General features: G+C 42.2%; 5 protein-coding genes across 8 annotated transcripts in view; 3 read left to right on the plus strand and 2 right to left on the minus strand.

The window, feature by feature from the left end:
- Nucleotides 1–44101: 44101 nt before the first annotated feature.
- ndufa11 (NADH:ubiquinone oxidoreductase subunit A11) lies at nt 44102–48286 on the minus strand. 2 transcript variants are annotated; one of them, XM_021603677.3, is made up of 4 exons: nt 47954–48286; nt 47477–47569; nt 44653–44775; nt 44102–44280 (listed from the first exon to the last, which is right to left on the minus strand). In XM_021603677.3, exons 1-4 carry the CDS (start codon nt 48030–48032, stop codon nt 44168–44170), a joined length of 408 nt encoding a protein of 135 aa, XP_021459352.1. In that variant the 5' UTR covers nt 48033–48286; the 3' UTR covers nt 44102–44167. The 2 variants fall into 2 exon arrangements, with proteins under 2 accessions (XP_021459352.1, XP_021459353.1); XM_021603678.3 differs by having other exon boundaries at nt 48008–48128.
- A 7523-nt stretch (nt 48287–55809) lies between these two features.
- On the plus strand, nt 55810–58108 carry LOC110524224 (vimentin-type intermediate filament-associated coiled-coil protein). Its single transcript, XM_021603679.3, has 2 exons — nt 55810–56512; nt 56667–58108. Exons 1-2 carry the CDS (start codon nt 56322–56324, stop codon nt 57010–57012), a joined length of 537 nt encoding a protein of 178 aa, XP_021459354.1. The 5' UTR covers nt 55810–56321; the 3' UTR covers nt 57013–58108.
- Nucleotides 58109–59590: 1482 nt separating this feature from the next.
- Nucleotides 59591–61255, plus strand: LOC110524226 (mitochondrial import inner membrane translocase subunit Tim13). Its single transcript, XM_021603683.3, has 3 exons — nt 59591–59827; nt 60116–60184; nt 60338–61255. Exons 1-3 carry the CDS (start codon nt 59708–59710, stop codon nt 60434–60436), a joined length of 288 nt encoding a protein of 95 aa, XP_021459358.1. The 5' UTR covers nt 59591–59707; the 3' UTR covers nt 60437–61255.
- Nucleotides 61256–65394: 4139 nt separating this feature from the next.
- Nucleotides 65395–94531, minus strand: cers4a (ceramide synthase 4a). Its single transcript, XM_090235461.1, has 11 exons — nt 94272–94531; nt 87486–87656; nt 80498–80615; nt 77157–77275; nt 76981–77038; nt 76818–76868; nt 75056–75148; nt 74151–74279; nt 72981–73087; nt 72500–72656; nt 65395–72046 (listed from the first exon to the last, which is right to left on the minus strand). The coding sequence occupies exons 2-11, from the start codon at nt 87653–87655 to the stop codon at nt 71852–71854; spliced, it is 1197 nt and encodes a 398-aa protein (XP_090091587.1). The 5' UTR covers nt 87656; nt 94272–94531; the 3' UTR covers nt 65395–71851.
- Nucleotides 94532–136883: 42352 nt separating this feature from the next.
- Nucleotides 136884–144179, plus strand: part of LOC110524227 (fibrillin-2) — a 92113-nt gene continuing 84817 nt past the window's right edge. For 2 of the 3 annotated variants that reach the window (XM_036978001.2, XM_090235462.1), the window contains exons 1-2: nt 136884–137083; nt 139025–139343. In XM_036978001.2, the coding sequence (XP_036833896.2) occupies nt 139159–139343 (185 nt within the window). In that variant the 5' untranslated portion in view covers nt 136884–137083; nt 139025–139158. The remainder of the gene's footprint in view (nt 137084–139024; nt 139344–144179) is intronic. The other variant, XM_036978000.2, reaches the window with a different exon arrangement.

The raw sequence follows: 144179 nt of genomic DNA on the forward strand, positions 1-144179 counted from the left end.
GCGGTGATCCTAACTGACCTAAAACAGGGAGTTTTTACTAGGATTAAATGTCAGGAATTGTGAAAAACTGAGTATAAATGTATTTGGCTAAGGTGTATGCAAACTTCCGACTTCAACTATAGCTAAAAGTCCTAGGTTCCTCTAAATAATGTATGTCATGACTTAGCAAGCTAACACTAGCTAGCTAGCTAGGTCACTTAGCTGGCTTGCTCATGTTAGCCTAATGTTGTTAGCTCACCCAGATTTCTTATAAGGCTAGCTCGCTAGCCACCACCACACAGTGACATTGACGTGCTAGCCATAATGGCTATCGTCATTGGGTGGTAGTTAGCCATGTAACTAACTAGCTAGATAACTTAGCTGCAAGGACAGCTTGCTAACGTTAGCATGCTAGACAACTCGGCTAATGCGAAAGTATTTGATCATTCATAGCTAGCTATCTTACCTCTACAATATTTCTAGGCAGAGTTTTTGTAGGCTGCCTCCCCCACCTTCCTGGGCTACATTGTTTCGCCTCTCCTGTGCTTGAAGGAAAACTGGTCACAGTCTCCTCCGCTCCATTGTTTTCATACACTGCTTTGATAAAAAACCTTTCCTCTCTTTCACAATATGTCTCAAAGTTATTTTTTCTTTTTTGAAAATATTCCCACCATCATTGTTCAGTTTGTATGCAAAGATTGATTTAATTGGCCTGTATTGGCACGATGCGTGAAATTTGATGGATCACTGACTAAATAACGACGAGCATATGTTTTTTTTAATTAATTTTTTCCCCACAATTTCGTGAAATCCAATTGGTAGTTACAGTCTTGTCCCATCGCTGCAACTCCCGTACAGACTCGGGAGAGGCGAAGGTCAAGAGCCATGCGTCCTCCAAAAAACACAACTCTGCCAAGCTGCACTGCTTCTTGACACACTGCTCGCTTAACCCGGATGCCAGCCGCACCAATGTGTCAAAGGGAACACAGTATAGCTGACGACCGAAGTCAGCGAGCATGCGCCCGGCCAGCCACAAGGAGTTGCTAGAGCTTGATGGGACAAGGACATCCCGACCGGCCAAAACCTCACGTAACCCGGACGACGCTGGACCAATTGTGCGCCCCCTCATGGGTCTCCCGATCGCGGCCGGCTGCGACACAGTCTGGGATCGATCCCATAACATCATTCAAAACATACTGAAGTAAAAGTAAAATTACTGATTTTGTTAAATACTGCCATTTTCTTTTTTTTATACTTGGAAAAGCTACTCAATTACAGGAACGAGATTATTTGTAATTCGTTACTTCCATCCCTGATTACCATATACTTACTTACTACTCATTAACAAGTGAAAATAACTACAAACAAAAGATGAGCTTATACTTTAGTCAACTTTATTGCAACATGTAAAAAGCCCTATCATTTCTTACAAAATAATGATTATAATTAGATTAAACAAATATATAGGCCTACTCAATAACCAAACTATTTTATCTGTGACTCAAATCTTCAGCCTATAGTGTGGGGAGTAGTATAGCTAGCTAGCTAATTCTTTTTCTGCATTTTAATCATTTCAAGTAACAATGGAAATCGATTAAACATTTTATCTCAAAACATTTTTATTTTCCCAAAACTAACGAATTGAAAGTGAATTGGGTTATTGCACACGAGCACTTCACAGAGTAGGCATTCCCTAACGGATATGTAAATACTAGAATGCGCCAATAGGATCTTGCTAGCTTGTGCTTGGCTCTGCCCACTTCCTTGCTTGTTCTGCCCACTATGATTAATTTGCTACCATAAGAAATGACAGGCTGTGGTCTATCTTGGGTTAGTTATAAAAATCTTTATGTTACCTGTCAAGGTTAGAAAACTTGCTAGCTAGCTAGCAACAAGCTAATCCCCCTAAATCAATAAATTACATGAAAAGTCTATTCTGTAGATGTTAACTAAGTTAGCTAGCTAGCTAGCCTAGTTGGTAGGCCTACCAAAAATGTCAGTTTACATTTGCTAACTAGCTAGCTATCTAGTGTTTTGTATTCTTCTGAATGATTGAACATAGGTAGTTGGCTCGCTAGCTTGCTAACTACCTATGCTAAATTGTCCAGCACAATTTCTGTATCCAAAAAGCTAAACAGATTGCATGGAAACCAACCTTCTCTCTCCTGTGAGGACGTTTTCTCTTATGTTTGGATTTTGCACAAAACCTTCTTCTCGATCCCGGTTCTTTGCACTGTCTCTATGATGTCAGTGTCAACACATTGTGGGCATGTTCAAGGTCATCGTTATTTCGAACGGGTTGCGCAGCTGGGCAGATCTTGACATGATGCCTTAATTAAATAAATAAGTGCACCAATGCATCCCATCCAAAAGTGAGAATGTTCTTTAACCTTTACTTGAATAATAAGTGCATTTATAAAGCATGATGATAGGCATTCGTTGTTACACCTTTGTAAATACAGACTGCAATTCCTCTAATCATATGTAATTCCAGTGTAATAAGGACCCCTTAAAATGAAGTGTTTCCAACTATTCTGAGGAGGACGTTTCAGTGTTAAGTATACTTTGGCTGCCATTCAGTGAACTTTGACATTTCTGAACTCACTAGAACTGTTTGGTAGTGGTTTGAGTGGGGAGGGGAAAACAGAAAACTAGCTGTTATTGGCAGAGGGGTTTGGAACTCTTTCGTATTGGTCTATTAACTAATTTACCGGCAATTGATGTCACCAGGCAGCCAAAACTCCATCCCACCAAAACAGGTTGATATTTGAGGCAGTCTTTTCAAAAAGCTCTTGCACTAAAAGGGCATCATCATCACATTCATAATTTCACAGTATTATTCCAACTCATAGTGTAAAAATATAAACCACACAGTTTTTGACTGCAATGTGACTTTAAGGGTTGCTTTAGTGTAGTTTAACTTCTTCCAGTGTGAAGTAATTGGTAGCTTGGTAAACTATATGTTTAGAGTGGCTTCCCCAACATTGAGCAAAATAAGTAATACACTGCATGATGGACACCTAGCTGGGGAGGATGTGGAAGTGAATGTGTTGAAAGAAAAAGTGTCAAACATCCTAACTGGCTTGGAAAGTTCACAAAGATGATTATTCTAAGCTTTTGCTTGGACAAAATGATTAATGAGAATACAGTGCATTCAGAAAGTATTCTGACCACTTCACTTTTCAACATTTTGTTGAATAGATTTATTTTATTTTAAATATCCTCATCAATCTACAAACAATATCCCATAACGGCAAAGCAAAAACTGTGTTTTAGACATTTTAGCACATTTATAAAAACAAAAAAAACTGAAATATCACATTTACATAAGTATTCAGACCCTTTACTCAGTACTTTGTTGAAGCACCTTTGGCAGCAATGACAGCCTTGAGTCTTCTTATGTATGACACTACAAGCTTGGCACACCTGTATTTGGGGAGTTTCTCCCATTCTTCTCTGCAGATCCTCTCAAGCTCTATCAGGTTGGATGGGGAGCGTCCCTGCACACCTATTTTTCAGGTCTCTCCAGAGATGATTGATCGGGTTCAAGTCTGGGCTCTGGCTGGGCCACTCAAGGACATTCAGAGATTTGTCCTGAAGCCACACCTGCGTTGTCTTGGCTGTGTGCTTAGGGTCGTTGTCCTGTTGGAAGGTGAACCTTCGCCCCAATCTGACTTTCTGAGCGCTCTGGAGCAGGTTTTCATCAAGGATCTCTCTGTACTTTGCTCTGTTCATCTTCCCCTCAATCCAGACTAATCTCCCAGTTCCTGACACTGAAAAACATCCCCACAGCATGATGCTGTCACCACCATACTTCACCGTAGGGATGGTATTGGCCAGGTGATGACCAGACAATTCCGTCAACCTCATGGCCTGGTTTTTGCTCTGACATGCACTGTCAACTGTGGGACCCTATACAGTATAGACAGGTGTGTATCTTTCCAAATCATGTCCAATCAATTGAAAATCAATTGTAAATTCACATTAAAATGCCTCAGTGGGTGGAAAATAGAGAGTATTCCACCTCAATGAATTATCAACTACTGTGTTTCAGTGTCAAGCCAATATTTCACAGCAGGGACTATAACTCTGCAAGGAACTCTTGTCTCTGTATTGTGTTTGGCATTGTCCCAGCAGACAATCAGACAAGCCGCCAGGTAAGCACCCTCTTCCCTCTGATCTTTGCTAAAATAAACACTTGAGCGAAGTGGACTGGGAGCTATGCACTAAAACGAGAAAGGCCCTATGCCTGCACTTGTTTCCTGGGTGCAGAGGGAGGCCAATGTGCCCAGATAGAAGACTACTCAAGTTGAGCTGGTACACTATTAGAACAGTGTATGTGCATACTGCTAAAAACCAACAAGCTGGAGTGTGAACAGAAGTGTCACTGCACTGCCTGGATGCTATCCAGGTCTGTTGGTGTACAGTGATTGGTTGATGACCGTGGATGACTGGCTCTGTAGATAATATGATTAGCTGCTGGTTGGGGATGACTCTGTTGAAGGTGTGTCAGTTCCATGACACCCTCTCATTACTTGTCACCTCAACCTCCACTTGAACATGTTCAGCAGAATTAGGCAGAGTGCACCGAAATGAGATACAGTGAGGACATGCATGTCTTGTGTGCTTTTATATGTATGTCCTGGGAAGCCTTTGAACATATTATTAGAGGTGAGATTATGGCAAAGGTTCAGGACCGGTTAGACCCATTGCAGTTTGTTTATTGTGCCGGGAGAGGTGGGGAAGATACAACCATCAGTCTTCATAACTACAGTGCATTCGGAAAGTATTCAGACCCCTTGAATTTTTCCACATTTTGATACATTGGGGCGGCAGCATAGCCTAGTGTTGAGCGTTGGACTAGTAACTGAAAGGTTGCAAGATCAAATCCCCGAGCTGACAAGGTACAAATCTGTCGTTCTGCCCCTGAACAAGGCAGTTAACCCACTGTTCCTAGGCCGTCATTGAAAATAAGAACTTGTTCTTAACTGACTTGCCTAGTTAAATAAAGGTAAAATAAATTAAAACATTACTGCCATTCTAAAATGGATTAAATTGTTTTTCCCCCTCGTCAATCTACGTACAATACCAGATACTGAAAAAACAAAACATTCAGACACTTTATTCAGTACTTGGCTGTATGCTTAGGGTCATTGTCCTGTTGGCCGTTCATCTTTCCTTTGATCTTGACTAGTCTCCCAGTCCCTGCCGCTGAAAAACATCCCCACAGCATGATGCTGCCACTACCATGCTGCCAGGTTTCCTCAAGATATGATGTTTAATCAGACCAGAGAATCTTGTTTCTCATGGTCTGAGAGTCCTTTAGGTGCCTTTTGGCAAACTCCGAGTGGACTGTCATGTGCCTTTTACTGAGGAGTGGCTTCCGTCTGGCCACACTACCATAAAGGCCTGATTGGTGGAGTGGTGCAGAGATGGTTGGTCTTCTGGAAGTTTCTCCCATCTCCACAGAGGAACTCTAGAGCTCTGTCAGAGTGACCATCGGGTTTTTGGTTACCTCCCTGACCAAGGCCCTTCTTCCCCGATTGCTCAGTTTGGTCGGGCAGGCCAGCTCTAGGAAGTGTCTAGGTGGTTCCAAACTTCTTCTATTTAAGAATGATGGAGGCCACTATGTTCTTGGGAACCTTCAATGCTGCAGACATTTGTTGGTACCCTTCTCCAGATCTGTGCCTCGACACAATCCTGTCTTGGAGCTCTACGGACAATCCCTTCGACCTCATGGATTGGTTTTGGTTCTGACATGCACTGTCAACCGTGGGACCTTATATAGACAGGTGTGTGTCTTTCCAAGTCATGTCCAATCAATTGAATATACCACAGGTGGACTCCAATGAAGTTGTAGAAACATCTCAAGGATGATCAATGGAAACAGGATGCACCTGAGCTCAATTTCTAGTCTCATCGCAAAGGGTCTGAATACTTATTTAAATAAGGCATTTATGAACTTTTCATATTTTACCCCCTTTATCTCCTAATTTCAATTATAATCCTGTCTCATCTCTGCAACTCCCCAGGTCGAGTCATGCGTCCTCCGAAACATGACCCGCCAAACCTCTCTTTAACACCCGCCCGCCCGCTTAACCCGGAAGCCAGCTGTACCAATGTGTCTGAAGAAACACTGTTCAACAGATGACCGTCATCAGCCTGCAGGCACCCAGCCCACCACAAGGAGTCGCTAGAGTGTAATCAGCCAAGTAAATTTGAACACTAATAAGCACCTAAATTGGAACGCAGTAGCTGTACAATAACAGGCTATACACGATGTCAGAGATTAAGGTCTCTGCTTCATAGCGCAGTGTTGGTTTTTGAATGTATTGGGGGTAATAAAACAACGAAGCCCGTTCATTTTCAATGAAGGGAAGCAAATTGGCCAGGGGAACGTTGGGTAATGCCAGCAGGGCGGGACCAAAGTTTGGGAAAGCTGTACTTTTGTTGCGTACTCCACGACGTCGCGTTGCTATTGACACATCGAAGCTCACTATAGTTTTCAGCCTCTACTGGATTGACTGTTGATATCTGCTTGCTTGCTAGCACCGACATGAAGGAAAATCTAGCATGGCTATCCAAAGTTACATGTTCAAAGGATCTCAGCCGTGACAGCGGTTCTGAACTTCCACACCACGTGAGACAAGAAATTGCCCACCTCCCTCCCACTATTTGAGCAACTTTTTGACATTTTTTGTTGTCTGAGTGAGGGAAATGCTGTAAATAAAGAGGACTCTATGCATTTTGAAAGATGAGACTGAGGATTATAATAAATACTGCTTTGATGTCAAAGAAGCAAGCCAAACACCAAAATGTGCACTTCACATTTCCATATCATAAAACCCATATTATATACAGTGTCAAAGTGTATGATAACTATGCTTGGTGTACAGTTACGAGATGACATGGTGTCATACTCTGGGTTGTTCTGAACAGAATGAGCCTGTTTGTCATATTGTGAAGAAATTTAGCTGGGAACACACATCTGAATGTACTCGTGACTATTCTATACGCACCAAAGTTACGATCAGCTTCTCTGAATTGCTTTGTGAAAGCCTAAAACTGTAAGATTGTATTTCATACCTAAGCTATCCATGTTGGCAGTAGAACATGCTTTCAAATTATGACCACCTGACCAGATTGGGATTTAAAATGGATAGTTTTTGGAATACGTAAACAACTGTAATTGTGTGATGGAGGAGATGTAGGGCTGTGTTCCAAACAAAACAACTACAAGTCTGATTGCTTTAGTTCCTCAACAGCACAGCTAGGAGAGCTCAAAATAGCCCCTTATAGTTCAAAACAATTTTTTGAGTCATAAAAATGTATTGAAATTACGTAGGAACTGTCCACACCTTGAAGAGGTGTGTGGCCACTTGGAGACACCAGTTAGTCCTCTCACTCAAACCCTTGTAATTTGTTTTTGCTTGTGTTGCACCTCCCCTGTATTCTTCATGAATATTCTTATCATGTTACTGATTGTATCCAGAGTATTTTCAGATTTTTTTATCAACAAATATGGCAAAAAGTACAGTAAATGTAAAATGCACATGGTGCAATGTTTGGATTCAGCATTGTATCAGATTAACTGTTTTGTCCTCACCTTTAGTATAATTATTTTCCCATAATCTCCAAACTGTTCACTTTCAATTGCTACCATGGTTTTGCTTTTCATATTTATTTTGTAAGAAACATTAATTTATCCCTATCCATTTATGGTAGGTCAATTCCCACGAGTGTAAAGGGTTAATGTCAATAACACCAATGATATGTGTATTGTTTTTCAGAGGAAAATCCCCCATGCAGACTCTGATTGATGTTGAGCCAGAGGAGATTGTTGATCATTACAAATACCGTGACACTTTCCTTGACAGCAAACTGAGTTGAGGCCAATGTTGATGCTATCTGTGCAAAGATAAATCAGCCCTTGCTCTTCCTGAGGAAACTCTGCAGTTTCAAGGAAGCTGATGACCATCTTTTACAGATTATTAATTGAATCCATTTTAACATTCAATATGCTTTGATGTTTTGGTCATTTTCATTTAAAGGGTAAGAACAGGCTGGGTAACATTGTGAAACAAAGTAGCAGGATCATTGGTCTGAGTTCTCTCACCTGTATCAGACACGAGTCATACGCAAGGCTCAATCCGTTCTAAGGGAGTCCCAGCATCCCTTATTTGATTAATATACGATGCTTCCCTCAGAGCGCAGATACAAGCTCCCTAAGTTTAAAACAAACAGGTCTACACTCTCCTTCATCCTTTGTTTTTGTGTATATTTATTGTCATGCATTTGCGTTTTTCACTACATGCTGCAAAATGAATTGCACTCGGGATAATAAAGACTCTATTCTTTTAGCCCCTCTTTAACTCCTGTGAAGCATAATTGATGCCTGTTTGAAATGCAGTTATGTATTTTATTATAGAAGCTGTTGCTGTAGTAGTACAGGTGCTGGTGTAACAGTAGTGATATAAAAGTGGGGTAAATTGAGAAATTTTTTACATTCAGCATCACACCAAATATTTGTTCAAATTATAAATTTCGTGTATGGTTTCCTATAAACAAGGGTGGCTCAACTTAGGCCCCTAGGCCTACTCGTAGTATTTATATCCATATTTCTTAATTGGCACAACTGATCATATTCAGTTCAAGCAGCGTCATATACAGTGGGGAGAACAAGTATTTGATAACCTGCAGAATCGGTAGTGTTTCCTACTTACAAAGCATGTAGAGGTCTGTAATTTTTATCATAGGTACACTTCAACTGTGAGAGACAGAATCTAAAACAAAAATCCAGAAAATCACATTGTATGATTTTTAAGTAACTAATTTGCATTTTATTGATTGACACATTGTGCTATTTATTTCTGATAGCTTTTGAAAAGCTATGAAGATGTCCAAAAGTAGATATACAATTTGTTGACACCACAACAAGGTACAGAATTGGATACAAATGATCCAGAATGCTAATCAATAAAAACATTTGTTAAACTCACTGCTCTGTTTTGCTTGTTTACAGCAGGTCATTTCATTGGGGAATTGTTGGAGGCGCTCTAGTATTGTTAAATCACCAACATTTCAAGAATAAATGCACTAACATGGCGTTTGTTCTGAAACCTGGCCGAACTCTCTCAATATTTGGCTCTGAGTTCAATTAACTGGTAAATTTTTGTTGAAACTTGACCTTATAGAAGCAGCCAGAACCTAATTGGATCCAGCAGCCATGAGAAGGAGAAAACATGGGATGTGTTATATAAAGAGAAAACTGTTGATATTACCACTGTTAAAGCTACTATGGTTGGTAGCTCAGCAGTAGACCAAATAAAATGAGATAAAATAAAACATTTTTCCATTGAAACTTGACATATTTGATGGATCTGTTGTCCATAAAGGAAAAGTTGGTTTTGTTTACAATCAAAGTGTTTACTTGAATGTTCGACATAATGTGATGGTTTAAAGAACACCGTTTTAGCCCAGCCATTATAGTAAGTTATACTGTAGGTCTGCCTTTCTCATTGAAAGCAAGTTTATGAAGCGGTAGAACTGTTCTATGTGTGCTATTTCTATGCTTCCAGTTCAGTGGCGATTTTAGCATGTAAATCTTGGTGGGGCAAAAAACAAAAGTGGGATGCATGCAAGCAAAGCCACTACACAACAAAACACTAAATAATACATTAATTGCACAATAACAGTGACAAACGGTGCCCACAAACTGTTAGGGCCGACATAAAGCTCTCACAACAGCAGAGTCCCAACATCTTACCACTGCTAAACCTGGCATTCAGCAGAGACTTGTCTGGTAGCAAAACAGTTCATTCAGCCTCATCAGTCCAATCAAAGCTACTGTAGATATAACGTGATTTTACGTCATTTTATCTGTGGCCAATGACCTTGAGCCTTCTTGGAAGGGCACTTCTAATTTATCTCTATGGCAGCACCCAAAGGGCTCACATTCTTGATGTCTACCCTTACTAAAGGCGGGGGATGTAGTGTCCCCATGAGTGACAGAACACTGAGACAATCATAGCGCAATCCTCCTATTTTCTGCTGGCCTGCCCCACAACCACAGAAAGCCCTGAGCTAGGCTGAAACACCTGCATTTTAGAGCATAAAGCCACTGGCTGCGGTCCAAACACTTAAAAGACACACCCTAGCCCCTCAGCCCTTAAATTAAGTGGACTCTTCTGATGACGTATCATGACATCATCAGAAGAGTAGAAACTTGCAGGGCAAGGAAGGAAGGAATGATTTTTAAATGGACCACCCTTGGCCGGAAATTCGTCAGTCGTTTGTTCCATGGTTGTGTTGTCAGTCATGGAAACACCGATAGCTGTTGTTTGTGTGTGCTTTATATGTGCTACAGTCAACAACGATAGCCTTCCTTATCTTGGCCAAAAGACAATGCATCCGCAGACTTAGAATGCTTGCCAACCGAACATATCAGCTAAATTGAAAATTATAATGTATAAATGTGCTGTCAGGGAAAGTTAGCAAATTTAGCAATGTTAGCACCCTCTGTTAACTGCAGTGTTTACGCGACAAAATCTATATGGCTTTGAAATGTATATCAAAGTCAAATTAGCTTGAAACACTTTGTTCATATGAAGAGGGCAGTGCTTTAAATCTGTTTACAGTAGATGCTCATGTTGGCAGTAGCGCCTGTGTTAAAACACCTGGGAACTGTTACAGTATGTGCGTTCATGACCATTTTGAAAAATCAATAACTCCGACTGGGGAAAATCGCCACGTCGGGCCTCATTCTAGAGTTCCGACTTTCCAACCTGAAGATTAGTAACGTCATGATTTGACCTCGTATTTTTCAGAGTTCCCAGTTGTCTTGAAAGCACCATAAGTATGAGCCACTTGTTTTTATTTCAAAAGATGACCAATTTAACATTTCCATTGTTTGTTTTCTACAGAGAGTCCCCTTGGTGCACTACACCACAATGAACACCATTGTGCCACTTCTTCAGATCTACCGTGACTTTCAGAAAGACATGAACTGTGATTTTACGTTTGTCTAGAGAGGTCATGAACATAGTTGAGTCACCTTGATGTCCACAAACTGCACGGCTGGGGCTGTCACCTTGAGGTTCTCATTATGGGGCGGCAGGTAGCCTAGTGGTTAGAGCGTTGGACTTGTAACTGAAAGGTTGCAAGATCTTGTCCCTGAGCTGACAAGGTAAAAAAATAAAAAATAAAATAATCTGTTGTTCTGCCCCTGAACAAGGCTGTTAACCCACTAAGCATTTTTACATTAAGTAATCATACATTAACAAGAAACTGACAGCTCAAATTCTATATTTTAGGGAACTTTTGGGGCAGGGAAGCGAACCCGGGTCCCTGGTATGCAAAGCAAACCCCCATTTCCTTACACACCAGCTTGTTGACCAATATTTCATACATTTGCTATAGTGCTACTACTAATCCATAACTTATTACTTAGTATGTTACATTTTCATTTGTTGTGGTTAGTATGGACTTCCATCCTCTTCCCCCACTTAGTTCCGGCCCATCTTTGCAGCATTCTGTTTCCCTGTAAACAACTCCTCATTTTCTGCTCGAAGAGTAATGAGGGTTTTGGTGTCCTCGTCTGACTATTTTGAACACAGAGCGTTGGGATGGTGTTCAGCAGCTTGCAAGCCTCCCCCTTTTTCCTCCAAACATAACGATGGTCATTATGGCCAAACTGTTCTATTTTTCTTTCAGACCAGAGGACATTTCTCCAAAAAGTACAATCTTTGTACCCATGTTGCAAACCGTAGTCTGGCTTTTTTATGGTGGTTTTGGAGCAGTGGCTTCTTCCTTGCTGAGTGGCCTTTCAGGTTATGTCGATATAGGACTTGTTTTACTTTGGATATAGATACTTTTGTACCTGTTTCCTCCAGCATCTTCACAAGGTCCTTTGTTGTTGTTCTGGGATTGGGGACATATTGGGACAAAGATTGTACTATTTGGAGAAATGTCCACTGGTCTGATGAAACAAAAATGGAACTGTTTGGCCATAATGACCATCGTTATGTTTGGAGGGAAAAAGGGGAAGGCTTGCAAGCCGAAGAACACCATCCCAACCATGAAGCACGGGGGTGGCAGCATCATGTTGTGGGGGTGCTTTGCTGCAGGAGGGACTGGTGCACTTCACAAAATACTTGGCATCATGAGGATGGAAAATTATGTGGATATTTGAAGCACCATCTCAAGACGTCAGTCAGGAAGTTAAAGCTTGGTCGCAAATGTGTCTTCCAACTGGACAATGACCCCAAGCATACTTCCAAAGTTGTGGCAAAATGGCTTAAGGACAACAAAGTCAAGGTATTGGAGTGGCCATCAGAAAGCCCTGACCTCAATCCTATAGAAAAGTTGTGGGCAGAACTGAAAAAGCGCGTGCGAGCAAGGACGCCTACAAACCTGATTCAGTTACACCAGCTCTGTCAGGAGGAATGGGCCAAAATTCACCCAATTTATTGTGGGAAGCTTGTGGAAGGCTTCCCAAAATGTTTGACCCAAGTTAAACAATTTAAAGGCAATGCTACCGAACACTAATTGAGTGTATGTAAACTTCTGACCCACTGGGAATGTGATGAAATAAATAAAAGCTGAAATAAATAATGGTGATCCTAACTGACCTAAGACAGGGAATTTGTACTGAGATTAAATGTCAGGAATTGTGAAAAACTGAGTTTAAATGTATTTGGCTAAAGTGTATGTAAACTTCCGACGTCAACCGTGCATGCACATACATATTTTCAGTTTTTCTGGCCCACATGCCCTGAATGATGGGTCGCCACTGTTCCCGTTCTTAAAGGAAAATTACTGGCACACATATGGATTCACAGAGTAGCAGAAAAGGAACCGGTAAGCAGTAATTCCACCCAAAAACAATCCTTTGGTGTTTGTTTCATTCGTCCATTGTTGACATAGTCCCAACATGTTTTGCTTGTCAGCAATCAAGTTTTCAAGATATGTAACTTTCAAAATACAGAAATCATCCCGATGCATTTTGAATCATATGATGCAAAACGCACCATCAAATGATGCAAAATGCATCAAACGGGGATGATTTCTGTATTTTGAGAGCTAAAGGGAAGCTGATAGAAACGTATTAAGCACCACCTGGACCACCATTGAACATTCAGTAAATCCTGCCCACCACGAAATCATTAAACTTCCCCACATAAAAAGTTTTCAGATGAACATATGGCTCAAGATTAACTCAAACAAAGAAAGCCAATGATTTTTGGGTGGTATATCATTGCACAACCTGCACATTGATTGAATCCATCTGCCATTGAACTTACAGATTGTGTACACTTGTAGCTGTTGAGGACCATTGGACAGGTTGACATGTGTGGTGACCACTGTTATTGGAGACTCCTGCGTGGCATGCTCTCCCTCGTGTTTTTTTTATATTTTGTATTTTTTTTACTTGTGGTTCTTTACGCTGGAAGTAACAGTGTATAACTAAAGTAAATGTGCATTAGTTCTGGTAAGACCTGAACATTGTAATACTAGATGCAATGTTTCCGATTGTTCCTTTGCAGTATTACTTTAGTGCCTTGTTGCAAACAGGATGTATGTTTAGCAAAATTTGTATTCTGTACAAGCTTCCTTATTTTCACTCTGTCAATTAGGTTAGTATTATGGAGTGACTGCGATGTTGTTGATCCGTCCTCAGTGTTCTATTACAGCCATTAATCTCTGTAACTGTTTTAAAGTCACCATTGGCTTCATAGTGATATGCCTGAGCGGTTTCCTTCATCTACGGCAACTGAGTTAGGAAGGTCGTCTGTATGTATTGACTGTGTGTATTGATACACCATCCAAAGTGTAATTAATACCTTCACCATGATCAAAGTGATTGGAAAGGCATCCCTGGGCTTTGTGGTTGAATCTGTGTTTGAAATTCACTGCTCAGCTAAGAGACCTTACAGATAATTGTATGTGTGGGGTACAGAGATGAGGTAGTCATTCAAAAATCATGTTAAACATTATTATTGCAGTCCATACAACTTGTGACTTGGTAAGCAAATTTTTACTCCTGAACTTATTTAGGCTTGCCATAACAAAGTGGTTGACTCAAGACATTTCAGCTTTTAATTTTTTTAGAATTTGTAATAAAAAAATAATAATAATTCCACTTTGACATTATGGGGTATTGTGTGTAGGTCAGTGTCTTAAAATCTCAATTTAATCCATTTAATATCAAGCTGTAACAAAACAAAATGTGTAAGAAAGTCAAGGGTTGTGAATACTTTCTGAAAGAACAGTACATTTTTCGGGCCTTTCGCTGACACCGACTGATATAGAGGTCCTGGATGGCAGGGAGCTCGGCCTGTTGACCACGTTAAGTCCTAAGTGATGTGAACGCCAAGGAACTTGAAGCTCTCGACCCGCTCTACTACAGCTCTGTCGTGGATGGGGGTGTGCTCTTCTCTCTTTCTCCTATAGTCCATGATCAGCGCCTTGGTCTTACTGACGTTGAGGGAGAGGTTGTTGTCCTGGCACCACACAATGTGGTCTCTGATCTCTGACCTCCTCCCTGTAGGCTGTCTTATCGTTGTCGGTGATCAGGTCTACCACCGTCGTGTCGTCAGCAAATTTGATGATGGTGTTTGAGTCGTGCATGAACAGGGAGAACAGGAGGGGACTAAGCACACAGCACACAGGAGGGGACTAAGCACACAGGAGGGGACTAAGCACACAGCACACAGCAGGGGACTAAGCACACAGCACACAGGAGGGAACTAAGCACACAGCATACAGCAGGGGACTAAGCACACAGGAGGGGACTAAGCACACAGCACACAGGTGGGGACTAAGCACACAAGTAGATATAACAACAGTTTGGATCCACCTCTGGAACTTCAAACTGATTTTTGAAGGGCTGCTCTTTGTTCACTAAATTAAGTTGGAAGCATTGTTATCTGTCAATGACATACAGTATATACACAAGTGAGAACTGGGAAATGTCACTGAAGTGAGGGGAAATGTCAGTAGTTGAATTCTAGTGATGGTAAGACATAATGTAGACATGTCGGGTCAATCGCAACCAACATTGAGCACCAACTCAACATGAGGTGATCTCTCCTTAAATCAGCAATATGCGCTACAATCACCCGCACAGATGATTGATTGCAACCACTGTTGGCCATCATGTTACCACTCCCTAAAGCTGATGTCAGTGTTAACTTTAAGTCCTGGTTGCAGCCAACATTTTTTTGAACAATTTAGTCCTCTGGCGGGTGTTTTCTTCAGTATCAATTAAACCTCATATTTGAGCAGACTAAGCACAGATGTAGATATTTGACAATCATTCCGTACAACTGAAATGAGGTATTTCCTCGTTTACCAGAAATAATCTACTGTGGCAATTTACACTCCACATTTTATTGATGTAAAGCTTGTGTTGGTATACTTTTCATTTCCAATGTATTTCATCCATTAATAAGCAACTACTGAGTATTTTCTAAACCTCCCGCTTTGGGCTGGTTGTGTCAATGTGTAGTTTATACATGCCTAATCCATGGGCAGAATTATTGTTTTACCTAAATTAACCACAAAATCCCTAGTTTGAAAGCAACTGCTTTTCTGGAAACTGTGCTGCTCCATTTTCCCTCCATTTTCTCCCATGTGGAAATTTCCACAATTTGAGCTCTAGCCAATGAGCTTCAGCCCCTTGAATGACAGCTAGCAAGATGCACACACAGCGGAGTGAGAGAAAGAGCAATGACATGGTGCACATACAGTATCTGTACATACAGTGCACTCTGAAAATATTCAGACCCCTTGACTTTTCCCACATTTTGTTACGTTACAGCATTATTCTAAAATAGCTAAAATAGCTAACAATCTACAAACAACACACCATAATGTCAAAGCAAAAAAGGTTAAGATATTTTGCAAATGTCAAAAAAATAAATGAAATATTACATTCAGTACTTTGTCGAAGCACCTTTGGCAGTGATTACAGCCTTGAGTCTTCTTGGGTATGACGCTAAAAGCTTGGCGCACCTGTATTTGGAGAGTTTCTCCCATTCTTCTCTGCAGATCCTCTCAAGCTCTGTCAGGTTGAATAGAGAGCGTTGCTGCACAGCTATTTTCAGGTCTCTCCAGAGATGTTAGATCGGGTTCAAGTCCGAGCTCTGACTGGGCCACTCAAGGACATTCAGAGAATTGTCCCGAAACCACTCCTGCATTGTCTTGGCTGTGTGCTTAGGGTCGTTGTCCTGTTGGAAGGTGAACCTTCGCCCCAGTCTGAGGTCCTGAGCACGTTTTCATCAAGCATCTCTCTGCACTTTGCTCCATTCATCTTTCCCTCGATCCTGACTAGTCTTCCAGTCCCTGCCGCTGAAAAACATCCCCACAGCATGATGCTGCCACCACCATACTTCACCGTAGGGATGGTGCCAGGTTTCCTCCAAACGTGACACTTGGCATTCAGGCCAATGGTTCAATCTTGGTTTCATCAGAGCAGAGAATCTTGTTTCTCATGGTCTGAGAGTCCTTTAGGTGCGGACTGTCATGTGCCTTTTACTGAGGAGTGACTTCCGTCTGGCCACTCTACCATAAAGGCCTGATTGATCGAGTGCTGCAGAGATGGTTGGTCTTCTGGAAGGTTCTCCCAGTCCTTTTGGCAAACTCCAAGCAGGCTGTCATGTGCCTTTTACTGAGGAGTGGCTTGGAACACTTTACCATAAAGGCCTGATTGGTGGGTTCCAAACGTCTTCCATTTAGGAATGATGGAGGCCACTGTGTTTTTGGGGACCTTCAATGCTGCAGACATTTTTTGGTACTCTTCCCCAGATCTGTGCCTCGACACAAAATGTGGAAAAAGGGAAGGGGTGTGAATACTTTCCGAATGCACTGTATGTGAGGCTACTTTCAGAAATACTGTCTAAAAGATATATAAAAGTACCGGAGAATCTCTTTAATACAGTATGGTAATTTCTTATCAAAAAGGAAAAATAAAGTATTCCAGAATTGTCTACATCTAAAATTGTTTTCATGAATGTTTTCATTAAAGTATATTCTATTCAAGGTATGTCAAATGACAAATTATATTCGAATGTGGCCCGAACATAGACATCTATAATGTACTTTCCTGTACTTTACTCAACAGTAAACTCAAGTAGAGTATAGTATAGTACAGTACAGGACAGTAGAGTACTCTACTGAACTATAATGTACTGTACTATACTGTACCATACTCTACTCAAGTTTCTTACAATTCACTCAGTCTATATACAATAAATATTTTGGATTAATTACCAGCCTTGATCTTTTCATTGGGGCCGCGAGTAAAGAACCTAGACGCAGCCATCTGGTATATATTTGATACAGTAACAATTGAAGATCAACTTCCTGTCAGTTCTTTGTTGCAAGCAAATTTGTTTTAACATGTATGTGCAGGTAATCTCCCATTGGTCGCATTTTGAGAAATCCAGCGCTAAACTGCAGCTGCGCGTTGGTTGCAATTAACCGGTCAAGATTAGCATGACACCTTTTCCATTAGGGTTTATCAGACAGAAAAAACAATAGCATGTTAAATTCTCAGCCATGCATCAACTGCCACCTTTTTCCACAGCTCATTCAGTGGAAAACAAATCATAAAAGGTACTGTAGCTTCATCTTTTCCAGTACGATCACACAACGTACAGAGTATGATTATGATATTACCACATTAAAAAGTCAATCTTTCTAAGAAATTGTTAGATATTGGACATATAGCTCATACATTACAGAAAATGTCAGTTTAAAATCACTACGATTACAGTTCTGTAGTGGAGGGATTAAAACTAGAGTACCTTTGCTCCCATCTATCAGAGAGCAGAACTGTGTCATCTTCCCTCAGATTAGGTTCTGCACGGGACTGGGAGAGAGAGCGCTCCTCTGAGAGGGTTTATGAATGTCTCCTAAATGTTCTTTCCCTGCCGCTGAAAGGAGCAAGAGGAACCTTTTAACAGCCATAATATTGCCCGAGGGACATATTTTCCTTTTCTGTTGAAGTGTATGTGCACGTGTGTCTGTGTGCGTGCACATGCATGCATTTGGGAAAGGGAGTTGGTGTGTTTAGCTACCCTAGGTGTGTTTAGCTTCTGTAGGTGAGTGTGTGTGTTTAGTTACCTTAGGTGTGTGTGTTTAGCTACCCTAGGTGTGTGTGAGTGTGTATCAGTGGAGGCTCCTCAGAGGATGAAGGGGAGGACTATCCTCAATGAATTTCATAATGTAAATAGTGAAACATTAAAGTTTGTTATTTTTAGATAAAACTATACAAAACATATTCACGTCACCAAATAATTGATTAAAACACACTTTTGCAATGAAGGTCTACAGTAGCCTCAACAGCCCTCTGTAGGGTAGCACAATGCTGTAGCTGGAGAACAGCTAGTTTCAGTCCTCCTCTGGGTACATTGACTTCAATACAAAATCTAGGAGGCTCATGTTTTCACCCCCTTCCATAGACTTACACAGTAATTATGACACAGTAACTTCCAGAGGACGTCCTCCAACCTATCAGGGCTCTTGCAGCATGAACTGACATGTTGTCCACCCAATCAAAGGATCAGATAATCTAGTACTGAAAGCATAACACTGCATTGCATAAAATGTGGTGAATAGCTGACTCAAAAAGAAAAACAATAGTTGAACAGTTTTAAACTAATGTATTTATTTAAACATTATGGAGAAGCAAGAGTAAGAGAGAGATTTAGTTGTATTTTTTTCATTTTCACTTAGCTAGTGAATGCAGTTCAAACAACCGGCTCAAACAGACAGGGATGCTATGTTAGCTAGCTGGCTATCCAACACTAGAACTCTTTCAAGTCAAGGTAAGCTTTTGATTTGATTAATTTATTGCCACCGGGGCCCACCGGTGTAACTTCTAAACCGCTTACTGACTGTGCACTGTACTGCATGATTGCAGTGGGTTTACTAACACATTAGTTCTAGTAGCTATGTTGACTATGACTTTAGCTAATATGGTGACACTGATGTAGGCTGTGTGTAGCAGTTAGTGGTTATGATATGAAGGTTTGGCTTGGTCCTCCCTCATCTTAAACGGCATCGACCGCCACTGGTGCGTGCATGGATTCCACCAGCCAAACTTGAGAAGTTTGTTTAACAGAGTGTATTCGATTCCCTGGGCTCAGCATTCGGTAAATTATTCAGTGGTGGGACTGTTAGTTTGGAGGACTATTAGCTGACTGTCCATTGTGTGTTGTGACACAGCTCCTTATACCTCACTGCAGAATAATCAGGAATAGCTGTTATTATTAAGCCTACATTCTCACTAACTTGATATTCATTCTTGTTTTTCAGACTTGTTAAAGCAGGTTAAAAATAGTACCCCCTGAACCTCTTTCACATACTTAGGTTATGTCTCCTAAAATCTCATCTTATCTACTCCTTTTAAGGGAAACTGGGACTTATTATTGGGCCAGTCAAACAAAGAGATAAAGATGTGTGCTTGATTCCACCAAATACTCTTCATGAGCCAATGTTGATTTGTTATTGGCCAAATGCAACACAGCTGCATTTCCAACCAGAAACTATTGTTTTAAGCAATGTTTAATTAACATTATGCACCTTTATTCTAAAGGATAAGTTTGTTGGCAGAGGTGGTCCAAAACAAACAGTGTTCCATTTGGGTCCTCTCTGTCATATTACAGTCTCTTAGAGACTCTCTTTTCTGGGTCAATGGTTGGGAAATTTTGCCCTTGAACATTTGACTGACTTTTGTCTTTTCTGTTTTACATATTTTCCCCATGCAGCTTGAATATCACTGAGGGGAGGTCTGCTGACTCTCAGATCTTTCTTGGTCTAGTGGATGTGAGCAAAAAGGACTATGTGTAACTGGTTACAGTCAACTCAATACCACAACTTTGTCAGCCAATTAGGTAAATAATATTATTACTATGTTTATATTGATTATCAAAACTATGATCATTTTATATATGATCATTTTATTATCATTTTTATTATAATATCAATGCTTGTCCAAATTAATCCCTCGGGAGAAATGAAATCCACGTAAATGATTGAGAGTAAAAAAACAAGTCAGGGAAAAGAAAATGTGAGTCATGCAACTCATTTTTGGGGAAACTTGTGAGAGTTTGTATATGCTACAAGGGAATGTTGCCGGTTGAGGGGTAATTCAAAGAAAACTCAGAGACTTCATAAACATTGGCATAGTTAATCATCTGTAAACGCTCTGGTTCAAATCAGACCACATCAGCGGCCAACAAATACCCCGTTGCCCTGCTCTGTATAAAATTAACATGATGTTCAGTTGTTGATCGGAAAGGTAAATGACATGGGGTAATGGGTATTAACTGTGCTACTTTTAAGAATCCCTGACACGTGGTTTACAGAGTGTGTTTTACCACTGTATTCCTCAGGTTATTTAGCCACAGTAATCTGACCTGTGACCTGTCCTGTGTGTTGGGCCGATGAGGGTCTCTGACAGAGGTGGTGGGTGGAAAGAGCGGACTATAATCCTCTTCTCCATTAGCGTCTCTGTCAAAATATACACAACCTGAACAAAAACACAACTGACTAGGAAACTGGGAGGAGCTGGTGGAAACCATACATACTCAGAAAATCTGGTGGTCCTGATTGGGGGTAGACAGAGGAGGTTAGGGTTAGAGGCCTACCTGTCAGAGAAGAAACCTCTGGATTACAAATGTTTGGACTATCTCTAACAAGCGGCCTCGTAATTTTCTGTCAAATAAACATGGTAGGGAGTTTTAAGCGCAGATAAATTGATGCTCGCGGGGAAGGTAAATGTGCTCAGTCCAATTAGCCAACGGGTTTCAGGATTTAAGAAGAAAGAATGTCATGTTCATTGATATATACAACTCACCCACTAAAATGTAACATAAGCAAACAACGACATGTGTGTGATTCTAAATTGTTCCCAAGTGAGGTAATGTACATTTATGTAAGTGCCTGCATAGTTTTTTTTTTTTACCTTTATTTAACTTGGCAAGTCAGTTAAGAACAAATTCTTATTTTCAATGACGGCCTAGGAACAGTGGGTTAACTGCCTGTTCAGAACGACAGATTTGTACCTTGTCAGCTCGGGGGTTTGAACTTGCAACCTTCCAGTTACTAGTCCAACGCTCTAACCACTAGGCTACCTCAACCACTCTCACCGTCTATTCAAAGACAGGCTACCAATTATGATAATAAGTTCATAGCAAAATTGTCCACTGGGCGCAGAAATCAATTCAATGTCGGTTCAACGTAATTTCATTAAAATGACGTGGAAATAACATTGATTCAACCAGTGTGTGCCCAGTGGGTGGTCTCCCAATGGATTTTTTGTTTCAACATTGCACATATTCTCCCTGAGCTAACTGGTTTTGGGAAGTTCAACCTCCCAATTAGGATGTTAAGACAGGAAGGACAGGTTCCAAACCATGTCATTTGATTCTTCTTTGAGCTGGTCAGGTCAAAAATGAGCCACTCCATCAGCCCCCTTGTTAACTGTGTTGACCTCGGACCTGACTTAGCCTCCTCTATCATGCTCAGTGTAACCAAAGGCAACAGCGTGTTTGTCTGATAGTTGTGACCCATACAGACCCCACAGATGGTTAGGGCTCTGCTGTTCAGGGCTCAGGGTGACTGATCGCTGTGAGGATACCAGCATCACAATATCTTTTCCATGGCAAAAATGAAAACACGAAGCAGACCAAACTCTTTGGTCCTTTAAAAACCTTCTCTATGTAAAATATTGCGTGCTATAGCTTGGAAAAATAACCACATATAACTCTGGATGACAATATAATGATGTTTGTTTCCAACATGAAGGCTTTTTTCCTGAAGAAGTTGAATCCATTTCGCAATACTGGTATTGTCCTGGCCCTACTGTGTTCCACGTCGTCATCAACCACTGGCCACTATCGACCCTCGCCACAACTTAATTTACAATGTACTGGAATGCAATGAATGGGCTGTTAGGCCATGCATGTATGTGTAGCAGTGACGTAGGCAGAAATCCGTTAATGGCACGGCCAGCAAAAATGGGCCCAAATTTGGGCACTGAAATCATCATGAAATGATCATAAAAGCATAGTCTACCCTATACCCGACTGTAATCGATCGCACACAACAAACCCTCTAACGCGATTTCGCTTTACAGACTAAATAGTTTTGTAGGCCTACGTAAATCCATGACTCTTGCATTTTAACGTGCGACTAACTCACATAGACCTACACATAATAAACCATAGGTATATAATTAATAGACTGTGAGACTAGGACATAATGCCCTGATGTCACAGTAATAATCACAACAGGCAGCCATAGCTTGTATAGACTAGAACCTTTTCTTAGTCAAGATCACTTTATGAGTCAAAGAGCAAGCCGAGTGCAATTCTCTGCTGGGCGTGGGTGATCAAGTGGATCTACAATGGATTTTGTGATATCAGTTAAATGATCATTAGCTTATAGGGCCTAACTATAGTGCATGGGCAGAGAAGCACGGGGCAAAGATCTATTTCCAATTCAATTCCTAGAAATGATAGGCTGTTTACATTGACTGGAAATCAATATTGATTCATGAATTTGCTTATTTTCATATATAATAAGAGAGGTTCAATTTTCTCTATGTTGGCCTACCCCATATTATAAATAATGTAGAGACCCTTATATTTAAAAACTTGACTCTCAAGCTAGGCTATATGATAACACTGGTAATAGGTCAGTTGTTGTAGCTAGGCTACACGATAACACCGGTAATAGGTCAGTTGTTGTAGCTAGGCTATATGATAACACTGGTAATAGGCCAGTTGTTATAGCCTACTACTTGTGAGGCACATCAGAGCATACATTTAAATAAGTGGGGCTCCCAAGTGGCGCAGCGGTCTAAGGCACTGCATCTCAGAGGTGTCATTACAGACCCTCGTTTGATTCCAGGCTGTATCACAACCGGCCTGTGATTGAGAGCCCCATAGGGCGGCGCACAATTGGCCCAGCATCATCCAGGTTAGGGTTTGGCCGGGGTAGGCCGTCATTGTAAATAAGAATTTGTTCTTAACTGACTTGCCTAGTTACATTTTAAAAATACATGTAAATAACTTGTTTTTTTATTTCACTGGACTGATGGTCATGTCTCAGTGGAAGGGGGGAGTCGAAGTGAGTCGAAGTGGAGCGTGTTTCATGACTTCTAAAAACAGCATCTTAGTGCTGATCATTGTCTCTGAATGTACTGAAACGGATTGACGGTGAGTAGCCTACACAGTGTAGCCTAGCCTACATAGCGATAGCTACTGCACATGGTATCAGTGCAAAGTGACATGTGACAGAACCCTACCATTATTTTTCCATTTGAAAAGCTGAATGTTATTTTTTTTACAATTTGTTTTAGTTTTTTCTGTTAAGTAACCAAGCATAAATCAAATTAAATTCATAAGCCTAACTTAAATGTATTTTATGTACAGGATTAGATTTTATGTAGCATATTAAGTGTCCTGAAAGGCATCTTCCAAAGAAAATGTATTAATATTTATTATTGTCAACATATATCCCTTTCGTTTTTCTACCCCCTCCCTACTGCTTGCTATTAATTCCATCTGATGATGTATGCATGTTTAGGCCAGTGCTTGACTTGGACTGAAATACAGTGGGAATAAGTATTTGATACACTGCCGATTTTGCAGGTTTTCCTACTTACAAAGCATGTAGAGGTCTGTAATTTGTATCATAGGTACACTTCACGGAATCTAAAACAAAAATCCAGAAAATCACATTGTATGCTTTTTAAGTAATTAATTTGCATTTTATTGCATGACATAAGTATTTGATCACCTACCAACCAGTAAGAATTCCGGCTCTCACAGACCTGTTAGTTTGTCTTTAAGAAGCCCTCCTGTTCTCCACTCATTACCTGTATAAAAGACACCTGTCCACACACTCAATCAAACAGACTCCAACCTCTCCACAATGGCCAAGACCAGACAGCTGTGTAAGGACATTGTAGACCTGCACAAGGCTAGGATGGGCTACAGGACAATAGGCAAGCAGCTTGGTGAGAAGGCAACAACTGTTGGCGCAATTATTAGCCAATGGAAGAAGTTCAAGATGACGGTCAATCAACCTCAGTCTGGGGCTCCATGCAAGATCTCACCTCGTGGGGCATCAATGATCATGAGGAAGGTGAGGGATCAGCCCAGAACTACACGGCAGGACCTGGTCAATGACCTGAAGAGAGCTGGGACCACAGTCTCAAAGAAAACCATTAGTAACACACTAGGCCACCATGGATTAAAATCCTGTAGCGCATGTCCAGGCCCGTCTGAAGTTTGCCAATGACCATCTGGATGATCCAGAGGAGGAATGGGAGAAGGTCATGTGGTCTGATGAGACAAAAATAGAGCTTTTTGGTCTAAACTCCACTCGCCGAGTTTGGAGGAAGAAGAAGGATGAGTACAACCCCAAGAACACCATCCCAACCGTGAAGCATGGAGGTGGAAACATCATTCTTTTGGGATGCTTTTCTGCAAAGGGGACAGGACGACTGCACCTTATTGAGGGGAGGATGGATGGGGCCATGTATTGCGAGATCTTGGCCAACAACCTCCTTCCCTCAGTAAGAGCATTGAAGATGGGTCGTGGCTGGGTCTTCCAGCTTGACAATGACCCGAAACACACAGCCAGGGCAACTAAGTAGTGGCTCCGTAAGAAGCATCTCGAGGTCCTGGAGTGGCCTAGCCAGTCTCCAGACCTGAACCCAATAGAAAATCTTTGGAGGGAGCTGAAAGTCCGTATTGCCCAGTGACAGCCCCGAAACCTGAAGGATCTGGAGAAGGTCTGTATGGAGGAGTGGGCCAAAATCCCTGCTGCAGTGTGTGCAAACCTGGTCAAGAACTACAGGAAACGTATGATCTCTGTAATTGCAAACAAAGGTTTCTGTACCAAATATTAAGTTCTGCTTTTCTGATGTATCAAATACTTATGTCATGCAATAAAATGCTAATTAATTACTTAAAAATAATACAATGTGATTTTCTGGATTTTTGTTTTAGATTCCGTCTCTCACAGTTGAAGTGTACCTATGATTAAAATTACAGACCTCTACATGCTTTGTAAGTAGGAAACCTGCAAAATCGTCAGTGTATCAAATACTTGTTCTCCCCACTGTAGGTGCCGATAGCCTTTATATTTGCTGTAGGTACAGGAACTCCTCAATTGTTTTGAGCTAATATTCAATAGGAGGTGCAGGAAGTAAAAATACTAATAATGGCCTGTTTGGAACACTGAGCCAAATATATATATATGAAGGCAATGCCTATATATATATTGAGTTTTTCGATTCCAACCATCTAGCCCCAAAATGTATATTTGATAAAAATGTAGTTAAGGTTTGTATTATCTTGTTTAAGAATTTGAATTGGTGCTGGTATTGATAGTCTTTGTCAAAATGGACCAGCAAGGTAACAAACCTTCAACATACAGTGTAAATCAATATTACTGATTCATAGTGTCAAATATATCAATATTGCATATTAAGTCAAAATATAAGTATTTGTTGCCTGGAGCTTGCTGACTTCAGTTTTCTCACTTTTTATTGAACACATCAATACACAGTGTAAGTGACAGCCAGGGCTATAGTCATTTGACTCCTGCTTCCTATTCTAATGAGTTTGCAGGAAAAGGGGCTGATGTGCGTTTTCCATTCTATATTGATTTGTTTTCCTTGGCTTGATCTCCTCTACAAGGATTCAAATGAAATGCACCGATTCAGCGAAACACAGAATGCATATTTTCCATTCGATCAGCATCTGGTCACTTCTTTTATAGTAGTTTCTTCCGCTGAGTCAACCAAATGCTATTCCATAGCCTATCAGGTCATGTAGGTGAATGTGTTAAATGAGTTAGCACATTTACAGTAAACGTTTGACGTACTCCACTCTACTTCCCAGGTTGGTAAAATGGGGTGGCAGAGGATCAGCAAGCTCAGCTCAATGAAAATAGCCTTTTATATCTACTGAACCCTCTTCCTCGCCAGAAGCCCATATATGGTTAACATCGACCTGGTAAGAGGCATCACTCTTACCTCCAGGAGATCAATTCCTCTTCCTCAATGGACCCCGGCTATAAATCCAACACTAGTTGCAGAGCATCAAACACAGGCAGATGAGAGTGAACTGAGTGGGCGGATACCCCGGACAGGCATTGCCTTCATGTCCCAGTGAGAGTAGATTATGTGATTGTAAGCTAATTTGTGTTAGATTTAGATGGATTCCAATGTAAGAAAAATATGAATCAATCATTTTTAAAAATGGTGACGTGTCACTTTAAGTGTGGGCATGGTGACTCTCGAGGAATAACTGTAATATCAGGACAAGTTAAAAGCATCCAGCTCTGACATAATGGCGTGTAGAAGAAGCACTCACCAACCTAGCTTCCACGGGAAGGTTTGTAACTCTCACTTCCCATCACAGTATACTTGACAGGGCCACCAAAGGACAGAACTCTTAACAAACTCACTTACATAAGCTACCAGGCTGCCCAAAGAGGTCAGACCGGAGTATGGTCTTCTCAAGTCATCAAATGTTAAAAAAGCTTTAATATCAGTGTGGGGAAATGCAGTACAGCCAGCCCCCCCCCCCCCCCCCACCCACCCCCATCCCATCCTGAATAGTATATTTCTGGAGGTGTCTTACTGACAGTGACAAGACAGTAGCACATCATGGTACTATATCTTTCCATTTTACAGAGAGACCGACAGTTGATTCTATTAATAATGTGCCGTCACATTGACCTCTACCTGCCAGGCACAGAGGTGGCATCAGGCAATGGAGAAACAGCAATAGCAGGAGACATTAGACATTAAATATGGACAGGACCTTCAGGAGTCAGAGCTGCTGTACTTAAAGTCCAGAGCTGCTGTACTTTAACCCCTTTGAGACAGGCATGCTATTTGGAATATCAAACAGAGCAAAGTATCATACGTTTGTATTCGCTCACTGGCAAAATAATACAATGCAAAAAAGTTGGATTAAGATTTGAATACAGATTGATTTATGAGGGCATTTCTTTGAGTTTATGTATACTGTAACTTCCTCAAGAATTCCTGTGAGTTCACTCACTTTCTAAGATGTGCTTATTGAAATCTTTTGACATGAGTATATGCCCTCACACATTACAAACGTGGTCCTGAATCTACAATGAATATATTTAATTTGAGTGATTAATCATTATTGTAGATTTAATTTCACGTCTCTACAGTATCTGTTGGCTATGGTTATGTGTTACTGTAAATACAGTAGAAGGGTCTGGTCTAGCTTACAACTAGTCTATAAGTCCTCTCCAACAGCCTCTCTAAAACCCTGTTTATACCTGGTTCTAACATGCGTCAGTAGTCCTGATCTTGTCCACATTCTGATTGTGCCAACATTTGTGGACAGGTGTAGACAATCAAAAGACGCATAGTGACCTGATTGTGATGAGATATTCCTGACCTCCTCCGGAGGTAGTCGAAGACGTATCTTGTACGAATAGCCTTGAAGTGTAAATGATCCTGGCAACAAAAGCATATACATTTGGCCAATGTCACTGTTGTCCTGCCCTCTCCAAAAAAATCACACTGGCCAGTTGAGGTATAATTATGGACAACGATACCTCTACAATTACTCTAGAATTAAGATCATGGTCTTCATTACAAACGAAGTGCCAGTAGACACACAAATATCATTCTCACCCAAAAATGCTAACCTCCCCCTGTTATTGTAATGGTGAGAGGTTAGCATGTCTGGGGGTATGATATGTGTGTCTAACTTTCTCATTCATTATTATTCACGATTAATTCAGGACTATCTGTAATCAAAGTAGCCTCCACATTAATGTAGAAGTGTAACATATTCTATTCTTATTTACAATAAAAGTGATACATTATTTACCATTCATTTATATTGGGCACAAAAGTATCTGAAACACAACCAAAACAAACAGCAAATGTAAAATATGAACATGATTAAAAAGACAACGTACGTAAACATCCAGGCGTAAAGATCAAACCTGTCCAGACCTGTTTGAAAAAATGTGTTATGCCATTCGGAGATGCCCTGCTCTGTTTTACTGTGTACTTCAGGGCTCAAGTGTCATTTTTATTTATACTGTGTGTTAATTGTATTTTGCACACACATACTCTGATCATTTGTGAGGTGACTTTTTTGGGGATGGGAGAGATTCTCCAAATATTTATGTGTACGGCTGTGGACAGGTCAAGGTTATCAGGACAGTAGCCTATTATGCCAAGTCTTGAATCGTTGGATAACAACAGTAGGCTGTAATGATGAGAGTATTAAACTATTCACTGTTTTCTGTCGATTTGTACAGCTTGTGTAGGGAGGGAGGGACCAGGAGATCTGGTCACAATACGGACGCAGTGGGCAGCTAGAGACACATTTTAATACCACGTGTAGACGCAAAAAATCTCGATCAGATAGTGATCAGATAATCTTGATCAGATGACGACAACCACACGTTAATGCAAAGTGTAACCATGGCTTAAAAGCCTGTCTCCTGTATTCGCTTGATATGTAAGACAGGATTATGAAGCAGCATTTGCTAAATTATCCCTGGAGTTTTAGATTGATACTTGAATCAGTGTAGAGATGGAGCCCATCTCAGACTCCCTGTGTTATCTGAAAAGCCTGTTGAAATCTGCCCCTATGCTCCATACCATATTAGCTTAAACACTGGGGAGCAGCTTAGACTACTAGTAAGAATATGCACTCAACAGCCTTTAATTAATATTATTTTTCTAAGGTGGTCTTAAAATGTGTATTCATGTATTGGCTCTGTCTGCATTTGCATTTACTGGAATTTTGTGTCTCTTCTTCTTTGGAGTCTCTCACGTTGCTGTAAGCGTGACGTGAATCATGATGACGGACTGAAAGTGCCATTCATTTGAAGGCTATGCCATCCTAACCATGTCAAGGTTTGAATGGGCATTTAAAGAGGGGAAAAAAAGGACATACTGTCCTTGCATTGACCTTCTCCGAATCTCTTTACATACTAATAGGCTTATCATTTTGGGACATGACTCCCCTAAATGAAGCTGAAAAAAACCATGACAAGTTAAACCATTAAGCCGCAGAGTTGGCTGGAAGTCGTTGCTATTCGTGTGAAACCTGGGATTTCACACACTCGCTTGGCACGCAGACATGTGACCTCCATTCATCACGATGTGACCTTTTCATTTAGAATACCTGTCAGGCACAAGCCTGCACTTCCTCTGGTACATCAACAATGTCAGGACCTCCATGGATCTCTTCCCTCTCCTCCCCAGCCAAACCAGGTCAACATTATCCATTCCCGCACCCTCCATGGGTCACAAGTTCAGTCTGAACCGTGAACATATCTGAGATCCGTTACTCTCCAATGTCTTTCATTCTGACAATAAGGGATTCATGTTAGAACACTCACCAATCAGCTTTGCTCTGGTAGGTATGAGCCTTATAACTTTCCATAGCATAGCATAATGTTCTGTTCCCAAATTCATCCTGTCTTAATCCTACAGAGTTCAATTTAGGACTGATAGGATTGGACCAGGTTAGGAATGTGTCTTCTCATTAGAGTTTGTTGAGGTTCAGTAGGTCTCCTCTGGTCCACAGGAGTTTCTAGGATTTGAAGACATTTGGGGCTTAGCCCAAAGCCAGTAGGGGACTTTGGGCTAAAAATAAGACAAAAAAATAAGGAAATTCAACAGCCAAATGCATTAATTTGATGCACTTTGAGATGAACATTGGAGAGATTAGATATGAGATATTTTTCAAGTAACTTGCACCTTCCCACCTGCCACAGCAGACACTGCCAGTACTGCTGTGGGTCTCTCTACCTGGAACATTCTCTTCCCTCTACTCTGGAACACACAATACAGTGTATTGCCAAAAACCTTCATACCACTCAAAAACTTCAAAACATAGACTCTGACCTGTACAATGAGCCAAACTGGTGAAATAATACCCCACAGTACCCAAACACCCTCTCTTTTACACACACACTGTGCAGTAATTAGAATCCACAGAGCAGCTGTAAGTGATAGTTTTCTGTGTGCTCACCCCTCCTCTGCCTCTCTCCATCGCTTTCTCTGTGTTGTCTGTTGCTGTCTCTCGTCTGCCCTCTTCTGTAGCTGTCTCTTATTCTTCTGTGATGCTGTCTCTTATTCTTCTATGTTGCTGTCTCTTGTCTTCACTCCTCTCTCGTCCTGGTTGTAAAAAGTGTCAAAGTAAACAATTGTTTTAATAGTAATTTCCCAGGCTTTTTCTCCTCGCCTGAAAATTATTTGTAAATCATGTCACTTGTAATAATTTCTGCAAATAAATAAAAGTAATTAGAATCTATAAAGCAGCTTGAAGTGATATAGTCTACTGTGTGCTCAGCCCACCTCTTATCTCTCCATCTCTTCTGTCCCTTTCTCTGTGACTTGTCTGTTGCTGTCTCAGGTTTGTTTGTGTTACTGTCTCCTTTGCCTATCCTCTTCTGTTATAGCCTGTACTGTTCTTCTGGTGTCTCTCTCCATCATAGCAACAAAAGAGTAGGTTATCTCTCTGTCTTGTCTGGTGTCGCTCTCCATCATCTACTCTTCTGTTGCTGCCTCTGTGTCTTGTCTGTTGTCTCTTTAGTTAAGCAATTCAAAATGGTCAAGTGGTTACTGGGGCAGCTTAACTTGTGCGACCTGGCTTTCACTTTGGATATCTTCAGCGCTAGTTAGGGACTGTCAACAAATTACACAATGTTGTCGTGACTTGACTTTAACCTTAAACGGAAGACGGTTTATCTAATTTCTCTAATTACCTAAATATATGTTGAATTGTTACCCAATTAAATTAATCATGTAACAATTAAGTCATTCAGATCTGGGGCACCACAAGAGCAGTTCTTTAAAGAGTTACCATCTGGGCGCTGTACTGCAGCGCCAGCTGTGCCACCAGAGACTCTGGGTTCGCGCCCAGGCTCTGTCGTAACCGGCCGCGACCGGGAGGTCCGTGGGGCGACGCACAATTGGCCTAGCGTTGTCCGGGTTAGGGAGGGTTTGGCCGGTAGGGAAATCCTTGTCTCATCGCGCACCAGCGACTCCTGTGGCGGGCCGGGCGCAGTGCGCGCTAACCAAGGTTGCCAGGTGCACGGTGTTTCCTTCGACACATTGGTGCGGCTGGCTTCCGGGTTGGATGGCGCTGTGTTAAGAAGCAGTGCGGCTTGGTTGGGTTGTGTATCGGAGGACGCATGACTTTCAACCTTCGTCTCTCCCGAGCCCGTACGGGAGTTGTAGCGATGAGACAATATAGTAGCTACTAAACAATTCAATTGGGGAGAAAAAGGTGGTAAAATTTAATAATACATTTTTTTAAAGTTACCTTCTCCCGAATTAAACTCAAAAGGTTTAAAAACCTATCACATCTATAAACCGTCAACTTATTAATCATAACCTTGTATCATATCATCATTCTGAACAGTTGTAACCTCCTTGCATTTGCAAAAACCTGAGTCTTATGATTCAGTACTGCACAAATTGGTATAATTATTTATTTACTAGCTAATTAAATGATAACACAGGATAAAAATACACACTTAATACGTTAAAACAGGTCCCTAGCGGAATGACAATAACGTGGCTGCTTCTTACAAAAGAGATGGGGAGAGAGGGGGCAGAGATACTTAACATTGGTACTTACAGAAACTACTCTCACTTACAGTAACCATATACTTTGCACACGAACCGACGCCCGCTTTGAGTAAGAAATCATGAATGTATTTACGTGAAATGCCTTGGTTCGCCGGATCTCTCTCGTGGACAGGGTCGCCTTGGAAAGTGAGTTGTGCCTTTTCACGGCACGCTTGTAAGGCTCCGATTGTCCAAAACGGTTCCAACAAGTCTTCTACCGTTGTTCTTCTCTGTAGTTGTCTGGTATCTGGTGACTTGTTGTGTAGTCCTAAACAGAACTACAGAGTTGATTTTCCTTACATTAGCTCTTGAAGATGCCTCTTTGTAGATAGGCTAGCCAACCGTATCGATGGTTTGAGCAGAGTAACAGAATGGTCCTACCCAAATTCGCTTTCGAAGATACTTTATTTAGGACAGCTAATCAGCCGTACCAGTGATTGTTCGGGAGGTGAGTTTATCGTCTCTACCTTGTGTTGAGATTCACAGTTCAAACCAGTTTAAATGTGTAGCTACAGCTTGACGCTTTTCTGGTCTAGTAGGTTAATTTCTCTTATCATTTATACAGTTTGTTCAAAAGGAGCATTCAGTCTCTGACCTCACTCGGGGCGTGACTTGTCACTGTGCAAAGTTTATGTAAAACCATTATCTCTTATAGCTTCTCAAATCACATCCCTCTCTTAACAAAAAAAACGTTGACAATTTTTCATACTACTTGCACAATGCATAGTGTGGAAAGTTCGTACATGTAGTGGGTATACTTTCCAAGTTACAGTATTTCCTTCATAACGTTTTAATGACATCACAAAATAACAAACAAAATGACAGTGTTCTATAGATTGCCTCTGACCATTCCCCATGTTCTATGTTAGAAATATTGTTCCAGTATTCGCTTATTTTTTATTTTATTTATTTCACCTTTATTTAACCAGGTAGGCTAGTTGAGAACAAGTTCTCATTTGCAACTGCGACCTGGCCAAGATAAAGCATAGCAGTTCGACACATACAACAACACAGAGTTACACATGGAAAGAACAAAACATACAGTCAATAACACAGTGTAATTTTTAGTGCAAATAAGGTCAAATAAGGGAGTTAAGGCAATAAATAGGCCATGGTGGCGAAGTAATTACAATATGGCAATTAAACACTGGAATGGTAGATGTGCAAAAGATGGATGTGCAAGTAGAGATACTGTGGTGCAAAAGGAGCTAAATAAATAAATACAGTATGGGAATGAGGTCGATAGATAGGCTGTATACAGATGGGCTATGAACAGGTGCAGTGATCTGTGAGCTGATCTGACAGATGGTTCTTAAAGCTAGTGAGGGAGATGGGAATCTCCAGCTTCAGTGATTTTTGCAGTTCGTTCCAGTCAGTGGCAGCAGAGAACTGGAAGGAAAGGCGACCAAAGTAGGAATTGGCTTTGGGGTTGACCAGTGAGATATACCTGCTGGAGCGTGTGCTACGAGTGGGTGCTGCTATGGTGACCAGCGAGCTGAGATAGGGCGGGGCTTTACCTAGAAGAGACTTGTAAATAACCTGTAGCCAGTGGGTTTGGCATCGAGTATGAAGCGAGGGCCAGCCAACAAGAGCGTACAGGTCACAGTGGTGGGTAGTATATGGGGCTTTGGTGACAAAACGGATGACACTGTAATAGACTACATCCAGTTTGCTGAGTAGAGTGTTGGAGGCTATTTTATAGATGACATCGCCGAAGTCAAGGATCGGTAGGATGGTCAGTTTTACGAGGGTATGTTTGGCAGCATGAGTGAAGGAAGCTTTGTTGCAAAATAGGAAGCCGATTCTAGATGTAATTTTTGATTGGAGATGCTTAATGTGAGTCTGGAAGGAGAGTTTACAGTCTAGCCAGACACCTAGGTATTTGTAGTTAAACACGTATTCTAAGTCAGAGCCGTCCAGAGTAGTGATGCTGGATTGGCGGGCAGGTATGGGAAATGATCGGTTGAATAGCATGCATTTAGTTTTATTTGCGTTTAAGAGCAGTTGGAGGCCACGGAAGGAGAGTTGTATGGCATTGAAGCTCGTCTGGAGGTTAGTTAACACAGTGTCCAAAGAAGGGCCAGAAGTATACAGAATGGTGTCGTCTGCATAGAGGTGGATTAGAGAATCACCAGCAGCAAGAGCGACATCATTGATGTATACAGAGAAGAGAGTCGGCCCGAGAATTGAACCCTGTGGCACCCCCATAGAGACTGCCAGAGGTCCGGACAACAGGCCTTCCGATTTGACACACTGAGCTCTATCAGAGAAGTCGTTGGTGAACCAGGCGAGGCAATCATTTGAGAAACCAGGGCTGTTGAGTCTGCCAATAAGAATGTGGTGATTGACAGAGTCGAAAGCCTTGGCCAGGTCAATGAATACAGCTGCACAGTAATGCCTCTTATCGATGGCGGTTATGATATCGTTAAGGACCTTGAGCGTGGCTGAGGTGCACCCATGACCAGCTCGGAAACCAGATTGCATGGCGGAGAAGGTACGATGTGATTCAAAAGGGTCGGTAATCTGTTTATTAACTTGGCTTTCGAAGACCTTAGAGATGCAGGGTAGGATAGATATACAGTGCCTTGCGAAAGTATTCGGCCCCCTTGAACTTTGCGACCTTTTGCCAAATTTCAGGCTTCAAACATAAAGATATAAAACTGTATTTTTTTGTGAAGAATCAACAACAAGTGGGACACAATCATGAAGTGGAACGACATTTATTGGATATTTCAAACTTTTTTAACAAATCAAAAACTGAAAAATTGGGCGTGCAAAATTATTCAAATTATATTCAAATTAAGTTAATACTTTGTAGCGCCACCTTTTGCTGCGATTACAACTGTAAGTCGCTTGGGGTATGTCTATCAGTTTTGCACATCGAGAGACTGAAATGTTTTCCCATTCCTCCTTGCAAAACAGCTCGAGCTCAGTGAGGTTGGATGGAGAGCATTTGTGAACAGCAGTTTTCAGTTCTTTCCACAGATTCTCGATTGGATTCAGGTCTGGACTTTGACTTTGCCATTCTAACACCTGGATATGTTTATTTTTGAACCATTCCATTGTAGATTTTGCTTTATGTTTTGGATCATTGTCTTGTTGGAAGACAAATCTCCATCCCAGTCTCCATCAGGTTTTCTTCCAGAATGGTCCTGTATTTGGCTCCATCCATCTTCCCATCAATTTTAACCATCTTCCCTGTCCCTGCTGAAGAAAAGCAGGCCCAAACCATGATGCTGCCACCACCATGTTTGACAGTGGGGATGGTGTGTTCAGGGTGATGAGCTGTGTTGCTTTTACGCCAAACATAACGTTTTGCATTGTTGCCAAAAAGTTCAATTTTGGTTTCATCTGACCAGAGCACCTTCTTCCACATGTTTGGTGTGTCTCCCAGGTGGCTTGTGGCAAACTTTAAACGACACTTTAAGAAATGTCTTTCTTCTTGCCACTCTTCCATAAAGGCCAGATTTGTGCAATATACGACTGATTGTTGTCCTATGGACAGAGTCTCCCACCTCAGCTGTAGATCTCTGCAGTTCATCCAGAGTGATCATGGGCCTCTTGGCTGCATCTCTGATCAGTCTTCTCCTTGTATGAGCTGAAAGTTTAGAGGGACGGCCAGGTCTTGGTAGGTTTGCAGGGGTCTGATACTCCTTCCATTTCAATATTATCGCTTGCACAGTGCTCCTTGGGATGTTTAAAGCTTGGGAAATCTTTTTGTATCCAAATCCGTCTTTAAACTTCTTCACAACAGTATCTCGGACCTGCCTGGTGTGTTCCTTGTTCTTCATGATGCTCTCTGCGCTTTTGACGGACCTCTGAGACTATCACAGTGCAGGTGCATTTATACGGAGACTTGATTACACACAGGTGGATTGTATTTATCATCATTAGTCATTTAGGTCAACATTGGATCATTCAGAGATCCTCACTGAACTTCTGGAGAGAGTTTGCTGCACTGAAAGTAAAGGGGCTGAATAATTTTGCACGCCCAATTTTTCAGTTTTTGATTTGTTAAAAAAGTTTGAAATATCCAATAAATGTCGTTCCACTTCATGATTGTGTCCCACTTGTTGTTGATTCTTCAAAAAAAAAACAGTTTTATATCTTTATGTTTGAAGCCTGAAATGTGGCAAAAGGTCGCAAAGTTCAAGGGGGCCGAATACTTTCGCAAGGCACTGTAGGTCTGTAGCAGTTTGGGTCTAGAGTGTCTTTCCCTTTGAAGAGGGGGATGACTGCGGCAGCTTTCCAATCTTTGGGAATCTCAGACGATACAAAAGAGAGGTTGAACAGGCTAGTAATTGGGGTTGCAACAATTTCGGCAGATAATTTAAGAAAGAGAGGGTCCAGATTGTCTAGCCCGGCTGATTTGGAGGGATCCAGATTTGGAGGGAGGGTGCCGGGCAGTTGACCGGGGTAGGGGTAGCCAGGTGGAAAGCATAGCCAGCCGTAGAGAAATGCTTATTGAAATTCTCAATTATAGTGGATTTGTCGGTTGTAACGGTGTTTCCTAGCCTCAGAGCATTGGGTAGCTGGGATGAGGTGCTCTTATTCTCCATGGACTTTACAGTGTCCCAGAACTTTTTTGAGTTCGTACTGTAGGATGCAAATTTCTGTTTAAAAAAGCTAGCCTTAGCTTTCCTAACTGCCTGTGTATATTGGTTCCTAACTTCCCTGAAAAGTTGCATATCACGGGGGCTATTCGATGCTAATGCAGAACGCCACAGGATATTTTTGTGCTGGTCAAGGGCAGACAGGTCTGGAGTGAACCAAGGGCTATATCTATTCCTGGTTCTACATTTTTTGAACGGGGCATGCCCATTTAAGATGGTGAGGAAGGCACTTTTAAAGAATAACCAGGCATCCTCTACTGTCGGGATGAGGTCAATGTCGTTCCAGGATACCCCGGCCAGGTCGATTAGAAAGGCCTGCTTGCAGAAGTGTTTTAGGGAGCGTTTAACAGTGATGAGGGGTGGTCGTTTGCTCGCAGACCCATTACGGAGGTGTAGGGAGGTGTATTTGGAGGGTGAATTAGTTAGGATGATATCTATGTGGATGCCCGTGTTTACAGATTTGGGGTTATATCAGGTAGGTTCATTGATCAATTGTGTGAGATTGAGGGCATCAAGCTTAGATTGTAGGATGGCCGGGATGTTGAGCATGTCCCAGTTTAGGTCACCTAGCAGCACGAGCTCAGAAGATAGATGGGGGGCAATCAAATCACATATGGTGTCGAGGGCACAGCTGGGGGCAGAGGGTGGTCTATAGCAAACGTCAACGGTGAGAGACTTGTTTCTGGAAAGGTTAATTTTAAAAAAGAAATCTTTGCAGTAAATTGCAACACTGGCCCCTTTGGCAGTTCTATCTTGTCGGAAAATGTTATAGTTAGGAATGGAAATGTCAAGGTTTTTGGTGGTCTTCCTAAGCCAGGATTCAGACATGGCTAGGACATCCGGATTGGTGGAGTGTGCTAGGGAGTTGAATAAAACAAACTTAGGGAGGAGGCTTCTAATGTTAACATGCATGAAACCAAGGCTTTTACAGTTGCAGAAGTCAACAAATGAGAGAGCCTGGGGGATGGGAGTGGAGGTAGACACTGCAGGGCCTGGATTAACCTCTACATCACCGGAGCAACAGAGGAGGAGTAGGATAAAGGTTTGGCTAAAGGCTAACAGAACTGGACGCCTAGTACGTTCAGAACAGAGAGTAAAAGGAGCAGATTTCTGGGCACGGTAGAATATAGTCAAGGCATAATGTACAGACAAAGGTATAGTAGGATGTGAATAGAGTGGGGGTAAACCTGTGCATACAGTGATAATGAAAGAGATATTGTCTCTTATGAACGTGCATGTTTTGGAATATTTGTTATTTTACAAGTTTCCTGCTTTTCATCCTGTCAATTAGGTTAGTATTGTGGAGTAACTACAATGTTGTTGATCCATCCTCAGTTCTCCTAGCACAGCCATTACATTCTGTAACTGTTTTAAAGTTACCATTGGCCTCATGGTGAAATCCCTGAGAGGTTTCCTTCCTCTCCGGCAACTGAGTTAGGAAGGACGCCTGTATCTTTGTAGTGACTGGGTATATTGATACACCATCCAAAGTGTAATTAATAACTTCACCATGCTCAAAGGGATATTCCATATCTGCTTTTTTGTATTTCTACCCATCTACCACTAGGTTCCCTTCTTTGCAAGGCATTGGAAAACCTACCTGGTCTTTATGGTTGAATCTGTGTTTGAAATGAATTGCTCGACTGAGGGACCTTACAGATAGGGATTTTTGTCAGCTGGTGATTATTATTCAAATTACTGCCGGTCTCATGGTAATTGACAGTTAATTAACTTAAACATGTTTACCATCTCCGCCTTCCACGCATAGCCTACTGGATGCAGACCGCTGGAACATCTACATTTTAAAACGTCTAATAAATCCATTTAATATAGTCTACACCATCACAATCAATCCATTATTTATTTTAGGCAGGTCTAAAGAAACATTATGAAATGAAGAAAATGTAGCCTATTTCAGAAGAACAGAATAGCATATGCTGAGTCGTCCTGATCTGGCTATGCCATATGGCTGTGGGCTACACTTGTTAATTTTTCTTATAATTCCGTGCCATTATTTTATATTTTATAGGAAGAATAATACAATTGAACACAGCTGAATAAACTTGAAAGGATCTTTTTCCACAAATGATTTTGAGGGAGCGGCTATTTTTCTATTCTTTGTCCTCCTACAGTATGTGCTTAGAGTTATTTAGTTGTGATACAAACGTTAGAATGTATCAGAAATCGAAACATATAGCCTAAGGCTGCATGATGTGACGAATTATGATTTGAAAAAAGTTGCATGAAAGGGAAACACTCTACTCTCTTTCTTGAGCAGGCTGCACACACTTCATCAGTCTCTCATTCACAATTTGATAAGTACTTTATAATATTCTAAGGCAATATTCTCAATTTAATCTGGTCTTTCCTATACTAAATAATATGTGTGAAACCAGTTTGGTCATTATCATGCACCTGTCGGAACAGGGGCAGGGTTTAAAAAGACGTGTCTTCCATATGTACTTGAATAGCAAAAGGTTTTCCCTCTGTTAATTTTCATGCCAGCCAGGTAGGCTACTCTGGTTGTAAAGCGAAGCAATGTGCTTAATATTAGGCAAGGTGCTAAATAAATATAGTAGGCCTAGCCTATAGAAAGCTGATGGCCTCTATTAAAAAGAGGATGATCCCATCAAAACTATTTTCTTGCGCAATCATAAAGTGTTTGATTTGATTTTCGATGGGTCAAATAATAATCAGTGGTTATAGAATCAAATCAATCTTTGTCACATGCGCCGAATACAAGTGTAGACCTTACCGTGAAATGCTTACTTACAAGCCTTAAACCAACAGTGCAGTTCAAGAAGAGTTAAGAAAATATTTACCAAATAAACTAAAGTAAAAAATAATACAAAGTAGCATAACAATACCGAGGCTATATACAGGGGGTACCGGTACAAAGTCAGCATGCGGCGGGTATACAGGTTAGAGATAGTTTGTACAAGTAGGTAAGGGTGAAGTGATTATGCATAGATAATAAACAGCGAGTAGCAGCAGTGTACAAAACAAATGGGGGGGGGGTTAAGGTAATAGTCCGGTGGCCATTTGATTAATTGTTCAGCAGTCTTACGGCTTGCAGGTAGAAGCTGTTAAGGAGCCTTTTGGTCCTAGACTTGGCGCTCCGGTACCGCTTGCCGTGTGGTAGCAGAGAAAACAGTCCATGACTTGGGTGACTGGAGTCTCTGACAATTTTATGGTCTTTCCTCTGACACCATCTATTTTATAGGTCCTGGAAATAGGACCTACCCTCTGTAGCGCCTTACAGCCAGATGCAGAGCAGTTGCCATGCCAGGTGGTTATGCAACCGGTCAGGATGCTCTCGATGGTGCAGCTGTAGAACTTTGAGTATCTGGGGAGCGATGCCAAATCTTTTCAGTCTCCTGATGGGGAAAAGCTGTCGTCGTTGGACCATGATAGAGCGTTGGTGATGTGAACACCAAGGAACTTGAAGCTCTCAATCTGCTCCACTACAGCCCTGTTGATGTTAATGGGGGCCTGTTTGGCCAGCCTTTTCCTGTAGTCCACGATCAGCTCCTTTGTCTTGCTCACATTGAGGGAGAGGTTACTGTCCTGGCAACACACTGCCAGTTCTCTGACCTCCTCCCTATAGGCTGTCTCATCGTTGTCGGTGATCAGGCCTACCACTGTTGTGTTGTCAGCAAACATAATGATGGTGTTGGAGTCGTGTTTGTCTATGCAGTCGTGGGTGAACAGGGAGTACAGGAGGGGACTAAGTACACACCCCTGAGGGGCCCCAGTGTTGAGGATCAGCATGGCAGACGTGTTGTTGCCTACCCTTACCACCTGGGGGCTGCCCGTCAGGAAGTCCAGGATCCAGTTGAAGAGGGAGGTATTTAGTCCCAGGGTCCTTAGCTTAGTGATGAGCTGCATAGGCACTATGGTGTTGAACGCTGAGCTGTAGTCAATGAACAGCATTCTCACATAGGTGTTCCTTTTGTCCAGGTGGGAAAGGGCAGTGTGGAGCGCGGTTGATATTGCGTAATCTGTGGATCTGTTGGGGAGGTATGCGAATTGGAGAGGGTCTAGGGTATCCGAGGGGATGCTGTTGATGTGAGCCATGACCAGCCTTTCAAAGGCTCATGGCTACCGCCGTGAGTGCTACAGGGCGGTAATCAGGGCAGGTTACCTTCGCTTCATTGGGCACAGGGACTATGGTGGTCTGCTTGAAACATGTAGGCATTACAGACTCAGTCAGGTAGAGGTTGAAAATGTCAGTGAGGACCTGAGGGTGTAACAGGTCAGCACCTCAGGAGTAAATGTCAGTTGGCTTTTCAGAGATCGAGACAGCAGATGCGTTACAGAGAGAGGGTTGAATCAGCAGGTCCAGGATAAGGTAGCAGCTCCGTTGAACAGGTTCCATAGCCGCAGGCAGAACAGCAGAAACTGGATCAGCAGCACAAACAAGTGGACTGGGGGCGGGGAAAGGCAGGAGTCATCAGGCCAGGTAGTCCTGAGGCATGTTCATAGGGCTCAGGTCCTCCAAGAGAGAGAGAGAGGGGAGAGAAGAAAGGAGAGAGAGACGAGCATTCAAGGGAGCATACTTAAGATCACACAGGACCATCAAAAGGTTCAGAGCTGGACCAAAACCATCTGGAACTGAATCCCCAGAAGCCCAGGTTTAATGACACCACTGCTCTGGTCCTAGCAGTTTTCCACTGGCCAAGTGTATTAGATGTCCAAATGTGGTCTGAGGGTGTTGCGTGAACCAATTTCTTTCAGTCACGGCTTAATGGTTAATGACAACCCCCATCTCTCAGACAAACAGATATGAAATCTGAGCAACTTCTGTCTCTCCCCCTCTTTTTGCCTACCTATCTCCCCTCATTACTGAAAGCCTGATTGAGAGGGGAATGTGATTTGGGATCGTAACGAGGGTCAACAGCCGTCCTAATGTACCAGTAGACGGGTGGATTATTGCGCTACTCACCTCTGACTATAGCAACTCTGAGCACTACAGATGGACGACCTGCTTGCAGCAAATTTGGGCCAAGTCTTGGTCTGTCTGTCTCACACACACGTACTACCTCCATAATGTCTAAGATTAAAGCATAGCCAAATGTTCACTCAATCTTCTTCCAAAATGTCACCATCATCCTGTCTTTCCTGTCAGGATACCTCCGAAAACAAACAAGATGCAGTTGGTTTTTCACTTGTCATTCACTGTGCTTATGTGCTGAACCATAATACTTACAGTAATTGCCTGTAAATGCAGTTTTGGTGGGGGGCTCCTTTACTTGCAGGTTACATCAATAAAGGTTGAACACCATGAAGGCCTTCTTCAACATGCCAATAGTAAGGTGCAAGTCTTTAGTTTTCCCTCAACACTTGGGAAATGGCTGCCAAACATGTGATGTGTAATTCTGAATGGGCTTGATCCCCTTTATAGCCCCTCTGCTGCCCTCCCTCCACCACACCGTCCCACGGCCAGAGCCAGACCAACCGACTGAATGCTTAGCCTGATTCAGCTACTGAGGGATAACCTGCCTTAAAAACAATGCAGATCAACAGGCAAGATACTTCACATCACTGTAAATAATTAGACTACACAAATATGTAAACCTTGAAGCCAGGGCCTCCCGAGTGGCGCAGCGGTCTAAGGCACTGCATCGAGGCATCACTACAGACCCGGGTTTGATCCCAGACTGTGTCACAGCCGGCCGTGACCGGGAGACACAAGGTGGCAAACAATTGGCCTAGTGTTGATGTGACAAGACTTAGCCAATTGGATATCACGAAATTAGGGAGAAAAGTACAACAAAAAACAACAACTTGAAGCCATGAATTGTTTACACGTATGATAGGGCTCATGAACACATGATTGCATTGTGTTAATGAAAATGTTTGTGCAATGGAGATAGAACAGATTGATCACAGGGATCCATTCCAGGGACTGTCACAGGAAGTTGACTTCCAAGCATTGATGGATGGAGAGAAAGGTCCAGCATAAGACTAAGCTACTAACTGATCAAGTGTGCCAGGTAGGTGAAGAGGCAAGGATTGCACTACATTGCTTACACCATCCCAGCCAAGTCAGATCAGTATTTATTCAAAGAGTAGTGGGAAAACATCAGAAACACGTCAAAGTATTCTAACAGAATTTACGTATGATGAGGGGATGTAGGGTGGCCCTATTGAGTGGTGAGGGCCTACCACTGAGTCACAGCTGACTCACAGACTGGGAATGGCATGATGTGGAAGGTCACATTCCATCCTGACACACACACACTGTCAATCCTGATTGGATTCTCTCAAAAGAACTGTATGTGATTTACCAATGCTTCCCCTCAAAATCCTGTCCAATTAATAAATCAGGTGAGCCTTTTGAAAGAAACATCAAACATCCTTCATTCAATTCAATGAAAGCAGAGTGGGATAGAAAGTAAAATGTCTATTACCACTGTTAAAACCATGCAAATAATTATGGTATCATCTAATACCCTTCTAGTATAATTGCTATACATTGTAAAACCAAGGTTGTAGAACACAAGGGACACAGATCACAGGAGGTTGGTGGCACCTTAATTGGGGAGGACGGGCTCAGGGTAATAGCTGGAACGGAATCAATGGAATGGTATCAAATACATAAAATATGGTTACCATGTGTTTGTTGCCGTTCCAGCCATTATTATGAGCCGTCCTCCCCTCAGCAGCCTCCACTGACACAGATGTACTTTGTTTAGACAACCTTCACTACTAGAATAGGAGACCGGCTTGTAGCCCTACATCCATACTGAATCTATATCACCTAATATATCTCTTGGTATTTCTTTTACACATTGTGAGAATTAAGACCGCCGTGGAAGTTGACCTAGAGCTAAGGTATCCAGATGCAAAATAACAACCCTGATGAGGTCTAAATTTGAAGTGTCCAGTGTGGTTGCCTTGCCCAATCCAGAGGTAAGAGTGGAAAATAATATATATTTTTCTCATACATTTTAGGCAATCACAATTGCATCACATTTCCCTAAGACATTATTTTGCACCGATGTTGGCAACCAGTGTAGGAATGAGTTAAAAATGATTTTGCTCAACCAGTTATTCACCAATTTAGCAGTGTACAAAAGCAATAAATGTTTTACAAGAGCCCCACAATACCTATAAAGCCTAGTGGTCAAACAGTGCCAATCGTATTTTTCCAATATTAATTTTTCCCATAGGGAATTTAAAAAAAACACTTAAAATAAGGTCTGTTTCGTGTAGGCTTACCCTGGTGTGATGTTTTGATAACCATGTAAATCTCTCGGACACGGGTACTTCTTTCAATATATTCGGCTGCATTTACTCTGATTTGAAAATGACAAGTAGACATCACGCAATAATACAAATCCCTGCATGTCATCTCTAGCTGACACCTTTGCGAACAGCTAGTGTCAATTTAAAACTTGCGCAAGACAGTTCACAGAATTGTCAAAACTTTGCTAACATTAGATCGAGAGATTCTTACCGTTGCCTTGATTTGACAGTCTTGTCCAGCTCATCATGGCATTTGTAGTTCTTTATGATAGTCACATTAGCAGCTAATTAGCGTTTTATTTTTGGCCGGTAAATACAAGTCACCTTGTCCTAGAGAGATTTACATGTTTATTTATCAAAACATCAAGCAAGGTTAAGCCTACATGAAACACAGCCCTTATTTTAAAGTGTTTGCTTGGGAGACTAATGCCTTCTTATGTCATTCTCAGATTAACTGTGATCTAAATGACTGATTAAGAGGCCATTGCAAATTGGAGTTGATTGGCTAACACCCCAGCCAATTTGCACCAATGTCTCCACCTTGTGGCTAAAGCAAGGAGGTGCAGGATACAGACTAATAGACTACTCTTTTACACAAGTTTATTCAAGTAATATACAATATACATGTTGATATATAGTCTCAGGCTGTTTACATCCTCGGTGGTCCCGCTAATCTCCAGCCCTCCATCTTGCCCACCTTGGTGAACATGGCCAGTGTCCCCAGCCCAATACATGCCGTCGTGCCTGTCATTGCACTGTGAGCTATAGATCAAAGAGACAAAAAAATACATGTTATTTGTGGAAAAGATATGGAGAGGCCGGATATTATCTTTGTTGCCCCTCTGTACCGTGAGCAAACATCTAGCGATGAGAGGAAGTTCACAGCCCTACAAAGAGCAATTGCTTTTACAACCAGTCATCTTAGATATGCATAGGGAAGTTAACAAGCGCTGAAGGGAAATGACTGCTTTTTGGAATGAAATGTTGGAAGAAAATGCTTGGAACCAGGATGTTCCATCCAAACGTTCCCAATGAGAAGACTAATTTTCCTTGTTTTGAAACCTTTGCTCCCATTTGTTCCTACTGAATGCAACCCAGATATTCAGCATACTGTGTAATATATAGCATACTCACTACGAGCTCCAAGAAAGACTCCTGATGCACAGCCTCCGATGAAGTAGTTCACAGGGTCATCAGGAGCATCCCGGGCCTGTGCAGCTAGACAAGTGGTCATTCCAAAAATGGCCCCCAAGGCAGCTGTTTAGGAAGGAAAGACAAAAAAAATACTTACACTGGCATAAACCTAGCCTGGTTGTCACCTCTTTTCAATAACCCCTTATAGTTATCATCCAATATTATGCAAATTAGACAGGAACATGTTCTATCAAACTTAATCCATAAATTTGATTGGAAACCTAACATTGGACATTCTGACGTAATACATTTCATTGTAAACATAGGGCACGGGAAGAACAGAGGATTCCCATTTGTTGCATTTTTACCACAACCACCTCAAATGTATAAATAATTGGTCTAGGCTACTGGTTCAAAATCTATGAGAGGAATGAAGAGAGAGGCCAATGGAGATGCCAGCGGAGATGTATGAATTGTGCAAGGGAACAGCAAAGATTGAGGTCAGGGCTTTGTGATGGCCACTCCAATACCTTGACTTTGTTGTCCTTAAAGCCATTTTGCCACAACTTTGAAAGTATGCTTGGGGTGATTGTCCATTTGGAAAACCCAGTTGCGACCAAGCTTTAACTTCCTGACTGACGTCTTGAGATGTTGCTTCAATATATCCACGAAAATTCTCTCCTCATGATGCCATCTATTATGTGAAGTGCTCTAGTCTCTCCTTCAGCAAAGCACCTCCACAACATGATGCCGCCACGGTTGGGATGATGTTCTTCAGCTTGCAAGCCTCCCCCTTTTTCCTCCAAACATAAAGATGGTCATTATGGCCAAACAGTTCTATTTCTGTTTCATCGGACCAGAGGACATTTCTCCAAAAAGTACGATCTTTGTTCCCATGTGCAGTTGCAAATCGTAGTCTGGCTTTTTATGGCAGGTTTGGAGCAGTGGCTTCTTCCTTGCTGAGCAGCCTTTCAGGTTATGTCGATATAGGACTCGTTTTACTGTGGATATCGATACTTCTGCACCCGTTTCCTTCAGCATCTTCACAAGGTCCTTTGCTGTTATTCTGGGATTGATTTGCACTTTTCTCACCAAAGTACGTTAATTTCTAGGCGACAGAACACGTCTCCTTCCTGAGCGGTATGACTGCAGCGAGGTCCCATGGTGTTTATACTCGCGTACTATTGCTTGTACAGATGAACGTGATACCTTCAGGAGTTTGGAAATTTCTCCCAAGGATGTACCAGACTTGTGGAGGTCTAGAATTATTTTCTGAGGTCTTGGCTGATTTCTTTTGATTTTCCCATGATGTCATGCAAAGAGGCACTGAGTTTGAAGGTAGGCCATGAAATACATCCACAGGTACACCTCCAATTGACTCAAATTATGTCAATTAGCCTATCAGAAGCTTCTAAAGCCATGACATCATTTTCTGGAATTTTCCAAGCTGTTTAAAGGCACAGTCAACTTAGTGTATGTAAACTTCTGACCCACTGGAATTGTGATACAGTGAATTATAAGTGAAATAATCTGTCTGTAAACAATTGTTGGTAAAATGACTTGTCATGCACCAAGTAGATGTCCTAACCGACTTACCAAAACTATAGTTTGTTAACAAGAAATTTGTGGAGTGGTTGAAAAACAAGTTTTAATGACTCCAACCTAAGTGTATGTAAACTTCTGACTTCAACTGCACGTCAGCTTTGACATCGGTTTTGCACATAAGCGTTAAACTAGACATCTGACATTTTTAGCTAATATCGGCCGATTCCAATATCCTTACCAATATATAATGCATCCCTAATATTTTGCATTACTCATCATTATATACTGTATTCTATCCTACTGTATCTTTTAGTCTATGCCATTGACATTGCTCATCCAAATACTTATAATTCCTTTACATGTGTGTATTGTTGTGAAAGTGTTAGATATTACTGCACTGTTGGAGCTAGAAACACAAGCATTTCACTACATACGCAATAGCATCTGCTAAACATGTATGTGACAAATAAAATTAGATGATTTTGATTTGAGTCATCTCTAGCCACTTTGAACAATATGATCTTGCATTGACACCGCCTTCTCACAAGAGAATGACTGCAGGTCATAAAGGTATTGTTTATTGTTATTCTATTGTTATTCTTAAAATATTATAATTGTACCCATGTTCCATAGTATTTAATGGAAAAATTGCATGTGGTTTCCAACTACCAAATCAGCAACTGCGCTGTAAATCCAGCTGCATATTGAACATTGAGATTGCCAAAAGCCCAGTCTCTTTGGCAAATGACAAGAGTGGCAAGGAGTGTAATGTTAGCTAAAAAGATTGGTACCCTGAGTAGCATAACCCACCTTAACTGTATGTTGTTTACAAATCCTTATAACAAACATCTGATCACAGAAACATGTTTCTTATTACCACTGAAACACTAAGATCAAACAGCACACTTTCACCATCACTCACACAAGGAAAATATAGAGACTCAGGTGCAATATTAGGTGAATTGCAGCATTTTGACCTGGGCCCATATCTACAAATCCTCTACTAGTAGGATCGCTGATCTAGGATCAGTTTTACTTTTGCGATCACAATGTATAAGATTACATGGATGGGGGGACCTAGGTCCGTATCCACAGTGTCCCAGAGTAGGAGTGCTGATACAGGATCAGTGTTGCCTTTTAGATCATAGCCTGAACACTATTGGCTACTGATCTAGGAGGGGTAGCTGCGTATTCAGATTTCAGGTGTAATCATGATATCTTCATGGCAGTAAGCAAGGTTATTATTATTACTGCTGTATATGAGACTAGAAACACATACCCATGGTTACTGTGCCATTTGTGGCTCTCTGAACAGCTTGGATTGCAGAATCAGGCTGGAATGCCACAATGTGATAGGCTGAACCCACCAACCCTGTGTGTAAGAAAAAAAAATAGAATGTTAGACTACTGTGTCCAGAGTTGACTAGCTAGCTACTTACTTGTCAAGTATTTAGCTACAAGAATGTTAGCTATGAAATGCTTGCTAGCTAACTGGTAAACCTCGTTCAAATTCCAATGTTTAATGTCCTATTTAGCTGTACTGTCTTACAGAAGATGCTGGCTAAACAACTGGCTAACCAAACAACGTTAACTGACGTTACATTAGTTAAAAACAAAACATTAACGTTACCTGCTAGTGTGTTAGCAGAACTAGCATGGCATTGGCAGGTAACTATGTTATGGCTAGTTAGCGTTACCGCTCTTTACCAACAGTTAACTAGCTAATTTATAATGCTTTCCTTTGTGTACGACTTACCTAGAGCTGTGCCTAATTTGGTGGTGATCCATGTTTTCTCGACACAATCCTTACCTTCTTGCAGATCCCAATAACCCATTTTGGATTTCACATGAAGGACAAGGAGACATCGCGAGATGAAAAAAAATATGAAGACGAGAATTGATATTGTAAAACTTTATTAAAACCAAACAAACATTCTATAAATAGTACTTTGTTGACAAATTTGATTTTATACGTTTAATATACAATTATTTGTACATGTTTTATTAGCTACATAATAAATAAAACACCATCTCACATTGACAACCTATTTCTAAATGGTCTGTAACGCTGTCAACACTAGTGACGGCTGAGGCAGCAGGAAGAACGGAGGATCAAGTGATTACGTCAAATGTGCGAAAGAGAGCGCGCTTATTTGAAATGGAGAAGCGTCGCGGAAGCTATCGATAAAGAACATCAAGACGAAGCACCTGCTTTACAAGTGGGATGTACTGTTGAGCGCTACATCCTGGAGGGTTCGTGCTGATTGTATGGAGATTGGGACAGCTGGTTGAATGGCGTCCCTTGACAAGGCAAGAACAATATGCATCAGGAGAAGTGCAGTATTATCATAAGGAGGAATGGAGGGGAAAAGAGAGGCAGAGGAGGAATAAGAGGAAGAGGGTGAGCTCGAGTGGCAGAAAAAATGGCAGAAAAAAGGGAGACAGTTTGTTCAATAAGAATGGTAGAAAGTGTAAGCAGAGTGAGATGAAGACAGGAGGAGAAATGGAAGTGAATTAGGGCAAAGTATCAGAGGTGGTAGGTATGGTGAAGTTATCGAAGCCTGAGGCGTGCACTGGGGGTCAGGATAAAGATGACTGTGACAGTAGTGAAGTTTTTAGAAAAACTGGGCTCTTGCCTTTTGGCTGATCCATTTGAGGTTGTAGGGTAGGTGAAAACAGAGTTGGGTGCTGTGGAATCGGTGAGCTGAAAGAACTTCATTAGACTCTGTAAACTGGAAACCACATATCCTGAGGCTGCATTTATTGTAGCTGGGGATTTTAACAAAGCTAATCTGAAAACAAGGCTCCCTACATTTTATCAGCATATCAAATGCGCGACCCGGGCTGGCAGCATTCTGGATCATTGCTACTCTAACTTCCCCGACGCCTACAAAGCCCTCCCTTGCCCTCCTTTCGGCAAATCTGACTACGACTCCATTTTGTTGCTCCCAGCCTATAGACAGAAACTAAAACAGGAAATGCCCGTGCTCAGGTCTGCTCAACGCTTTGAGATTGCTTCAATCACGTGGGCTGGGATATGTTCTGGATAGCCTCAGACAACAGCATTGATGTATATGCTGATTCGGTGAGCGAGTTTATTAGCAAGTGCATCGGTGATGTTGTACCCACGGTGACAATTAAAACCTTCCCCAACCAGAAACCGTGGATTGATGGCAGCATTTGTGCAAAACTGAAAAGTGCGAACCACTGCTTTTAATCATGGCAAGGCGACCGGAAACATGACCGAATACAAACAGTGTAGCTATTCCCTTCGCAAGGCAATCAAACAAGCTAAGCGTCAGTATAGAGACAAAGTATAGTCGCAATTCAACAGCTCAAACACAAGACGTATGTGGCAGGGTCTACAGTCAATCCTGAATTACAAAAGCCCCGTCGCGGACACCGATGTCTTGCTCCCAGACAAACTAAACAAATCAAATCAAATGTATTTATATAGCCCTTCGTACATCAGCTGATATCTCAAAGTGCTGTACAGAAACCCAGCCTAAAACCCCAAACAGCAAGCAATGCAGGTGTAGAAGCACAGTGGCTAGGAAAAACTCCCTAGAAAGGCCAAAACCTAGGAAGAAACCTAGAGAGGAACCAGGCTATGTGGGGTGGCCAGTCCTCTTCTGGCTGTGCCTGGTGGAGATTATAACAGAACATGGCCAAGATGTTCAAATGTTCATAAATGACCAGCATGGTCCAATAATAACAAGGCAGAACAGTTGAAACTGGAGCAGCAGCACGGCCAGGTGGACTGGGGACAGCAAGGAGTCAACATGTCAGGTAGTCCTGAGGCATGGTGCTAGGGCTCAGGTCCTCCGAGAGAGAGAAAGAAAGAATGAAAGAAAGAATTAGAGAGTGCATACTTAAATTCACACAGGACACCGGATAGGACAGGAGAAGTACTCCAGATATAACAAACTGACCCTAGCCCCCCAACACATAAACTACTGCAGCATAAATACTGGAGGCTGAGACAGGAGGGGTCAGGAGACACTGTGGCCCCATCCGAGGACACCCCCGGATAGGGCCAAACAGGAAGGATATAACCCCACCCACTTTGCCAAAGCACAGCCCCCACACCACTAGAGGGATATCTTCAACCACCAACTTACCATCCTGAGACAAGCCCGAGTATAGCCCACAAAGATCTCCACCACGGCACAACCCAAGGGGGGGCGCCAACCCAGAGAGGAAGATCACATCAGTGACTCAACCCACTCAAGTGAGGCACCCCTCCTAGAGACGGTATGAAAGACAACTTCTTTGCTCGCTTTGAGGAAAATACAGTGCCATTGACACGGCCCGTTACCAAAACCTGCAGGCTGTCCTTCACCGCAGCCAACGTCAGTAAAACATTTAAACATGTTAACCCTCGCAGGGCTGCCGGCCCAGGTGGCATCTCTAGCCGCGTCCTCAGAGCATGTGGTGTATTTACGGACATATTCAATCAGTCCCTATCCCAGTCTGCTGTTCCCACATGCTTCAAGAGGGCCACCATTGTTCCTGTTCCCAAGAAAGCTAAGGTTTCTGAGCTAAACAACTATCGCCCCGTAGCATTGACTTCCGTCATCATGAAGTGCTTTGAGAGACTAGTCCAGGATCATATCACCTCCACCCTACCCTAGACCCACTCCTATTTCATTGCCGCCCCAATAGGTCCACAGACGGCGCAATTGCAATCACACTGCCCTAACCCATCTGGACAAGAGGAATAACTATGTAAGAATGCTGTTCATCGATTACAGATCAGCATTTAACACAATAGCACCCTCCAAACTCGTCATTAAGCTCGAAACCCTGGGTCTCGACCCTACCCTGTACAACTGGGTCCTGGACTTTCTGACAGGCTGCCCCGAGCTGGTGAGGGTAGGAAACAACACCTCCACCCTGCTGATCCTCAACACTGGGGTCCCACAAGGGTTCGTTCTCAGCCCTCTCCTGTACTCCCTATTCACCCATGACTGCGTGGCCATGCACGCCTCCAACTCAATCATCAAGTTTGCAGACGACACAACAGTGGTAGGTTTGATTACCAACAACGACGAGACGGCCTACAGGTAGGAGATGAGGGCTCTCTGAGAGTGGTATCAGGAAAATAACCTCACACTCAACGTCAACAAAACAAAGGAGATGATTGTGGACTTCAGGAAACAGCAGAGGGAGTACCCCCCTATCCACATCGACTGGACAGTAGTGGAGAAGGTGGAAAGTTTTAAGTTCCTCGGCGTACACATCACGGACAAACTGAAATGGTCAACCCACACCGACAGCGTGGTGAAGAAGGCGCAACAGCGCCTCTTCAACCTCAGTAGGCTGTATAAATTTGTCTTGTCAGAGGGTAGTGAGGTCTGCACAACGCATCACCGGGGGGCAAACTACCTACCCTCCAGGACACCTACACCGCCCGATATCACAGGAAGGCCAAAAAGATCATCAAGGACAACAACCACCCGAGCCACTGCCTGTTCACCCCGCTATCATCCAGAAGGCGAGATCAGTACAGGTGCATCAAAACTGGGACCGAGAGACTGAAAAACAGCTTCTATCTCAAGGCATCAGACTGTATAACAGCCATCATTAACATTGAGTGGCTGCTGCCAAAATACTGACTCCAATCTCTAGCCACTTTAAAATAAAAAATTGGATGTAATAAATGTATCACTAGTCACTTTAAACAATGCCACTTTATATAATGTTTACATACCCTACATTACTCATCTCATATGTACAGTGGGGAGAACAAATATTTGAAACACTGCCGATTTTGCAGGTTTTCCAACTTACAAAGCATGTAGAGGTCTGTAATTTTTTTATCATAGGTACACTTCAACTGTGAGAGACATAATCTAAAAAAAAAAAGCTTGATTTTTAAGTCATTAATTTGCATTTTATTGCATGACATAAGTCTTTGATCATCTACCAACCAGTAAGAATTCCGGCTCTCACAGACCTGTTAGTTTTTCTTTAAGAAGCCCTCCTGTTCTCCACTCATTACCTGTATTAACTGCACCTGTTTGAACTTGTTACCTGTATAAAAGACACCTGTCCACACACTCAATCAAACAGACTCCAACCTCTCCACAATGGCCAAGACCAGAGAGCTGTGTAAGGACATCAGGGATAAAATTGTAGCTCATTCTTTGGGGATGCTTTTCTGCAAAGGGGACAGGACGACTGCACCTTATTGAGGGGAGGATGGATGGGGCCATGTATCGCGAGATCTTGGCCAACAACCTCCTTCCCTCAGTAAGAGCATTGAAGATGGGTCGTGGCTGGGTCTTCCAGCATGACAACGACCCGAAACACACAGCCAGGGCAACTAAGGAGTGGCTCCGTAAGAAGCATCTCAAGGTCCTGGAGTGGCCTAGCCAGTCTCCAGACCTGAACCCAATAGAAAGTCTTTGGAGCAAGCTGAAAGCCGTATTGGCCAGTGACAGCCCCGAAACCTGAAGGATCTGGAGAAGGTCTGTATGGAGGAGTGGGCCAAAATCCCTGCTGCAGTGTGTGCAAACCTGGTCAAGAACTACAGGAAACGTATGATCTCTGTAATTGCAAACAAAGGTGTCTGTACCAAATATTAAGTTCTGCTTTTCTGATGTATCAAATACTTATGTCATGCAATAAAATCCAAATGAATTACTTAAAAATCATACAATGTGATTTTCTGGATTTTTGTTTTAGATTCCGTCTCTCACAGTTGAAGTGTACCTATGATAAAAAATTACAAACCTCTACATGCTTTGTAAGTAGGAAAACCTGCAAAATCGTCAGTGTATCAAATACTTGTTCTCCCCACTGTACATACTTTATTCTATACCATCTACTGCATCTTGCCTATGCCACACAGCCATTGCTCATCCATATATTTATATGTACATTTTCTTATTCATTCCTTTACACTTGTAAGGGAGTTGTTGTGAAATTGTTAGTTTACCTGTTAGATATTACTGCACGGTCGGAACTAGAAGCACAAGCAATTCGCTACACTTGCATTAACATCTGCTAACCATGTGTATGTGACCAATAAAATGTGATTTGATTTGAAGCGGTCTTGTGTTAATCGTTTGTGTTTCTGCTGGTCAGAGGGAGCAGGCACTCCGTGTTAAACGAATGGGGGCTAGAGGTGTGAATTGTTTCGCTCTTAAGGAAATGGTGCCATTGAAAGGAGTAATTGCTGGGGTAGTGGTAAATGTTAAAGCTGACCAACTGAAGGGGAAGATTCCTGGTGTTTGTGATGTTCGTCGTTGTGTGCGACGGATACAGGGTGGTGTGAGTGGAGAAACCGAAGAGTCATTGTCTGTTCTTTTAAGTTCTGATGTTGTCTTTGCCTGACAAAGTGATGTTAGGATATATAAGTTATCCTGTACAAGCTTTTGTGCCGACTACATTACATTGTTACAGGTGTCAAGCTTATGGCAGTGTGGCAGCAGTGTGTAGGAGGGAGGTTTCTAGGTGTGAGAAGTGTACAGAAGGGCATGAGACAAATAAATGTGTAGCATTGGGGATTAAATGTGTTAATTGTAGGGGTGCCCATGGGACTTGGATCAGAAATGTCCTGTGCTAGAGAGGCAGGTTGAGGTTTCCAAGGTTAGAGTAGTGCAGAAGTTGTCATATGCTGAGGCAGTGAAGAAAGTAGAGGAAGATGGTTCAAGGGGGAGGGATCCTGCGAGGAGTGGTGTGACTAGCAGATCTGTACCAGTACAGAGGGATAAACCAACAAGTGATATATGTTTCAGTAAGATTGGATTTTTGGCATTTATAGTAATGGTTCTCAACTGTACTGCAGGGATGGAACGGAAGTCGCAGAAAATTGAGGTTGTGGTGGCAGCTGCAGAGAGGTATTTGGGTGTAAGAGACTTCACATCAGAAGAGTTACAGGATGTGTTAAGTGGTGGTGTCCCATCCTTTCAGGCTATTGGCCTGAAGTAGGACTAAATAAATTTAAATAGTGGAGCATGGTATTTATTAATAATTTGTGTGAGTGTAGTGTTAGATGGTCGGATATTTGTTGTATTCGTTTTTTGTTGATTTAAAAAATATATAATTTAATTGTTTTTTTGAAGCAAAGTATAAGGGAGTTATACTCCAGTCTAGTAGGTGGCGGTAATGCAACATTTATTGGATGCCAACTGCCGTTAAACCTCATCGAAGAAAGAAAGACGGAGGTGGAGGTGTGTAACATGCAACAGGTAGAATATGGGAAGAAGAAGTGGCGCTGGTCGTTTGAAGATGCTGAAATGGCGGAAGCGGATGTTCTGTTTGAATCAGGTGGAGGCGAGAGTGAGAAGAATTGGAAAGGAAATAAGATAATTAAAGTGGTAGTGGAAACTAGTAAATCCAAACCTAATTCTGATTATTTTTTGGTTGGAATAAGGGTTTTCGATTGATGTTACCTGGGAGATCTGTTTGAAGTCTCTTAAAATCATGGATGTGTTGGATGAGGTGGCGTCGATGAGAATAACAAAAGGGTGGCCTTATTTTGTTTTTTTGTGTGTTGGAACAGAAGGAGCGTGCTCTGTGCCTCAAGAAGATGGTGAGTTGGAATGTGTCCTGTGTGGATCTTCAAAGCAGGGCGCCTATCAAGGGTGTTACCTCTGGGGTTGCGCTAGAAGTAAATGTGCAAAGGATATATGAATAGAATTGTATCAAGTGCTTGGTGCACAATGACTGCCCCGCATGGTAGATGGAGTGCGAAAGCCCATTCCATCCATTCTCTTCCTTCTCACGTGTATGCCCAAACCCATACAGTGTAAGAAATGTAAATGATTTGGTCATGTCAGGTGTGTGTAGATGGGAGAAGTATTACACGCTCCTCCAGGCACTTGTCCTCTCCCGTCTGGACTACTGCAACTCGCTGTTGGCTGAGCTCCTCGCTTGTTCCACAAAACCCCGGCAACTTATCCAGAACGCAGTAGCCCGCCTGGTTTTCAACCTTCCCAAATTCTCTCATGTCACCCCGCTTTTCCCCACACTCCACTGGCTTCCAGTTGAAGCTAGTATCCACTACAAGGCCTTGATGCTTACCTACGGAACAGCAAGAGGAACTGTCCCTCCCTACCTTCAGGCTATGCTCAAACCCTACACCCCAAACCGAGCACTCCGTTCTGCTACCTCAGGTCTCTTGGCCCTCCCACCCCTACGGGAGGGCAGCTCCCACTCAGCCCAGTACAAGCTCTTCTCTGTCCTGGCACCCCAAATGTGGAACCAGCTTCCCCCTGAAGCTAGGACAGCAAAGTCCCTGCCCATCTTCCGAAAACATCTGAAACCCTACCTCTTCAAACAGTATCTTAAATAATCCTCCTCATCACCTGGTTATCAATTGCACAGTGCAAATGGAGAGGAAATATGAGAAAATAGGCATCATTGTGTGTGGGTTTAGCGTTTTAAGGGGGGCTCAAGGATTTTTCTGCAGAGGCATTACAAGGAATCCTGTCAATGAATGCTCTGTCCTTACAGGTACCTGAGCCTGTAGGGATGTGACTGCGATGGTTGTTAGATTTTTTGTTGTTGTATTTTTTAGTTTTTTGTTTCAATACCCCGTACAGTAGATGGCGGCAATACACCAAGATGTGTAGTCTGCCATAAAATTTAAAAGAAGAAGACAAAATAACCAGTGATTCTTTCCGGGGCGAAGTTTAAGCCACAGGTTACAAAACTGTTGCGAAATTCATTGCATTTATCCAGCCTTTTATATCAAAACAGTGCAGACAACGAACTATTAGATTGCACGAGTCATGTTGTTCGTAATTATTACATGGAATTATATCTATTGTTACGTTTCTCATGAGTTTCAGATATTAGATATATCATAGGATGGCGTATCGGTACTGTAACTGGTTAACTAGTTAGCTTGCTGTTTCGGTTTCTAGCATAGCATCATCAAGCAGTTTTTTCTGGACACGGAACAATGTTTTTTGGTGCAATTGTAGAGTTGTTTACCGAACTAGGAGGACCTATACTAAACGCTGAAGAAAGTGCAGCCATGGCAGGAAGAGTAAACACCAGCCCTCCGGTGAAATGCTTGTTCACGAGCAATGAGTCAATAGTCACGATCAGTCTTCTACGGTGAGCTAGTGTACATTTACTTTTAGGTCGTGTCATATTCCTCATGTGACATGTCCTCGCCGTCACCGGTACAAATTCGAGAGGCGAACGCACACTTGGCCGCGGTGCACAGGCGGGTAGCAGAACTGGAGCAGCGGCTCGAGGCAGCAGAGAACACCGTGAGGGAGCAAGCAGAGAGTCTCATCAGGAAGGACGAGCAACTGAGGGCTGCTACCCAGGAGATCACCGAGGCCAAGAATAAGTAAGTGATGGAGGTGTTGTCTCTTCAGGCATTGCCAAAGCTCCCCTTTCATTTGCCAATTATTGTTGTTTCATATGTGCATTGGGTGGCTGAGACTGCAGAAAAATGTGCTGAGTTTATCATCGATTTCTCTTTTTATCTAACTTTTCTCTAGAGAGATTTACTACCTCCACGAGAAGCTGTGCAAGTCAGAGGACACCATCCAGAGGTTTCAGAACATGATCAAGGAGAAGAATGCTATGATAGGCCAGTTGCAACATCGCTGCCAGCTCCTGGACAACATCTGTAAGAGCAGGCCTTTACTAGACAGTATGCTGTTCCATATGGCTGAGGCAGAAAGACTTGGGCCAGTGGTGGGGATGGGTGAACCCACTGTCAAAACATCCCTCACAGACGGGGAGTCAAACTGCAGTCCCAACCGCATCTCTAACCACAAAGACTTCTCTCTCAGTGAGGATGACCAGGAGCTGGATGAGATAGTGTTTGGAACAACTGTATAGTACAAGGCCCCTGAGAAGAGTTAGGTTAGTGAAGAGGTTCTAGAAGAGGGTGGTACTTGAAGTAGAGGCATGAGTCATTTCAAAACATCTGCATGTTGTTATTGAATTTAAAAAAATCTCAAATAGAACATTTGTGCTCTAAGTAGTTCTTTATACTCTGCAGATAACTTACAAGTTAACATGATGTCACATGGGGGAACTGCTTGACACGTTATGAAGACTTTGGTTTAACCAAATAAAGGGAAACTAATCTGCCTTGATTCCACATCTTAACCAGACAATAACCAGGTGTCCATTTGACATCAGTTTCTGTTGTTTTAACTGCTGTATTTTTGTACTGTAATATTTGGAAATGGTGTAAAAATTACCTCTGTTTATGTTCAGCTCAAAGTGTTCAAAGGTCAAAAAGTGTTGAGAAGGTCAGAGTTCAGAAAATACATCTGTTGCACATGCAAGGCTAGGTTCTACTGCATCCCATGCATTTGATTATATAGTATACAGTTTACATTGAATCAGTCATTCTGCACTGACAAAGTTTTTTTTGAAGTGACAATTAAACTTAAAGTGCTTGAGGTTATTTTCGGGGAGTGTACTTACTCTACATGTAACCCATGTAAGCATGGCATTTAATGGTTAATCTAAGACATACATTCGCCTCTTGTTGGCGTCAATATTTGCTTCAGAGAAGCAAAGTCTATGCAACATTGAAGTTTGCGTCACTCTTACAGTACACTCACTCTTGCATTACATAAGATGCTACATAGATGTGACATTCCAGTAGGGTCAAAAGCAGGGGAAATCATGCCTTGTGCTCATAATAATACTGTACTGTTTTGCTTAGTCATTATATAAGCAATATTATATATTGTTTTGGCTTAAATCATCAGGTGGCTAAAAGTATTGTGTTATGTCTGCTGTGTCTTTCAGTACAACTGCATGATTGTGCAGCTTAAACTGTTCCTCTTGAAATGTCAATGTGTGTTGCTCTGTTCATTTAAGAAAATATTTTTTGAGAAGTGGTATTTTGATTCAATGAGGAAGTTTTTTTTTAGCAACAGACCAGTCTGCTACATAAATAAATGATTTATTTCTACAATATTTACTTCATTTATTTGGAAAAAGACAAAGTTAATAGCTTGGCAGTGTCACTAGCTACTTTTCCTACTTCATGGATAATGTGACTGAAAAACAATACTTAAATCTTTGTAAAACATTCCCCGTGCCTGTGTCTTTTCTAGAAGGGGTATGGTGTCTGACACAGGCTATGGTGGCAATGTTATTTTGACAACTTTATCCCTATGGAGATGCACCCGTTAGAAGCTATGTGAGGGAAGTTCAGATAACTGCTCTAGATACCTATAGGCAGGAATGTCTTTTTTGTTTTTACCCCAGAATATTAATGTACTGAGACTTCATTGTATATTCTGGGAAGGATTTTTAGAAAAGTTCCTAGTGGGCATATCAAGGGAAAGAAGAACAACATTTAACACTGTTGAAAGTACACAGTCTTTATTCATTTCAATATAAAACATTTTCATAGCAGGAGTGACCAATGTGACCTCTCCCCCCCCCATTAATTTAGATAAACATTGAGACAAAAAGTAATTTTGCACAATATATGGTTCGTTATATAAGGTAGTGATCATTTTGGCCAGGCATTATCGTTGCTGCAGTACCAGCTTCCACCTGCCAATGCAGTTGTAGAAGCCTTAAGCACAATCAGGGCCAAGCGGCTGGCGCAGCACCTCCACCATGCCTAGTGGCCTGGAGCTCCCCATTAATCCCACACTATCCTGGGAATAGTCCCCAGAGCACTTGCTCCTGACAAAGGGCCTGTTGCCACTGGTCAAGGAACACTGGAGCAACCAGCGTGGAGAGAGTGTGGCTACTGGGGACCAGTTTTGCGAGGAAGGAGGGGGCTCACCGCAGGGCTACTCACTGGGTTCCTGTAATGATCTGAGCAGAAGGAAGACACCCAGGGGAAGGCCAGGTGGCTGCCGTTCAGAGCCTGAAGCCGGGTGACTGCTGTTGGTGCTTTACTCAAAATGCTGCTTACAATCTGCTGCCTAGTGAACAGGCTACACCTGAACAAGAAAGAAAATACAATAAATAATGACCTAACTGGCCCTAGACAGAATAGATTTTGACCCAACGCTTGCTTACAACTGCCTAGGCTTTGCTTACAGTGGAACTGGAGTCAGACAGGCTTGACACTACGGAGCCGGTGCAAAATATGGCTCGGAAACCTTACCTCAATCCAGGGATGAGAAATGCGTGGTACGTATCGTCCCATTATCCCAATTGTTACACCAAGAAGATTGAATGACTGCTACTCTGCATAATGAACAAACATTGTGTCAGTCAAATCTATGTGTTGGAATATAACACACTCATGTGTCTCAAACTTTTAGATGGGCCAAAATACATTTCAGACATGTTATATTTATTATGTTTTTATTTAAATGAGTGAATCAAGATAAAATGATCACGCTTCGTGTAGACTACAATTTTGTATTGATGAACTGTCCATGGTACTGAAAACTACATTCCCCACGTTGGAATCACAATTACAGGAAGTCACGTGGTTGAACAATATCGTTTCAAGGGCAATTTTTCCGAAGTGTTTACATTAGCTAACACGTGTAATTACTAACAACAGTGTAATTTCTTAAATATAATATTATAGCAATTAGATATGGACGGATTTGGTTCCGATTTTTCATCAGGTGCTGGGTCCGGTAAAATGGATACCGGCACAATCATGGAGCAAGTAAAGGTACAGATTGCGGTGGCTAATGCGCAAGAGCTCTTGCAGGTAACGTTTAATTGTTTTGAGCTAGCTAGGTAGTAGAAAGATTGTAATTGTTTGTATCCAGGTATATAGCTAACTAATGCAAAATCAACAGTTAGTTAGCTAGCTAGCTAATAGACCATATCCAAACTGGGCATATCCAGCTAATGATTTTATTTGCATGGTCTTTAACTTGCTATCTTCTTAAACTCCTTGTCCGAGGTCGTTGAGCGTGAACTATGAGGTGAGAATGACTTTCTAGCTCACTGACATGAAGGTGGGTTAAACTTTTTTCATTTTTCTTTGTTCTAGAGAATGACAGACAAATGTTTCAAGAAATGCATAGGCAAACCTGGAGGCACGTTGGACAACTCTGAACAGGTAACTGTTATGCCAGTGTATTTTATTTGCAGATTGATGGGATGGTAAATGAAGTGTAATTTCAAACCTCAGATAAGGTGCACATTTTAACATGCTAATGTTATGCTGTGGGACTGGGTAATGCTCACTGATATATTTGTCTGTTTATTGCAGAAATGCATCGCTATGTGCATGGATCGATATATGGATGCATGGAATACTGTGTCCCGTGCCTACAACTCCAGACTACAGAGGGAAAGAGCTCGTATATGAACATTGTCCTATTCTGCCAGCCACACCTTTTGCAAAGCCAAAACGTATGGCAGGGAAGGTGTTAGAGGCTGCAAGAGCTTATGTGGCATGATGACACACAAACTTCTGTGAGAACACCTAACGGACAGGTTTGGAGACTGTGAATGGCAGCAATAATGATAGTGGACATTTTCCTTTCACTAAAAGGATATTTTAACAAATGGATATCTTCTAATGTTTTTTATTATTATTATTAAAAGTGTCATGAATTAATAATGTTAAAAAGGAAATATTCTCTGCAATTATAATGTAAAACTCTCTAACTGTCCCCTAAAAGTTCAATGCCAGGTACCTATTCTTCAGTTGGCTACTGGCTGTGAGTGTGGGTGAAACCCCAGTTCCCTGATGGGATTAGGCATGGCTTCTTTTACCACCTTGCTAAACCTGGTTTCTTCCCTGTGGAAGAACTGAGGAACAATTTTTTTGGTTTTCATAACTGTGAACAAGGCACTCAGACCAGCTAAACAATCCTATATAATATGTGTCGAGAACAAAACAGTATTCAGTTGTTCCAGTTGTCACTATCTGCCCTAGTGGATCTGTTTAACAGGGTCTGCTGTGGTGCAGACTTTGTTTTGAACCTGGCTGCTTTGTGTGCTTCGTTTGTTAGATTACTGGGAACAGCTCTCCTTCATTCATCCCTTTTGATTTGTGTAAGGAAGTAAAAGATAAATGGCCTGTGAGTGCTTAAAGATAGGTGCCGCTGCTCAGAAGTGTGTTTGTGACTGACTGGAATTGCCTTTTTCACTTGTGAGTCGTAAATAAATAAATTCTGATCAAGCATTTGTGCCCTGTTTTATTTTTTTACTTTTTTAAATACTTATTCCTTGCATATTTCATATACATTCTCCAATGCTGGGGGAAACAGTGTAGTTGTCATATTTCTTGTAGCGCCTGAACTGCTTCCAGAAGTGTAGATCTAGCTACACTACATAAAGATGCTTTCATGCAAGGCTCAGTTCCTGAGCATCTGCTATAAAAATGTAGCTTCTCCAACTTTTAGATGGTTGGCCCACAGAATTTACATTAAAAAGCTGGTTGGCCACATATGACAAATGACAGTAATGTAAATGTCAATAAATACAATTTTTGAACCCACAGAAATCAAAATGCTTACACCGTATAGATATTTTCTCAAAACAATAAAATAAATACACAACTTCTACATGTTTATATGCATATTTTAGTAAAATGTCCACAGACCACCATTTTACTAGTCCAAAAGTTCATCTGGATCTCCTGATATCTCCAGGTAGTTTCATGATGATGATGGTGGTGTGCATACATCATCCTTGACGAGTAGCGCACAAGAAATACCAGTGGTGGCTGCAAAGTAGAAAACCCATTGTGTCCTCAAGTATTGTATGATGTCTCAATTCCGCCTCTTTTCCATAGCCTCAGAAGGGCAGATAGTTAGATATCCATTCCCTGATGGCAGTGACCCGCATGTAGACTCCTGGGAAACCAGTCCATCCACAGCCATGTCCCCACCCGGTCACCCTGGCAACAAACCACTGGCCAGAGAGTTCACAACGCGTGAGGGGGCCACCAGAATCTCCCGGAATCTCCCAAAATGTGCATTGGTCCTAGGAAGGTCGATAAAAGCATAAGAACAAAAAGAAGTCACCTGATTTTAAATATTTGTCACCATACAGACTGTAAATGTACATTTGGGAACAGTAGCTAGATTTCCATCCAATTGACGCGTAAAAACAAAATCTGCATAAGGACGATGTGTGCATTTTCCCACCAGAGGTGTATTCCCATCAAACATATTCGTTGCAGATTTTTAAAAACTGTGTGATGACTGCACTTTTCTTGTTGTTGTTGCAGTTAAGTTATCATGTACCGGGAAAAAAACAAGTTAAAATGGGTTTCCATCACATTTTCAACTTATGGATGTTTTTGTTACAAAAACTGTTGCAATAAATGGCAAACTTGACCAATCTGGTTTTGGTGCATGCTCTCTAGACAACAGTTAGCTGATAAAGTGGACAGGGGGTTATGATGAGATAAGATCATTTTATTTAATAATTAGCAGCCAAGCACCACTCATCATGTCACCGGCATTCAAATAATAGCAACAACCATTTCAACAACCATTCATCTGTCATACAGCTTTCGCCGAACCTGTCATTTCAGTACAGTTTGTTATAGGAGAGGAGGCAGAGGTGCTGCTACCAGCTAGCTGTAAGAAGGGGCTTTAGGAATGGTCTCCGAGCCATCCTGTGGGCAGATGAGCACCAGAGGTCCCTCTGCACACTGCTAAGCCCAGTTGTCTCTGTCAGCTTGAATTGGTTATCTGAGACTGGTGAGGGAGAAGAAAAGTATGTCAGCCACTCTCTGGGAGGAAAATGTAAGTTCAACAGCATGCATTTCCCATAAACTGGTATTTTGTTAGTAGTCCTCGTCAGGGTGCTGAGGGATGTGTTTCATTAGTAAAAAAAATAACATCCCTCAGCACCCTGACAAGGACTATTGTCAGAGGAGTTTGTATCCCTTACCACACATTCATTCAATTGTTCCATCCAACACCAGGTACAACAGATGATCGAAACCTTTCAGGACACCACTGGCTGTGAATATTGTTAGTGAATAAAATGTGTTTGCAATTGAGGTGCATTGACTGTCAACATGAATGACCAGTCCTAGTTCAAAATAGCTGCTTAGTTGTTAGCTAGACAATTAGGCTACCTTCTCGTCCTCCCTGAAATGTCACTGACTGGTTTGTAAACATATTTTGACACGTCAAATATACTTTCTTTATCCTGCAGAGGAAATAAACAATGAATCAATGTGTCATGTGGGGATTGGAAAAATGCTAGCTCTCGTCCAGGGCGTTACGTACGGCTTGAGCCTCAACTTCACTATGGCAGGGGGCAGCATTCAGAATTTTGGATGAAAAGCGTGCCCAAATTAAACTGCCTGCTACTCAGGCCCAGAAGCTAAGATATTTTTAGACAAAACTACACAAAATATATTCACGTCACCAAATAATTGATTAAAAAACACTGTTTTGCAATGAAGGTCAACAGTAGCCTCAACAGCACTCTGTAGGGTAGCACCATGGTAGCACATGTCAGAGGACACAGTAATTATGACAACTTCTGGAGGACGTCCTCCAACCTATCAGCTCTTGCAGCATGAACTGACATGGTCCACCCAATCAAAGGATCAGAGAAGGATCAGAGAATGAATCTAGTACTGAAAGCATAAGCTATAGCTGGATAGCACTGCAGTGCATAAAATGTGGTAGTAGTTGACTCAAAGAGAGAGAAAGACAAATTAATTTCTTCAAAAATTAATCACTTATTTTTTCACTTTCAGTTTCACTTACTTAACTCGCAAATGTAGCTGGCTAGTTTAATTACTCGAACACCCAGCTCAAACAGAGGAATGCTATGTTAGCTAGCTAGCTATGACTATCCAACACAACATTGGAACTCCTCCAAGTCAGGGTAAGCTTTTGGTTTTATTAATTTATTGCCACCGGGACTATACACTGTAACGTTCTGCACGATTGTAGTGGGTTTACTAACGTATTAGTTATATTATTTATGTTGACTAGGACGTTACTTTAGCTAATATGGGGACAACGATGTAGGCTGTGTGTAGCGGTCATGATCTGGTTCGGCTTAGAAAGGTTTTTTCGCCTGGTCACATACAGCGGCTGTGTTGTTCATTGAAGTCCACAAACAAAGGGAGAAGGTGAGAGGAGAAGAGTGCATAGAGACGAGAAGGAATACAACATGGCTGCTATGAAAGTGAACTGTGTTCATGCCTGATCAAGGGTGTATTCATTCTTTCAATTCTGTTGAAAAATGATTCCTAAACGGAAGCAAACGAAACAGGGATTAAAATAATACCTGAATTTGTCCAATAAAAACTCTTGTTTGCAACTGTTGGACTAATGATTACACCCTAGATAAGCTAGATGCAGGCAAGAGTTTACAAGGCGGTATTGAATGTGTCAATCTCTGTCATGTCAAGTGTTTCTCTCAACCTGTGTGCACATACGTTGTAACCTTACATTCATGGGCTAGGTTGTAGAAACCTCATGATGGGTATAGGGCAAATTGTAGCATCATGTTGTAGCCTAAACCTATCGAATTTACATATAACAAGTGGAATGGAATCTGAATGACAGTCATCCAATATGCTGTAATAGAAATAAGGCCAAGCTCACGTGAAGAAGCGGTTGCTGGGAGCAGAGGGCTGGGAGGAGGTCAGCCCCATGGTGCGGGCTGTGGAGAGGGCTGCCACCGTCACTCTGGGTTTGTGTATTTATGTGGCTTGTGGACTGGATGAAAATGGGGAGGTGTACAGCGGCATTCAGAGATACCTGGTGAAGGAGGACCAAAGGGACCTGGTCAGGTAAGTGACCAGGTAGGTGAACTCAGAATTTGCACCAACAAACTTTTGTCTGGGACAGGTTCCTTATAAAATAGATTTTTATGTCCCGTAGGTATGACCTTCTCACAACAGAGCTCAACGGGGCCCTCTATCTCCTGATAGGCCAGACGCTAAGGCTGGATGTGGAGACAGACAAATGGACAGTTCTAGAAGAAGAATGTCTGACCAGAAAGTTATTTGGTGGATGCACCACAGTCAATGGCCAGATCTACCTGCTGAGCGAGTGAAAGATGAACAAAGCATTCCCCAACATGGTACTGATGGATCCTTATATCGACAACTGCATGGGAATAGACAATGCCATAACCTGTCCTGGGCCTCTCCATGGCTGTGTCACCATGCGCTCGGTCACATGACACTGGTGAGCTGCCAGTAAACTAGTTTGAAGTTCACATCCTTCTCACCAACTCCCTCTCACCAATGTAAGATATATTTATATATTGAAATGGTTAAGCACTTTTCAGCTATTGATTTTTCTTTCGAATGAAAAGGTACAAACAAATGAATCAATAGTTCAATAAAAGTCATTTATTGATTGTGTTGAACTGGCCACAGAGTGAACAAACTTATTGGGTGTGTGCATTCATGATACGCAGAACAAAAAGACCAGTCATATGTTATTGACATGATGACCCTGGCATTTCTCTTGTTGCAATAGTTGAACTTTTAATAAAAGAAACATCCAATAATCATGATTAAAGTGAGCCATTGAGTGTATCAGCCCTTTTGGTGCTCTAGAAACAGACCACAGATAAAAATCCACAGACACTCAGTGTGAACGTGCCATACTGGAGACAATAGAACAGAGAGTGAGGCACACGGACCCTGGCAACAAAGAAGTGTGTTCCTACCGTGGTCCATATGTGCTTTAGTCAACTCATCTGATCCTCATTGTCATTTGCCTGATATTTGCCTATCTGGCACCAGGCTAGTTAGTGTATTTCAGTGTGAGACAGATAAGAGATGGTTGTGATCGACACATCTCTGGGCGAAAGAAAATGACAGGTAATTTCAAGCCCCCCCCATCTTGCACAGTAGTATCTTTCAGTGCAAGAACGATTTGTCACATTTCAAACTAGACATTTTTATTTTTTTTTTTGCAAAAGTGCATGTCAGTTATATGAATAGTAAATTTGTATTGATCCAGACATTATTCCATACGTATAGATTTAGACAGAATCTTAAAACATTGTTACATTTTGAGGGTACCCATCAGCATGGTTACATTGTAATGGCTCTCCTAAAGATGTAAGATCTTAAAGACATGCTCCGCTACTTTGACGACTAAAAAATAATTGTTCAAACCTCCTGCTTTGGGCTGGATGTGTCAATGTGTAGTTCACACATGCATAATGGATGAGCAGAATTACTGTCTTACCTCAATTAGCCATGAAATCCCTAGTGTGAAAACAACTGTTTTCTTGAAGCTGTGCTGCGCCCCATTTGAGTAACATCTAGCAAGAGGCCTGCTCAGCGTTATCCAATGAGTTTGCAGGGCAAGCCCAACGGCTCAGTGGACACAGCGGAGGCCCGAAAAATTGCTGAAGACTCTAGCTATAGTCTGTTCACCCTGTTACCGTCTGTCAAACGGTTAGCGGAGCATCGGCTCCCAGACCAACAGTTTCCGAGACAGCTTCTAGCCATAAGACTGCTAAATAGCCATAAGACTGCTAAATAGCCATAAGACTGCTAAATAGCCATAAGACTGCTAAATAGTTCATTAAGGGTTACCCGGACTATCTCCAATGACTCTATGCACACTGAGACTATGCACTGAGGGTACAAAACATTAGGAACACCAGCTCTTTCCATGGCATAGACAGACCAGGTGAATCCAAGTGAAAGCTATTATCCCTTATTGATGTCAACTGTTAATTCCTCTTAAATCAGTGTAGATGAAGGGGAGGAGACAGGTTAAAGAAGGATGTTTAAGCCTTGAGGCAATTGAGACATGGATTGTGTGTGAGTGCCATTCAGAGGGTGAATGGGCAGACAAAATATTTAAGTGCCTTTGAACGGGGTATGGTAGTAGGTGTCAAGCGCACCGGTTTGAGTGTGTCAAGAACTGCAACGCTGCTGTGTTTTTCACGCTCAACAGTTTCCTATGTGTATTAAGAATTTGATTTGTTGAGAGAGAGAGAGAAAGCGCAATGACATGCAACATTTAAAACTTGTTGTGTATTTTAGTTTTAAAAAGGCTTCTGAAGTTTGTAATTTACACTTTGAAATTTCAGACTTGATTTTCACTTAAGAAAAATGTATCAACCCTTTCAAAAATGTCCATTAATATTATAATTATAATTATATAATTATAATCCACATAATACTTTACATTTCCTGTTGCTGCAGGATTATTTTCCTGCTGTAGCAAACTGGCTCAAATTAAGCTCCAACATCTGTACCTAGGCACTGGATGGCTGTCCAGATTCTCAATAAAAACCCTTTGAACAAGAGCAGCAAGTGAAGATTTTTCCCAATAGTTTGTAAAGATATACTAATACATAGAGCTACATAACAAGTGCTTGTGACAGATAAAGTAAAAAAAAATAGCAGCCAAGGCACAAAATAACAAAGTTCAGTAGCACAGAGTAAAACACCTTGTGGAGAAACATGCTGCAAGATCTTCTCTGTTGTCACATTGATTATAGAAAAACACATAATATTTTTTCCCCAAGGCTTTACTTGTAAAATGTTTTATAAGGGAGCAGGAGTAGTTAGCCCAAGATACTGATCTAAGGTCTGTTTTGTGTTTGTCACCTGCAATCCTATGGCAACTTCTACTTGGGACCCTTTCCTAACAAATAGGCATGTTCTTCTTTTCTTCGCTAGAAGGCGCTATCACCATTCCAACAAGAGTAATATGACCAATTCAATCCTGTACAATTTGGAGCACTTTTGGGAAGTTTGTATTAGCTTCCACAGACAAAATTGTCTGATTAAAAACTATCAGCTACAAAGCTATATTATCTGCACATTTCAATCTAGAGGCTGTCATACTGTTGCCTATGATATCCTTAATTTGAATAAAAAGCTAACTGTTCAATAAATACATGATTTTATCCAAAATCTATTATCTTACATGTGTTATTAGTGCCACAGTGGTGGATATAACGAATAAGAATTCCATAGATTAATCTGGGTTTTGTAAAAATCCAGATTGCGCCATTTTTCATTAAAAAGAAAATCCAGGGAGAAATTATCCAGGGAAGAATTTACACACTTGTTACAGTCACCACGCTCTGGATAACATGAAAACAGCCTAACCAGCTCTGCTAGGGCGAGTAAAATGGTCAGAGTGAAGTGTTTTCTCATTTGTGTCTGGAAGTAGCTAGCAAGCTAGCCAACGTTAGTCAGTTAGCTTGGGTGCTTGACTGCCGTTGAGGTCAGAACACTCAGATCAACCCTACTCCTCGGCCAGAGCATCCAGTGTGCGCTCTGAACACTCCGAGAGCGAAACGCTCTGAATTTACGAACTGACAATCTGACAACGCTCTGAATTTACGAACTGACAATCTCACAACGCTCTGAATTTACGAAATGACAATCTGACAACGCTCTGAATTTACGAACTGACAATCTGACAACGCTCTGAATTTACGTACGACCCAGAAGCACTCTGACACACTGGAGGCAATTTAAGAATGCACCCTTTGACTGTACCAGAGTTAATCCCCATTGCACTGCACACTGCTCTATCCCACCTGGACAAGAGAAATACCTATGTAAGAATGCTGTTAATCGACTACAGCTCAGCCTTCAACAATATATTGCCCTACAAGATCAACACTAAGCTCAGGGCCCTGGGTCTGAACCCATCCCACAACAGTGGTGGGCCTGATAACCAACAATGATGAGACAGCCTACAGGGTGGAGGTGAGGGCCCTGGCGGAGTGGTGGCAGGAAAATAACCTCTCCCTCAACGTCAACAAAACTAAGGAGCTGATCGTGGACTACAGGAGACAGCAGAGAGGGCACGGCCCCATCCACATCGACGGGGCGCAGTGGAGAGGGTCAAAAGCTTCAAATTCCTCGGCATGCAGTTCACTGACAGCCTGAAATGGTCCCTTCACACAAACAGCTTCGTGGAGAAGGAGCAATAGCGCCTCTTCAACTTCAGGTGGTTGAAGAGATTTGTCTTGGCCCCAAAAGAACCTCGCAAACTTCTACAGATGCACCATTGAAAGCATCCTGGGCTCCCGAGTGGCGCAGTGGTCCAAGGCACTGCATCGCAGTGCTAGAGGTGTCACTACAGAACCTGGTTCTATTCCAGGCTGTATCACAACCGGACGTGATTGTGAATCCCATAAGGCGGCACACAATTGGCCCAGCATCGTCCGGGTTACGGTTTGGCCGGGGTAAACCATCATTGTAAATAAGAATTTGTTCTTAACTGACTTGCCTAGTTAAATAAAGGTTAAATAAATGAACAAAATCTAAATCCTGTCAGGGTGTATCACTGCCTGGTACGGCAATTACACCTTCTGCAACCTCAGGGCTCTCCAGAGGGTGGTGCGGTTAGCCAGGAGCACCACCGGGAGCACACTGCCTGCCCTCCAGGACATATACAGCACCTGGTGTCACAAGAAGGCCTAAAAGATCATCAAGGACCTGAGCCACTGACTGTTCATCCAGCTACAATCTATAAGGTGATGACAGTACAGGTGCATCAAAGCTGGGACCGAGAGACTGAGAAACAGCTTCTATCTCCAGGCCATCAGACTGTTAAAAAGTCACCACTAGCCGGCCTCCGCCCAGTACCCTGTCCTGAACCTTAATCACTGTTGCAGCCGGCTACCACTCGGTACTCTACCCTGCACCTTAAGAAACTTCTGCCCTATGTACAGAGTCATTGAACGCTGGTCACTTTAATAATGTTTACACACTGTTTCACCCACTTTATATACAGTATTCTACGCATGGCTCATAAATATAACTACTGCTGTACACACCTTTCTATTCATATACCTACTCATTCAAGGGTTTTCGTTATTTTCTACTATTTTCTACATTGTAGAATAATAGTGAAGACGTCAAAACTATGAAATAACACAAATGGAACCATGTAGTAACCAAAAACAGTATTAAACAAATCAATATATATTTTAGATTTTAGATTCTTCAAAGTAGCCACCCTTTGCCTTGATGACAGCTTCTCACACTCTTGGCATTCTCTCAACCAGCTTCATGAGGTAGTCACCTGAACTGCCTTTCAATTAACAGGTGTGCCTTGTTAAAATTGTATTTGTGGAATTTCTTTCCTTCTTTAATGCGTTTGAGCCAATCAGATGTGTTGTGACAAGATAGGGGTGGTATACAGAAGATAGCCCTATTTGGTAAAGACCAAGTCCATATTATGGCAAGAACAGCTCAAATAAACAAAGAGAAACAACAGTCCATCATTACTTTAAGACATGAAGGTCAGTTAATCCGGAAAATGTGCAGTCGCAAAAACCATCAAGCACTATGATGAAACTGGCTCTCAGAGGGACCGCCACAGGAATGGAAGACCCAGAGTTACCTCTGCTGCAGAGGATAAGTTCATTAGAGTTACCAGCCTCAGATTGAAGCCCAAATAAATGCTTCACAGAGTTCAAGTAACAGACACATCTCAACATCAACTGTTCAGAGGATGTGAATCAGGCCTTCATGGTCGAATTGCTGCAAAGAAACCACTACTAAAGGACACCAATAAGAAGAAGAGATTTGCTTGGGCCAAGAAACACAAGCATTGAACATTAGACCAGTGGAAATCTGTCCTTTGGTCTGATGAGTCCAAATTTTGGTTTAGGTGATGCAGAGTAGGTGAACGGATGATCTACCCATGTATGGTTCCCACCGTGAAGCAAGGAGGAGGAGGTGTAATGGTGTCGGGGTGTTTTGTTTGTGACACTGTCAGTGAATTATTTGGAATTCAAGGCACACTTAACCAGCACGGCTACCACAGCATTCTGCAGCAATACACCATCCCATCTGGTTTGCGCTTAGTGACTATCATTTGTTTTTCAACCTAAAATACACCTTCAGGCTATTTGACCAAGAAGGAGAGTGATGGAGTGCTGCATCAGATGACCTGGCCTCCACGATCACCCGACCACAACCCAATTGAGATGGTTTGGGATGAGTTGGACCGCAGAGTGAAGGAAAAGCAGCCAACAAGGGCTCAGCATATGTGAGAAGTCCTTCAAGACTGTTGGAAAAGCATTCCTCATGAAGCTGGTTGAGAGAATGCAAAGAGGGTTCAAAGCTGTCATCAAGGCAAAGGGTGGCTAGTTTGAAGAATCTAACATTTTAAATATATTTTTTTGGTTACTACATGATTCCATATGTATTATTTCATAGTTTTGATGTCTTCACTATTATTCTACAATGTAGCAAATAGTCACAAAAAAAATAACTTGAATAGGTGTGTCCAAACTTTTGACTGATACTGTTTTTATATATATAACAGTCTTTGACATTGCTCATTCAGATCATAATAAAAATAAAAAAATTAAATGTTTATTTTTTTTCTGGATTATGTGTGTATAGTTTTTTTTATTGCTAGGTATTACTGCACTGTTGCAGCTAGAAACACAGGCATTTCGCTGCACCTGCCATAACATCTGCTAATTGGTGTACGCAACCAATAAACTTTGATTTGATTTGAGTTCATGTCTTTAACTATTTACACACAATCCAAACAAAAACAAATCAATTCTGAATATAAAATCTAGAAAAACATACTTCAACATACTTCAGTAAAACCAGCGTTCTTCTTGTTTGACCAGACCACTATTTTGACAGTGCAGTGAACAGTTATGTACTCCAAACGTAGAGAAGTATTATCTGAAACCATTAATGAAATCATAAATGGACCACATTGGTAATATGTAAGCCATATAAATGAATTATATCTTACCAGCAAATACTGTGGAAGGAGAGGAAAACGTTCTAAGTTTAATCTAGTGCGAAAAGAGAGTGGTACTATCTGGCTTTGGGCAGTCTGCTGTTCATATTTCTCTGGTTGGTTAGGTTGTTCAGGACACAATTGTTGGCAAGCGAAGCCAACTTGGAATTGAGTGCACCCTTTCTTTGCTCCCAGCTAGTCTCCTCTTCCTCCACTGCCTCCTCTTCCTCCTCTGGCTCGCTTTCTTCATCGCTGCGCTCGTCTTTCTCCACCTACAGCAGAAAGATACATGTAAGTGACCGTTTACAGCTGCAAAATAAATCAACAAACGGAACATAACCAGATTGTATAGCAGATAATGTAGTGATAATGCCAATAAATCGTACAAACACTATGCCTTAAAGGCAGTCCCCTGTCATACTTCCAAGGTGTACAATGAAAGAAATGGACAGTGCACCATAATCATCTTCAACGATGAATGCATTCTTTGTACGGACGTGTTTTGGCCGCAGTTGAACGAAAACGCGTCTATTCAAAGAATAAATGAATCATTGAAGCATGGTGCACTGTCCATTTATTTCATTGTGGGCTTTCCTAAGATGATTCATCACCCAACTTCTGACAAATAATACGAGTGAGCATGTGATCTATTATTCTACCGTGTCATGGCATCCGATGAAATAACCATTAGTAAGTAAGGCGGATAATGACTTTAGTCTACTGACCTTGCCCATAAAGACAAACTTGTAGACCATGCGAAGGATCAGCCAGGCCCAGAAGATGTGCAGAGCTTGCAGCACCAACAGCAGGGCATTGAAGAAGTAGTAGCCAAAGAAAGGCTGGAAGAAATCCAAGGACACAACCAGGGTGGAGTGGACTATTCTGAAGGGGCAAGAATGGGCATAGAAAACTGGAAATGAATCCAACCTCAAGCCTTGCATTTTTAACATTCTCTAATTGGTACTTCTGAACACATTCCCTTAACTGATTTATAGTACACACTATGTGCTATGTTCTGACTTGAGATGTGCGTACATCAGATGTATTGGAATATTTGCATGTAGGCCTACATTTGAGTTACAAGTGTAAACTGTCAGAAAAGGATAGTCCCTGAGTAATCTTATTACTACTTTTATTACGATTGACCTTTGTAATACACTCCTAATAAATTGTCAAATGACTGTGTGAGAAAGCCTCCAGTCTCACCTGCCAGGGAAAACCACTAGTCGTGTTAGCAGGAAGACCAGGGCGAAGATGACAAACAGTGTGTCACATGTCTTCCGCCAGCCAGCGTAGTTGAACATCTTGGCAGACTGCAAGTGAAATATAATAATACTCCTATCACAGTTGGCCTTATGCACGACCCTCATGAGGCACTTGTAACGATACAGTCATTATGTGTTACCAGCTGGGTTGACCAATATAGCACAGTGGCTGTACAAATGATAGCATACAGTAATGGTGTTTTCCAACATATTGTATGACCTCCCAGTCCATACTCTCTGATGGAGTGGTTTTCTCTAGCACACACTGACAACCAATGCCCCCTGCTGACCCCTTGCCTCCCATAGACTGCTTCTAAAGGAAGCATTATGTCATGATCCTGACATGACAAGCCATACATATTTCATCAGGCCCAAGATGACGGAGACAATGGTTATTGTGAGATAACATCAGGGCAATACTACACTGCTTTACTGAGGTCATTTAAACACATCTTTAGGAATACATGTGATAATATGAGTTCTATTTCAGAGCTGAAAGTCTCTTGGGAGAGTTAAAGAGAAGTTCACCCCCAAGACATGTTTTCCTTTTACCACATACAATTGCTAAATATAATCACGTGTTCGATCTCTATGAACCTACAGATGCAGGATCTTCATTTGGAAATGAAAACTTGTAGTGTATTTGAGTTATAAAAAAAGGCTTCTAAAGTTTGTAATTTCTACTTTGAAATTTCAGACTTGATTTGCCCTATGGAAAAATGTATCAACATTTACAAAAAAAAGTATATTAATTACAATCCACATCATAATCCACATTTCCTGTTGCTGCAGGATCATTTTCCCACTGTAGCAAACTGGCTCAAATTAAGATCCTACATCTGAATGGAGAAAATTGTGTGATTCGCGGTCATAATAAGATGAAGTAATGTTAATAAACAATCCCAGTGTTCAAATCAAACTTACAGTGACCTACATATAAACAAAGAACCTTGCTTAAATAACCACACAACCCATCAAAACAGTCTGTGGGAAAATGGTAGTGCAAATTAGCTTGACCACATGCATTTATGATTAGAGATATCATTCCCCCTTTAGTTCCCTGTGTCTGTATGATTTGTGTGTGACTTGAAAACTGAGACTGAGCTCCTACCTCCAGGAGGAAGTCTGAAGAATCATGGACTAGTATCACCAGTGTGCCAACGCGCACATAATTGGCACAGTACGAGAAACCGATGAGCAAAATGGTAGCGATGTGGTGGATGATCTGTTCCTTGAAATCCTGAAAACAAACCACACAGCTGTAGAGGATATACTATAACCTGGGCTTCAGCAGTTCTGCGCTTCTGGTGCCGTAAATCAGTAATCTTTCTCCTGTATGGAGTGATTTATCAATGGTGCAGAATACAGAAAAAGTTGCTTAAAAAACGTACAAATCAGATATACGTGACAACATCTGTGAACCCCTCCTGCTTGCGTCTGCTGGTTATCTGTATAGCAGTTTATCATTACAGGGTGTTCCTGATGAGTTTCAGAGTAGAGAGGTTGACTGTTTTTCAGATTATGGACAGAGAGCTGAGTCAGACCAAAGCAGGCCAGGAGGGGTTGGTCCCCATGAGGGGAGGGAATAGCAGGAGAGGATGAGGAGACGGGGGGGGGGGGGGGGGCTGGACTTGTTTCTAATTACTAAACCTCATTGGACATCGTCCAGATACATAGTTATCCTTGAAAACATCAACCACCTCTGTGGGCAGTTCCTGTAGGGAAACATGACTTTAAAAATGACATGAACGTTTCAGTAAAACAAGCTGGGAATCTGCTGTGAACACTAACTGTAATCTGGAAGGGAAAGTAATGATTTTTTTCAGTGAAAGCTGATGCTGTTCTGTGGATGGGACTGAGTCACTGTGAATGGAGACAGGTGTGTGTGTGTGTGTGTGTGTGTGTGTGCGTGTGCGTGTGCGTGTGTGTGTGTGCGCCAGCGCGTGCGTGCATGCGTACATGTGTGTGCGTGTGTGTGTGTGTGTGCGTGTGTGTGGAGACAGGAGTGACACATACCTTCCGCTTCACATCCACAGTGACACAGAGCAGCAGGGACCAATAGAAACCCAGCTCTGTGATGTAATACCAGTAGTGAGCCTCAGCGACAGGCTGCAGGGACAGACGGAAACAAAACAAACACCAGGGGGGTTGAAGGTGACCGAGCATGCATCCCAATAGTCTAAAGTGACTTCCTTTAATTTCCTCCTCACCTTTATCTGCACCAATCTGACAGAAAAGTCTAGTTGAAGGCTTTATGGGAACGGAAGTCTACATGGGGGGGGATTTGCTTTCACCTGTCCGGTTCTCACACAAAAGCGTAGATGACACAGGAGGTTGGTGGCATCTTAATTGGCTAAGCGGTAATGGCTGGAATGGAATGACTGGAATGGTAGCAAAAACATCCAACACATGGTTTCCAGGTGTTTGATGCCATTCAATTTGTTCCGTTCCAGCCATTATTATGAGCCTTCCTCCCCTCAGCAGCCTCCACTGGTAGATGACAAAAAAAAGGAAACCAGGGAGAGGAAGGAGGCCTTTTGAGACTAGTGAGACACAGCCCAGGTAAGAAGGAGTTAACGTGTGGACTGACTGTGACTCCATCCCCCACCTGTGCACTGGGAGAGATCAGTCAGTCAGGGAGTTTACCAAGGAGGCCTTTTCCCAGCAGCAGCAAATCGACACCCAGCCCACTGCCAGGCCTGAGAGTCCACACAGCTGAGCATTTACAACTGGGGGCTCTATGTTTGGGGGGTAACCCTTGACTGAAATAGAGAAACTCAGGATTCCACACACAGTGAAGCACAGGCTTTGAAGCAACGCACCCCTGGGGCGGGCCAGTAACCGAAAGGTTGCTGGTTTGAATCCCAGAACCGAAAAAATAATACAAATAAAATCTGTCTATGTGCCTTTGAGCAAGGAACTTAACCCTAATTGTTCCTGTAAGTCACTCTGGATAAGACTGTCTGCTAAATGACAAAAATGTATATTGCTGATTGCTGCTTTGTTTAAACCCCCTCATATTCCCAACCAAAGCTTTAAAGTGGAAGCTTTGAAACCCCCTTTAGCAAGCGTTCCCCCACGCTTCCACAGTCAAAGTTTAACATTAAAATCAGAGCGGGTGTGTACATGTATAGAAAGGGGTGATACATCAAAATGGCCGTGAAGTGACCCAAACACCCACCACCAAACGGTACTCTCCAAGACTCCATAGACAATAGAGGGAAGTTTACTGAGCCATTTAACCCCTAGACATCCCTCCCTCCCTCCCTGCAAGGCACAGAACACAGCCTGGCTTCAACAAAGGGAAGGTCTACAGCATTAGGGAGTTACAGTGCTATAAGAGGTTTAAGTGTGGAAAGAGATGCTGTGTCATTTGTCCTTGTAGTGTTTTCTGTTTCAGGTCATCCCCTTCTAGGGAAGGAGGAGGAGGGGTTAAGTCTCCTGTAGGAATGTCATAACTGTTATCTGGAGGGGCGTTGTTCAATTCCTCCAGACATAGCTGTCAATAACGGTGCAGCACAGCAGAAAGAGAACGTTTCCTGAGATTGTCCAAAGCCGTGTTTTCCAGATTCCCAAATTGTGTGTTGGGACTCGAGACTCAATGGTGTGGGATGCGGCTTATTGTGGCTATACAGTAGATTGGGTTGTCACTAGAAACATTGGATGTATTTACTTAGTGGGTGACAGCACAATTCCATAGGCTTTTGATGAGTGACAGGACACACATGTTTAGGAAACCACTGGTCAACTGAAAGTTAAAGTGAACTGTTCTACTCACTTGTTTGGGGTAGCCCTGCCAGCACTCTCTGTGGTCCCAGAACCAGGGGGTCTGAGGGATGGAGGGACAGAACAAATAGTCACAGTGAGGTAGTAGTAATACAAGAAGCAGTAGCACTGTTGAGGGTAAAGGTAGCCAAAGTGAATGTGCTTAATATACTCACATCAATCAGGGAGGCAAGCGCTGCTACAAATGCAATGAGGTAGAAAACGAACCTCCAACTGCAAAAACAAAACAAAATATTTGTCATAAGATAACTTAATATGCTTTCTATGAACTATACATTGAAATGAAACAGATCGCACGAATACATAGAACTCTGAATGAGAGCTGACTCACGAGGCTTCACAAAACTTCTTGGTGTTGCTCGGCCTGTCTTGGTTGCGGCGTTGGCGGAACCACGTTTCTATCTGGCGCTGACTGAGACCACAATGCTTCCCCAGGCCCAGGACCTCACTCTGAACACAGACAGGACCAAATCACCTCAGAGAGAGAAGCTCCGCTGTTCCTTTCCCAAGAAGACCCTCAACATATCTTTCATATACAGATTTGTCAGGGAGATAATCCATTACCTTCTTCAGCACCTTAAATGATCTCAATAGGTGTTTTATCACAGCTTCATTAGAGCAGAATTGCTCCATTAATTCCAGACATCGTCTCATTCAATTCAAGGTATTACACAGATTACACTATTCCAAAACTAAACTGCATAGGATATTTCCTGATACATCCCCTACATGTGATAAATGTCAGGCTGCGCAGGGTACACTACTCCACTGCTTTGCCCTATGCTCTAGCTTGCATGGCTATTGGTGTGGAGTTTTTGGGATCCTCTCTGAGGTTTTAGAGACTTCAATAGATCCAGACCCGCTTCTGATAATCCTGGGAGTATCTGAGTCCCTAAACGGATTAACCAACCCCCAAAAACAACTAATCTCGTACGGTCTCATTTCGGCAAAAAAACTAATCTTGTTATTTTGGAAAATGAGGGAAGCGCCCTCTACCAAATTATGGCTCAGTGAATTGGCAAACACTGTACACTTAGAAAGAATTAGATATACTCTGAACAATAAATTATCAACATTTGATCAAATCTGGCAGCCTTTCCTCTCCTACTTGGACCATGGACCAGTCGGCGCTGTGAATTTGTACTTATTAACGCACTCTCAATTGTAATATCTTAATCTACCTTTGGGCAGCATGTGCTGGCCCTGTCACCCGAGCAGTTGGGGGGGGGGGGGGATAGGGGGGGGGGGGGGTAGGGGGGACATCTTCCCTCTTTCTTTCTACTACACACTGTGGAGGCAGCAGGTAGCTTAGCAGTTGCAGCAGGCAGCAGGTAGCTTAGCAGTGTTGGGCCAGTAACCGAAAAGTCCCTGGTTCAAATCCCTGAGCTGGCAAGATGTAGAAATCTGCCGTTTTGCAGTTGAGCAAGGCAGTTAACCCCTAACAACAACTGATCCCTGGGTGCCAATGACGTGGATGTCGATTAAGGCAGCACCAAGCACCTCTCTGATTGGGGTTAAATGAGGAAGACACATTTCGGTTGAATGAATTCAGTTGTGCAACTGTCTAGGTATCCCCTTTCCTCTTTCGCTAGTATCCCTCAATCATGTGTAGTGCTTACTATAGAATGGTGTAGTATACTATAGAATACAACAGGAAATACTACAGTATTATCTGCAAAAAAACACTGCACTGTCAGTAATGTCCGCAAAAACACTGCAGTCTGCAAAAACACTACACTTTTTTTGTACTATAGTAAATACTACAGTATTTCATTTGCATATACCCTGCCCATTCCCCATACAACATTTTGTGCAATCCATAAGTGAGAAATCTACATGCCAAGTATAGACCATATTGTGCTCCCTACAGGTCATAGAAAAGCACAGAAGCGCTGAACTATTGGTTCAGATCCCAGTCCTACAGGTTATGCAAAATGTGGTCTTTAGTATTTCTCCAGTAGGTTTCCTGAAAGAGAAAGCCTCCATTTCTATGTCAAAGATAATACAAATGTACAGAACTCTAGTAAATACTACAGTAATGTCTGCAAAAACCCTACAGTAAATATTACAGTATACTACAGTTTGCACAAAACCTACAGGATTTACTAAAGTATATACTACAGTTTCCTTTTTAGTACAGTATTTATACTATAGTTAACTGTAAATACTACCATATACTACAGTAAACACACTTACACACTAGTCTGCAAAACTACTACAGTGAATACTACAGTAAAGTCAGCAAAAACACGAGTGAATATTACAGTATTTATAGTATAGCATTTTTTCATGTGGGTGGCACTTTACACTACCTTAGGCTCATACTTCTGCTGTACTGTAGAATGGTTCTTGTGTGGGGAGATACCTAATTACTCTAGAGGGCTCCTAGTATTAGTAGGAGTATGTCACTCCTGAGTAACGGCAGCACACAGATAAGGACAAACTGCTCACCTAAACCTTGTTTGGAACTGACTTGTTTTGATTTGATCATCGTGACATACCAATGAGGTGGTTACACAATATGGGTGTGGCTAGTGCAGTCCTGGTGATTGCATATGTTGAGAGCATTAACCTTCATGGAAAATCCGGGGAACGTCTATAGGGAGCCCGTGCGCTTCATGAAAATGTGAGGTTTACAAATGAGGCAGGAAGAAGTTCTAACACAGAGACTGACAGCCAGGTAATACTTCACCAACAACATGAGCTGTTTCAGACAGAAGACAATGTCTAAATGCACAGAGAGAATAGGATTTGTGCATATCCATATACTATGGTATTTCTACTATCAGAGATTTGTACATGTAAACGAGGAGACACATGCCTCAGCAGATGTACAGTCCAACACGTCAACATTTGCAAATTCTGCCTTGTTACTCCTAACGAGTAAAAAGGGTGGAACATTTCCATGTGAACAGAGCCTGGCCATAAAATATTACCTGCACCTGCACCTACCTGACTGACAAGGAAGGGATAGGCCACTAGAACAATGCCTGCCAAAGCATTTAAGGGTTTTACCCAAGGATGTACTCTACTATTTATCCTATTCCACCAAATATACCTGGCTAATAAACAACTATCTTATCATTTCCTGGTGTACTACAACCCACAATAGTAGACCCTAAACCCAACCCTAACCTGACACCCCTAAACGAGTTCCACATAACGGTTCCCTATTATAGCAGAAACTACTTTAACTTCAACCTGATCCCCATTCACCCAGTAAACCATATAATTACAACTCAACCAGTGCTCTAATTCTACTTGAGGGCTATACTCATGAAGCAATAGAGTTTATATTTCTAAACTGGTAACCAATGTAATTAGAGTAGTAAAAATACATATTTTGTCATACACATGGTATACAGTCTGATATACCACGGCTTTCAGCCAATCAGCATTCAGGGCTCAAACCACCCAGTTTATAAATCTACTTGAGGGCTATACTAATGAAGCAATATAGATTCTCCAGGGGAGAAATTGTATCTCATCTCTCATCTTATCTCATGAGTGCTAGCTGCAATATCTGTAATGCTATAGGCTTGTATAAGATCTCTGCTAAACATACTTATCAATTTCAGAATCAATCATATATGTTTCTACAATTCTATAAAGGAATATTCCATATCCCACTAAAAGAGTGACAGCGATGGATGAAGGAGATGTATAACTGACCTGTGAGGGTTGCTGTTTGTTCTGTTTGTAAAATGTCTCCAGCTTTGGGACAGGCAGGGCTCGAACCCGCACCCTGTCTCTCACCCCCAGCTGTCTGCTTAGTGGCATGGCTATGACCCTGTAGAGAAGACAGACAGAAAATAGAGTTCTGCAGTAGTTCAATGCAAAGGCAAATGTCAGTTACACCCTATTTTCCATATGTCACACTGCTTTTGACCAAAGCTGCAGTATTTTGGTCAAAGGAAGTGCACTGTTGGTGAATAGCTTAAGACCGGGTGTTTTGCGTACTACAAAAAACACCAGGCCCTAGTGATATTATAGCCTATAACAGGCCCCAGAGTTTTCATTGGATACGTCAGGTGGGGTGAGAAACAGTCAGGTGGTTAAGAAAAATTCCTGGAATAGAATATCACTTAAGGCATAACCATTATCTCCTCAACAACAAAGAGCAAGAACACGAGAGCTCCTCATGTCACTCCATGTCAGTCTTCAACATAACATAACAAATGAACTGACAACCGCTGGAGCCTGTTCCATTCCCATACACTTAGTGTCACATTGGGCCAGACAATCTTTGTGCTTAATTGATACAACACCTCCAGGGACACTAGATCTATGTTTGTGTGTCTGAGTGAGGGGGTGTGCATGTGCTCGTGTGTATACGCATGGGTGGGAAAGGGTACAGGTAAGAGTGTATGTGTGTGTGTGTGTGCGTGTGCGTGTGTGTGTGTGTGTGTGCATGTGTGTGTGTGTGTGCGTACCTGTGTGTGTATTTCTACAGTATGTGTGTACAGTATAAGTGTGTGCACCTCTACCTGAGAGATAATCATAGGTAAGTGGGCAGGCAGGGAGATTAGAAGTGATGGAAGTTCAGAGTAATTTAGCTAGGAGACTCCAGGGCTTTCCAGTTACAGGAACCCCAAAGGAAACACCTGCTGGCAATGAAGTCCCCACTGATGACTAGTACTCGCATGTAAACAAACCCCTCCCTTCCCTGGCCCTGCGTATCTCACCTCACCTCGTGAAACACATATGCCTGCACGTGTGTGTGTTGTGACTGACACACAGCTCAGCCCTGCCCAGGTACAGTACAGTACACCAAAAAACCATGAGGAAATAACTGATAAGGAAAAACATGCAAAAAATGAGTGTCCTATCGATCGCTCCATCAGACTTCTGTTCTTCCTGTCTCCATGCTTGAGCCCTCCACTTTACATTTCTGGCCTCTGCCTCTACATGGCTCCCAGCTCTAATGTAGTGTACAGTACAAACATCTACATCTAATCGCATTGTTAGAATGCTCCCATGGGTTTATTAGCAAATTTGACTGCAAAGGATCTGTGTCAGGATTATAGAACTCATGGAACATCTGGCCCTATTATAGAACTCCTGGCCCTATTATAGAACTCCTGGCCCTATTATAGAACTCCTTACTATAACAATGTTTCGACCCTATGATCGTCATCAGGTTTTAGAAAACGTTTTCTAAACCGTTGAAACGTTGTTATAATAATGTTGTTATAACACACCTGGGAAACAGATCTCTGTGTGCAGTGTTTTCCTGTTTTGCTCCCAATTGCTCTTAGCAAATTGTCTGACTTGCTGTCTAACTATGCTAAATCTGAATTATTAATATTGGGTGATCTTACAGTTTTTTTCGATTGCTAAACGACAGTGGACACAACTGGAGTCACATGTGCAAAACTCTAACTACAGTCTGCACAGCAGCAGTTCATGTGGACCAAACTCTAGTTTGTTTTTCATTGCTTGAACACAGTTTTCAAAACTCTACACACTTATCCCATGACTTTAACCACAACCTGCACAACACTGTGGATTTACAGCACTTTGTTCAAATGCTAACACACTGCTGTCAAAACTGTGAACCACACATTCAAAACGGAATAGATTTCAGCCTTGTGCCGTTCAAACACTGCTGATTGCAATTTCAGCTGAAAGGCTAAGCAGGTGTCTTGTTTTAGACTTGTTAGTGAACACACGCACACACATATTACAGTATATATAGGTAGAGCTCAGAAAGACTCATTTTGGAAATGGAACAAGGAAGATGGGTTTGTGGAGGGAGAAGGGTGGCAGGGAGAGGGCGGATGCGTGGAGGAAGACAAAGAAGACAAAGACCTGTTATTTCAGATGAAATAAGGGCTACACTTATAGACCATGTCGTGAACCATGGTCTCTCATTGAGAGAGGCAGGGTTGAGGGTGCAACCCAATCTGCAAAGATCCACAGTGGCATCTGTAATGCGAATTTTCCATCATGCAAACAGGTGAGAGTTACATCCTTACAGTAAATGAAAACATTACAGGAATCTATTTTGTATTGCAATTATTTTTTATTTTTTTATTTTACCTTTATTTAACCAGTTAGGCAAGTTGAGAACAAGTTCTCATTTACAATTGCGACCTGGCCAAGATAAAGCAAAGCAGTTCGACAGCTACAACGACACTGAGTTACACATGGAGTAAAACAAACATACAGTCAATAATACAGTATAAACAAGTCTATATACAATGTGAGCAAATGAGGTGAGAAGGGAGGTAAAGGCAAAAAAGGCCATGGTGGCAAAGTAAATACAATATAGCAAGTAAAACACTGGAATGGTAGTTTTGCAATGGAAGAATGTGCAAAGTAGAAATAAAAATAATGGGGTGCAAAGGAGCAAAATAAATAAATTAATTAAATACAGTTGGGAAAGAAGTAGTTGTTTGGGCTAAATTATAGGTGGGCTATGTACAGGTGCAGTAATCTGTGAGCTGCTCTGACTGTTGGTGCTTAAAGCTAGTGAGGGAGATAAGTGTTTCCAGTTTCAGAGATTTTTGTAGTTCGTTCCAGTCATTGGCAGCAGAGAACTGGAAGGAGAGGCGGCCAAAGAAAGAATTGGTTTTGGGGGTGACTAGTGAGATATACCTGCTGGAGCGTGTGCTACAGGTGGAAGATGCTATGGTGACCAGTGAGCTGAGATAAGGGGGGACTTTACCTAGCAGGGTCTTGTAGATGACATGGAGCCAGTGGGTTTGGCGACGAGTATGAAGCGAGGGCCAGCCAACGAGAGCGTACAGGTCGCAATGGTGGGTAGTATATGGGGCTTTGGTGACAAAACGGATTGCACTGTGATAGACTGCATCCAATTTGTTGAGTAGGGTTTTGGAGGCTATTTTGTAAATGACATCGCCAAAGTCGAGAATTGGTAGGATGGTCAGTTTTACAAGGGTATGTTTGGCAGCATGAGTGAAGGATGCTTTGTTGTGAAATAGGAAGCCAATTCTAGATTTAACTTTGGATTGGAGATGTTTGATATGGGTCTGGAAGGAGAGTTTACAGTCTAACCAGACACCTAAGTATTTGTAGTTGTCCACGTATTCTAAGTCAGAGCCGTCCAGAGTAGTAATGTTGGACAGGCGGGTAGGTACAGGTAGCGATCGGTTGAAGAGCATGCATTTAGTTTTACTTGTATTTAAGAGCAATTGGAGGCCACTGAAGGAGAGTTGTATGGCATTGAAGCTTGCCTGGAGGGTTGTTAACACAGTGTCCAAAGAAGGGCCGGAAGTATACAGAATGGTGTCGTCTGCGTAGAGGTGGATCAGAGACTCACCAGCAGCAAGAGCGACCTCATTGATGTATACAGAGAAGAGAGTCGGTCCAAGAATTGAACCCTGTGGCACCCTCATAGAGACTGCCAGAGGTCTGGACAGCAGACCCTCCGATTTGACATTATAGAATATTTACACAGATATATATTACAGTAAGTTTGACTGTAAATTATATTTTTACAACAGGACCCAAAGGCTGCCCCCAACAGGGGGAAGAGGAAAAATATTTTCAGATGCGCAGGAAAATGCTATTGTTGACATGGTTGTTGTCAACAATGCAATAAAACTGCGGGAGATTCAAGATAGAGTGCTGGCTGATAATGATATATTTGAAAATGTTAATTCTGTCAGCACAACAACTATTGCTCGAGTCCTAAAGAAACACCAAGTTACAATGAAACAGTTATACACTGTACCGTTCGAGAGAAACAGTGAACGGGTAAAAGAGCAAAGATACCAATATGTCCAAGTAAGACGTCTGAGGTTACGTACACAGCTATACAAAATATTTACAGTAAAAAAAAACATTAGCATTTCTACAGTAAAACTGTGGACTTACTGTTTTTCAGAGAGTAATGGAGGTGGAAGCACTGGAGAGACCACATTCATTTGTATTTATCGATGAAGCTGGATTTAACCTTGCCAAAACACAGCGCAGAGGAAGGTATGTTATAGGTCAAAGGGCCACTATGGAGGTCCCAGGCCAAAGGGGGGGAAATATCACCATGTGTGCTGCAATGGCCAATGATGGTTTGCTTCTCAACACACGACTCATTGGCCCATACAACACAGAAAGGCGTATAGCTTTCCTAGAACAGCTCTATGCTCAGCTAGTGCCAGCAGAACAGGGGGAGCCAGTAAGAAACCCCCAAGTTTTTGTCATAGTTTGCGATAACGTTGCTTTTCACCACTCTGCAGCTGTCACAGATTGGTTTGCAGCACATCACAGATTTATGGTTTTGTACCTGCCTGCATATTCACCCTTCCTCAACCCAATAGAGGAGTTTTTCTCTGCCTGGAGGTGGAAAGTGTTTGGTCACCACCCACATGACCAAATGTCTCTTTTGGAAACCATGCGTGCCGGATGTGAGGACACGAGTCCAGAGGACTGCCAGGGATGGATAAGGCACTCCAGAAGGTTCTTCCCCAGGTGCATGGCAAGAGAAAACATTAGATGTGATGTTGAAGAAAACCTGTGGCCTGATGCTAGAGAGAGGCAGGATTAGCCCCTCAATTATTTGTTCGAATTACAGTATGTACTTTTAGTTTCTACCCTTTTTTTCTCATTACTGTAATTCCGTAAATTACTACAGACTATTGAAGCAAACTGCTAATTTTCATTTACCTTAAAGAATTGTTATGTTCTAAAAAAATTTATAAATCATGTGAAAGAATGTCACTCTTTTCTTTGAAGAAAATATTACTTTGTATGAAGTCACTGAAATTGTTCAAACTGTAAAGATGAAAAGTTTGTATTTTCTGTATTGGTGTTTGATGCTAGTGTTTTTACTCTCAGTGTGTTCTGAGTGACAGTGTGTGTTATCTCAGTGAGGGTTGTGCATAGTGTTTGGCTGCACTGAGCGTGTTTTGAGCCATGTGTTAAGAGTTGTGTTGCTTGGAATGAGTTTTGCAGGTGATGTGAACTGTTTAGCTCAGGTGACTGTTGGTAGTGCAGACTGTAATTAGAGTTTTGCACATGTGACTCCAGTTGTGCCCACTGTCGTTTAGCAATCGAAAAAAACTGTAACTTGGTGAGATCAGTATCAGATCAGATCAGTTGATGCCAGTATCAGAGAAACTGAAAGATATTTGTACTGAGCTACATTTAAATTAATTGATAACAAAACTCGCCCCAATTTAAAACACACAAACCTTTTTGGGGGGGGATATCATTCTGACAAACACCCCTCATAAGTATACAACCAATGGAATCTTTGTGTGTGTGTGTGTGTGTGTGTGTGTGTGTGTGTGTGTGTGTGTGTGTGTGTGTGGATAGGCAGGGTATATGCAAATAAAATACTGTAGTATTTACTAGAGTTGAAAAAAAAACGTTTTTTTCAGACTGTAGTGTTTGTGTGAACATTTCTGTTGTATTTACAATAGTGTTTTTTTGGTGGATAATACTGTAGTATTTATTATAGTATTCTATAGTATACTACAACATTCTATACTAAGTACTACACATGATTGAGGATTACTACAGTGTAGAGTATAGTATTCGACAGTATACTATACTTTACTACAGAATTCTATCGTAAGTAGTGTGGATTCGCTCATCACCGCATCCTTTATCAGAAGGTCGACTAGACCGCTCTAAATTCCTTAATTTCTTCCTTTTTGTTTACAAAGCTCTACAAGCTTCCAAAATATCTCACTTCTCTGTTAAAGTATAATTATACGAGGCACCAAACCCACTCACAGTGTTGGTTAACTCTTGAGGTCCCTCGTGTCTCGACCAACCTACAGTAGGTAAACCAGCCTTGAGTTTGGAATAATTTACCATTCTCATTACATCTTGAATCCCTGGTGGCAATAGACCAGTTTAGAACGCTGATGAGGAATTAATTCACTGAAGTTTGCAAGTGTTTTGGTTGATTGTAATCATTTATTTGTGTTGTTGAAATGTAGTGTCTCTCTTGTATCTTGTAGTTTCTTTGTTTTGCTGTTTAATTGAATGAATATGTTGATTTGGGAACGGTTTGTTTTCAGGGCACCATTGAAAATGAAACCCTGGTCTCAATTGGGCTCCCCTGAATAAATACAAGTTAAGATGAGGAAGAATCGTATTTTTGATATCCAGAGGCTTCTGGGAAACCATTGAGTGCATATCATCCTCAGCGTCTGCTGTAACCCAACCCATGTCTATCTACTGTCCATCAGCCTGACAGACAGACACACCATCAGCCTTCTGCCACAGCCTGAGTCAATGTGAACCTAACAAAAATACATTTTACAGCCCCAGCAAAAACGGACTACTCATCAGGCATGTAGTCGACTTGGAATACTTTCAAAGGGCAAAAGCTGACAGCAGACAGGGTCATAGTCACTAAACACAAAGTTAACGGGACAAAACGGGGATGTACTATCCAATAAGACAGGGGTTCCCATACTTTTGCAGTTAATGCTCATTTTCTTGCATAAGTTTAGACATTTCTAACGTGTAGTCATGTGATATTTGAATGAACACATTTCTGACAAGTTATAAATAGCTCTCTCTAAGGTATGAAATGACGAACACGACAAGAGGAAAACTGATGATGCACCACCCAATTTCGAAATTACACCTTGTGCATTCTTCTATTAAATATTTTAAGAATAAGTTGAAAGCCGGACTGAGTTCCTTTAAAAAAGGGGGGAGGACCCCCGCGCCCCCTCACCTCTCAAAGACGTAGCGCAGGACGATGAAGCCCAGAGCCAGCGGCAGGGTGTAGAAGAGGTCCCGGGGTAGAGGGTAGCGGTCCCCCTCGATCTCTATGTCCTTCCAGGTGACCCCCGGCGGCAGCCAGTACTCCTCCTTCCAAAGCCATTGGTCCAGCAGTCCTTCCATCCTACAGAGAAGAGGAGAGGGGAGGGTGAAAGGAGAGGATAATGTTTGAGAGCTCGATCCTCAGAAGTGTCTGTGCCTGCTGAAACATTGATGCTGCTGTTATTCATATTTATGGAGAAGACAGCGGCTGGGAAGCTCCAAATGAAATATGACAAGTTAAAGAGAGTGAACAAGATGGTATGTGTCCTTGATTCACACTTCACAGACAGAATCATAATTAGAGCCAACATGAAGTCTGTGTGTGAGGACAAAAGGGATAATTCATCAAAATTACAAAATTACACATACAGTGGGGCAAAAAAGTATTTAGTCAGCCACCAATTGTGCAAGTTCTCCTATTTAAAAAGATGAGAGAGGCCTGTAATTTTCATCACACTTTAACTGTGACAGACAAACTGAGAAAAAAAATACAGAAAATCACATTGTAGGATTTTTTATGAATTTATTTGAAAATTATGGTAAAAAATAAGTATTTGGTCACCTACAAACAAGCAAGATTTCTGGCTCTCACAGACCTTCTTTAAGGGGCTCCTCTGTCCTCCACTCGTTACCTGTATTAATGGCACCTGTTTGAACTTGTTATCAGTATAAAAGACACCTGTCCACAACCTCAAACAGTCACACTCCAAACTCCACTATGGCCAAGACCAAAGAGCTGTCAAAGGACACCAGAAACAAAATTGTAGACCTGCACCAGGCTGGGGAGACTGAATCTGCAATAGGTAAGCAGCTTGGTTTGAAGAAATCAACTGTGGGAGCAATTATTAGGCAATGGAAGACATACAAGACCACTGATAATCTCCCTCGATCTGGGGCTCCACGCAAGATCTCACCCCGTGGGGTCAAAATGATCACAAGAACGGTGAGCAAAAATCCCAGAACCACACGGGGTGAATAGTGAATGACATGCAGAGAGCTGGGACCAAAGTAACAAAGCCTACCATCAGTAACACACTACGCCGCCAGGGACTCAAATCCTGCAGTGCCAGACGTGTCCCCCTGCTTAAGCCAGTATGTCCAGGCCCGCCTGAAGTTTGCTAGAGAGCATTTGGATGATCCAGAAGAAGATTGGGAGAATGTCATATGGTCAGATGAAACCAAAATATAACTTTTTGGTAAAAACTCAACTCGTCGTGTTTGGAAGACAAAGAATGCTGAGTTGCATCCAAAGAACACCATATCTACTGTAAAGCATGGGGGTGGAAACATCATGCTTTGGGGCTGTTTTTCTGCAAAGGGACCAGGACGACTGATCTGTGTAAAGGAAAGAATGAATGGGGCCATGTATCGTGAGATTTGGAGTGAAAACCTCCTTCCATCAGCAAGGGCATTGAAGATGAAACGTGGCTGGGTCTTTCAGCATGACATTGATCCCAAACACACCGCCCGGGCAATGAAGGAGTGGCTTCGTAAGAAGCATTTCAAGGTCCTGGAGTGGCTTAGCCAGTCTCCAGATCTCAACCCCATAGAAAATCTTTGGAGGGATTTTCCGTGTTTCCCAGCAACAGCCCCAAAACATCACTGCTCTAGAGGAGATCTGTGTGGAGGAATGGGCCAAAATACCAGCAACAGTGTGTGAAAACCTTGTGAAGACTTACAGAAAACGTTTGACCTCTGTCATTGCCAACAAAGGGTATATAACAAAGTATTGAGATAAACTTTTGTTATTGACCAAATACTTATTTTCCACCATAATTTTGCAAATAAATTCATTAAAAATCCTACAGTGTGATTTTTTTGATTTTTCAAGTGCACCTATAGGCTTACCGTTGGCCAATCAGATAACTCAAATCACTTTGCCTGCATAGTTTCCTTGTGCCATAGACTATAAAAAGACTCCTCGAACACACAGCAAAGTTGATAATGCGAGATTCCAAAACGTATAAAACCATGACTAGAGAGAGACTCAACGAATACAGCAAATACCTGCTGTTATTATGAATAAGTTAATGTTTAAGTTGTTATTCAGCACTGTCAACACTTTGTTCAACAGTTTGTTTTAAAAGACATAAAATGTGCATTTAGATAAGCTTGCGTTGTTATTATTTGCTACCCTTTTTTAATATTGAGGAATATTTCACTTTCACATAGTTTCAGCATCAACTGGAAGACTGAGTACCCTTTTTTCAGCGTGGGGGGGGGGGGGGGGGGGGGGGGGACTGTGAGTCGGATGAGAGGCATCCGCTGCTCCCTCCTTCCCCTCAGACTGACCAGATGAAGGCCATCAGTCCAGTAAAAAAATATTATTTCAAAATGGTCTAAGAACAACCTTGACAGGGCAATTCAAGCGTAGTGATAATGTATTGGGCTTATAGCCTACTGCAGTATTTTGCAACCGGGGGTACTTGGCCTTTCCACAAGGGGTACTTGAGAAGACTCATGAAACCATAGGCTTAATCAGGGCTGCAACTTTGTTTTTTGAAGTGGGGGGGACCACGTTTTTTATCCAGTCGGATAAACATTCAAAACAGCCTACTCGACTGCTCGAAGGCGTCCGGATGGTCCTAAAGCACACCGTTGCCTTGTCTTGTATCACATTCCAATTATAAAACTGGGGGGGACAGAAATGCAATTTCAGAATGTGGGGGGGGGGCGTGCCCCTCGTCCCCAGTGAAAGTTGCACCACTTGGCTTAATGGTAAAATGCACATGAGGGGGTACTTCACGGGTACTCTGGGCAGAGCTAAATGTACTTGGTGTTGCAGTAACCAAAAAAAGGTTGGGATCCACTGGCCTACAGAACTGTTTTTAATTGTTTAATGTTGCATAAGCTTATGTTTTTTAAGTCATTTAAAAAAAATTTGGCTTTTGACACAGAAAGTGATCTTGATTCAGAAAAAAGTTTTCACCACTGCTGTAGAGAAATTGAACCATGGTCATTTCCTGTTTCACACTGTGTATTTAAATACTGTATCCCCGACATAGCTCATCATAATATTTCTACTACTATACATTTTATTTTAGTTAGACTGTTTATATATACCAGACATGTATTTATACACTGGATTCTTGACATAGTTCAATCTAATATACTGTATCTACTGCTGTACATATCATTCTTAAATGATCTTGTGTAAATTCTTCCGTTGTACATATGTAGCGGACATGAGTCATTCATGGTCACGTGATGAGGTAGCCCACCACGACCTACGAGGGAATTTCCTCTTGGTCTAACGATCTAAGACAGAGATCAAATCAAATGTTACTGGTCATATGCTCCGAATACAACAAGCCCTTAAACAACAATGAAGTTTTAAGTAAATAGAGTTAAGAAAATATCTCCTAAATAAACTAAACTAAAAATAAGTAACACAATAAAACAACAATAATGAGGCAGGGGGTACTGGTACCAAGTCAATGTGCGGGGTTACAAGTCAGTTGAGGTAATTTGTACACGTCGCTAGGGGTAAAGTGATAATGCATAGATAATAAACAGCGAGTAGCAGCAGTGTAAACACAATGGATGGGGGTGGGGTCAATGAAAATAATCCGGGTTGCCATTTGGTTAATTGTTCAGTAGTCTTATGACTTGGGGATAGAAGCCGTTAAGGAGCCTTTTGGGCCTAGATTTGGCGCTCCGGTACTGCTTGCTGTGCGATAGCAGCGAGTACAGTCTATGACTTGGGTGACTAGTCTTTGACAAGTTTTTGGGCCTTCCTCTGACACCACCTAGTATATACGTCCTGGATGGCAGAAAGCTTGGCCCCAGTGATGTACTGGGCTGTACGCACTACCCTCTGTAGCGCCTTACGTCGGATGTCGAGCAGTTGTCATACCAGGCGGTGATGCAACCGGTCAGGATACTCTCGATGGTGCAGCTGTAGAACTTTTTGAGGATCTGGGGACCCATGACAAATCTTATCAGTCTCCTGAGGGGGAAAAGGCATTGTCGTGCGTTCATCATTGTCGTGCGTTCATCACGACTTGGTGTGTTTGGACCGTGATAGTTTGTTGGTGATGTGGACACCAAGGAACTTGAAACGCTTGACCCATTGCACTACAACCCCACCGATGTGAATGAGGGCGTGTTTGGCCATCCTTTTCCTGTAGTCCACGATCAGCTCCTTTGTCTTGCTCACGTTGAGGGAGAGGTTGTTGTCCTGACACCACACTGCCAGATCTCTGATCTCCTCCCTATAGGCTGCCTCGTCGTTGTCGGTGTTCAGACCTACCACCGTATTCTCACATAGGTGTTCCTTTTGTCCAGATGGGAAATGGTAGTGTGGAGTGCAATTGAGATTGCGTCATCTGTGGATCTGCTGGGGGGGTATGCGGATTGGAGTGAGTTTCCGTAAGGATGGTGTTGATGTGAGCCATGACCAGCCTTTCAAGCACTTCATAGCTACTGATGTGAGTGCTATGGGACGGTAGGTAGGCAGGTTACCATCGCTTTCTTGGGCACAGGGACTATGGTGGTCTGCTTGAAAGATATTAGAGACTCAAGAGGTTGAAAATGTCAGTGAAGACACCTGACAGTTGGTCCGCGCATGCTCTGAGTACACGTGCTGGTAATCCATCTGGTCCCGCGACCTTGTGAATGTTGACCTGTTCAAAGGTCTTGCTCACATCGGCTATGGAGAGCGTGATCACACAGTTGTCTAGAACAGCTCTCATGCATGCTTCAGCGTTGCTTGCCTCGAAGCAAGCATAAAAAGCATTTAGCTCGTCTGGTAGGCTCGCTTCACTGGGCAGCTCGCGGCTGGGTTTCCCTTTGTCGTCTGTAATAATTTGCAAGCCCTGCCACATCAGAACTTCAGTGTAGTAGGATTCAATCTTAGTCCTGTATTGACGCTTTGCCTGTTTGATGGTTAGTGTCAGAGTATAATGGGATTTCCTATAAGGGTCCGGATTAGTGTCCTGCTCCTTGAAAGCAGCAGCTATAGCCTTTATCTCAGTGAGGATGTTGCCTGTAATCCATGGCTTCTGGTTCGGATATGTACGTACGGTCACTGTGGGGACAACGTCATCGATGCGCTTATTGATGAAGCTGGTGACTGAGGTGGTATACTCCTCAATGCCATTGGATGAATCCCAGAACATATTCCAGTCTGTGCTAGCAAAACAGTCGCGTAGCATCCACGTCATCTGACCAGGTCCGTATTGAGCGAGTCACTGGTACTTTCTGCTTTAGTTTTTGCTCATAAGCAGGAATCAGGAGGATATAATTATGGTGGAGGGCGAGGGAGAGCTTTGTACGCATCTCTGTGTGTGGAGTAAAGGTGGTCTAGAGTTGTTTTTCCTCTGGTTGCACATGTGACATGATGGTAGAAATGAGGTAAAACAGATTTAAGTTTGCCTGCATTAAAGTCCGCGGCCACTAGGAGCGGCGCTTCTGGACGAGCATTTCCTTGTTTGCTCATGGACTTCTCCAGTTCAATGAGTGCGGCCTTAGTGCCAGCATCGGTTTGTAGTAGTAAATAGACGGCTACAAAAATATAGATGAGAACTCTCGGTAGATTGTGTGGTCTACAGATTATCATGAGGTACTCTACCTCAGGCGAGCAATACCTCAATACTACCTTAATATTAGACATCACCTTGTCCGAGAAATATTTACATGGTTATTAAAACATCATGCCAGGGTAACCTTAAACAAAACCTAGCCCTTATTTTAAGTGTTTCTAAAATCCCCTATATGAAAAATGAATGGTGGAAAAAACGTTTGGAACCATTTCCTGGTTTGACCATTATGTTTTATGGGTATTATGATACCTCCACTGTGGGGCTCTATGTAGCGGACATGAGTCTTGTCAAGTGATGAGGTAGCCAGCCCCACCTGCAAACTTCAAAACCAGTGTCTGCCAGATCGGGGAATTTCCTCTTGGTCTCATGGTCATATTGGAACTTGCTCCCCATGGGAGACCACGATTAATTTTACACATACTTAAAGATTGCATTTGATTCCTGCTTCAGCGCTATTTGGGTTGTTAATCATATTAGTCCCGTGGTTCTTGATTTCTTGTATCCCCCCCTTTTAATTGTTTTACTGCATTGTTAGGAGCTAATAAAATAAGCATTTAGCTGACCGATAAACTGATTTGATTTTGATTGATCAAGCTGATATAGTTGTTGTTGTGTGGATATGGACCTCCCCTCACTGAACAGCAATGCAAACAGTTCCAGTATTCTTGCGCACATCCCTCCATCAACCTTGCGCGATTGGAGATCACTTGCCTTAATATGCCTTATTCAGCTAATTTCTCTGCATTTATCAGCGTGGTGATAAATACCAATGCATTCTCCTACCATAACGACTCAATTACTAAATTAAACATTTGGCGTGGCCCTTTGATTAATTTATAAATCGCTCCTAATGTAGCCTACTGTCTGAGATAGAGACCAAAACAAGGCCCAGTCAAAGAAAGCAACGGTTTCAGTCAAATGGAAAGTAAGCGCAGGATACGCCTTAAATCGATTACATAATAAAACGATGTATAGCCCATTGGTTCAGCCCCGCAATCTTCAACAAACCTGTCTCAATAACCTACAACAAATAGATAATAGATCAACAATAGCAATCTATTGGGTAGCCTACAACATCCATTCGCAAAAAGGCATCATGGAAAACGTTCGGTGTTACTGAAATTGATTTAAATTAACAACAACATTGAGATTACCTGTCCACTCTCGAATAATGGGATGGGGAGCACAGTGTTGTCACAGCGGTTATCCGGCAAGCAGGAGCCGATTGACGCAACCTGCCTCTGTTTGTGGCGGGCGCGCGCCACGTATCCTTCAAACCGAACACGGGAAAAAGCACTGCTCACACCAACACGCTGAACATAAGGCATATGGCGCTTTCCCCTTTTTTCCCATCTAGGCAATAGAGAGCAATAGTAATGGCGTCTTTTTGTAGGCACGAACTCCGCCATGGTTCGTTGTAGGGTTTCTGGATAAACGTCGAAAATAGAAGAGCACCTATGTTTTGTTCTATGAGATTATCTTCATCAGTTAACGTCACTTTTTGTGATTTCTGAAGTAATCATGTAATAATAAAAAAGGATTCATAATTCATAAAGGTCATGTTAACTGACTGATATTATCTTATATATTTTTTTTATAACATCTCTGTGTTAAACTTATTTTCGGCATTTATTCCAAAACCGTATTCTTTCCCCATTAATTTTGCCCATAGGAATGGCTGAACGAACCAGAGGTAAATAATTTCTGCTTTTTTAGGACTACAATGGCGAGCTCTATAGAACACTAGTAAAAAAAATCCTATAGGATTAGTGATTTTTCCAATAGAATCCTTTTTGGCACAAATGTAAATAACCGTGCAGACAATTTCAGTACGTTTCACAGCTATTGGTGTTGCAGTTGGCACAATAATTTCAATGTGTGACACATGCACCAGATGCAAATGTTTACTCACATTATGTCCCTTATGAGGTAGCTACTGGGCCGGAGGTTGTACCATCTCAAGTGACAGTTCAATATTGGTTGCTTATGATGTTATTATAGTTCACATGTTCACTGTCCACCTTCATAGGTAATTGTCTAAGAGGTTTGGAGGGTGGGTGCTCCATAAGTTAAGCAGCCAATTTAACTATAGTTTACAGCCAAGTCTTGAGGATAAATCCTTTAGAATTTGATGTAAATATCTATACAATTCCCATTGACAAAATGAGAGAAAAAAAAACATAGGAGAAAAAAAACGTTCAAATCCTATAGAATCCTATATCATTCTAATACAAGGATCCAATTAGAATCCAATAGAAAAATAATGTCTGATTTTGGAACCAGTTCTTTTGGATTCCCATAAGATTCTATCCTAAAGGATTTTATATACAATAATCTATTTGAAAACATCATTGTGTTGGAGTCTGTGCCCTTAATCACTTTCTGCATCTGTCTTCCTACCTGTACTTACATCTGTCCTGTCAGAAAAACAAAATAAATCAGCTCTCCCAAAACATGTAATAATAATATCATTTGAACCTAGTCCAAAAATCCTACAGGATTCCAATAATAAAAAATCTTATTATAATCCAAAAGAAAATCCTATCCAATTTTGGAACCAGTCCTATTGGACTAGATAGGATTAAATAGGATAGGTTCCAGAATCTGATAGGATTTCTTTTGGGTTTGAATAAAAAAAAAAAAAAAATTGTAATCCTAGGCAACTATTTTTACTGGTAGGTATATACACTGAGCATAACAAACATTAGGAAAACCCAGCAGTGTTGCAGTTCTTGACACAAACCGGTGTGCCTGGCAACTACTTTCAAAGGCACTTAAATTATTTTGTCTTGTCCATTCTCCCTCTGAATGGCACACATACACAATTCATGTCTCGGTTGTTTCAAGGCTTAAAACCCCTTCTTTAACCTGTCTCCTCCACTTTAAAACCATCATATAACTAATCTACATTGATTGGCGTGAATTTAAGAAGTGACATCAAAGGGACCATAGCTTTCACCTGGATTCACCTGGTCAGTCTATGTCATAGAAAGAGCAGGTGTTCTTAATGTTCTGTAAACTCAGTGTAATTTCCCAATCGGAAGAAACATATGGGCATACAGATGTGGCATGCAAATGTGAATAGTTTCTTTGCAATTGATTCGTTTTTCACTTTGTTATACCTCCAGAGTGCCCACCTTCTGTAGCCTTGCTTGAGCATGCGCACTAATGAATAAGCACATGGCTGTGTAACTATCATTTCAGCTTATGACCGCATGAAATAAATTGGCACTTGCACAACAGCAAACCCTGGGAACTCCAAGGACAACCACAGGAATCAATGAAAAGGATGACTCAAGTCATACTCACCCAGGAAAGAGTGAGTAATATTACACAATTCCCAGTGAAAGTTTGCAGAACTAGATAGGTTTAGTCATACAGATGAAACTATCAGGCAGCAGGAAAAGGGATTTAGAAACACGTTACATATATACTGTATAGAAACACTTTATACATATTCTGAACTGTATATGCACTGTATAAGGAGCTTCCCTTTGCTAATAGTGAATAATCGTTTTTCTGTCCTAGAATAAACCTTGAGTTACGCCCTGCCTTCATATGATCTACTACTACCCACTCTAATGACATCAGTACAGCATTGTGTACAGTACATAACCTAGCCAATCTGACAACCAGCTTTTTTCCCCATGCTTCTAGATTATAGGTGGCTTCAGCCCAAAACCAACAGTCTTCTGACAGGAGGGGATTCTCCAGAGTTTCCTTAGAGGACCACCATGGCTCTACAATGCATGGCTCCGTCTGTTCATATTCCACTGTTAAAGATAGCCCCTCCCCTGTAAAAATGCTCTCCTCAGGAATTCAGATTATATATACTGTGAGTCGAGGCACCTGAGATGGGGATACAGCATGTGTGTACTGTCTACTCTCCGAATACCTGACTGTCTAGGGAATATTTATACTCCTATCAGATTCCAAATAATAACCTGGAGACTAGATTAGATGTTATTAGTGTTTGATTTGTATATTCTTAATATGTTGCCAGCCTGGTGTCATAGACTAGACGAAACATTAAATCCGAGAAACTCAAATTAGTATGATCTGTTACGTTTGGTATGATTACATGAGACAGAAAGTTACTTAATAAAACAAAAATGAAAGTAGGGTAGTTGGTTGCGGTGGATGGATAGGCATATAACGTGAAGTTTAGTAACCCAAAGGTTGCACATTCACATCTCATCATGAGCAACTTTACAACTACTTCCCATTTTTTAGCTACTTTGCAACTACTTAGCATGTTGGCTAACTCTTCCCCAAACCCTGACCCTAGCCTTAACCATTTAAACTAACCTAAACCCTAACGCTAACCCCTAGCCTAGCTAATGTAAGCCACCTAGCTAACATTAGCGTTAGCCACCTAGCCTCCTAGCTAACGTAAGCAACAACAAGTTGGAATTCGTAACTTATCATACATTTTGCAAATTCATAACCTATTGTATGAATTGCATTTTGTAACATATCTTACAAATTGTAATGCGTAACATATCATACGAAATTGATGATGTACAGTCGTGGCCAAAAGTTTTGAGAATGACACAAATATTAATTTCCACAAAGTTTGCTGCTTCAGTGTCTTTAGATATTTTTGTCAGATGTTACTATGGAATAATGAGGTATAATTAGAAGCATTTCATAAGTGTCAAAGGCTTTTATTGACAATTACATGAAGTTGACGCAAAGAGTCAATATTTGCAGTGTTGACCCTTCCATTTCAAGACCTCTGCAATCCGCCCTGGCCTGCTGTCAATTAACTTCTGGGCCACATCCTGACTGATGGCAGCCCATTCTTGCATAATCAATGTTTGGAGTTTGTCAGAATTTGTGGGTTTTTGTTTGTCCACCCGCCTCTTGAGGATTGACCACAAGTCCTCAATGGGATTAAGGTCTGGGTAGTTTCTTGGCCATGGACCCAAAATATCGATGTTTTGTTCCCCGAGCCACTTAGTTATCACTTTTGCCTTATGGCAAGGTGCTCCATCATGCTGGAAAAGGCCTTGTTCGTCACCAAACTGTTCTTGAATGGTTGGGAGAAGTTGCTCTCGGAGGATGTGTTGGTACCATTCTTTATTCATGGCTGTGTTCTTGGGCAAAATTGTGAGTGAGCACACTCCCTTGGCTGAGAAGCAAACCCACACATGAATGGTCTCAGGATGCTTTACTGTTGGCATGACACAGGACTGATGGTAGCGCTCACATTGTCTTCTCCGGACAAGCTTTTTTCCGGATGCCCCAAACAATCGGAAAGGGGATTCATCAGAGAAAATAACTTTACCCCAGTCCTCAGCAGTCCAATCCCTGTACTTTTTGCAGAATATCAATCTGTCCCTGATGTTTTTCCTGGAGAGAAGTGGCTTCTTTGCTGCCCTTCTTGACACCAGGCCATCCGCCAAAAGTCTTCGCCTCACTGTGCATGCAGATGCACTCATACCTGCCTGCTGCAAATTCCTGAGCAAGCTCTGTACTGGTGATGCCCAGATCCCGCAGCTGAATCAACATTAGGAGATGGTCCTGGTGCTTGCTGGACTTTCTTGGGTGCCCTGAAGCCTTCTTCACAACAATTGAACCGCTCTCCTTTAAGTTCTTGATGAGCCGGTTGATTTAGGTGCAATCTTATTGGCAGCAAAATCCTTGCCTGTGAAGCAATGATGACGGCACGTGTTTCCTTGCAGGTAACCATGATTAACAGAGGAAGAACAATGATTCCAAGCACCACCCTCCTCTTGAAGCTTCCAGTCTGTTATTCAAACTCAATCAGCATGACAGAGTGATCTCCAGCCTTGTCCTCGTCAACACTCACACCTGTGTTAACGAGAGAATCCCTGACATGATGTCAGCTGGTCCTTTTGTGGCAGGGCTGAAATGCAGTGGAAATTTGTTTTTTTGGGATTCAGTGAATTTGCATGGCAAAGAGGCACTTTGTATTTAATTTCAATTCATCTGATTACTCTTCATAACATTCTGGAGTATATGCAAATTGCCATCATACAAACTGAGGCAGCAGACTTTGTGAAAATTAATATTTGTGTCATTCTCAAACCTCTTGGCCACGACTGTACATCCACAAATGAATACATACCATACAAATTGTAACATATCATACTAATTGAAGTGTCTCGTTCACTATGTTACATTTACCCCTGAGTCCAGGTTGATGCTGCATAGTGATTAAGTATAATAGCTATATTTTTGGGGAGATCTTTTTGGAGAAACTATCAGTTCAAATGGAATCACCACTAAATAAACACAAGCTCATGGACCAAGCTTTTAGACTAGATGTACATCAAATCCTTGTGTTTATTTAACACGACACACATGTAATTTAACCAAACATTAAATGCCTTTGTTATCACAACCGCTTTAAATGTGATTTACAGTGATTTGTTTGCAACAGTACGATTTATGTTTCTTTTACTACTGTCCCCAAGTCATCAGCTACACAGGTCACCGTGGGGGCACTGTGACCACAGCAAACATGATAGTGCTGCTTGTTCTTGTTGACGGGTTTACGTCAGTATGAACTGTAGGGCTGAGACCTCGATTGCATCTCCACCGGGAGGGAAATTGCCTGGTACATTCGTATAATGCTTTTCATGCCTCCACGCACACGCACACGCACACACACACACAACACACACACCTCCTCCTCTGTGTTTCCTTTTTCACACTGCTATCGCTCTGGGCCATCAGTCCGATGGTTAAGCTGTCACAGGGCATGTTTGCCATGGAGCCCCGACTGCAGCGATGTGATTTATACCCTCAAAGCAATCAGCGAATCTGTGAGACGTAATGGTGTTATTAGACCCACACTGGAATGTAGTCTGACTTGGACTGGGGTGTTCAGGCAGCCTCCATTGCCAGCCAGCCAACCAGCCGGCCTGCAGACAGCATCAGGGAAAAAATTATCAAAGCACCCTTTGAAGGCCTGAGTCATTACACACACAGACAGAGGCAGAGGGGGAAAATAAACAACCTGAGAAGGACAGATGGACATTTCCCCCTGTCGAGCCTGGAGGTTGTAACTTCTTGAAACATTGTAGGGAGAGGAGGGGGAAACAACTCTGCTTGGTGTTGGTCTTGACATGAAGCCAGAGAGCTTTTTATAGTGTGGCTTTCTCATGATCAACATGGCCAATAACCTTTGTGAAAACAGTGTGTCATTCGGAGGGGTTGTGTGTGTTTGTGTGTGTGTGTGTGCGCGGGCCGGCGGGTGTGGGTGTATGCCTGTTAGATGGTTTTTACTACCGACAGGGACCAGTGTCCAAGCATATGAGCCCTGCGCTCATGAGCTCATGTCCTGTTACACAGCCAATCACAAAATAGATATAAAAATACAGTTGGGATTCTAAAATGAACCAAAGTGATCAAATTTACAAAATTGCAGCGATGACTAATGTCTGTGTACAAAGTGAACCTGTCTCAGACCATCTGTCTGATCTTGAGTAGGGAAAAGAAAACAAAGTCACCCAATATGCAGAGAAATGCATTTACATTCATTATTAATGCTTTCGCGTTCAAAGTCAAAGGCATCAATACCAGCCATTACAAAGCTGAGCTGGAATACAGTACAGAAACAATCGGTAACATTTCAACATAGTTCACTGTTTTCCACATCTTCAGTGTGTTGCCTTGTAGACAGTGATGAGACCTTTCTGAATAAAGTTTTTTGACTATTACAAATGATGGTGTGATGTGTGGTGGAAGGTAAAACTGACCATAGTTCTTGTCCTCTCATAGCCTTTGTTAATGGAGGAGACATCTCTAGTCTCCCAGTGATGCAAGCTGTTCTGCTCTGGCTGGACTTCACATGGATCCAGCTAAGACTCAGACAGCCCAGCCTCACCCTCAGAGAGGAAACAACAATTAAACAGACAGAGAGGGTGTGAAACAAGTCGAAAGGGGTCAGATAAAATAAAGTGGACCTAACTGGCTGCCAGGATTCTGTTGGTTAAGCAATACCACAGGCAGGCAGTCCTGAGGGGCCGTGGGGAGGTTGGGGAGGCCCCGCTAGGCTGCAGCCTCACAGCCTGGTACCTCTCTTAGGGCCAACGATAACACAGCCGGGGAGGTAGGGAATGTGGACAGGAAACCAATATTTCACATCGCCGCTGAGTTGCTGAAGACCTGGCCCTAATGGAGTCACATTTTGCACCGAGAGAGAGGTCCTCCAGGAAACACACTGCTTTCCCACAGGATCCTTTTGACCCAGGTTCACACACACGCAAGCAAGCATGTATGCAAGCTAACACACACAAACCCTTCAGGCCTGGTTCCATCTTTCCTCACTGCCAGTCCGCATGCTCCTATGACTGTCCACCCGAAGTATCACAGTCCTGCCCCCAACAAGGCAGAGGCAAGCTGAGCAATGTCTCTGTCTGTGTGTGCCAGGTGTCTGGACTGCTCCCTGGTTGCCTACACAACAGGACCACTGTTTCAAACTGCCTATAAAACATTGCTGGGTACTTTTCTCACTCAGAGAGAAAAATCTCCTAAATTCTAACCCCCACTGTCCCTGACCCCCCTCCTTCCTTGCTCAACCCTTCCACCCAGTGTTGTTTTTCATCCTGTTGTTTTTGGCGTGGACCCTCTCTGACCCCCAGAGGAAGCACTCTAACACTGAGCTAAAAAAAAATCAGCACTAACCCTTAAGACACACACTCTAAGGCAAAGAATAACACAACAACTTGGGAGACATGAATGCTGCTCTGGGGCCAGTTAATTGAAAATCGCACTCACTGACAGAGCTCAGAAATTGACCTCATTCCATTGTGAATAACATTACGGTTTTGCTATACCTTCATCGTCCAGCAGAGAGCACACATGAGTATGAGCCTTGGGCTGATGCATTGTGGCTCTCCAACAGCTCTTTGAGATTAATGACATGGAAAATGGTTCTTCGACAAAAACAAATGAACACATTATTTAAAACCCCTTGGCTGCTGAAATCTATCATTGTTATATTGTGTTACATAGGAAAGGAACCCATTTGGCTTTTCTATGCATGACTTTGTGAATGGACTTTGTTGTAATAGGTGTTTCAGATTTAGAATGCAATAAGTGGAATCAAAATTATTTCATGTGTCCAAATATATCCTGTACTGCCACACAGTATTTGTCAGAAAATGTTTATCAACTTGGCTCTGCATGCCATTGTTTTGTATTCTAAGGAATGTCTGGTACATTACATGACCAAAAGTATGTGGACACCTACTGGTCGAACATCTCATTCCAAAATCATGGGCATTAATATGGAGTTGGTACGCCCTTTGCTGTTATAACATCCTCCACTCTTTTGGGAAGGCTTCCACTAGATGTTGCAGCATCTAGTGCTAAGGGAACTTGCTTCCATTCAGCCATAAGCACATTAGTGAGGTCAGGCACTGATGTTGGGCGATTAGGCCTGGCTCGCAGTTGGCGTTCCAATTCATCCCAAAGGTATTCGATGGGGTTGAGGTCAGGGCTCTGTACAGGCCATTCATGTTTTTCCATACCGATCTCGACAAACCATTTCTGTATGGACTTCGCTTTGTGCATGGGGGCATTGTCATGCTGAAACAGGAAAGGGCCTTCCCGGAACTATTGCCACAAAGATGGAAGCACAAAATCATTTAGAATGTCATTGTATACTTTAGCGTCAAGATTTCCCTTCACTGGAACTAAGGCCTAGCCCAAACCATGAAAAACAGCCCCAGAGCATTATTCCACCTCCACCAAACTTTACAGTTGGCACTATGCAGTGGGTCAGGTAGCGTTCTCCTGGCATCCGCCAAATCCAGATTCGTCCTTCGTACTACCAGATGGGGAAGCGTGATTCATCCCTCCAGTGAACATGTTTCCACTGCTCCAGAGTCCAATGGCGGTCCACATACTTTTGTATATATAGTGTATAAGTAGAAAAGCTGAGCTGGTGTTGATACTGCTGTATTACTGTAATGAACCCTACTTGGACAAATGCCAAAACAGTTCCCATCATGCAATGAATGACCTATCTGTCCTTCCATCGACTTTCACCCTGGTTTCATGTTTCCTCCATCTGAAACAATGCAGAACCTTTCTTCTGGTTATCCTTATCGGTTCTATTAGAGGAGTGGGTGGGTTCGAGGCAGAGGAGAGGCTGAAGAGATGGCTGTGTTCCCTGCCTCAGCAGTTCTTTACCAACCTCTGTCTGTCTGGCTGCTACTTTGAGCTTACAGTGCCTTGCAAAAATATCCACCCCCCTTGGTGTTTTTCCTATTTTGTTGCATTACAACCTGTAATTTAAATTGATTTTTATTTGGATTTCATGTAATGGACATACACAAAATAGTCAAAATTGGTGAAGTGAAGTGAAATGAAAAAAATTACTTTTTTCAAAAAATTATTTAAAAACAAAAACGGAAAAGTGGTGCGTGCATATGTATTCACTCCCTTTGCTATGAAGCCCCTAAATAAGATCTGTTGCAACCAATTACCTTCAGAAGTCACATAATTAGTTAAATGAAGTCCACCTGTGTGCAATCTAAGTGTCACATGATCGGTCACATGATCTCAGTATATATACACCTGTTCCGAAAGGCCCCAGAGTCCGCAACACCACTAAGCAAGGGGCCCCACCAAGCAAGATGAAGACCAAGGAGCTCTCCAAACAGGTCAGGGACAAAGTTGTGGAGAAGTACAGATCAGGGTTGGGCTATAAAAAAAATATCTGAAACTTTGAACATCCCACGGAGCACCATTAAATCCATTATAAAAAAAATGGAAAGACTATGGCACCACAGCAAACCTGCCAAGAGAGGGCCGCCCACCAAAAATCACGGACCAGGCAAGGAGGGCATTAACCTGAGAGGCTACAAAGAGAACAAAGATAACCCTGAAAGAGATTTAAAGGTCCACAGCGGAGATTGGAGTATCTGTCCATAGGACCAGTTTAAGCTCTACAGAGCTGGGCTGTACGGAAGAGTGTCCAGAAAAAAGCCATTGCTTAAAGAAAAAAATAAGCAAACACGTTTGGTGTTCGCCAAAAGGCACGTGGGAGACTCCCCAAACGTATGAAAGAAGGTACTCTGGTCAGATGAGACTAAAATGTAGCTTTTTGGTCATCAAGGAAAACGCTATGTCTGGCACAAACTCAACACCTCTCATCACCCCAAGAACAACATCCCCACAGGGAAGCATGGTGGTGGCAGCATCATGCTGTGGGGATGTTTTTCATCGGCAGGGACTGGGAAACTGGTCAGAATTGAAGGAATGACGGATGGAGCTAAATACAGGAAAATTCTTGAGGGAAACCTGTTTCAGTCTTCCAGAGATTTGACACTGGGACGGATGTTCCCCTTCCAGCAGGACAATGACCATAAGCATACTGCTAAAGCAACACTTGCATGGTTTAAGGGGAAGCATTTACATTTCTTGGAATGGCCTAGTCAAAGCTCAGACCTCAATTCAATTGAAAATCTGTGGTATGACTTAAAGATTGACGTACACCAGAGGAACGCATCCAACTTGAAGGAGCTGGAGAAATCCCAGTGGCTAGATGTGCCAAGCTTATAGAGGCATACCCCAAGAGACTTGCAGCTGTAATTGCTGCAAAAGGTAGCTCTATAAAGTATTGACTTTGGGGGGGGGGGGGTTAGTTATGCACGCTCAAGTTCTGTTTTTATTGTCTAATTTATTGTTTGTTTCACAATAAAACATACTTTGCATCTTCAAAGTGGTAGGCATGTTGTGTAAATCAAATTATACAAACCCCCCAAAATTCCATTTTAATTCCAGGTTAGGAAAATTGCCAAGGGGGTGAATACTTTTGTAAGCCACTGTAGGTGGTCAGATCATCTTATCGGTTTGCAAGGGCATGGGTGTGGTGTTGCTCTGACTGACCTCTGGATTTATGACTTCTTGATTACAGTAGGGGTGAATTCAGGCTAGGCAACTTGTTTATGTACATCAGTGCCCACACACACACATATACACTCATCGTATTCAGAAACCTGAAGCATCTATCTGCTAGGGAAGTGTTGTGTACCTGCTATTTCTGCAATCAAACCAATTTCGAAATTTGTTTTAACAAGGGAGAAAAAATATGTTTACTCGTTACTATGTAAACACTGCAATGTGGGTTTGATTGAATTGAGCCCAAGAGTTCTGTTTTTGTCCCCACAGTGGAATTCAGTGGAGATAATAGAACACACTCACTGTGAGGCAGCAAGCACAATGGAGACATTGTGTGTCATCTGTTTGGAATGTAAATATAAATGTGAGTTTATTCTGCATTCTTGTGCATTTTCCATAACATTGTCTCAGTGCTTAAATGGTGGTATGTATTGGAAGCTAAAAGGACACTAAACCCAGGATGGTAAAGTTAGGTATTGTCATGTTTTTTCTAAAGGTTACTTTATAAAGTGAAAACATGTGGTTGGCTATGTTTTTTGGCCAAAAGTAATAATAATAAAAACGAACACTCGCACTTGACCCCCCCCCCCCCCCCCCCCTCCTTACTAGCTCTGACTTTGCTGATAGCTACTTTATTGAGGAACATTTTACTTACTATGGCTGTGATATGTGGTTGCCCCACCTAGCTATCTTAAGATGCATTCACTACCTGTAAGTCGCTCTGGATAAGAGCGTCTGCTAAATGACAAAAATGTAAATGTAATGTCCAGAATCTGATTGTCTTCACATAAAGTAACCCAAAGCAGTTCAGTTGACTGACTGGCCAGTAGGTGGCTCTCCTTTTCTAAAACGTTACCTAAATCTGAACTGAAATGTTTTTCCACCTTAAAACCTTTAATTCAACTTAACCTTTAACTCAACTCTAATCTAGTTGATCAAATTAAGTGGTTCCAAAAGGAATCCAGAAATGACAACATCCATTTCACAAAGCAGAAATATTAAAATGGTTAATAGACTCAATTGATGGTAACGTCATGACACAAGTAAATACATACAGTATAACGACATCTTTAGGTAATAACCCTCAATGCTATTTAAATGAATGATATCCCATTCTTTCTCCTCTGTTTTGTTTCTATATCTCTCCTTTCACTGCTCAGATGGCTTTCCCAGAGAGCTAGTCATTTTTTCCTCTCGTCTGTCTGGCTCCTTGGATCCCCTCTCTCTCTCTTCCCTCGGTTCAGCATGCCTGCCAGATCTCTGGCCCTGCCATGTCCTATATGTCACATGCCTGGTTCTCTATCTCCCCCAGACCAGGACACAGACTGAGAGAGCCGGTATCAGTGTTTCCAGTCAGTTCGGGGTTTCCACTTAGGTCAGATATGAATGGGTTTCCACTTAGGTCAGATATGAATGGGTTTCCACTTAGGTCAGATATGAATGGGTTTCCACTTAGGCCAGATATTAATGGGTTTCCACTTAGGTCAGATATTAATGGGTTTCCACTTAGGTCAGATATGAATGGGTTTCCACCTAGGCCAGATATGAATGGGTTTCCACTTAGGTCAGATATGAATGGGTTTCCACTTAGGCCAGATATTAATGGGTTTCCACCTAGGCCAGATATGAATGGGTTTCCACTTAGGTCAGATATGAATGGGTTTCCACTTAGGTCAGATATTAATGGGTTTCCACTTAGGTCAGATATTAATGGGTTTCCACTTAGGTCAGATATGAATTGGTTTCCACTTAGGTCAGATATTAATGGGTTTCCACTTAGGCCAGATATGAATGGGTTTCCACTTAGGCCAGATATGAATGGGTTTCCACTTAGGTCAGATATTAATGGGTTTCCACTTAGGTCAGATATGAATTGGTTTCCACTTAGGTCAGATATGAATGCGTTTCCACTTAGGTCAGATATTAATGGGTTTCCACTTAGGTCAGATATGAATGGGTTTCCACTTAGGCCAGATATGAATGGGTTTCCACTTAGGCCAGATATGAATGGGTTTCCACTTAGGTCAGATATTAATGGGTTTCCACTTAGGTCAGATATGAATTGGTTTCCACTTAGGTCAGATATGAATGCGTTTCCACTTAGGTCAGATATTAATGGGTTTCCACTTAGGTCAGATATGAATGGGTTTCCACTTAGTTCAGATATTAATGGGTTTCCACTTAGGTCAGATATGAATTGGTTTCCACTTAGGTCAGATATGAATGGGTTTCCACTTAGGTCAGATATGAATGGGTTTCCACTTAGGTCAGATATGAATGGGTTTCCACTTAGGCCAGATATTAATGGGTTTCCACTTAGGTCAGATATTAATGGGTTTCCACTTAGGTCAGATATGAATGGGTTTCCACCTAGGCCAGATATGAATGGGTTTCCACTTAGGTCAGATATGAATGGGTTTCCACTTAGGCCAGATATTAATGGGTTTCCACCTAGGCCAGATATGAATGGGTTTCCACTTAGGTCAGATATGAATGGGTTTCCACTTAGGTCAGATATTAATGGGTTTCCACTTAGGTCAGATATTAATGGGTTTCCACTTAGGTCAGATATGAATTGGTTTCCACTTAGGTCAGATATTAATGGGTTTCCACTTAGGCCAGATATGAATGGGTTTCCACTTAGGCCAGATATGAATGGGTTTCCACTTAGGTCAGATATTAATGGGTTTCCACTTAGGTCAGATATGAATTGGTTTCCACTTAGGTCAGATATGAATGCGTTTCCACTTAGGTCAGATATTAATGGGTTTCCACTTAGGTCAGATATGAATGGGTTTCCACTTAGTTCAGATATTAATGGGTTTCCACTTAGGTCAGATATGAATTGGTTTCCACTTAGGTCAGAAATGAATGGGTTTCCACTTAGGTCAGATATGAATGGGTTTCCACTTAGGTCAGATATGAATTGGTTTCCACTTAGGTCAGATATTAATGGGTTTCCACTTAGGCCAGATATGAATGGGTTTCCACTTAGGCCAGATATGAATGGGTTTCCACTTAGGTCAGATATTAATGGGTTTCCACTTAGGTCAGATATGAATTGGTTTCCACTTAGGTCAGATATGAATGGGTTTCCACTTAGGTCAGATATGAATGGGTTTCCACTTAGGTCAGATATTAATGGGTTTCCACCTAGGCCAGATATGAATGGATTTACAGGAATTACAGTAGTTGTAAAGTGTCATCTATAGTTTGGAAGAACATCAGATCCAACAAGGGTAGCAAGTCTCTTTTTTTATTCAGTAAGTAGCTGTTGGTATTTTCTTGCTAGGGCAATTTCATTTTAGTGCTGTCTTTTACCTAGTAGCCTACTTAATCACTGCTGTTTGAACTGTCTGATTGCTCAGTACTTGTGACTCTTAGTTGTACACATAGATTAGTTTCAGACATATTTCTGTAGCACTCTTGCTAATTTGTGGTTTTCTTGCCAGGCAAATCAACAATCAGTGCTGGAAGGTGTGTCTTTCACCTCTGCTATGCATTTAAGTGGCGGTGTTTTCGCCAAAACGAAGATGTTCTGTCGAGTTTGGTATTTAGTATTTTATTAGGATCCCCATTAGCTGTTGCGAAAGCAGCAGCTACTCTTCCTGGGGTCCACATAAAAAATGAAACATGACATAATACAGAACATTATTAGACAAGAACAACACAAGGACAGAAATACATTTAAAAATGGCACACATTGCTACATATCAATACATACACATAAAATATCTCGGTCAAATAGGAGAGAGGCGTTGTGTCGTGTTGCTTTACACAGACTTACACTGACATCCCAACACACACCTACACTACATATGCCCACACACACATGCATACTGACCCCACCCACACTGCTGCTATTGTCTATTATCTATTCTGTTGCCTAGTCAGTTTACCTATACCTATATATAACTACCTCAATTAACCTTTATTTAACTATGCAAGTCAGTTAAGAACAAATTCTTATTTTACAATGACAGGCGAGGAACAGTGGGTTAACTGCCTTGTTCAGGGGCAGAACAACAGATTTTTACCTCGTCTGCTCAGGGATTGATCTTGCAACCGTTCGGTTACTAGTCCAACACTCTAACCACTAGGCTACCTACCGCCCCACTATATCAACAATGGACTAATGAAACAAATACCGAAAGATAGTTTTACGGTGGAATTTTCCTAATTGTAAGTTGCTCTGGATAAGAGCATATGCTAAATTACTAAACTGTTCATAAGTCAAATGTAATGAATTTCAGGAAGATGACACTTGTCAGTAAAAGTTCTTACTGATTGTCTGAACTGTCAAGAGGAGAGAGTAAAGTGCAGAAACAATTTTTGAACTTCCTAGTTGTCATCTTCACATTAATGGGGCATTTTGTCACATAGATTCCTTGCCTTAGGTATGAGGAACATCGGTCTGACTCGCCTCCCACTGTCACAGACACTTCACTATACGCAACACACACACACTAAATATGTGCACGTGACCAATAAAATTAGATTCGATTTGACACACACTTAGCCCAGCTCTGTCAGTTCACACTCACAGCTGCCTCGCTTGCCTGGGCCTCTCATTGTTGCCGCATGACATCACAGAATCTCTCGGAAAGGACATCTTTCATTATCTTTTTCTGTAACGAGTATCATTATCAACTCCTCTCAAAAGTCTGCACTGGCCGCATCATATTTGTGAGAACAGGTTGCGCGGCGGAGGTGGAAGGAACAAAGGGAGGTAAATGGAACCAGATTGGGGTGATTAGCATCTGGCTGTGTGTTGGCCAAGTGCTGCATAAAGCTTGTCAAGGGGTACTATCTGCCACACAGAATTTAGACATTTGTGTTCTTATGGTGATCACCGTTCATTATTGGCGCGATATCGTCCCCGCTATAACCATTTTCACAGTAGATCATCTCAGACCCCCATTCATACATTACTATGAACTTTTACTACAGTAGTTTGTCGACATTGTTGACATTTAATGGCACATCCTTGACATCATTTCATCATATTTGACACACAGTTTGTTTGAGTAGGTAATGGTCCTGCCCACTTACAATGGGTAGCGAAGCTCCACCATTGAGAAACACAATGGTTAAAATAGCCTAAAGCCATTCTTATCCAGCATCACTAATGACAGCTAAGAATGTGTGGTAGCTGGTTGCCACCCTGGCTCTGGCAGACCAGGCAGGGCCTATTGTTTCCTTACCAGCCTGTGATCTCCTGTAGCGAGGTCAGTAGATAACACATTGGAGGGTTTAAACAGTAGAACACCTTGCACCTCAAAGAGAGAGAGAGAGAGAGAGAGAGAGAGAGAGAGAGAGAGAGAGAGAGAGAGAGAGAGAGAGAGAGAGAGAGAGAGAGAGAGAGAGAAAAACACAGACCCAACCAAATTATGAGAAAAGAAAAAGATAATTACTTGACACATTGGAAAGAACTAACAAAAACAGAGCAAACTAGAATGCTATTTGGCCCTAAACAGAGAGTACACAGAGGCAAAATACCTGACCACAGTCACTGACCCAAACGTAAGGAAAAATTTGATTATGTGCAGGCTCAGTTAGCATAGCCTTGCTACTGAGGAAGGCCGACGTATGCAGTGTACACACTGCCCACAAAATGAGGTGGAAACTGAGCTGCACTTCCTAACCTCCTGCCAAATGTATGACCATATTAGAGACACATATTTCCCTTGGATTACACAGATCCACAAAGAATTCGAAAACAAACCCAATTTTGATAAACTCCCATATCTACTGCGTGAAATACCACCGTGTGCCATCACAGCAGCAAAATGTGTGACCTATTGCCACAAGAAAAGGGCAACCAGTGAAGAACAAACACCATTGTAAATACAACCCATATTTATGTTTATTTATTTCCCTTTTGCACTTAACTATCTGCACATTGTTACAACACTGTATATAGACATAATATAACATTTGAAATGTCTATTGTTTTGGAACTTCTGTGCGTGTAATGTTTACTGTTCATTTTTATTGTTTATTTTACTTATGTTTATTATCTATCTCACTTTCTTTGGCAATGCTAACATATGTTTCCCATGCCAGTAAAGTCCTTCAATTGAAATTGAATTAAGAGAAAGGACTTGAAAGTGGTCTCTATCGTTCTCCCCCTTTCTTGAGCCCTGATGTGAGGCCTCTAATCATTGTTATTGGAATAAACTGCCACCCCACCAGTTGCCAGAGGTGTAAATCAGTTCCTCATTAGGCATGTAGAGTGACACCAGGCCAAACCAGACCCTTCAAGACTGAAATGGGCAACCCCTGCAGCAGGACAATAAAGGGGATTTTGGTACATCCTTGATTCCTTGTCCCACAGGTACAGGTTACCTTTCATCTCAATAGTCTGAAGAGGATTCCTCTCCTCATCTCCTTCTGTTCAATTTAGTGATATGAAATGATGAATGCCGCTTCCCAGCAGGCATCCACCATGTTGTTTTCAGCTGGCCTGTGGTCTTCAGACCACATCAGAGATGTACCCGATTACCGTACAGTACTGACTAGGGGATCAATGAGGGGCCCATCCTGTATCCTCTCCAGCTTGACCCATAGATTTATTAGGATCCCCATTAGCCGACAGCTCGTCTTACTGGGGTCCGACACATAACAAAAAAGACATTACAGACAAAATACTTTACAATTTGCATACATTTAAAAACATTAACGTGTGTGTGTGTGTGTGTGTGAATTACACATACATGTCAGGACATACACTCAACAAGTAGGTCACATGGGGAGAGGGTGTTGCTTTATTTGTTTTTTGAAACCAGGTTTGCTGTTCACTTGCTCTAAGGTAACACCAAGTCATTTACACTCCTCTTGTTCAACAGCTACACCATTCATTACCAGATTCAGCTGAGGTATACAATTTAGGGAATGATTTGCACCAAATACAATGCTCTTAGTTTTAGAGATGTTCAGGAGAAGTTTATTACTGGCCACCCATTCCACAACTGACTGAGACTCTTTGTTAAGGGTTTCAGTGACTTCATTAGCTGTGGCCCCATTAGTGGGGCCTTGCTCCCGATGTGTGTGGAACTTGACTGATCCCGGGGAGGAATTTGCTCTAAATCTCTGTGGAGAGCAGGAGCTGTAAATCACATGACAAGTATGTGGGAACGGCTGTTACATGTAATGAAGATGGACAGGCTGAGGAGGAGAAGGGTGGCAGTGGAGGCTACATTCCTGTAGTCTAACTTCTCTACAGCTCACTTACACACGCACACACAATGTAGAAAACTGTTAGTGTGTGTGCGTATATATCATTGTGTGTTAACTGTTTGTGTGTGTATAAACTGTTTATACTGTGTGTGTGTGTGTGTGTGTGTGTGTGTGTGTGTGTGCGTGCGTGCGTGCGTGCGTGCGTAGAGGAGTAGGTGTGTGCAGCATAATTGAAGTTGAGTGTCACCTAGTGTAAGAAAGAGACCTAGGGCCTCAGTCTTGAAAGGATGGCACAACAGGGGGCTAGAAGGTGGACTGGAAGGAGGGAGGGAGTCTTGGCATCAGGATTCCAAGCATAGGGTTTTTATTTTCTTCTTGTAGGGTTCCAAAAGACAAACATCTTGCAGGAACTTTGTTTCAAACAACTTCAAAAAGTAAGGAAGGTTGATTCACTAAAAGCAAAGCTAAACAGACAGCTGCTTTAAATAATGACAATTAACCCTGCAAAACCCTGCAGTACAAATGCCAAAAAAAGCCACCTCACCAGATAGTGAGACGCAGATGGTAAATGTTAGATGAAGCCACAATGCACCAATCTGATTCTGAGATTCTATAAACTTGCCAGATAGCCGCTTATACAGTCCCGCCCATACCTGGAAGATACCAAGGCAGGTAAGTAGTCACATGATTAGGCTACATATTTTAAACATTTCCACCGCACATAATGCATTTTAAATTATCTTTCCCATTTTAATTATACATAGTTTAATCACTGGCAAAATGATTGCTAAACCAAAAACATACCACCCCCAAGAACAGAGTAGAGCCTGCACAGTGAAAAAGCACTCGATCAAGCGTTTGAATTTCGTATTGGAGCACACCCACCTGCAGCTCTTGACTCCAACATTCAGTCCTGGAGATAGAAACTCAAAAAAACAAAAAGACAAGCAACTTAATGTTAATCTTAATAAACAAATATGATTGAAATATGAATATGTTGTAAAAAAGTAAGTAAAACAAATGCTAAAATAAGTCAAATAAAATATTACCCCAAATAATGAAATAGTATGTAAGTTGATCAGGCTTCATGGTATATCAATAACTGACATGTTCGAAAGTTTTGACCAAACAAACAAAACAATGGTGCTAACCAGACTTTTCCACGGCTACCGCTAAATGGACCAATCACATGTTTAGAGTGAAATGTGTATAGTCAGTGGAGGAGCTCTATCTGCTTCTCCACACCTGGCTGTACTGACAAGAGGGGAAATCATGTTCTTTACAAACGTGTAAAAATGGTCACCACCTTTTGTAGCTGTTCAGAGGCAACGGGCCAGACTTGGAGAGGATAAATTGGCTATACCTTCCTTCCTAATCAAGTCGCATGCTTCCTTGACATTGCTGTGGCTCACAGACTATGCAGAGCGAAATCAAACAGCCAAGCCTCAACAAGTAACAGATGCTGGAAACAATGTTCAAGAGAGGCTTACAGCCTATGTTCTTCACCCGCTTTGAGGAAAACATCTTCTTCGCCCACTTCAAGGAAAATACAGTGCCTCCGACGCGGGCTGCTCACGAGGACTGTGAGCTCTCGTTCTCTGTGACTGACTTGAGTAAGACATTTAAGCGTGTTAACCCTCGCAAGGCTGCCGGCCCTGACGGCATCGCAAGCCGTGTCTCAGAGCATGTGCAGACCAGCTTGCTGGAGTGTTTACAGACATATTCAATCTCTCCCTATCCCAGTATGTTGTCCCACCTTGCTTCAAGATATCAACCAACATTCCTGTCCCAAAAAAGTGAAGGTTACTGAACTAAATTACTATCCAACTTGATCTCATAGTTTCACTTTGAGATTTGATGTAATTGGATGAATGTCAATTTTTTTACCCATAATTCTGAGTGGTTACAAGGTTCATGTCGCGTGGCTACAGGGTTGAAACAGAAACAACTCAAGGGGTTAAGTTTAGGTATTAATTCAGAGTGGTTAAGGCTATGGTTTGGTGAAAGCATAAAAATAAATACTACAAAAAACGTGATGTTTTCATTTAGTATCATCAAGTACTCTCTCTGCTTGCAAGACAATTGTGAACTGCTGTGGCACACTGGTCTAAGCAGTGTACTCTGGCTCTGAGTGATTTCAAGCCCAGTGCTGTGCCATTTTGTTTTGTAGTTTTCTGGGTGGGCGTTGAGGACGGCATACATGACATCCTCAGGACCTTTTCAAACGTCCAATATCGAAGTCTGTTTCTAGTGACCAGTCTGGATTATTGGACTCACTTCTGTCATCATGAAGTGCTTTGAGAGGCTAGTTAAGAAACATATCACATCGACCTTACCCGACATCGTAGACCCACTACAATTTGCATACCGCCCCCACAGATCTACGGATGACGCAATTGCCATCGCATCGCACACTGCCCTATACCATCTGGACAAGAGGAATACCTATGTATTAATGCTGTTCATTGACTACAGCTCAGCCTTCAACACCATAGTGCCCTCCAAGTTCATCACTAAGCTTGGGTCCCCAGGGTCTGAACCCTGCAGCTGGGTCCTGGACTTATTGACGGGCTGACCCCAGGTGGTGAACGTAGGCAACAATACCTCCACTACATTGATACTCAACAAGGGGGGGCCCCACAAGGGTGCGTGCTCAGCCCCCTCATGTACTCCCTGTTCACCCATAACTGTGTGGCCACCCAAGTCTCCAACTCATTCATCAAGTTTGCAGACAACATAACAGTGGTAGGCCTGATTACCAACAGTGACGAGACAGCCTACAGGGAGGAGGTGAGGGCCCTGGAGGAGGTGTTCCAGGATAATAACCTATGCCTCAACGTCAACAAAAAGCCTCTTCAAGAAATTTTACTTGGCCAATAAGATCCCCACAAACTTCTACAGATGCACCATTGAGCACATCCTTTCAGGTTGTATAACCTTGTGGTATGGCAATTGCACCGTCCACAACCGCAGGGCTCTCCAGAGGGTGGTGGGTTCAGCCCAACTAATCACTGGTTGCCCTACAGGACATCTACAGCACCTACAGCAAGAAGATCATCAAATACCTCAGCCACCCAAGCCATGGCCTCCTCGTCCCGGTACCATCTTGAAGACAGAGACAGTTCAGGTGCATCAAAGCTGGGACTGAGAGACTGAAAAACTATTGCCAGGCCTGACTGTTGGTCTGTCACATGGTGGATATTTGATGTTGCCATTAAGTCTATCCCCAGCAGATAACAATAGGCTAGATTCGTTCCTACCAATTTAAGGATTAATTTGATACCCCCCATGTAGCTATAGCTCAAACAGACCAATTCAAAGCTTACCTTGTAAGATGTTTTCTGTTTGGTGAAAACGTGTAAAATTAGCATTTTGACTCTCTGGGCTAGTGATCAATAACGTCAGTCACAGGCAGACAAATAAGATATCTTCATGATCTTTGGAGTCCCGGCTTTCGGTGTGTATCAATGTATTCCGTGTTTAGTTTGTTTATGCGTCACAACGGTAAATGGAATGTAGGTAGCAACCATCTTTAAGTGAGGTCATCGGCTAGGCCTGCCCTTATACATTTGTATGCCCATATATGGTAGTAAGTCAAGCAAAAGATTTGAAGGCATCGATCAATTGACAAGATACTCATCTTTTCATTGACACCCTGCTTTTGCAGATTGGGTCTACCATTCTCATACCAGACTGAATTTTATTTTTTTTTTAAATCTAATAGGGTCCCCAAATATGGGAACTTTACATTTAAGATGAATAATGTTTACATATTGTTTTACCCACTTCATATGTACACTGAACAAAAATATATACACAACATGTAAAGTGTTGGTGGCATGTTTCATGAGATGAAATAAAAAATCCATTTGCACAAAAATCTTATTTCACTCAAATTTTGTGCACAAATTTGTTTACATCCCTGTTAGTGAGTATTTCTCCTTTGCAAAGATAATCCACCCACCCTACAGGTGTGGCATAGCTGATTAAACAGCATGATCATTACACAGGTGCACCTTTTACTGGGGACAATGAAAGGCCACTCTAAAATGTGCAGTTTTGTCACACAAAACAATCCCACAAATGTATCAAATGTTAAGGGAGCATGCAATTGGCATGCTGACTGCAGGACTGTCCAACAGAGCTCTTGCCAGATAAATTTATGTTAATTTCTCTACCACAAGCCGCCTCCAACGTAATTTTAGAGAATTTGGCAGTAAGTCCATCGGACCTCACAACCGCACCACCAGGTGACCGGTTTGCTGATGTCAACGTTGTCAACAGAGTGCCTCATGGTGACGCTGGGGTTATGGTATGGGCAAGCATAAGCTACGGACAACAAACACAAACGCATTTTATCAATTGGCAATTTGAATGCCCATTGTGGGGCCTTTTTTGTTGTTGAGTATCTATGACCAATAGATGTATAACTGTATTCTTAGTCATGTGAAATCCATAGATTGGAGCCTAATGAATTTCCTCATATGAACTGTAACTCTGTAATATTTTTGTTCAGTATATACGGTGCCTTAGGAAAGTATTCAGACCTCTTGACTTTTTCCACATTTTGTTACGATACAGCCTTTTTCAAAAATGTTTTACATTGTTTTTTTCCCTCATCAATCTACACACAATACCCCATAATGACAAAGCAAAAAACTATTGATTTTTTAGCAAAAGAAACCAATGTAAATATCACATTTACATAAGTATTCAGACCCTTTACTCAGTACTTTGTTGAAGCACCTTTGGCAGCGATTTCAGCATTGAGTCTTCTTAGGTATGACGCTACAATCTTGGCACCCCACTCCACTCAACACAGCCCCCTCCTGTCTGGGGGACGGCCAGACATTTCAAAGCCTCAGCCTGGGGGTTCCAGTGGGGTGCCAACCAGCCATAGCACAGGCTAACATGATAACACTTGTTAATGCCGAGCAAACAGACATTTGAGTTGGGGTGTGAGGAATAGTTTCTTACTGAACCCCTGAAACACACCTCGAGTCCGCTGGAGAGGCTGTCAGTGTCACATTGCACTCACCAACTGTCATGAAGGGCTTTCCATCTACACTCCACAGACTACATGGGAGCACAAAATAACTTGTCACACTTTATTTGGACAGTCCGGATTTTCCGTTTGTAGATGATCTACAGATGGTCATTCTATAAACAAACAATATGTTGATTACCAACTGCTAGCTAAGGTTACGGTTAGGATTAAGGTTAGGCTTAGAATAAGGGACAGGGTAAGGGTTAAGGTTAGGGATAGGGTTAGGGTTAGGGTTAGGGTCAGTAGATAGTTAGTTGAAACGTTACTGATAGTGTAAAGTCCGTCATTCTAATGTGACCAAGATACAGCGTGGTAGGTGTACATGTTCTTTATAAAAATCTACCACCAAAAAAACAATAAACAACTCAACGAACGAAAAGCTTAGGAGTGCAACCCATGCAACAAAAAAAGACAAGATCCCACAACAGAAGGTGGGAAAAAGGGCTGGCTAAGTATGATCCCCAATCAGAGACAACGATAGACAGCTGCCTCTGATTGGGAACCATACTCGGCCAACAAAGAAATATAAACAGATTTCCCACCCTAGTCACACCCTGACCTACCAAATAGAGAATTTATAGGACCCCCCCCCCCAAAGATGCGGACTCCCGGCCGCAAACCTGAACCTATAGGGGAGGGTCCGGGTGGGCATCTACCCCCGGATCTACCCCCGGGGGCTACGGTTTGGGACGTAGCCCCCGCTCCCTACGCTGATCCCTCCGCTTATTTGGAACCGGACCATGATTCGTTGCCGGAGGAACCGGACCGTGGATCATCGCCGGAGGCTCTGAACTGGGAACCACCGCTGGAGGCTCCGGACTGCAGATCATTTTTTTTTTTTCACCTTTATTTAACCAGGTAGGCTAGTTGAGAACAAGTTCTCATTTGCAACTGCGACCTGGCCAAGATAAAGCATAGCAGTGTGAACAGACAACACAGAGTTACACATGGAGTAAACAATTAACAAGTCAGTAACACAGTGACGGTCCCCAGCTATCTAAACATGTAGTAATTATGGCAGAATTATCTACCAGGTACGCACATGCCCAGAGGTCATGACCTCCAGGGGTCCCCCATTGATTTTGTTACTCATTTTCACACAGATATCCTATTAACATGGCATAAGTCATTACAAAAATGTGTAGAATTGCAGGAAATTAGCTTTAAAACAAACAAAAAAATTGTCTCTCACCTATTATCACTGCTGGGTGATTTAAAAAGTCATAGTCAATTGATCCATAATATAATAATACTCTTAGCAAAAATGTTTGTATTTAACTTACAACCTGTAGAAACTATGAGAATAGAAAGGTTCAGAAGTTTTCTGTACATTTAAAAAAGAAAATGTACACTACCGACCAAAGGTTTTAGAACACCCACTCATTCAAGGGTTTTTCTTAATTTTTACTATTTTCGACATTGTAGAATAATGGTGAAGACATAAAAACTAGGAAATAACACATATGGAATCAAGTAGTAACCAAAAAAGTGTTAAGCAAATCAAAATATATTTTATATTTGAGATTCTTCAAATAGCCACCCTTTGCCTTGATGACAGCTTTGCACACTCTTACTTCAATATATCCACATCATTTTCCTTCCTCATGAGGCCATGTATTTTGTGAGGGGCACCAGTCCCTCCTGCAGCAAATCACCCCCACAACATGATGCTGCCAGCCCCGTGTTTCACGGGTGTGATGGTGTTCTTCGGCTTGCAAGCCTCCCTCTTTTTACTCCAAACATAACGATGGTCATTATGGCCAAACAGTTCTATTTTTGTTTCATCAGACTAGAGGACATTTCTCCAAAAAGTACAATCTTTGTCCCCATGTGCAGTTGCAAACCGTAGTCTGGCTTTTTTATGGCGGTTTGGAGCAGTGGCTTCTTCCTTGCTGAGTGGCCTTTCAGGTTATGTCGATATAGGACTCGTTTTACTGTGGATATAGATACTTTTGTACCCGTTTCCTCCAGCATCTTCACAAGATCTTTTGCTGTTGTTCTGAGATTGATTTGCACTTTTCGCAATAACTCCAACCTAAGTGTATGTAAACGTCCGACTTCAACTGTATATATATATAGGGGATTGGAAATTATGCAGAGAATTACATTGATGGAAGCCACAATCTATCTGCAATACTAAAGCTGATCTACTCCCTAAAAATAAAGATACATAAAAAATCTCACTTAGGGCTCCCTAAAAGGTTAGAGCCGTCTCTGGTCCGGCCCTGGTCCCTCCACAAAACAAGATGATATCTTGGCTTATGGCTTTGATCACAGCCACATGTCATGAGGTGTGTTGTGCGTGTGTGCAGTCTGTGGGGGCGGTTGTATATGTTAGCAGTGCTGAGTGTGAAAATGTACTGATTATAGCTTCAGATCCTCCCAGTGTCACTACGTGCAGTCCTGTGTTGCTAGACTAACCCCTCCATCCCTTTGGTTTGTGTAAAACTCCTGGGTGGTCCGTTGATACAGTTTAATAGGCACAGAGCATCTGCATATGGTACAGAAATAGAACTCGACCTTATACAAACATGTCACGGGGAATGTGTCTCAGAGAACGTGGCAAGATTTGCAAAAATACACAAGTATTCTGTTTATAATAATGAAGTGATCTTTGTAGGAAGTAAATCAGAGTCGTCTTTTCCATTTGTTTGTACTTTCAGCCAAACAAATAGTTATCATCACCCGCTAACACATGCAGTACATATACACAAACATATACTATATGGATGTAGGTACACACACACACACACACACACACACACACACACACACACACACACACACACACACACACACACACACACACACACACACACACACACACACACACACACACACACACACACACACACACACACACACACACACACACACACACACACACACACACACACACACACACACACACACACACACACACACACACACACACACACACACACACACACACACACACACACACACACACACACACACACACACACACACCAGGGTAGGCTGCTGATGGGAAAACGACTCATAATAATGGCCGGAACGGAGCAAATGGAATGGCCCCTGGAAAACAAGTATTTGATGTATTTGATACCGTTCTACTGATTCCACTCCAGTCATTAATACCACGAGACCCTTCTCCCCAATTCAGGTGCCACCAACCTCCTGTGATACATACATGCCGACAGAGCCTCTCTTTCACATTCATCTGTCTTGGTAAGCACTGTGAAAACAGCTGCAGGAAGTGTGTGAGACGTGAGATGTGGGTAGGTAGGTAACTCTGCTACGAAGAATCTTAGCATCTGTTGTTTAAACCCATAATTATCGTGCGCCTGTCCATTCTTTTCTTCAGGCTACACCTGCTTTACCAGAGTTTCACACTAATAAAAGGCTTTTTGTGGCATTTCCACTGCTCACACAGGCAGGTTAGGATGATGAGGTGTTGTTGTGGCAAGGCACCGGGTCATTTGGCCTGATTAGAAAGCATTGGGAATAATAACAATCCACAGAGATGATACTCACACTTCTTTATTGTTTTTTTGTTCTTCAGATTCAAACAGAATCTGATAGAAAAATGTCTTTGTCCAGATATATATGATGATGCTCTGCCATGGTGCCCCCAGCCAGGGAGCCAGGCAGGTGTATCTGGTTTCAGTGGGCTGAGTGACCAAGCTCAGACGAGTGATTTTCAGTGTAAATAATTGGAGGAAGAGCGAGATGAGGCCCTGCTGTTCAAACAGGCACAGATCCTACTGTGAGCTGGACAAGGCCCTGAGGTTTATTAGCATGATGGGAGATTGGTGTTTCTCTAAGATGCATTCAGAGAGAAGCAGCTTCCTGTTCATCACTTCGCCAATCACAGAATCTCAGTCAGAGACGTGCAGATAGAGAGACAGAGATACATATGTACAGTGCATTCGGGAAGTATTCAGACCCCTTGACTTTTTCTACATTTTGTTATGTTACAACCTTATTCTAAAAGGAATGAATTTGTTTTTTTCCCTCGTCAATCTTCAGGCAATACCCCATAACGACAAAGCAAAAACAGGTTTAAAAAAATGCCTAAAAACCTGCTTTCGCGTTCTCATTATGGGGTATTGTGTGTATATTGATGAGGGAAAAAAGGTAAATTAATCAATTTTAGAATAGGCCAGTGACGTAACAAAATGTGGAAAAAGTGAAGGGGTCTGAATACTTCCCGAATGCACTGTATAAAGTAGGCTACAGACAGACAGACAGACAGACAGACAGACAGACAGACAGACAGACAGACATTTCATTTTGAGGGAATATATTTGATGTTTACAGAAATGCTCCACTTAGTTCTGAAGCCCGGGTTTCTGGCGTGGTCACTGCAGAACTGTGTGGATCTAATCTGGAGGTAGACTGTGTAGAAAGGGGAAACGGATAGGGATAAAGACCTTGACACTGTGTGGATCTGATCTGATCTGGAGGTCCACTGTGTAGAAAGGGGAAACGGATAGGGATAAAGGCCTTGACAGTGTGTGGATCTGATCTGATCTGGAGGTTGACTGTGTAGAAAGGGGAAACGGATAGGGATAAAGGCCTTGACAGTGTGTGGATCTGATCTGATCTGGAGGTCCACTGTGTAGAAAGGGGAAACGGATAGGGATAAAGGCCTTGACCGTGTGTGGATGATCAATGTCACTATGTGAGCTAGATCCCTAGAATTCGCCAGAGACAAAACAAAAGCAGAATCCTTCTCTCACTCTCTTCCTGCCTCAAAAAAGAGAAAAATATCTTGTCCCACCACACCACAAAGCGTTGGTGAAACTTGAGCTTTGCTTTTGCAATTTCCCTCAGCCCAAGCTGGCTTAGCTTAAGCCCTTACCCTGTGCTCAGTGTCAAACACCCCCAAACGGGGAAGGGAAGGGGAACAGCTATAAACACTATGGCACTACAAGACCATATAAGATAAGATACAGTACTATTCCATGAATGAGGCCATAGCTCTTAAATTATTAGGAACGGCAACCAGTTAAAACGTGAGGCTGGAATTGAATACACAGGTATGTATTCCAGCCAGACCATGAGTTAGTGCCTCGCTGAACGACAAGTTTATGGTATGCTACAGACGTAGGATCTTAATTTGAGCCAGTTTGCTTCAGTGGGAAAATAATCCTGCAGCAACAGGAAATGTGAATTATTACGTGTATTATAATTAATGGAATGTTTTTGTAGGGGTTCATACATTTTTCATTAGGGCAAATCAAGTCTGACATTTTAAAGAGGAAATTACAAACTTTAGAAGCATTTTTAAAACGTGCATACACTTCTGTGCAAGAACATTCTCAGCAACAAAATAGTGATCAAATTAAGATCCTACATCTGTAAAGGGCAAACATTTCGGTGGGGGGGCGGGGGGGCATGTGAGAGAGAGTTATCCAAGTTGTTAGAGTTGGAGTTCTGCTTGGCATATTTGGTCCTCCAATGCACCCTTGCCCTCCAACCTCCCTTCCTCTAAGTGGGAGGAGGAGAGTCAGGGTTCGTTTTTCACCCTCTTCATTTTTCCTCAATGAGACATCAGTCACCTCGTGTAGATTTGGAGAGCCGCCCCTCTCTAAGGGGTCCCCAAATTCAGCACAGATGCTTCCTGCCTCAGAGCAACACTTCTGTGGAAGCCTGGCCCTGGCACTCCACATATGACTGGGGGAGGTGGCATTTCATGTTCAGGAATGAGCTAGTCATTACATTTGTTTTCTCAGCATTGAACGAAACCATGTGGATCTTGATAAAATGGTAGAGTTGTAGACGGTTCATATTTGTGTTATTAATCGAGCGAGTCGAGGCAGGGATTATAGACATAGGATCCTCTCTGTGCCTTACTGTTCTTATAAAGCCAGAGTATCTCTCTCTCTCTCTGGAGGACTGTAGCCTCTGGAAGCTACTGAAGATAACTTTACAATCAGGGCTCCAAGATGACCTCACTCCATCCTACTTCTAGCTCTAGCTCCCCACTGTATGAACAGGAAATGGAGAGAGGAAAAAAAACTCAATGACACGGAGAAGTAACAAACAGATAACATGAGACCAATCTTTTTGAAACCTACATCATGAACATGATCACTGAGGATTTCAAGACGTATCCCAGAATAATAAAGACAATAGCAATAATCAGTGATGGAAAAAGTACCCAATTGTCATACTTGAGTAAAAGTACAGATACTTTAATAGAAAATGAGTTAAAGTAAAAGTAATTCAGTAAAATACTACTTGAGTAAAAGTAAAAAATATTTGGTTTTAAATATACTTAAGTATCACAAGTAGGTGTAATTGCTGTCATGAAGTTGGCCTGGGGTAAGGTTTATGACAGTCATAAATACCTCTTCCCCCCTTTTTCCTCTCTCTACCCTACTGATGTTACATTTGCAAACACCTTGGTTAACATAGAGATTCTGGGAACATCAGAAGGTGGGGGGAAATGAACTATATTCTGGTACTCCGACCAATTGAACATATGCGGTGGTACTTAATGAATATGATGTCAGTTCGGTTGTCATCTGAGACATTCTCATCAATGACATAAACTCTACAGTGGAAAGTCTACACATCAGAGTTATCAGATTCACATGGAATTGTTGTTGAATTTAAATGTTTGAATATGAAAATATTTGTGATGGGATGAAATGTGATTTTAGCTTCTAAAATGTGAGATTTGGGTTTTCATAAGGCTCTGCTCAATCAGTGGCCCGCCCCTGTGAAGTGACATGGGTTATAAAACTTATCAAACACACCCTCCACTCCCTTCCTATATAAAGCCTTGACGACAATATAACCTCCTGATCCGAGGACGTGAGGACGACGGTCCGATGTCAGAATGGTTCAGATAATAACTACAGAACGAAGCCAACATCAGCATGAGCTGTGGTTGCGAATGGTATGAACTTTGAACTCTTATTCACTACAGAAGTGATACCTCCTAGCGGTTGAGTTAGCAACAGCAGATGCAAACGCAGGTTAGGAAGGAACAGACAGGGTATACCGTCTACCACCCAACGACGTTACTACAACGTATTCAATTTACCAGCAGAGACTTTCTTCAAAGGACTCGGTTTGGCAACACGGCCTTCCATCTACCACCAACCTACCGAAGCGCAGCTCAGAGTAAATATTTATTGCATTTGCCTTTTCCAAATGGCCAGTAATTTAGAATGCATAAGATACTGTATTTACGATAGCACAGCTTCGCCCTTTGTTCCTCAGTATTCCCGCTCTTTCACTCAAACCCAGCCCCTTTTCTTTTGTGTAACCAGCTGTCATCTCTGTTCCGCCCGCTAGGGACATTTTCCTTTATGACGTAATTTGTAATCAAGTTATGATTTAATTATGTGTATGTGTAATTCTGTGTGATTAGTTAGGTATTTAGTAAATAAATAATTAAACCCAATTTTGCATTGCTGATTCAACTTGTTAGCCAGGGTTCGTGCAGATAACCAAGAATTTACAACTTTCAGATGAGACTGAATTAAGATGACGATTAATATTGACTGCTATTGATATAAAATATTACTAGGTCTTAAGAGTTTATTCGGAAGATAACAGCTCTATAAATATTATTTCGTGGTGCCCCGACTCTCTAGTTAATTACATTTACATGACTATCTCAATCAGGTAATATTAATTACGGATAAATTATTTTATAGAATAGCATATCATATCACTTAATCCAGCATAGCCAAAGACACAACATTTCTAAATTGTACTTAAGTATCAAAAACAAAAGTACAAGTATAAATAATTTCAAATTCCTTGTATTAAGCAAACCAGATGGCACCATTTTATTTTTTATTTACGGAGAGCCAGGGGCACACTCCAACACTCAGACATAATTCACAAACAAAGCATTTGTGTTTCGTGAGTCCGCTTGATCAGAGGCAGGAGGGATGACCAGGGGTGGTCTCTTGATAAGTGCGTGGATTGGACCATTTTCCTGTCCTGCATTCAAAATGTAAGAAGTACTTTTGGGTGTCAGGGAAAAAGTTTGGAGTAAAAAAGTACATTATTGTCTTTAGAAATTGTCACGCCCTGACCTTAGTTATCTTTGTTTTCTTTATATTTTGGTTAGATCAGGGTGTGATTAGGGTGGGTATGCTAGTTTTTGTTTTGTCTAGAGTTTTTGTATGTCTAGGGGTTTTGTAGGTCTAGGTAGTATGTGTGTCTATGGTGGTCTGATATGGTTCCCAATCAGAGGCAGCTGTTTATCGTTGTCTCTGATCGGGGATCATATTTAGGTAGCCATTTTCCCTTTTGTGTTTGTGGGTTCTTGTTCTATGTTTAGTTGCCTGTCTGCACTACTCATATTAGCTTCAAGGTTAATTTTGTTATTTTGTTAGTTTTGTTCAGTGTTCATTCATTCAATAAAGAAGAATGTACGTATAACACGCTGCACCTTGGTCTCCTTCGTACGACGAACATGACAGAAGAACCCACCACAAAAGGACCAAGCAGCATGGTAAGGAGGAGCAGCGTTTTATGGAGAAATGGACCTGGGAGGAGATACTGGATGGAGCAGGACCCTGGATGCAGGTGGGGGAGTATCGCCTCCCTAAGGAGGAGATGGAGGCATGAAAGCGGAACGGCAATATTACGAGAGGAGATTGGCTGAGTCAGGTTGGAGACCTAAGTCAACTCTTCGTGCTTACCATGGGGAGCGTGTGACTGGTCAGGCACCGTGTTATGCAGAGATGCGCACGGCATCTCCAGTTCGCATTCATAGCCCGGTGCGATCTATTCCAGCTCCCCGCATTTGCCGGGGTAGAATGGGCATCCAGCCAGGACGGAGGGTGCCGACTCAGTGCTCCTGGTCTCCAGTACACCTCCTTGGACCAGGATATCCTGCTCCGGCTCTGCGTACTGTGTCTCCGGTGCGTCTGCACAGCCTAGTGCGTCCTGTGCTAGCGCCCCGCACTTGCCGGGCACAAGTGAGCATCCAGCCAGGACGCATTGTGTCAGCTCTACGTTCCAGAATTCCAGTGCGCCTCCACAGTCCAGTACGTCATGTGCCTGCTCGCCGCACTCGCTCTGAGGTGCGTGTCACCAGGCTGGTACCACCAGTACCGGCACTACGCACCAGACCTCCAGTGCACCTCCACAGTCCAGTACGTCCTGTGCCTCCTCCCCGCACTCGCCCTGAGGTGTGTGTCTTTAGCCCGGTGCCACCTGTACCGGTCCCATGCACCAGGTCTCCAGTGCGCTCCAGAGTCCAGTAAGTCCTGTGCCTCCTCCCCGCACTCGCCCTGAGGTGCGTGTCTTCAGCCCGGTGCCACCTGTACTGGTCCCATGTACCAGGTCTCCAGTGCGCTCCAGAGTCCAGTACGTCCTGTGTCTACTCTCACTCGCCCTGAGGTGCATGCCTTCAGCCCGGTGCCACCTGTACAGGTCCCACGCATCAAGCCTCCAGTGCGTCTCTAGAGCCCAGTACGTCCTGTGCCTGCTCCTCGCACTCGCCCTGAGGTGCATGTCTTCAACCCGGTGCCACCAGTGCCGGCACCATGCACCAGGTATCCAGTGCGCCTCCACAGTCCAGGGCTTCCGGCGACAATTCCCAGTCCAGAGCTTCTGGCGACAGTACCCAGTCCAGAGCTTCCGGCGACAGTAACTTCCGGCGACAGTTCCCAGTCCAGAGCTTCCGGTGACAGTTCCACAGTCCAGAGCTTCCGGCGACAGTTCCACAGTCCAGAGCTTCCAGCGACGGGCCACAGTCCGGAACCTCCAACGACGGGCCACAGTCCGGAATTTCCAACGACGGGCCACAGTCCAGAACCTCCAACGACGGGCCACAGTCCGGAACCTCCAACGACGGGCCACAGTCCGGAACCTCCAGCGACGGGCCACATTCCGGAACCTCCAGCGACGGGCCACAGTCCGGAACCTCCAGCGACGGGCCACAGTCCAGAACCTCCAACGACGGGCCACAGTCCGGAACCTCCAGCGACGATCCCCAGCCTGGGGTCTCCAGCGACAGTCCCCAGTCCGGGGTCCCCAGCGACGTTCCCCAGCCCGGGGACTCCAGCGACGGTCCCCAGCCCGGGGTCTGCAGCGACGGTCCCCGGTCCGGGGCCTCCGGCGATGATATGCAGTCCAGAACCTCCGGCGATGATCCACGGTCCGGTTCTACAAAGGCGGAGGGATCAGTGTAAAGAGGGGGGACTGCGTCCAGAACCGGAGCCGCCACCGAGGGTAGATGCCCACCCGGACCCTCCCCTATAAGTTCAGGTTTGCGGTCGGGAGTCCGCACCTTTGGGGGGGGGGGGGGGGGGGGGGGGGGGGGTACTGTCACGCCCTGACCTTGGTTATCTTTGTTCTCTTTATATTTTGGTTAGGTCAGGGTGTGACTAGGGTGGGTATGCTAGTTTTTGTATTGTCTAGGGTTTTGTATGTCTAGGGGTTTTGTAGGTCTAGGTAGTATGTATGTCTATGGTGGCCTGACATGGTTCCCAATCAGAGGCAGCTGTTTATCGTTGTCTCTGATTTGAGATCATATTTAGGTAGCCATTTCTCCTTTTGTGTTTGTGGGTTCTTATTCTATGTTTAGTCGCCTGTCTGCACTACTCATATTAGCATCACGGTTCGTTTTGTTATTTTGTTCGTTTTGTTCAGTGTTCATTCATTCATTCATTCATTCAATAAAGAAGAATGTATGCATTCCACTCTGCACCTTGGTCTCCTTTGTACGACGAACGTGACAGAAATGTACTGAAGTAAAAGTAGTCAAAAATATAAGTTGTAAAGTACAGATACCCAAAAAACTACTTAAGTAGTACTTGAAAGTATTTTTACTGAAGTGCTTTTCAACTTTGGTGATAATGTCAAGGATAAATGTTTAGTTGGAGTCCAGTTGTGACTTTTATGCAGTAGATTCCTGCCTTAATTTGGAATCCCCTGAAATGGAATGTTTTATGTGGTTTTGAAAATATGAAAGACGTTCTTCTCACATCTGAGAACCATTAGTCCAAGGAACTGTCAGCAAGCGGAGGATTCTTTCCGATTTCTTGGAATCTTGCTACATTTTTTCGATCCCTTTCTTTCTTTTCATTTCTTTTTTCACTTCTGTCTTTTCACAGTTACAAGGATCATGGAATTTCTGAGTCCTTTTCCAGGAAGCCTTATTGCATGACCCACTGATTCCAAAGCTCTCCAAACATCACCCATATAACTGACCCTGCGCTCTCTCCCCTGCTTTCTCTCTCTCCACCCCCCTCTCTCTGTCTCCCCTCCACTGTATGTATTTAAGTCAGTAAAGGCTGCGTACAATACACCCTATCAGTGAGGGAGCCTCGCTCACGTGTGCGCTTCCTCCTCGAGTTCTCACAGACCCTACTGAAGACATGTAAGGCCTGTCCGCCCCAACATAAATGGATCAGTGTGTTTGTATGCTTTTTATGAGATGACACATTCTCATCCCCTGAACACTGCTCCCCTTTGTCTCACGTCACCTTCTTTGAAGTGCTGCATTCTTCTGACGCTGCATCACCGGGGCAGTGCAGCTGACTGCTGGGGGCAGAGAAAAGGATATCTAGATGAGGTGAGGCTAGGTTAGCCTCTTTCTGAAGGAGGATTGGCGGGAGGTGAGGAGGGATTTGGTGAAGACTTTTAGGAGCTGGTGAAGACTTTTCATTTGAATCAGACAGAGCAAGGTAAGAGCTGTGATTAGGATGATGTAAGGTGGCAGGAGTACCAAAAATAACCCCAGCCTGAAGCTCACTCACTTATTGGCCCGCCACTCAGATGTTTTCAAGAACACGCTGAAACAAATCAACAATAAAAAGACTGTTGGTCAAATAGCTTTATGGGAAAGTTTTGTGTAGACGACTTCTGCCCCTCGCCACAAAATGGCCCCCCTTTCCTCACCACATTGGTACCCAACAACCCTCAGTAATGATCTCTCTGAATGGTTGGCTAAATCTCCTGGTCTGACCCCAACGGAGACGAGCCCCTTCTCTCTGACCACAGTTCTACTGACGAGGCCTCAAAGGACCTTAATTAAAGATGGCCGCTGTTTTTCCAAGGTTGTTTCCCTCTGTATTTTTTCTGTGAGGAGGGAAGACCATGTTTTAATCTTCCCGGGCCCTTACCACCAGACCACAGGATTCCCAGCTGGGAGCGTCTCCACACTCAGCCACGCTCCACACAGACCCCATGGGCTTGACCACAAACCCCAGGATGATGACACTTCCAAACCTCCATTCAGCCCCACCTCACCACCTCCCTGACCTTAACGCCACCCTTCTCCAAAACATGAGTTTTAGATTATACACAGGCATACTGATGGAGTGTGGAGTGGAAAGTTGTGGAACTATGTCATTCAATGGAGGATGGGTAAACTGTGCTCTTTAGTTTAGTTTTTTGTTTTGAGATGCAAAAATCTTGAGGCTTTGAGGATCTTCAATTAGGCATATCTTTGTCTACTATGGGAGAAAATAATAAGTTGACCTCAAAGACTTCCATGTCACTCACTCTCACACAATCAGTGTGTTAATTACGCGGGAACCAGGATGAGACATGAGCTCATCATTAAACGAACACCCCCACCCACCTCTCTCATGATTTCAACCATTTATTGGTGGGTGTGCACTGTGCACTGTTTGGATGTTAGAATTATTTTGGATTGGGCGAATGTGTGCATGAAGCGTACTTTTTGAAGTGATTTGTTTGACAATCATATGAAAACATCATGGCTGGTTGTGTTCATGCCACATTAAAAGGTCATACATTTTTTCCGTTAAATGGCATGTCTTACTATTAGGCCCATACATGTTTTACACACACATGAACACATAGGAGGTCTCGCAAAGATATAGAGACCCACCTTATTTCAACTTAATTTAAAAAAAAACATGTTACCCCATCTCAAGAGGCTACATTTAAAAAATGACTATAGTAAGTGACTATTATGTGCCAAATAAAGTAACAGGGTTGACTGTAACAGGATTGACGAATTCATCTTAAAAATTCCCTTTGTGAGAGAGGGAATGGAAGCTTGTTGTGTGCAACAGGGACGGGGCAATTGAATGCAAGCTTCACAAAAAAGTATTATTTTTAAAAACATCTCTAGCCTGTCTGTCTACAGATATAGGATTTTTATTTTGAGCCAGTTTGCCACAGTATGAAAATAATCCTGCAGCAACAGGAAATGTGAATTATTATGTGGATTATTATAGATTTTGTAGGGGTTGATACATTTTTATAAGGGAAAATCAAGTCTGAAATTCTCCTGCAACAGAAGATTCTACATCTGTATGGGTAAGAGGGTTGACGTGTTATGTTCAGTTCACATAACAGGCTTAACCTTAAAATGACAAGCTGTTGTTTTTTTACCTTAAAATTAATCACTAATCAATAAAAATAAAATATATATATATATTTTTTTACCCTCTTACCCATACAGATGTGTATATATATGAATTTTGGCACTTTAGCAAGTCTTTATTCATATAAAAAAAAATATGATTTATAGAATTTTCCCATGTGGTCTATATTAAAGGGCACTTCATTTATAACATGCTTTTTTTTTTTTGCACAATTTCTACTTAAAATATAAAAGGGATGCATAAGGCACAGAATGTGTAGAGTAATAAATGAGAGAGTAGTAGCCTTAGGATCTGTTATACTGAATGACCCACTGATGACTGAGCTCCCCCATAAAGATTTGATCTAACATGCATCCAACACTTGCTCTGCTGAAACATCAGGGGTTATGCAGCTATCACATTTCAAAGGAAAACTCCACCGAACCTTTCTGACATTTATGCAGTGACCATCAGAACTTTGACTGCCTTACATCAAAGCACTATGCTAGAGCATATTTTCTGTTGTTTCTGCGGTGACCAGCACTTGACAAAGACACAACACTGTGCACAGGGCTTTTACTGTTCCTCTTTTTTTTGCAAAAAAAACTACTAAAAACAATTTTTCCAGACATTTCCATTCAAAAGCGTTCTGGCCCATATAGGATGTGACATGTTGATTCATTCTTATGAGCAGGATGAGTAATGTGGGCTATTTATTCCTGCTGTGGGCCAGTCAGTGTACTGGTTGGTCTGAGTTATGTATTTCCTAGTTCAAGGGCCTGTCCTCTAAGCTCCAGGCCTCTGGTGCTCTCACAAGGTTCAGGCAGCACCGGGAGGGAACAAACTGGGCATGGGACCAAGAATATACCCCGTCTCCATTCTTCCAACCCTTTTACCCTCTCTGACACACAACACAGGGAATCAAAACTGCTTGGGTCTCCAGAGCTATTCTCATGAGGGGCTGGATGGGAGTGCTGAGAGTACCTTCTACTTCTTTCCAGGGATCTGGCTCGGCCCGTATGCCATCCCTCATATACAGAGATCTCTGGGAAGCACCCCAGCCTCAACGCTCACTCTGCTACACCACCGGCGGGATTCCTGCTCCTGCTCTTTGCGAGATGAGGCATGTGTAATCTTTTGGTCTGGACGATGTCACACAAATAGCTTTTTCAACGTGGGGCAAGGCATCTCACGAGAGCCCTTTTAACAGTGACGTGCAGGGCTTCTAAAGGCATACCTTAACATGCAATAATAATGTTTAATGCTGACCATGCGCACCCCGTAAAAATATTCCCTCTGGATGGATCATAATGTGACTCTCCCAACTCAGTACACACACCATATGACCATACTGTATCTAAAGCACTACCATGTAGTACACCAAATTAACAAGATATCCACTGTTTCACTAGTTTAATAACCTGGTCTGGATCATCACCATACTGTACCTGTGTGATTTGTGGTAGGCGGTTAGGCAATAGCATGTTCTGTGAGTGTTATGTATTCTCCATGGGGCCCGATTCAGGGAATGGGGCCCAACTTAGGAAATGTACGCATTTCCTACACACGCCTTTCCTACACACTTTGCAGCCGTGGATCCCTTGCGTGCGATGTATACATGTAATGCAACCGCTGAAAACAAGTTTTGACCCCATGGTCTATGTCGGAAGTTTTGTTGAGCAGGCGTTTCAATGCCATGACAGAGGGTATCATGTCTGCTGCAGACGCAGTTGATGAGCTTATTTCTCGAGTCAGTTATTCGAATGGAGTTTGGAGTGTTCATGTTTCCAAGTTTCAAACATGTTCTCAAATGCCATTGAAATGGAAGCAGCAGTATGAGAACCAGCACATTCTTGAGCATGCAATAAGGTTTTCCTCAGGACTAAATCCTCGTCGACCCGCAATGCTATCAGACTCATAATGCTCATGGGGCTGACATCATTGGTCCAAATGGCAGTCGTGAAGCTAATAGCAGTGATGCCCATAGCAAGTAGCTCAGGGATGTGCGTTTAAACAATACTTTGTAACTCCGAAGGGCAACATCTGTAAAAAAAAAATAGCGCCTACTTGGTAGTGTATACCGGTGCTCGACCAGTCGGCGAAAGAAAACATCATCCACGACAGAGAACGGTTGATTTTCAAGGGCAATGAATTCCATTATCTTGGCATTAATGGATTTCACCTTTGAGTTGTCTCGCTGAAATGTTCTTACTCTTTCAAATGACTGCTCGACTTCAACTTGTTAAGTTGTTGGAAGTGTGCGCTTATTATTTTTCTGCTGTTGTTCTGTGTAGCGCTGTATTTTTTGTGGTGTCATTTTGTAATCTACCTACGTTATATAGGTATGCACACAGTGGTGTAAAGTGCTTAAGTAAAAATACTTTTACATACTACTTAAGTAGTGTTTTGGGGTATCTGTACTTTACCTTACTATTTATATTTTTGACTACTTTACTTTTACTTCACTACATTCCTAAAGAAAAATACATTTTCCTTGACACCCAAAAGTACTAGTTACAATTTGAATGCTTAGCAGTACAGGAAAAAGGTCCAATTCACACACTTATCAAGAGAACGTCCCTGGTCATCCCTACTGCCTCTGATCTGGTGGCCTCACTAAACATAAATGCTTCCTTTGTAAATTATGTCTGAGTGTTGGAGTGTGCCCCTGGCTGTCAATAAAGTAATGATAAGGGAAATTGTGCCATCTGGTTTGCTAAATATAAGGAATTTGATGTATAGTATTTACTTTTACTTTGTACTTTTACTCAAGTATTACAATTGAGTACTTTTTCCACCACTCTACTTAAGTACATTTAAAATCTGATGCTTATAGACTTTTACTCAAGTAGTATTTTACTGGGTGACTTTCACTTTTACTTGAGTCATTTTATATTAAAGTATCTTTACTTTTACTCAAGTATGACAATTAAGTACTTTTTCTACCTCTGTATGCACGTCAGCTTTGACATCGGTTTTGCACATTGGCGTTAAATTAGACATTCGGTCAATGCCGATGTTGGCATTTTTAGCTAATATCAACCGATTCTGATATGCTTACCGATATAGCGTGCATCCCTAAAAAAAACTGTTTTGGAGAGTCTTTAAGCACAAAATATATTGGTGAACCAAAAATACTGTGGTTTGATTAATCCTGAAAGTTGCCGAACCATTAAATATTGTAAGGTGAGAAAAGTGTACAACAGGGATCCTATAAATCTACCCTAATAATCCTCACTAATATGGAACTGTGATGACAACGTACAGTCGTCATGACCGTGCGCCAGGTTCCAGGTTTAAACTGCTATGTATGGTCTGCGTTCCTAAATGATTCAAATAGGTTACATGTCCAAAATTATTGCACAACTTGTAATATGTTAGCTTAATATGATCCCCTATGGCTAGCGATCCTCAGGAACAACCACACAAACGTGACAGAAGAAAGAAAGGTAACCTATCGATGTAATGGAATGATGCAACATGCAATGAAACTAACACTAAGTCAGTGACAGTTATACATGCTTATAGGTAGGTATAACTGATGGTGGCCACCAATAGTGGCTAACACTTAACACAATGCAATTTTTTTAAATACTGTGAAAAGTCATACAATTAAAACATTCTAGAAATCATTAATCAACTCGGTCGGTACTACACTGTCATTTTTGCATGGCTACAGAAGCCCATTGCTCAGCTATCCAAATGTCATCCCAAGTTATAAGGCCAGCATTTCATAAACTGATATATTGATATGCTTTAGTTTGCTGCCATATGACTGGTTTCACATTTGTCTCCATCGATCATAAGGTAAAATAGATCTGCAACTATTGTAATGTATATTTACAATCCTCTTATCCAAACAGCTAACTACTTTACCTACAATTGAAGTCGGAAGTTCACATACACTTAGGTTGGAGTCATTAAAACTATTTTTTTAACCACTCCACAAATTTCTTGTTAACAAACTATAGTTTTGGCAAGTCGGTTAGGACATCTACTTAGTGCATGACACAAGTTATTTTTCCAACAATTTAAAGTCAGATTATTTCACTTGTAATTCACTGTATCACAATTCCAGTGGGTCAGAAGTTTACAAACAAGTTGACTGTGCCTTTAAACAGCTTGGAAAATTCCAGAAAATTATGTCATGGCTTTACAAGCTTCTGATAGGCTAATTTACATAATTTGAGTCAATTGGAGGTGTACCTGTGGATGTTTTTCAAGGCCTATCTTCAAACTCAGTGCCTCTTTGCTTGACATCATGGGAAAATCAAAAGAAATCAGCCAAGACCTCAGAATAAAAATGGTATATATCGACATAACCTGAAAGGCCGCACAGCAAGGAGGAAGCCACTGCTCCAAAACCGCCATAAAAAAAAGACAGATTACGGTTTGCAACTGCACGGGGACAAAGATTGTACTTTTGGAGAAATGTCCTCTGGTCTGATGAAACAAAAATATAACTTTTGGCCATAAAAAAGGGGAGGCTTGCAAGCCGAAGAACACCATCCCAACCTTGAAGCACGGGGGTGGCAGCATCATGTTGTGGGGGTGCTTTGCTGCAGGAGGGACTTATTGTGGGAAGCTTGTGGAAGGCTACCCGAAACGTTTGACCCAAGTTAAACAATTTAAAGGCAACGCTACCAAATACTAATTGAGTGTATGTAAAGTTCTGATCCACTGGGAATGTGATGAAAGAAAATAAAAGCTGAAATAAATAATTCTCTCTACTATTATTCTGACATTTCACATTCATAAAATAAAGTGGTGATCCTAACTGACCTAAGACAGAAAATGTTTAATAGGATTAAATGTCAGGAATTGTGAAAAACTGAGTTTAAATGTATTTGGCTAAAGTGTATGTAAATTACAGTGCATGGAGAATGGTGTAATATCTATCAGGGGTAGTTAAACTATTTCCCTTGGTTCCTGCTGTACAATCCATACAGACAGTGGTGCTTTCACCCTACCCTAAGATCACATGGGGAAATGTGGTTCTGTTTAGCAGATTGAGGTGGTGGAGGGGGATGGAAGACAGTCAGTGAGGTTCCCATCCCACACTTGTAAGAGAGTCATTGGAAGACCCAATAGGATCACAAATCATCCCAGTCACTACACTGCTGCATGTTCAAGGCTAAGCCTGGTCTGGTGTGTAATTCCATGTTCCATGACAAGTGGTATAGGCATGTGTCTGCAAAAGTGTGTGTGTGTGTGTGTGTGTGTGTGAGGGAGAGAGAGAGGGGGAGAGAGAGAGAAGGGGTGCTAAAGCATGATTTCATACAAATTTCCCCAATTAGTTATATTATCTTTAGAGCCTGGCCATGCCAGCTGGCCTGAACACATTTATCTATGAAGGCTTGGGAGTGTCCGTTAATCTAATGTATAGGGAAACACCCACAATCTAAATGTAAACGATCCCAACAGAACAAAAGGAAATCTACATGATTTGTATATCAGGAGTACTGGCATTTGACCTTCCCACTCATTTTATTACCAAGTCCTTTATTCTCAAAAGTCATAACTCCATTGAAGTTGTACTCCCTAATTACAGTATGATGTGAGTTTCAGCATTTTCATGCATTGTGTGAAGACAGTATTTTAAAACCAACTTACGAAACATGGTGAGGAGTGGTGAGGAGACTATTTTAGGGCAGTCCTGACAAACACTGCTTGCTGTGTTTTCCAAACCTGTTTCCTTAGACAAACAGGGGGTATCCGTCAACTCTGTAGGCCCCAACATTTGGGATGTGCTCAGCTGCTTCTCCAATATACCACCCAGATGGCAAGGCCCCCAGTTAATTTGGTCCACTTCCTATCAACAGTCACAGCAATGCATAAGGATACGTCAATCACTGCCCCGTGGGCTACTGCAATAAAAAGCAACGCTTTCTAAATAGAATGCGTAAACTTGTCACACAATATACATACAATATAGCAATAACATGTCATTTCAATTTGGTTTCAATGTAAATGTACTAAACTGCCTGTGATAAATGACATGGGGGGTCCACCGACTTTAAAGACATAATGATCTTATTCCATTTGATTGGAAATGTTCACAAATCACTTCCATGTGACAAAGTAATCAAAAACCACAAACTATACCAACCTTTTGGGGAGGTAAGGATGGAATTCTATACATAAACTAACCTGGCCAATAGGTTAGGTATCTTTTAACATGTTCCATAGGTTGAGGATTATTAGTAGACTAATTGCTTTCATCTAATTGACCATTTGCTTTATTAGACGTGACTTCATTACACCGGTATGAAGGAAAGTAGTTGGAAAACGATGTCAGAGGTTTGTCTGAATACTTGCCCACCCTTTATAACAGTGGAGTCTTACGGGAATGTGGGTTTGTCCTGTGGTCCGTTAGTAACCCCCCTCTCTGTGTGTCTTAAAAAAGCACCTCCCCTCTTCCAATCAGGGCAATTCCCTAACTTTTCTCTTCTTCTCACAAGGCTATAGTTCAATATCCCATTCTGGAGCACATATCTCATTTCAAATTTCGACTCAGGGCTCCTCGACTTCAAGGCACTGCAACAATTGTAAGGTATTGTGCTACTATTGATTTATGACACTGGTTATCAATAATTCACTATAACGTTGCATAGGCCTAGGGGTGTTTTACCCGAGTTGATAAATGTTTTGCATGCGTTATAAAGCAAAAGTAAGGTGCATTTACTTGCTTATTCAAAAGGTGAATGGTTGAAAGGAAATATAAAAACTGTTCCGGTTAGGATTGTTTTAGGAAAGGCTGCTACATCTGTTTTACCGGTATTTTTTTAGTGGCTGCTAAATTGTCATTAGCCGATTTACGAGCCGAGGTTCGTTGTACATTCTTTAGGAGTATTAATGCTTTTTTTGTGATATTTCACACAAGAAAGGTGTGGTTATAGCCTACTATCAAGCAATGTTACTGTATTACTTTGCAACTTTGTTTCAAGAGATTATACCTTTTGTCGTCCACTTCGAGGTCATGTTGCCGATTTTCTCCCATTCAAAAAGTTGCTGAGAAAATGCCTTCATTATAGTGCCAAAATGTTTAGCCCGTTGGATATTGTTAATTTCACTGTTCTATGTAGTTTTTTTCTGTCGTTTTATGGAACGCTTTTTTCATAGTTAATACAAAGGTGAATAAAGTTGCATATGCATTTTAACCGAATGACGTTTTATGTATATTTCTTGCGATGGAAACAGTTTACGGGTCATTTGACGTTTGAGTCGAGAAAGGTTGTACTGGGTTGTCACTAGTTACTACAGCCACAAAGTCAATATGTGCTTTTTGGTCTTAATTTTAAGACTAGGGTTAATCATAAGATTAGCAGGGTAGTTAAGGTTTTGACTAAGGTTAGGGTTAGTTTTAAAACCAGATTTTAAGAAGATAAATTGTATAAATGGGCGGGAATTATGACTTTGTGGCTGTGGTAATTAGTGACCTATCCATAGGTAATTGATCAGGCATTTTTCTTTGTTCGGTCTGGCGGATTGATCGCGCCCACATTGATTCCCTCTCATAGCCGTCTGTAAATGAAGACACTAACTTTTTCCCCCACTAAGGATGTCGTTGTAGCCTATCAAATTTGTGAAAGAGGAAAAAAATCGGAATACTTTCTATGTAGACTTTCTATGTAGACTTTCTAGTAGATGACTTTCTGTATATTACAAATTGGATTACACATGATGATAATACTTGCGTAAGGAATCTAAGGAAATGTGTATAATGATTTCTTGCTACAACATTTCAACATTATATTTTATGTAAAGCAAATTCAAGTTTGTTTGTCTGTGTGTGTGCTTGCTGTGTGTGTCTCTGTGAGTCTGAGAGAGAGAAAGAAAGAAAGGGGTGGAGGGAAGGAATGGAGAGTATTGTTACCAATAATTTATCACTCATCTACCATTACATTTGATTGGAGTCAGGGAGGGAGTCTATTTTTCTTCTCCTTTTCTTCCAATAACTGTCTTCCATTATTGAAGGGAAAATCTCTCCTTCCTGCTTTGTAACCCCCTGATGTGGGTTAAACTGTGGTTATATGTCACTGGGGGCCCATCATTCAGTCTTAAAGCTGACTTTTAATGAGAGAACTTGAACGTTGTTCTACTTAATATGTTCTAATGCAGTCAGAACAGACTTGTAAAAGTAAACGTCCAGGTAAGTTATTAGAAATTAATTTGATGTTGATGAGGAATAACTGAAGCCTTTCCAAATTTAAGAGCGAGAGGAGGGAGAAAGAGGGGTGGGGAGTTTGGGGAAAGGGGGGCACTCTAAATAAAACAGTTGACTTTTCAACAATTCACAATTAAAAATTCACAATTAAAAATACATTTCACTGTTATTTGGCACAGCAACCCGTTACTTTTTCTGCACACTTGAAACGGCACATATTCCACTCTAAGTACCTTTCCTGTAGCCCATACTCTTGTGTTGAGATGGTTGACATGTCTGCGGGAGGCCAAAAACCCTGATGTACGTTCCTGTGTCTGCCCCCTCCAGCCCCCCACCCTGGAGTGCATACTGGGACTGGGACAGGTCCACAGATACGTGAGTGTAACTCGTCAACTAAGAGGAAGCGACATCATCCAGTAGTCTTCAGCAGCAGGGCTACGCAGAAACACACAGAGCAGCTAATGGGAGCAGGGAAGCTGGCCCGGTTGCTGCTGGGATGGGCGGCCGTTTGCTGGGCCGCGGTCCACACAGCGTATGGCCAGGCAGGAGCGGGAGATGGAGGGTACCAAGCCAGCCGCTTCACGGGGAAGGTGGACGAGAGGGAGGTGCAGAGGGTTCGCCGGAGAGGCCAGGAGACACTCAGAGGGTAAGGAGTTTAGTTTCTGGAGTTCTCTGTTTGCTGAGTTTTGTTTAGGCAGGAACTGCAAATTCTTTATGTTGATTGACACAAAGAGCATTTGGGTGGTTGTCTGTCTTTGAGTTCAACCATACTGCTCCACTGAAACATGGTAATATAATTAGGTTTAGAATGTGGACAGTTGGACAATTAGTTTATGGCTAGCTTTCCCCATTGAGCTGTCTTGGCAACTCTTTCTTCCACTGCTGTGCTTCCTGGGCTAAGGCCAACATAGCCTTACTACAGCCAAATAATGCTGAATACATCATTGTTCTCCCAAAGACAGCACATGTTCGAAGCTAAAAGGTTGCTTGCAACACTGAGAGATACTTGAGTATTTACAGCAAAATGGCATTTTCATGTCAGAGTCTAGGGAAAGGGGTTGGGTCATTCATGAAGGTTTGTCGAGTGAACGCAATGACCCAAATCTAGGCAAGTAGGCATTCTGTTAGGCGTATTAGCTGGAGAACACAGCTGAAGACTGCAGGGGAAAGTTTATTAGCAAGACTGTTTTGAGCGAATCACTCGTAGTGGGGGTAAATGGGCAGTCAATTGGGAAATCACAAACGGGGGTGGTGTTCGAGTGTTTCAGTGGGGTGGATTATAGAAACCACAGAACCCTCCCTTCTTCTCCATCATCATCCCTACCGTCTCCCCTCAACCCCCCCTCCCCAATCTCCCTAGGGACTGGGTGGGATGTCTGTCAATGGAGGACGGCAAGCTTTTACTGTACGTTTCCTCCTTTTGGAAAAACAAAGGATGTTTTGTTGGGACGATTCTCAAATGTTTGCATCAGTTATTCCAATCAGTCTCTCATCTGTCCCTGCTTATGGCTCCCCTGCGCCCCAACGCGGGGAAGGGAGTATTCAGATCGTTCTGGGGGCCACGACAAGGGACATTTGTTTCACTTTCGCAGGTGACAAAACAACAGAACTCATGGCAGAGCGAAAAGGAGTGAAAGGGAGAGGGAAAGAGAGAGAGAGAGAGAGCTAAGCCATCATGGAATGAAATAGTATAACATTATAGTGCAGGACCTGGGTAGGGTAACGCACGCATAGGACTGACTTGCTGTTTTCTTAAATGTTCAGTAATGATTCACGCTGCACAGAACAAACAGACGTGTCTGCGTTGTCAGTCAGTGTGATTAATTTGGCAGCCATTGGACCTCTCTGCTGGACGTAAATGGATCCCCTGTATATCGGAGAGCCAAACAAGTCTCAATGGAGCCATTTTGTCTGTGAACCAGCTAGGCACAAGGCGACTTCAGGCCTGACCTGTGTCACATTCACTCTGTGGTTGACTTAGACACACGTAGTGGGCTGCTCTGGTCTGGCAATCTTATCCTCTGATCTACTCAGTGAAGCAGAACTGTGTTGCATGGTGTCAAGATTAGATTAGATATGAAATAATATTGCAGCGAATGCAACAGTTGCATAAACTCGTTCTGTTCCCATTAAACGATTGCCTTAGTTTTCATGGCGAGTAGCATACCCAGTGGACTTTTCCCATCATTTTATTCAACTCCACCATTGTTTATAGAGTAAAGTATTTGCACCCAACATATACAAATGATCCATGGTCCCCTCCCCACACAACATAATGACATGACATTGGAAAGTCTTCCATTACACATTCTGTACAGCATCAGATTCTCTCTGGGAGAAAGATTATGTTACTGGTGGTCTGTACAGCATCAGATTCTCTCTGGGAGAGAGATTATGTTACTGGTGGTCATTACACATTCTGTACAGCATCAGATTCTCTCTGGGAGAGAGATTATGTTACTGGTGGTCATTACACATTCTGTACAGCATCAGATTCTCTCTGGGAGAGAGATTATGTTAATGGTGGTCTGTACAGCATCAGATTCTCTCTGGGAGAGAGATTATGTTAATGGTGGTCTGTACAGCATCAGATTCTCTCTGGGAGAGAGATTATGTTAATGGTGGTCTGTACAGCATCAGATTCTCTCTGGGAGAGAGATTATGTTAATGGTGGTCATTACACATTCTGTACAGCATCAGATTCTCTCTGGGAGAGAGATTATGTTAATGGTGGTCATTACACATTCTGTACAGCATCAGATTCTCTCTGGGAGAGAGATTATGTTACTGGTGGTCATTACACATTCTGTACAGCATCAGATTCTCTCTGGGAGAAAGATTATGTTACTGGTGGTCTGTACAGCATCAGATTCTCTCTGGGAGAGAGATTATGTTACTGGTGGTCATTACACATTCTGTACAGCATCAGATTCTCTCTGGGAGAGAGATTATGTTACTGGTGGTCATTACACATTCTGTACAGCATCAGATTCTCTCTGGGAGAGAGATTATGTTAATGGTGGTCTGTACAGCATCAGATTCTCTCTGGGAGAGAGATTATGTTAATGGTGGTCTGTACAGCATTAGATTCTCTCTGGGAGAGAGATTATGTTAATGGTGGTCTGTACAGCATCAGATTCTCTCTGGGAGAGAGATTATGTTAATGGTGGTCATTACACATTCTGTACAGCATCAGATTCTCTCTGGGAGAGAGATTATGTTAATGGTGGTCATTACACATTCTGTACAGCATCAGATTCTCTCTGGGAGAGAGATTATGTTAATGGTGGTCATTACACATTCTGTACAGCATCAGATTCTCTCTGGGAGAGAGATTATGTTAATGGTGGTCTGTACAGCATCAGATTCTCTCTGGGAGAGAGATTATGTTAATGGTGGTCATTACACTTTGTTGTGTGAACACATACCAGGGTTTCAGACTCTACTGTTGCTGGTTTGTTGTTGGACTGGCTGATGTTGAGTGTGTCTGATTTATTGACTTCCTAGGCAGAGTGCAATTTGACGTCTACACATGGGTGGAATCTGATCATACCATGGGCCCGGGTCCTGGGACCTCCTCAATTACCTTGATACTATACTGTACAACCTGGGAGGCTCTGTAAAGTGGTGGGCTCTAGGTTGAGAGAGAGAGGGACGGGGGAGAGGGAGAGAGATGTGGGGCGAAGGAAAGTAAAATAAATAGTGAGTTTGTGGCTCATAACCAGCCATGCCAGAAAGAACGAACGAACGAAACAGCCTTTCAGGCAGGCTAATAAGGTCTCCTGCATGTGAAGAGGGAGGGAAGAGGTCCAGACTGGGACTTCTAGGCAGCCAAAACTCTGCTCAGGGGAGATGCTTTGGACGTTCACTCACTTGGTAGTCTTTCTCAAAGTAGAGAAGTGCATTCAGCCACCCAGGTTCCTTCCAAGGTAAATTGGATGGAGTACTTGCTCTCCCCAGAGGATTCCCTGGTACATGCCTAACCCATAAGAAAATAATTCCTATATTCTAGAATGTTCCGGTCGTTCTCTCCAATAAAGCTTTAGATACATCAGCTGGTATTTTGAAGAGGGGAAGAGGAAGGAAGGGCAAGCTCGCTAAGTCTGAGAGGAACATTTGGAATGTATGAAGGATGACCCATTTTGTTTTTTATGCATTAGAGTTCCTTTCATTTTTTATGTGTCTGCATTTTATGCATACATTCAGGCTAGACCTAAAAGACAGAACCTCCATTTCAGGGGGTACATGTGGCATGTGGTCGAGCTAATGTGGTTTAGATTTTTTGTCATCCTTGAAGAAAGAGGCAAAACAAGAAATCTATCCGCTCCATCTGCCCTAGGACACAATGTATGTATGGTTTTTTGTTTATGGAGTTGACGGGAGGGATTCAAGTTTCGCAACAACTCTGCCTATCGTTATAGTTTATCACATACATCGTAAGTTTGGCCATAATTCACATGGGCCTCATAAAAAAACTAAGAAAAAACTTGGACAATACACTTGATGGTTATTCTTACGGAGAACAATTATGCCCATTCGGACTTTGCTTGGCCCATGCAGACCGCCCTCCCTCGTCCTGCTCACTCTAAACCCACTAACCCAGAGAGTGAGAGGTATATACAGTACCAGTCAAAAGTTTGGACACACCTACTCATTCTGGGGTTTTTCTTTATTTGGCCTATTTTCTACATTGTAGAATAATAGTGAAGACATCAAAACGATTAAATAACATATATGGAATCACGTAGTAACAAAAAACGTGTAGCCACCCAACTTTTCACACTCTTGGCATTCTCTCAACCAGCTTAATGAGGTAGTCACCTGGAATGCATTTCAATTAACAGGTGCCTTGTTAAAAGTGAATACAGAAGATAGTCATATTTGGTAAAAGACCAAATCCATATTATGGCAAGAACATCTCAAATAAGCAAAGAGAAGCGACAGTCCATCATTACTTTTAAGACATTAAGATCAGTCAATATGGAAAATTTCAAGAACTTTGAAAGATTCTTCAAGTGCAGTCGCAAAAACCATCAAGCACTGTGATGAAACTGGCTCTCATGAGGACTGCCACAGGAAAGGAAGACCCAGAGTTACCTCTGCTGCTGATGACAAGTTCATCAGAGTTACCAGCCTCAGAAATCGGCAATTAACTGCACCTCAGATTGCAGCCCAAATAAATGCTTCACAGAGTTCAAGTAATAGATACATCTCAACATTAACTGTTCAGAGACGACAGGCCTTCATGGTCAAATTGCTGCAAAGAAACCACTACTAAAGGACACAATAATAAGAAGAGACTTGCTTGGGCCAAGAAACACGAGCAATGGACATTAGACCGGTGGAATTCTGTCCTTTGGTCTGATGAGTCCAAATTTGTCCAATTGCTGTGTCTTTGTGAGTCGCAGAGTAGGTGAACGGATGGTCTCCGCATGTGTGGTCCCAACGTGAAGCATGGAGGAGGAGGTGTGATGGTGTGTGG

The sequence above is a fragment of the Oncorhynchus mykiss genome, chromosome 5 (genome assembly GCF_057628025.1).
Source record: "Oncorhynchus mykiss isolate SJ-2025 chromosome 5, ASM5762802v1, whole genome shotgun sequence".
Lineage (NCBI taxonomy): Eukaryota > Metazoa > Chordata > Actinopteri > Salmoniformes > Salmonidae > Oncorhynchus > Oncorhynchus mykiss.

Coding starts and splice junctions, on each gene's coding strand:
- ndufa11 (XM_021603677.3), bottom strand. CDS start 48,032: ATGGGTTATTGGGATCTGCAAGAAGGTAAGGATTGTGTCGAGAAAACA. Junction 44,776..47,476: donor AAATGGCACAGTAACCATGG/GTATGTGTTTCT, acceptor CTTCCTAAACAG/CTGCCTTGGGGGCCATTTTT. Junction 44,281..44,652: donor AGTCTTTCTTGGAGCTCGTA/GTGAGTATGCTA, acceptor TTTGATCTATAG/CTCACAGTGCAATGACAGGC.
- LOC110524226 (XM_021603683.3), top strand. CDS start 59,708: ATGGACGGATTTGGTTCCGATTTTTCATCAGGTGCTGGGTCCGGTAAA. Junction 59,828..60,115: donor ATGCGCAAGAGCTCTTGCAG/GTAACGTTTAAT, acceptor TCTTTGTTCTAG/AGAATGACAGACAAATGTTT. Junction 60,185..60,337: donor CGTTGGACAACTCTGAACAG/GTAACTGTTATG, acceptor TGTTTATTGCAG/AAATGCATCGCTATGTGCAT.
- LOC110524224 (XM_021603679.3), top strand. CDS start 56,322: ATGTCCTCGCCGTCACCGGTACAAATTCGAGAGGCGAACGCACACTTG. Junction 56,513..56,666: donor ATCACCGAGGCCAAGAATAA/GTAAGTGATGGA, acceptor ACTTTTCTCTAG/AGAGATTTACTACCTCCACG.
- cers4a (XM_090235461.1), bottom strand. CDS start 87,655: ATGGAAGGACTGCTGGACCAATGGCTTTGGAAGGAGGAGTACTGGCTG. Junction 77,039..77,156: donor AAGAAGTTTTGTGAAGCCTC/GTGAGTCAGCTC, acceptor TTGTTTTTGCAG/TTGGAGGTTCGTTTTCTACC. Junction 72,657..72,980: donor CTAGTGGTTTTCCCTGGCAG/GTGAGACTGGAG, acceptor TTGCCCCTTCAG/AATAGTCCACTCCACCCTGG.